Below are 144,179 nucleotides of genomic sequence, written 5' to 3' on the forward strand. Positions count from 1 at the left end.
ATTAATCACAAACATAAAGAAACTCATTGATAGTAATACCATAATAGTAGGTGACTACAATACCCCACTCACAACAATGGACAAATCATCTAAACAAAAAAGTCAACAAGGAAACAATGGCTTTGAATGACACACTGGACCAGATGGACTTCACAGATATATGCAGAACATTCCATCCTAAAGCAGCAGAATATACATTCTTCTCCAGTGCACATGGAATGTTCTCCAGAATAGACCATACACTGGGACACAAATCAGCCCTAAGTAAGAACAAAAAGATCGAGACCATACTGTGCATATTTTCAGACTACAATGCTATGAATGTGGAAATCACCCATGTGAGAAAATTTGGAAAGGTAACAAAGATTTGGAGATTAAAAACATCCTACTAAAGAACAAATGGGATAAGCAAAAAGTTAAAGAGGAAATTAAAAAGTACATGGAAGCCAATGAAAATGATAACACCACAGCCCAAAACCTCTGGGACGCAGAAAAGGCAGTCATAAGGGGTGAGTATATAGCAATTCAGGCCTTCCTAAAGAAGGAAGAAAGATCTCAGATACACAACCTAACCTTACGCCTTAAGGAGCTGGAAAATGAACAGCAAATAAAACCGAAAACCAACAGAAGACAGGAAATAATAAAGATTAGAACAGATATCAATGCCATCGAAACAAACAAACAAACAAACAAAACAGTAGAAGAGATCAAAGAAACCAGAAGCTGGCACTTTAAACTAATTAACAAAATTGAAACACAAGTAGCCAATAACTAAAATCAAGAACGAAAGAGGAGAGATCACAACTAACACAACAGAAATAAAAACAATAATAAGAGAATCTTATGAGCAATTATATGCCAATAAAATGGGCAATCTGGAAGAAATGAAAAAATCCTAGAAACATATACACTACCAAAACTGTAACAGGAAGAAATAGAAAATTTGAACAGACCCAAAACCAATAAGGAAATCGAATTAGTAATCAAAAATCTCCCAAAAAACAAGAGTCCAGGGCCAGATGACTTCCCAAGGGAATTCTACCAAACATTTAAGGAAGAGTTACCACCTATTCTCTTGAAACTGCTCCAAAAAAATTGAAATGGAAAAAAAACCTGCCAAACTCTTTCTTTTTTTTTGTCTTTTTTCTTTTATTTTTTTTTCAATATATGAAATTTATTGTCAAATAGGATCCCATAAAACACCCAGTGCTCATCGCAAAAGGTGCCCTCCTCAATACCCATCACCCACCCTCCCTTCCCTCCCACCCCCCATAAACCCTCAGTTTCTTCTCAGTTTTTAAGAGTCTCTTATGCTTTGGCTCTCTTCCACTCTAACCTCTTTTTTTTCCTTCCCCTCCCCCATGGGTTTCTGTTAAGTTTCTCAGGATCCACATAAGAGTGAAAACATATGGTATCTGTTTTTCTCTGTATGGCTTATTTCACTTAGCATCACACTCTCCAGTTCCATCCACGTTGCTACAAAGGGCCATATTTCATTCTTTCTCATTGCCACATAGTACTCCATTGTGTATATAAACCACAATTTCTTTATCCATTCATGAGTTGATGGACATTTATGTTCTTTCCATAATTTGGCTATTGTTGAGAGTTCTGTTATAAACATTGGGGTACAAGTGCCCCTATGCATCAGTACTCCTGTATCACTTGGGTAAATTCCTAGCAGTGCTATACCTGGGTCATAGGGTAGGTCTATTTTTAATTTTTTGAGGAACCTCCACACTGTTTTCCAGAGCGGCTGCACCAATTTGCATTCCCACCAACAGTGCAAGAGGGTTCCCGTTTCTCCACATCCTCTCCAGCATCTATAGTCTCCTGATGTGTTCATTTTGGCCACTCTGACTGGGGTGAGGTGATATCTGAGTGTGGTTTTGATTTGTATTTCCCTGATGAGGAGCGGCATTGAGCATCTTTTCATGTGCCTGTTGGCCATCCGGATGTCTTCTTTAGAGAAGTGTCTATTCATGTTTTCTGCCCATTTCTTCACTGGGTTATTTGTTTTTCGGGTGTGGAGTTTGGTGAGCTCTTTATAGATTTTGGATACTAGCCCTTTGTCTGATATGTCATTTGCAAATATCTTTTCCCATTCCGTTGGATGCCTTTTAGTTATGTTGGTTGTTTCCTTTGCTGTGCAGAAGCTTTTTATCTTCATAAGGCCCCAGTAATTCATTTTTGCTTTTAATTCCCTTGCCTTTGGGGATGTGTCAAGTAAGAGATTGCTACGGCTGAGGTCAGAGAGGTCTTTTCCTGCTTTCTCCTCTAGGGTTTTGATGGTTTCCTGTCTCACATTCAGGTCCTTTATCCATTTTGAGTTTATTTTTGTGAATGGTGTGAGAAAGTGGTCTAGTTTCAACCTTCTGCATGTTGCTGTCCAGTTCTCCCAGCACCATTTGTTAAAGAGACTGTCTTTTTTCCATTGGATGTTCTTTCCTGCTTTGTCAAAGATGAGTTGGCCATACGTTTGTGGGTCTAGTTCTGGGGTTTCTATTCTATTCCATTGGTCTGTGTGTCTGTTTTTGTGCCAATACCATGCTGTCTTGACAATTACAGCTTTGTAGTAGAGGCTAAAGTCTGGGATTGTGATGCCTCCTGCTTTGGTCTTCTTTTTCAACATTACTTTGGCTATTTGGGGCTTTTTGTGGTTCCATATGAATTTTAGGATTGCTTGTTCTAGTTTCAAGAAGAATGCTGGTGCAATTTTGCTTGGGATTGCATTGAATGTGTAGATAGCTTTGGGTAGTATTGACATTTTGACAATATTTATTCTTCCAATCCTTGAGCAGGGAATGTCTTTCCATTTCTTTATATACAATTTCCTTCATAAGCTTTCTATAGATTTCAGCATACAAATCTTTTAGATCTTTGGTCGGGTTTATTCCTAGGTATTTTATGCTTCTTGCTGCAATTGTGAATGGGATCAGTTTCTTTATTTGTCTTTCTGTTGCTTCATTGTTAGTGTATACGAATGCAACTGATTTCTGTACATTGATTTCGTATCCTGCAACTTTGCTGAATTCATGTATCAGTTCTAGCAGATTTTTGGGGGAGTCTATCGGATTTTCCATGTGTAGTATCATGTCATCTGCATAAAGTGAAAGCTTGACTTCATCTTGCCAATTTTGATGCCTTTGATTTCCTTTTGTTGTCTGATTGCTGGTGCTAGAACTTCCAACACTATGTGAAACAACAGCAGTGAGAGTGGGCATCCCTGTCGTGTTCCTGTTCTCAGGGAAAAAGCTCTCAGTTTTTCCCCGTTGAGGATGATGTTAGCTGTGGGCTTTTCGTAAATGGCTTTTATGATGTGTAAGTATGTTCCTTCTATCCCGACTTTCTCAAGAGGTTTTATTAAGAAAGGGTGCTGGATTTTGTCAAAGGCCTTTTCTGCATCGATTGACAGGATCATATGGTTCTTATCTTTTCTTTTATTAATGTGATGTATCACGTTGCTTGATTTGCAAATGTTGAACCAGCCCTGCATCCCAGGAATGAATCCCACTTGATCATGGTGAATAATTCTTTTTATATGCTGTTGAATTCGATTTGCTAGTATCTTATTGAGAATTTTTGCATCCATATTCATCAGGGATATTGGCCTGAAGTTCTCTTTTATTTACTGGGTCTCTGTCCGTTTTAGGAATCAAAGTAATACTATCTCATAGAATGAGTCTGGAAGTTTTCTTTCCCTTTCTATTTCTTGGAATAGCTTGAGAAGGATAGGTATTATCTCTGCTTTAAACATCTGGTAGAACTCCCCTGGGAAGCCATCTGGTCCTGGACTCTTATTTGTTGGGAGATTTTTGATAACCGATTCAATTTCTTCGCTGGTTATGGTCTGTTCAAGCTTTCTGTTTCCTCCTGATTGAGTTTTGGAAGAGTGTGGGTGTTTAGGAATTTGTCCATTTCTTCCACGTTGTCCCATTTGTTGGCATATAATTTTTCATAGTATTCCCTGATAATTGTTGTATCTCTGAGGGATTGGTTGTAATAATTCCATTTTCATTCATGATTTTATCTATTTGGGTCATCTCCCTTTTCTTTTTGAGAAGCCTGGCTAGAGGTTTGTCAATTTTGTTTATTTTTTCAAAAAACCAACTCTTGCTTTCGTTGATCTGCTCTACAGTTTTTTTAGAGTCTATACTGTTTATTTCTGCTCTGATCTTTATTATGTCTCTTCTTCTGCTGGGTTAGGCTGCCTTTGATGTTCTGCTTCTATTTCCTTATGTGTGCTGTTAGATTTTGTATTTGGGATTTTTCTTGTTTCTTGAGATAGGCCTGGATTGCAATGTATTTTCCTCTCAGGACTGCCTTCGCTGCATCCCAAAGCATTTGGATTGTTGTATTTTCATTTTTGTTTGTTTCCATATATTTTTTAATTTCTTCTCTAATTGCCTGCTTGACCCATTCATTCTTTAGTAGGGTGTTCTTTAACCTCCATGCTTTTGGAGGTTTTCCAGACTTTTTCCTGTGGTTGATTTCAAGCTTCATAGCATTGTGGTCTGAAAGTATGCATGGTATGATTTCAATTCTTGTATGGTTATGAAGGGCTGTTTTGTGACCCAGTATATCATCTCTCTTGGAGAATGTTGCATGTGCACTGGAGAAGAAAGTATATTCTGTTGTTTTGGGATGCAGAGTTCTAAATAGATCTGTCAAGTCCATCTGATCCAATGTATCATTCAGGGCCTTTGTTTCTTTATTGACCGTGTGTCTAGATGATCTATCCATTTCTGTAAGTGGAGTGTTAAAGTCCCCTGTAATGACCACATTCTTATCAATAAGGTTGCTTTTGTTTATGAGTAATTGTTTTACATATTTGGGGGCTCCCATGTTTGTTGCATAGACATATATAATTGTTTGCTCTTCCTGATGGATAGACCCGTGATTATTATATAATGCCCTTATTCCTCTCTTGTTACAGCCTTTAGTTTAACGTCTAGTTTGTCTGATAGAAGTATGGCTACTCCAGCTTTCTTTTGACTTCCAGTGGCATGATAAATAGTTCTCCATCCCCTCACTCTCAACCTGAAGGTGTCCTCGGGTCTCAAATGAGTCTCTTGTAGACAGCAAATAGATGGGTCTTGTTTTTTTATCCATTCTGATACCCTATGTCTTTTGGTTGGCGCAGTTATTCCATTTACATTCAGTGTTATTATAGAAAGATATAGGTTTAGAGTCATTGTGATCTGTATGTTTTATGCTTGTAGCAATGTCTCTGGTACTTTGTCTCACAGGATCCCCCTTAGGATCACTTGTAGGGCTGGTTTGTTGGTGAGGAATTCCTTCAGTTTTTGTTTGTTTGGGAAGACATTTATCTCTCCTTCTATTCTAAATGACAGACTTGCTGGATAAAGGATTCTCGGCTGCATATTTTTTCTGTTCATCACAATCACGATCTCCTTCCAATCCTTTCTGGCCTGCCAAGTTTCAGAAGAGAGATCAGTTATGAGTCTTATATGTCTCCCTTTATATGTTAGGGCATGTTATCCCTTGCTGCTTTCAGAATTTTCTCTTTATCCTTGTATTTTGCCAGTTTCACTATGATATGTCATGCAGAAGATCGATTCAAGTTATGTCTGAAGCGAGTTCTCTGTGCCTTTTGGATTTCAATACCTTTTTCCTTCCCCAGTTCAGGGAAGTTCTCAGCTATTATTTCTTCAAGTACACATTCAGCACCTTTCCCTCTCTCTTCCTCCTCTGGAATACCAATTATGTGTATATTATTTTTTTTTAGTGCATCATTTAGTTCTCTAATTTTCCCCTCATACTCCTGAATTTTTTTATCTCTCTTTTTCTCAGCTTCCTCTTCTTCCACAATTTTATCTTCTAGTTCACCTATTCTCTCCTCCGCCTCTTCAATCTGAGCCATGGTCGTTTCCATTTTATTTTGCATCTCGTGTATAGCGTTTTTCAGCTCCTCCTGCCTATTCCTTAGTCCCTTGATCTCTGTAGCAAGCGATTCTCTGCTGTCCTCTATACTGTTTTCAAGCCCAGCGATTAATGTTATGACTATTATTCTAAATTCACTTTCTGTTATATTACTTAAATCCTTTTTGATCAGTTCATTAGCTGTTGTTATAATACTTCATGGAAGGGTTGTTAGAGGGGCGATGGGCTAAATGGGTAAGCAGCATTAAGGAATATACTCCTGAAATCGTTTTTGCACTTTTTGATAACTAAGTAGGATGTAAATTTAAAAAATAACATTAAAAACAAAAAGAAGATACTGTGTCCTCGCTCTCCTGGCTGGTGTCATAATGTTACCACGGAGAACAAGGAGGTTAAATAATGCTTCCAGTTGCTAGCTTTCTTGCTCTTCCCTTACTCCATTCCTCTCTTCTTATGGAGTCCCCCAACACCCCCCCCCCCCGCATCTCTTTCATCCTTCTATGGTGAGTTAATTTAACCAGAATGTGTAGATGACCAAGCAGTGTGATTGTAAGCCTCCTCCTGGGAAGGATAAAGAACTGTAATTGGAATTATATCTGCTGCTGCTGGAGACTGAGAGGAGGCTCCTAAGGGCGAGGTCAGAGCTCCCTGCCCAGAGCCCCACCACACCCCCTCCCTTCTCCCTTTCTGTTCTCAGCCCCAGACTTCTCCACCTCCTCCCTTTGTGGCTGCCTGTCCCATTTTAGGCACTCCACCTTACCAAAGTTACACCTCTTTGGGTCTAGCCAGGCTAGAGACAGAGTCACCACATCCATTAAAGTTACCCAGTGAACAATTTAGGTTCTGATCCACATGAGCACGAGGTCTCCAATGGGACAACTATATGCCTTTAAGAAACCTTGCCCCAGAGGGGAGCATGGGTGGCTCCATGGGATAAGCATCTGACTCTTGATCTAGGCTCAGGTCATGATCTCATGGTTCATGAATTCAGCCTGCACTGGGCTCTGCACTGATGGTGCAGAGCCTGCTTGAAATTCTGTCTCTCCTTCCCTCTGCCCCTCACCTGCTTGTGTGCTCTCCTCTCTCTCTCTCTCTCTCTTTCTCTCTCTGTCTCTCTCTCAAAATAAATAAACTTTAAAAAAATGGAAGAAACTTCCCCCACAGAACCAGCACCAGTAGGTGACATTTTTTGCTGAAGCCTCTCCCCTGAGCTGAGGGTCTGGTGGTGTGCCTACATGTTTCTATGTTTCCGCCAAATGTAGGCATGTTCTCCCTGCCCTGGCGTTTTTGTTTTTTTGGTAGGCACTAGGGTGTGCTTTGTCAACTTGCAGCAGTAAAAGGATTACCTTGTAGTATCGTCTCATGGGTTCCTTCCCTTAGTCATTTTATTTTATTTATTTTTATATGAAATTTATTGTCAAATTGGCTTACATACAACACCCAGTGCTCATCCCAAAAGGGGCCCTCCTCAATACCCATCACCCACCCTCCCCTCCCTCCCACCCCCCATCAACCCTCAGTTTGTTCTCAGTGGTGGGTTCCTTTCTGTCTTGAAGGATTCCTTCTCAACCTCAACGTTTTTTCAAGTAGTATTTTGAGATTTGGCTTGGGTTTTTTAGCTCCTACCCCAGTCCTCTTTTTAAGGGTGTATGGAGCTCAGAGATGGGTTGAAAGTGGGCCTGGCCAGAACTGAATTAGCAGAGGTGAAAGGGAAACAGGAACCCCAGCCTTGGCCACTTACACCTTATTTTTAGCGAAGGAAAAGAGCTGCATTGGAAGCAGGGGGATGATACTTTTTAGGAAGTCTATTTTGCTAATCTACCATCCACCAGAGTTTGGGGTTTGATGCCTGAGAGCTTTGTTTACCTTTTTCCAAGAGTAGCACAGCTGTGTCTGAATTGATTCCCTTTGCTCTGGCCCTCCTCCTCATTTTCCAGCCAGGAGGAAAACAGGAGGTGGGGGTAGAGAAAGAGAATGCAAGAGCTAGTTGCTCAGTGCGCTGACAGGGGCAGGTGTGAGAGAAACAGCTGTTTAGCAATCAGCTCAGGAGTATGAGCCTCCCAGAGGACAGCATGAGCTTCAGATACTTCAGGAGTCACCAGCTAGAGACATGGGCGGTAAGTGATTCCTGGATTAGAACCCACTCACTCCTATCTCCTGGATCTCGGTTCTATCCCCCACTCCCATTTCTCTTTAGGTTTTAGCAGTGGACAGGCAGGTGGTTGAGGAATGAAGGATATAAACACTATATGGAATCAAATGAAACTCAAAGAAAAAATGACTGCTAATGGTTGAACAAAGAGGCGCTAGGAAAGGGAGGACTTTGGGGGAGACTCGAGGGACAAATGAGGGGGAAGCATGAATGGATAGATTTGTCTAATTTAGTATGCCCAGGCTTGGCATTCTCATTTCTCCTTAAGGAGAGGTTTGTCTTTGACTTAACCCTACACAGCCAAAGTTACAGCCAGAAAGAACAGGGTTCAGAAGGCCAACGTTCCCAAGTAACCCCCTAAGCAGTAGCAGGTACCTAGAGATGCTTCAAAAGGGAAAGAAGAGCAGGCAGAAGGTTAGGTTTCCAGCCTGAGCTAGTGGGCTCACTGAGCTGTGGAGCCCTGGAGGCCGCCTCTGGGTAGGAGCTGCTTTGGGCATGCCGGCCCTTTAAGGAGGGGCTGGGCTTGGTTAGAGGAGGAACCTAGGTCTTAACCAGGCTCTTTAAGACATGGCCATGGGAGTTGGCTCATCCGTGTAGGTAGAAGATTGGGCTAAATTGCTGAGGTTGCTGTAGTGAATTAACTTGCAATGGTGATTTGGAAGAATTGTCTTTTTGTGGGCTTTTTCTTTAATTCTAAGAATTTGAGGAAATATAAATAGAAAAAAATATGTAAAATTCACTCTTTGGAAAAAATAAATCCAAGCAAATGGTAAGGGAATGATCACTTATTTCCTTTGGCATTGTCTTTATTGTAAAGAGAAAACATTTATTAAGCACCTGTATGATGTCACTCAGTGTGATAATAATCGTACAAAGAGAATAATCTCAAAGTTTGAATTAGATACTGATGCAGACTGTGATGGTGTAGAGTAACAGACAGATCTGATTTGAAACCCAAAGAATTACTTACTGATTTACTTACTAGATGCATGAGCCTTGGGCATTGCTTTTCTCCTCTAGAGAATGTGGATTGATTATCTTATCTCAAAAGATATTTGAGTAGATTAAATACCATAGTGTGTGTGACAGAGGCTGCATATGTATCTTAGTTTTACTTCATTTTCCTATTCAGTTTGAGACTCTTTCTCTGCAGCACTACTGATATAATTAGTGTTTTGCTGTTTTGTAAAATTCCTTGCAGATGGGGTGAAAGGAGACCTCAGAAGAATGAATTAGGTTGCCCTATGGCTGAGGCTAGAATAATGGTTTTATTTGCTTGTGATTTAACATTGTCCCCACTGGACTTTAGCACCCCTGAGAGAAAGGGCCTCTGGCCTGCCTTTCACCCTCGTTCTTTGGGCAACTTAACCAGGATGATATAACCAACAGGACCTTTGGACAACAGGAACTAGTGACTCACAAATGACCTCATCCCATTCTTCAGAATTTGTGAGGGGATCCCTTGTATATGAGGGTTGTTAACCTTTGGTGACTGTTGGGGACACAGAGAATGGGCTGGGAACAGTGTCTTCGGGTTATCTTTGAGGACAGAGAGCAGAAAACAGGAAGGATAGAAATATAAATTCAAAAGTAAAAGTGACATGTATATCCTCAAGACCAAGCTGGTTAATGGCTCTACTTCCAGAGCTCTGGGGAGTAGTAGGTCCCTCTTGTTTAGGCTTTCAGGATACATTGGAAAGAAAATTGGGGAAAAAACATTCTTCTCTCCAGATTGTGTGTCTGATGGTGAGAAAAATCTACCATTTATCCTTTATCATTATTTCAGGGGTATCATTATTATTTGACACATTTATATATTCACCCTTGCCTCGAGTCAGTTGTAGTTTATTACTTCACTTAAATTGATGAGTAATGAGAAAGTTGCCTTTAGCTATATAATTCATTTAGCAACTGTGTATTGGCATACTATGTATCAGGAACTGAAACAATTGTTAAAAAGTCATTTTCTATTCCTTATTAAATGTCTTAAGTCTTAACTGTCTTCAGTGCCTTTTTCTTTGCCTGCCCCTCCCATCCATTTTAGTCCTTGACCCTCGCATCAAGCCTTCCTTATATCCTCAGCTATTCCTTAGACCTTGTACGTTACTGTCTGTTCTGCTCAGTTGATACTTACCATAAATGAACTTAGAATGTACTTACATTCATTACTTTTTCCTTAAAACAATAGTTATATTATTCCTTCAGTTATTAACCCCAAATCAAATGCCATTTATATGAAACTTTCCCTGATCCTTGCATATAGAAATAAATTCTTTTGAGTTTCCATAGCATTTTGACCTGCATTATCTGAAATCTACACTATTGTCTTCCCTGTATTATGGTCACTTGTGTACATGTCTAAGCCCCTGCCCCCTTTTCAGACAGAAAAAGGACATGTACTATTATTGTATCTTCAAAATACTGACCCAATTACCTTTCCCATGTAAACATTTGGTACATATTTTATAGGTGATCTTCTAAGATTTAGATCCAAAAAGTCATGTTTTTGTTAGTGAAGGAATTCTTGATTGGGATTTTTGACCTAGATGATCATATAGTAGAATTGCCATCTTAATACTAAGTAGAGTGTGAATGAGTAACTATAATATTGGGCTCACTAGTTTATGCAAAGAAAGTGTGAGAATTTGCTTGATTTATTTTCTGATGCTCATATAATAATCTTTTCAATTTGGATTTTTATACCTGAAGTTGGGTTTCGGATGCATGTATTATTCCCAACTCACCTTTGTCATCTAGCCTTAGCTTCCTCACCTCTAAAATAATATGGTAACTTGTGATTATAAATAGTGTAAGTAAAACATTGGACCCCCTATCTGACTTCTAATACATATTTCATAATTGGAGAGTGTCATCATTTTTGTTATTTTAAGTAATTTATTTTATTTAAGTGCTGCTTGTGTGTTTGGAGAAGAAGAAGGTAGAGTAGTGGGATAAGATTCTGGTTTTAAATGTCTGTAACATGCTAGATGCTTTATATAATGAACTAAAAGAGATTAAATTGTACTTTGACCAAGTATGTAAGGTGGGCAAACTAATATCTAAGATTATTAAACATTTTAAATTAAGAAGATATAACCTAACTCTATAGCCAAATCCAGGTATTTGATACCAATCCAGGTATGAAATCATTAGCATTTTGACTATTTTGTTGTAACCTTAAACATCATTTCTAAAATAGAATTTGTCACTACTTCTAGACTCTTTTCCCATCTCTCATTCCAAACTTCTCCTTTTCATCTCCCTGGTTGCACAACTTACCATCATAACTTTAACAAGGTTATTTAAACTCTGCACTTGACTCTTGTCATTCATGAATTGACGTTACTAATACAAACTACCTCATAAGGTTGCAGTAGGGAATAAATATGTTATTTTTATACAGCACTTAGAATAAGTGACAGTGTAGTAAACAGTGGGGGAAATATGGTTGTTGTGGTTCCCATACTCCATGCTCAAAATGCTGGCATCAACTTTTCCTTTTTCTTCAGTTTGCTTATCTACTTAGTTGCCAAGGACTGTTATTTTTTCCCCTTTGTATATAGCATCAGTTCCTTTCTTTTTATTCTGCCACCACATTAATTTAGTCCAGAGATACAAACAACTAGCCTACAGAGTAAAAACAGCTCACACACGTTTTGCTTGCCCTAAATAGGTAAAAATTTCATTTTAAAATGTATTCAAATTGGTAATGCATTCTACATTGCTCAAAAATCAAAAAAGCACAAAAGGATATACAGTATTGAGTCTCCCTCTTAGTCCTGTCCCCTTGGCACTCATTTTGCCTCCCTGGAGGCAACTCTAAATTTATCCATTTATTAGAAATCCTTCCACAAACATTTTATGCATATCAGAAAAGAGTAAATCTATATTTTTTCTTCCCCTTCCCTTTTATACACAGTTATGAAGACACTCTACATATTTCTTTGTTTACTTGAAAATATACTTTGGAGACCTTTCCATGTCTGGTGTAAAGAAATCCTTTTGTGTGACTGCATAGTTTTTCACTACAGTTGACGCTTGAACAACACAGATTTAAACTGTGGGTCCACTTATACATGGATCTTTTTTGATAAATACAGTACAGTACTATAAATGTATCTTATCTTATGATTTTCTTAATGCCATTTTTTCTAGCTTTATTGTACAATTACAGTACATAATATATATAACATACAAAATATGTGTTAATCATCTGTCAAAAGTTATATATGGATTTTTGTCTATGCAGAGGTCAGTGCCCCTAACTTCCTTATCATTCAAGGGTCAACTGTATATGGATGAGCCAAAATTTATTAAGTAGTCTTCTACTGAGTGGGATTTAATATATTCCTCAACTTTTGAAGTGTTGTTTGTAAGAGCAATAATAATAAAAAAAAACCTGTAAGTATGTATATTAGTCTGCTAGGGGTACAGTAACAAAATACTATAGATTAAGTGGCTTAAACAAAAGGAACTTATTTTCTCACAATTTTGGAGACAATCAGGTTGCCAGCATGACCATGTTTTTTTTCTGGCTTGCAGAAGGCTGTCTATGCTTTGTATGCTCATATAACTTCTTCTTTGTGCTCCTGGAGATAAAAAGTGAGTTTTCTGGTGTCTCTTCTTATAAGGACACTAATCCCACTGGATGAAGGCCTTACCCTTATGACATCATTTAACCTAATTAATTCCATAAAGGCCCTATCTTCAAATACAGTCACATTTCAGGTTAGGGCTTCCACATATGCATTTGGGAGTAGGGAACACAGTTCAGTCTAGAGTATGTCAGTTTTCCAAGACCCATACTTTAAAAAAATGAATGATTGCCAATATTTCAAAATCATATTTTAATTAAAACTGAGAATTCCAGCTTCTGTTGAATAATCAGAAGATACTGGACCAGTATTTCTTCTTGTCAACAATTACATGGAGTTGTTGTTCCTTCCCTCCCCATCTGGCCTAGTTGACTTTAACCTGCCTGGACCCTGTAGCTATTGAGTTTGTGACACCCATGTAAGCTCTTACCATGAAATAAATAGAGTATTCCAGTAGCTTCTAGTTCTACCTTGATTCTTTCTGACTTCTATGTTCTGTAGACCGCTGCCAGGACAACTTCCTTAAAACACACTTCTTAAATTATGCCATTGTCCTTCACTTTGCAATCATTTCCTGGGTGCCTACAAAGTTCTAGGCATGATGCTAGAAATTGGGGTTAGAGTGGTGAATAATTAGGATGGAACGCTGGCCTTCGTACAGTGTGTAGTCTACTTTTCCTTTCACTGGATTTCCTTTCTGTCTCTTCTTGACTGATTCTAGATCCTCAAGGCCCACCTCACCACAGGTCATTTCTTAGGAATTTTTTCTGACTATTCCACTTTTAGCTATCTCCTTTTCTAATTAGTGCTCATAGCCTCAAATCATAATCCAGCACTGCAGCATCTATTATCTTGTGATGTTTTGTTGTTATTGTTTTATTCTTAATTTTACCTCCCACACAGACTTGGAATCTGAAATCTCTCTTTTTAATTTTTCCAAAATAAGAACAGCATGCTCTATATAAAAGGAGCACCCATTGATCAGGTTTAGCTAATTTTTTCTCTCATGCTAGTATAGACTCCATGTTGTAAGATCTCCCAACTTTTTCAGAAAAGCAAGAAATGGAATTTAAAAAAATCTGCTTTTGATTTTAACTTTTAACATCATTGTGATAAGCCAACATCTACTGTGAGCTGCCAGTTTTCTCTATCTGACATAGACTACAAATTCCCTGAGGGTAGAAACCAGGTAACGACCAGGTGGAAATCTGCCGTTATCTGCTTTTCCCTCTCATACATACACACAGTGTCTACTACAGTGTTGGATATTTAGTAAGTTCTCTGTAAAGACTTGATTATTATCAGTAAGTTCCTCTTTAAATTGATTATAATCTCCAATAATAATATAACATTTCTGCTTTCTCTAAATTCCTAACATGTGCCTTTACAAACAATTATCAGGACAGCCTTCTTCTCTACTTCCCCTTCTCTACTTCTACATTTTCCCAAATGTAACCATGCAAATTCCTTGACCTAGCTCCATTTTTGTATTTTAAAAAGTGACTCTAACTATAGATGCTGGAGAGGATGTGGAGAAACGGGAACCCTCTTGCACTGTTGGTGGGAATGCAAATTGGTGCAGCCGCTCTGGAAAGCAGTGTGGAGGTTCCTCAGAAAATTAAAAATAGACCTACCCTATGACCCAGCAATAGCACTGCTAGGAATTTATCCAAGGGATACAGGAGTACTGATACATAGGGGCACTTGTACCCCAATGTTCACAGCAGCACTCTCAACAATAGCCAAATTATGGAAAGAGCCTAAATGTCCATCAACTGATGAATGGATAAAGAAATTGTGGTATATATACACAATGGAATACTATGTGGCAATGAGAAAAAATGAAATATGGCCTTTTGTAGCAACGTGGATGGAACTGGAGAGTGTAATGCTAAGTGAAATAAGCTATACAGAGAAAGACAGATACCATATGGTTTCACTCTTATGTGGATCCTGAGAAACTTAACAGGAACCCATGGGGGAGGGGAAGGAAAAAAAAAAAAGAGGTTAGAGTGGGAGAGAGCCAAAGCATAAGAGACTGTTAAAAACTGAGAACAAACTGAGGGTTGACGGGGGGTGGGATGGAGGGGAGGGTGGGTGATGGGTATTGAGGAGGGCACCTTTTGGGATGAGCACTGGGTGTTGTATGGAAACCAATTTGTCAATAAATTTCATATATATAAAAAAAATAAAAAATAAAAAATAAAAATAAAAATAAAAAAAAGTGACTATTTTTCTAGAGTATCTTTATTTTATTTATTTATTTTTTGCATATCTCTTCCATTTTACTTCCCTTGAATACAAATTCACAAACAAGGTGCAGTATTCTCAGAAAGATCTTCACAATGCTGAGCATATATTTAACTTTTATTTATTTGGGACTGATTATCCTAGTTATTTTTTTTCTGTGCTGCCAATAATCTTGTTGTTTCATGTTAAATTAGAATGGGAGTGTATGATATGAATCTATTTTTTGTTTTTTTAAACTAATTCTGATAAATATACACTATATAGTTATTTAGTTTTTTGTAGTTATATTCTAGAATCAATATGTAGCCTTAATAATAATAATAATATAATCAATATGTAGCCTTGAAAAATAATAATCAATATGTAGCCTTGATGATTATTGGTTCCTTTATTAAGCTTACCTCTTGGTGGTCCTACAAATCGAGATGGCCCAAGACTCTTCTAGAATGCCTTGAGTTGGTACTTCTGAGCACAGGCAGTGAGTGGAAATGCCATTGAACAGATAAAGTCTCTACCCTTAGGTACCTGTTTTTCTAACCATGGACAAGGACCACTGTATTATTGTTTTGGTTGCTGCAGTGGTACCATGTTTAATTTGCTAGAAGAGACTGTTACATGAAATAATGGTATCGTTAAGTGAATTGCATGAGATTTTACATGTTATAGAGAAATGAGCTTATACTACTGTGGCTCTTTGTCCTTTTCCTAAACTGATGCCTCAGTGCCATGCTGAAGCTTTGTATTCTTACAGGTTTTGTCTGATGATTAACATCATGATTAAGGGTAATCCTTTAATACTCCTTGCAAATTTATAATAGTAGATCTCACTGCTAATTTAACATCTGCTAACACCTCACTGCTAACACCTCAAATCACCTCCATTATCATGATATTCAAATCATCAAACTATTCCAAAGTACAGGATAGTAGAAAGTACTTTAACCAGTTAAAAAAAAAAAGCTTTGGTATCAGACATCATCACTGGGTTCAAATCCCAGTAATTTACCAGCTTTGTGACCTTGGGGTTAATCTCCCTGGGCCTCTATTTCATCATGTGTATAATGGAATCAACAATAGTACCTACTTCACAGAAATTGTGAAGATTAAATATGTCCTATTAGAAATGCCACAAGAATGAAATAATATGATATTTGGGATTTGCCTAAAAATACCCATTGAGGTGGGGAGAGTGTGTTGGGGGTACAGATGAAACAAAAATTTCCATGAGCTGAAAATTATTGAAGCTGGTAATAGGCACATGGGGGATCATCTTTACTTTCGTATGCATTTGAAATGATACATAATAAACAAAAAGTTTTTTTTTTTAATGCTGTGGGAGTGATACTCAAGTTTACCTAATAGTTTGTGGAGAACTTGTTTTTCTTGACTTCAATTTCATAGATTAAGAAGAAATTTGGAAAGATATTATACACATTCTTTCCATGTCCCTATCATAGAATCATATGTCATACAATGTTATAACTGGAAAAGAACTGAAAAGGGCTAAGTAGTTTACTCAAAATGGCATTGCTAGATAACAGTGGAGCCTGGGCTAGAACCCAGGTTTTCTATCTCCTAGTTTTTTCCCATTTTTTGACACTGTCTTATTTAATTATAGCACTTTTGTTGCATATAAAAGTAGTTATTATTTTTTAAAAAATTTACCTTGGGGCACCTGAGTGGCTCAGGCGGTTGAACATTCAGCTTTGTCTCAGGTGATGATCTCACAGATTGTGTGTTTGAGCCCCACATCGGACCCTGTGCTGACAGCTAAGAACCTGGAGCTGATTCAGATTCTGCGTTTCCCTTTCTCTCTGCCCCTCCCCTGTTTGTGCTCACTTTCTCTCTCTGTCTCAAAAATAAACAAACATTAAAAAAATTTAAAAATGAACTTATACCTTGTGGTGGGGGTACCAGACAAGGGGACTAGTTCTAATACTCGGAGGCTATATTCATATAATATACTTTCAAAGTCATAGTGAGCTACTTCCTGAGATGCCACATGTGAGGGTTCTTTGAGTTTGGGTTTTCCAATGGATCCTGTGGTGATAGGTGTGACCTTGTTTGGGGGACCTGAAGATCTTGCAATCTCCTTCTATTTTTTTAATTTTTTTTTTATTTTGAGAGAAAAAGAGAGCACAAGTGGGGGAGGGGCAGAGAGAAAGAATCCCAAGTGGGCTTGGAGCCCAGTCTGGGGCTTGATTTCATGAATGCTGAGATCATGACCTGAGCCTAAATTAAGAGTGGGATGCTTAACCGACTGAGCCACCCCACAATCTCGTTCTATCAGATACTTTTTCTCCAGCAACCATTCACTCTCCATTATGTGATCTGCTTCAAGCACAAGCAGGGGATTCCACTGACTCTCAGGTCAAAGAGAGTTATAGCTTCATTATAGCTCTAGACTGCTATGGTTCAAATCTCAGTTCTGCCATTTACTAGCTTGGTGATTTGGGGATAAACTACTTTATCTCTCTGTGTTTCAGTTTCCTCATTTTAAAAATGAAGAAATAATGTGCCCAGTCAGAATTATGAATATTAAATGAATTAATACAAGTTTTTTTTTCTTTTAACAGAACAGTACTTGGTACATAGTAAGTACTCAGTGAATGTTGACAATTATTGTTTTTTTATCACCATTCTGTTTTTAATGTCATGCTGCAAAGTAGCCTGAAGGTTTTCCCAGAGGCCTATCCCAAAAGTACTTTCTATTCCCCTGCAAGATACACAATTAAACTGTCTGAAAATATATGTGTATTCTAGGTGTTCTTTAATTATCATTTTCTAATATTAAAAGCACAAGTAATACTTTTAAAAAACTACTTATAATCTCAAAACTGTAAAATACTGATTTTCATTTTTCAATAGTTCCAGCATTTCTTATAGTTCAGAGGCTGAAGGTGAATGGCTTCTCCTCAAGATCTTCCAAAATGATTGGTTTGTTGTCCTTAAACTTGTTCTTCTTTTAGAAGTTTTTGTTTTGTTTTGTTTTGTTTTGTTTTGTTTCATTTTATAAAGGTGCTTACCAGATTTAGGATATTGGAAAGCAGTGAGGAACACTGCAATTTGAGTGAGAGGATAAGAATTCTAGCTCTGATTCCATTTCTTCTAAGCTATGTGACTTTGGGCCTCCAAATTCATTATCTGTTAAATGGGAATGATATATGAAATCTATTTCCTTACTGTAAAATCTATGTAGATACACATGAGGAATTATTATTTGTGTTGTCCAAATTCTCTATCTTGTTGTTAAGATACTAGGTACCTTCTTAAGTCTGTTTTAGGGCCCACAGTGCTTTGCTTGATTTTGAAGTTGTAGGCCCCAGTGACTATTCCTTGGTTTCCACCTTAAAGGTTTGACTGCTCTCTTTATCCCTAGATTTTTTTTTTTCCTCTCAGGACTGACCCAAGAATAAGATGTGGTCTATTAGTCAGCCACCAACTCCTGTACCTTAAAGGAACTGTTCACTTTCATAAAACAAACAGATCACTATGGAAAATGCTACTTTGGTAAAAAAAAAAAAACAAACATGGAAACATGACAAAAGTAATATAATCATATCCAATTTCTATGGTCATAGTCCCTGGAATATGGTTTGTGATGTTCTGCATATATGAGATATTGATATGCCGTGGATGAGGCTCAATCCTCCCTATCTCTTCTATTTCCTCTTCCAGTATTCCCTTCCTTAGGAGAAGGACCAAAAATTCCAGCTTCCAGACACAAATGCTTGAAGAGTCCAATCCAGGCAGAAAAATGGTTATTGTTTCAATTAGGTAATTTGCATTTCTGAAGCCCTCCTCCTGGTGTAAGTGACATCTCAATGGCCCAAGACACCCTAAACCCCTTTGGGTATTTCCTCTCCACTTTCTTCCCAGCTTCTGTGCAGCTGTCCAGTCCCAGACAAGGAGCAGCAACTCCAACTCTAGAGAAAAGCAAAAGGCTTAAGAAGTCCTCTTTTTTTTTTTTTTAAGGAAAACTGAACTTTCTTTAAGACCATTCTGTAGGCCCAAATTTCATTCAGTTTTAAATTTTGGCTGGCTAATTATTAAAACTTTTGTTTGTTTGTTTGTTTGTTTTAAAAAAGCTTTCTGTTAGCTTTCTCTCTGTGCACTCCCATCAACATTTAGGATGTTGTCCAGAGTTACCTAATGGCTATTCAAATTTTGCTGTTCTTTAAGTGAGAGGATACTAACAAGAAATGGCAGAGACATTCCTAATTGCCAGCCATCCCTTTTATGTCATTTGACTAACATATTGGCATTAGGGATGGGGCAAGAAGTATTATTAGACTCCTTGATTATTGCTGTTAAATAATATTGATATTATTTAGCATTATAATATAATTGCTGTTAAATAACCTTTCTTATTTCCATGACCATTAATTGGGCATTAATTAGTACATTCTATGGAGGAGATATTCTGCTAAAAGATACAAGAGACGGTAGGCAATAGATACTAGTTAATTATTGAAGGGCTCAGTTGATGGTGAGGGAGACAGACAATGCCTCTTTGTGCCAGGAACTGTTGTAAATACTTGAGCACATACTAACTTGATAAATATTTATTACAACTCTATAAACTGGTACTATTATTATTCTCATTTAACAGATAGGGAAACAGACACAGGGAGGTGGAAAAAACTTGTCCAAGGTCTTATTGTTGAGAAATTAAAAAACCAGGATGTGACTCTAGGCACTCACTCTATAGCCCACACCTCTTTACCATACTTAGGTAGCAATGCACAATATGGACTAGAAGGAAAAGTGACTAGGAGATGATGAAGGACTACATTTAAGAGATATTTCTGCTGTAAAATTTATTTCAACTGATAACCAGTTGGCTGGAGATAGGGAGAGAGAACTCAAAGGTGATTGATTCTTGGGTTTCTATACTGAGACTGGCTTGATGATGGTGCTGAAAATTGAGATTGTAAACATAAAATGAGGAGAGGTTTGTGAGCACATTGAGTATGAAAGACTTGTTTGATGCCTCAAGAGATAACCTTCTGAGCTAAAGCTAAGGAATCTGGCCTTCAACAATAATAATTGTGGTGATGATAATAATAGCTAATTATAAGAACTTTTATATGAAAAAAAGTTATAAACGAATTTCCATGTACTAATTCATGGGATCCTCATAGTAACCCTATTAAATCAGAACCACCACCACCACCACCACCCCACTCCTGGAAGGTAAAGAAACTTAGGCTCATAGGGACTAAATAGCTTGTCAAAGTCACTCTTTTTCCTCAGCCCTGCTGTCTTATAAGCCACAGGAATTGAAGAAGACCAATAGGAGATGACTCTTATAAGTTTGTCTAGCTAAAAATAATGAGATCTAGTCAAAGGATATGTGAATGGAAAGGAAGAACCAAATTCACTCCACTCTCTCCTACAAATGTTTCTGGCAGCAACCAAGCAAACTCTCCTGGCTTCACGGTGCCCAACTGTGACTATATGACAGTCATCTGACCTAACATTCTTTTTCTACCATTGTATTTCCTTTTCTCCCCCTCTTCCTTGAAATCAGAAAAGGCTGCCCTCTCTGGAAACTCACACTTCATAGCTAATTACACCTCAAACATCTCTTACACATAATATCTCTAATTTTCTTTCATTCTTTCCCACTCTTGTCCAATTCTTGTACTTGAGAAAACACACTTCCTCATTCTCCTTTTCTGTCACTCATCAAAAACCTTCATAAATATGTTGAACACCTACGATGTGCCAGGTACCATTCTAAGATCTTGAAATACATCACTAAGAAAAATATCAAAGATGAAAATCTCTGCCTGCAAAGAGCTTACAGTCTAAAGGAAATCGTATTTTTCTGTGTCTGACTTATGTGTTTATTCTTTTCACTTCTTCCTCCATTAACAGCGACTTCACCCCCCCCCCCAAGAGGCTTCATAGAAGCCTTAGGACTCTGCAGAAAATAGTTTGAAATATTTTAATTCTAGAAAGAAAAGTTGGACCTTCCAAAAAAAAGTCCTAGATAAAGATTATGGGATGCAATTCCTGGGCATCTATCAGGTCAGTGATCTCTGCTACACTTGCTGACTCTATGTCTGGTTGATCCAGATCCCAACCTGATAACAATGTGCCTAGCATAACTTCTGATACATAGTAATTATGCAATAAATATTTAGTAAATTATTGATGTATATGTGAACAGTTCTACTCATATACTTGGATGAAAAGAAAAAAGAAAAGAAGGGAAGAGAAGAGAAGGGAAAAGAAAATCTATGTGTTTTCAGATAAAATTGAGGCTATTTTAATGTGTCAAAATTATCCAAACTCTTTGATAATGGCACAAAAGTTTTCCTCATAATCTCAATAGAAGATTCTTTGTGTGTTACTTCCATCAAATTAGGAATGGTTTCCTCAATTCCTGACATTCAATAAATAAAGGATTATTTTTAGCTTATTTTTGCTTTTTTTGTGTGGCTATAATATAATTTTGTATATTTGTTCATTGTATATTTCTTGTATTTTAACTGCATTAGGTATTAAATGGCTATTGTGAATTGACGTGTAAAATGAACATTTTTATGGGTAAATATATTTGGTATCAAAAACAATTAACTGATTTACGGACTACCTTTTGAAACACAATCAGGTCATAAATGAGGACACTAATTGTAATTGATTTGGAGACACTTAGTATGATCTAAAATCTGATCAATTAAGTGATAAGCAAGCTATGGATTTATCTTCTTTGCCCTATGTTTTCCTCTTTAGTGAGATTAGACTGTAGATCGATCAAAGGAAATCTGGTTGAAGAAGTACTGGTAGATGCTTCTGGTGGGAATGATTGTGATTGTGTAGGGCAGCATAATGAGGCCATCAAGTCTTTCCTTTTTATAGAAAGACAAATGAACAAGGAAATAGAAGACTACTTATACTAAGCCTACCTAGCTTGTGTGTTTAAGAGAGATAGACAGAAAAAACTTATTTAGAAAGATTTCGTGCTAATGTGTTAACAAGCTCATTAGGATAAATATCCATACAAGTGTATGGAACTCCTTAGAAGGAGAACTAGACCAGGAAGGGGGAAATTATGTCACTATGCTGGTATCCTCCTTATGGATAGGGCTGGTTGGAGAGATTGGATTCTCATGTATATAGGATTTTGGGGGGCGGGGGGCAGCCAATTCCATTTTGATGAGTAGAATATACAAATTAGAATGTTGTCCACTGACTTCTCAATATCTAGTAAGTCTGAAAAGTAATGTTCATAGAATGCAAACAGGTATAACCAAGGGTAAATGGCATACGGTATGCATGTAGAGGATTAGATATTATTCTAAAATTGTGTTTCCCTTGTCTTTTTTTTTCCAGATATGGATCAACTCATAAACAACTTGGGGGTCTAACTTAACTCAGAAAGTGGCTCAATGCATGTCTTCAAACAGGTCAGTTATCAGGAAAATGAGATGCTAATAATATTGAACCATAATAGTGCTGAGTACCTGGCAATCATTATAGAGCTAATGCTCATTTTTTTCCTATATGTTTTTTGTAGCGTGTTGAGGACTGAAAAGGGGTGAAGGAAGGGATATTTCTAGGAAGTACCTGAAAGCTTGGGTTTCATGTCTGAATAAAGAATAGATCTGACCTAAGAGAAATATAGCCCCTGGGATCAAGACTATAGGGGAAAGTTAGACACTTGGTAGACAACGCCAACCATTTACCTAACACTGTTCCATATTTCAGGCACTATGAAGATTAAATAAATTGTCTTACTTAATCTTCATAATAACTGTTGGATAGTGTATTAGTTAGGGTTCTCCAAAGAAACAAAACTAACAGAATATGTATGTCTCAATCTCTCCCTAGATGATAGATAGATAGATAGAGAAATAGATAGAGATATAAATTAAAATATTTATCTATATACAACCTATATCTAGGTAGCTCACTAGCTATTTAGAGAGAGAGAGATTTTAATGAATTGGTTCACATGACTGTAGAATTCCAATGAGTTCAAAATTTAATAGGGGGTAGTTTGATAGATTGGAAAGCCAGGGAAGAGTTGCAGTTCCAATGACAGTCTGCTGGTAGGGTTCTTTCCTGCTTGAAGGGGCTTAATCTTTGTCTATTAAGGCCTTCAAGTGATTGAATGAGGCCAACCCATATTAATGAGGTGGGTTGCTTAACTCAAAGTCGAGTGATCTAAATGTTAATTTCACCCAAAAAATATCTTCACAGAAACATTCAGAATAATGTATGATCAAATATATGAGCACCGTGATCCAGCTAAATTGACACAAAGTTAACCATCATGGATAGGTTTTATCAATATTCCCATTTTACAGATAAGAAAATTGTGACCTTGGGCACTCCAAGGACAAGGATTGTTTTTCAAAGACAAGCATTCTGTTAGAATCAGAAGTCCCATTTTGCTCAGGGTTAAGTTGTAAAGTCACCCCATGAGTGAAACACAAATACAGTCAAAATTAACCTTGGAAAATCCCTTAAATTGTCTATAAAGTTGAGTATACAGTTTTGTATATCCAATAACTATCTGTTTCTTTATTTAAGTCACCAGATTAAGTATCTGGCTGACATTTAAGAGTCATATTTTGGGGCGCCTGGGTGGCTCAGTTGGTTAAGTGGCCACTTCAGCTCAGGTCATGATCTCGCGGTCCGTGAGTTCGAGCCCCACGTCGGGCTCTGTGCTGACAGCTCAGAGCCTGGAGTCTGTTTCAGATTCTGTGTCTCCCTCTCTCTGACCCTCCCCCATTCATGCTCTGTCTCTCTCTGTCTCAAAAATAAATAAACGTTAAAATTTTTTTTTAAAAAATAAAAAAAGTCATATTTTACAAAAAAAAGTTTTCTTTGATTTTTTTATGTATTATTATTATTTTTTAATATGAAATTTATTGTCAAATTGGTTTCCGTACAACACCCAGTGCTCATCCCAACAGGTGCCCTCCTCAATGCCCATCACCCACTTTTTCCTCCCGCCCACCCCCCATCAACCCTCAGTGTATTCTCAGTTTTTAAGAGTCTCTTATGGTTTGGATACCTGCCCTTTTTTTTTCCCCGTCCCCTCCCCCATGGTCTTCTGTTAAGTTTCGCAGGATCCACATAAGAGTGAAAACATATGACATATGTCTTTCTCTGTATGACTTATTTCACTTATTTCACTTATAACACTCTCCAGTTCCATCCACGTTGCTACAAGAGGCCATATTTCATTCTTTCTCATTGCCAAGTAGTATTCCATTGTGTATATAAACCACAACCTCTTTACCCATTCGTCAGTTGATGGACATTTAGGCTCTTTCCATAATTTGGCTATTGTTAAAATTGCTGCTATAAACATTGGGTACAAGTGCCCCTATGCATCAGCACTCCTGTATCCCTTGGGTAAATTCCTAGCAGTACTATTGCTGGGTCATAGGGTAGTTCTATTTTTAATTTTTTGAAGAACCTCCACACTGTTTTCCAGCATGGCCACACAAGTTTGCATTCCCACCAACAGTGCAAGAGGTTTCCCTTTTGTCCACATCCTCTCCTGCATCTAGAGTCTCCTGATTTGCTTATTTTAGCCACTCTGACCTGTGTGAGGTGGTATCTCAGTATGGTTTTGATTTGTATTTCCTTGATGAGGAGTGACGTTGAGCATCTTTTCATGTGTCTGTTGGCCATCTGGATGTCTTCTTTTTTTTTTTTAATTTTTTTTTCAACGTTTTTTATTTTGGGACAGAGAGAGACAGAGCATGAACGGGGGAGGGGCAGAGAGAGAGGGAGACACAGAATCGGAAACAGGCTCCAGGCTCTGAGCCATCAGCCCAGAGCCTGACGCGGGCTCGAACTCCCGGACCGCGAGATCGTGACCTGGCTGAAGTCGGATGCTTAACCGGCTGCGCCACCCAGGCGCCCCTGAATGTCTTCTTTAGAAAACTGTTAGTAATGTCTTCTGCCCATTTCTTCACTGGATTATTTGTTTTTCGGGTGTGGAGTTTGGTGAGTTCTTTATATATTTTGGATACTAGCCCTTGGTCCGACATGTCATTTGCAAATATCTTTTCCCATTCTTTCGGTTGCCTTTTAGTTATGTTGATTGTTTTCTTTGCAGTGCCAAAGCTTTTTATCTTCATGAGGTCCCAATAGTTTATTTTTGCTTTTAATTCCTTTGCCTTTGGAAATGTGTCAAGTAAGAACTTGCTGTGGCTGAGGGGAGAGAAGTTTTTTTCTGCTTTCTCCTCTAGGGTTTTGATGGTTTCCTGTCTCACATTCAGGTCCTTTATCCATTTTGAGTTTATTTTTGTGAATGGTGTAAGAAAGTGGTCTAGTTTCATCCTTCTGCATGTTGCTGTCCAGTTCTCCCAGCACCATTTGTTAAAGAGACTGTCTTTTTTTCCATTGGATATTTTTTCCTGATTTGTCAAAGATTAGTTGGCCATACTTTTGTGGGTCTAATTCTGATGTCAATACTACCCAAAGCAATCTACACATTCAATGCAATCCCAATCAAAATTGCACCAGGATTCTTCTTGAAGCTAGAACAAGCAATCCTAAAATTTGTATGGAACCACAAAAGATCCCGAATAGCCAAAGTAATATTGGAGAAGAGGAACAAAGCGGGAGGCATCACAATCCCAGACTTTAGCCTGTACTACAAAGCTGTGATGATCAAGACAGCATGGTATTGGCACAAAAACAGACACATAGAAGAATGGAATAGAATAGAGACTCCAGAATTGGACCCACAAAAAAAGTTTTTCACCATTAAATGGTTTTGCCTTTGGTGTACAATTGAATTTAAGTTACATGTACATATGTGTGATACTCCTTTGTACTGTGTTAACACCAAACCTAATTTGAAATTTTGTTTACCTTGTAGCTGTTGCCATTTAGGGACTATTAGCACATCAACACTTGCTAATTGTTGGCAAAACATCTGCTGGTTGCTGGTACTAAGTCATAATTAATACTAAAAGGAAGCTGAGTATAAGTGTTAGATAAAAATCTATTGGACATGTAATAAAAAGTATCCTCAGTGAAATGTTGTCAGGTATGCATAGCTATTTTATTATGAAATATCAGCACACCTCAGTACAATTCCAAAAATATTTTTCCATGCATTGTTAAAGTATACTAATTTTCCAGAATTTGAAGGAACTTTGAAATTTGTTCAATGTATATAATATTCTGGATAGTAGATGATCTGAAAACATTTTGTTTCTTGCCATTTCAAAGATATCTTGTTTTTAGTAAAGCTAGGGTGCTTGTGGTTACATGACCACAGAACACTGGCCATATCCCAGGGAAAAAAGTCTCAGAACTTCTGTTCTATAAATTGCAATGTTGGCAACATTTAGGTGGGCAGACACCTACTGTTTTGGCTCATTATATGATTTGTTTATGTCATGAGAGAGGATTATTGGGTGGCTGTCTAGCTCAGTACACACATGCTGCTCCCCCTTCTTTGAATTCCTACATACCATACCATATAATGAATATATTTGGTTGTCACTATCCTTTGTTTATAGTTTCTGATTATTTCCTAGAAGTAGGATTTCTTGGACAAAGTATATGAGCAACTTTAGGGTTCATATTGTATCATACATGTCTCCATCATCCAATTTAATATTTATTAACATTTCACATGTATTCTCACATAATTGCATGCTCTCTCTCTTTCACTCACTCTCTCTCCATCCCTCTAACTCCCCGCATCTTTCTCTCATTTCTTCCCTTTCAAAGTAATTTGCATCAAGAAACTTCACCCATAAATAACTTAGCATGCATCACCTAAAATGACATTATCCTACATAACTACATCAACAATATTATACCCAAGTAATTAACAATATTTTAATAATATTATTTAATTGGGTCATATATTTCTAAAAGATCCTCAGTGACACCTTTTTCACACCTTTCTGCCTTGAATGTTCTTCAGTTAGCCTGTCTAATTAGCCAAATTCCACACTTTTCTTAGGGCCCAAATTTCACTTCCATCTCTTCCATAAAGCTTTTACTGATAATTAATCTTACTAATCTCTAGTGCTCTGGAATTCTTGGCATGCTAAATTATCTGTACCAGTTACTCATGTGGCTCTGTTCTCACCTAATTATCAACTGATTATATATATCTTATTTTTACAGTGATATTTTTGTTTTCCAAAATTCAATTAGGTATGTACCACTTATACAATTTCTGCCATATCCTTATTATGGATATTATTTACATACCTTTAGAAGATTAGTGCAGCGACAAATAAATAAATACCTATACTGGTTCTGTCCTAAGCAATCTGGAGAATTCAGGTTTGATGTGGAGTATTGGTTTCCCAGGGTTGCTGCAAAAAATTGCCACCAGTTGGGTGGCTTAAAATAACATAAATGTATTTTCTCACAGTTCTAGAATCCAGAAGTCAACAATTGTGTCATCACTAGGATCCTTTCCTAGGCTTTAGGGGATAATCTGTTTCTTGTCTCTTCCATCTTTTGGTGGATTCAGGTGTTCCTTGGCTTGCAGACTCAGCACTCCAGTGTCTACCTACATCTTCACATTGCTTTCTCCTGTGTGTCTCTCTGTGTGTCTTTGCTCTGTGTACCTATTTAAAGACAATTGTCATTGAATTTAGAGCTCACTCAAATAATCCAGGATAATCTCTTTCAAGATTCTTAGTTTAACTATATCTGCAAAGACTCTTTCCAAATAAGGTAATATTCATGGGTTCTAGGGATTACGATGTAGACATATATTTGGGGGGAACATCATTCAGCCCACTACAGTGTATTATACATTTACATATATTTCTAATATATAGTAAGTAATGCAGTACACAAAACAATTATAGAACTTTGAGAAAGAAAAAATATTTCATCAAATTGTATTTTTAAATTTTATTTTTTAAATCTATTTACCTAAATTCAAGTTAGTTAACATACAGTGTAGTATTGGGTCAGGAGTAGAATATAGTGATTCACCACTAACATATAACACCCAGTGCTTATCCCAACAAGTGCCCTACGTAATGCACAGCACCCATTTAGCCCAATCTCCCACCCATCTCCCCTCCAGCACCCCTCAGTTTGTTCTCTGTGTTTGAGAGTCTCTTATGGGTTGCCCCCTCTCTCTTTTTATCTTATTTTTTCCTTCCATTCTTCTGTGTTCATCTTTTGTGTTTCTTAAATTCCACATGTGATAGCAAGCATATGATATTTGCCTCTCTCGAACTTATTTCATTTATCATAATATACTCTATTTCAATCCACGTTGTTGCAAATGGCAAGATTTCATTCCTTTTGATCACTGAGTAATATTCCATGGTGTGTATATATATATATATATATATATATATATATATATATCATCTCTTCTTTCTCCATTCATCAGATGAGGCACATTGGGGTACTTTCCATAATTTTGCTATTATTGATAGTGCTGCTCTAAACATTGGGGTGCATGTACTCCTCTGAATCAGCATTTTTGTATCCTTTGGATAAATACCTAGTAGTGCAATTGCTGGATTGAAGAACAGTACTTTTTTTTTTTTTTTGAGGAACCTCCATACTGTTTTCCAGAGTGACTGAACCATTTTGCATTCCCACCAACAGTGCAAAAGGGTTCCCCTTTCTCTGCATCCTCACCAACATCTGTTGTTTCCTGAGTTGTTCATTTTAGCCATTCTGATAAGTGTGAAGTGGCATCTAATTGGTGTTTTGATTTGTATTTCTCTGATTATGAATGATGTTGAGCATCTTTTCATGTGTCTGCTAGCCATCTGGATGCCTTCTTTGGAAAAGTGTCTGTTCATGTCTATTCTGCCCATTGCTTCCCTGGATTATTTGCTATTTCGGTGTGAGTTTGATAAGTTCTTCATAGATTTTGGATACTGACCCTTTATTTTATATGTTATTTACAAATATCTCCTCCCATTCTATCAGTTGCCTTTTAGTTTTAATGATTGTTTCCTTCGCTGTGCAGTAGCTTTTTATCTTGATGAGGTCCCAATCATTAATTTTTGCTTTTATTTACCTTGCCTGTGGAGACATGTCTAGTAAGAAGCTGCTGCTGCTGAGATCAGAGAGGTTGCTGGCTGTGTTCTCCTATAGGATTTTAGTGGTTTCCTATCTCACATTTAGGTCTTGCATCCATTTTTTGTGTATTGTGTAAGAAAGTGGTCCAGGTTCATTCTTCTGCATGTAGCTGTCCAGTTTTCCCATCACCATTTGCTGGAGATACTGTCTTTTACTCATGGGATACTCTTTCTTGTTTGTTGAAGATTAGTCGGCCATACATTTGTGGGTCTATTTCTGAGTTTTCTATTCTGTTCCATTGATCCATGTGTCTGTTTTTGTGCTAGTACCATACTGTCTTGATGATTACAGCTTTGTGATACAATTTCAAGTCCAGAATTGTGATGCCTCCAGCTTTGGTTTTATTTTTCAACATTCAGGGTCTTTACTGATTCCATATAAGTTTGAGACTTGTTTGTTCTAACTCTGTGAAGAACGTTGGTGTTATTTTGATAGGGATTGCATTGAATGTGTAGATTGCTTTCTGTAGTATTGAAATTTTAACAATATTTGTTCTTCAAATCCATGTGTATGGAATGTTTTTCCATTGCTTTGTGTCTTCTTCAATTTCTTTCATAAGCTTCCTATAGTTTTCAGCATACTGTTGTTTTACCTCTTTGGTTTGGTTTATTCCTAAGTATCTTATGGTTTTCGGTGCAATCGTAAATGGGATCAATTTTCTATAGTTTCATGCCAGGTAATAATTTTTCCATATTTTCAAGCTAGGTACTAATCAAATACCTAATGAATTAATATAGCCACACGTATACATACATACATACATACATACATACAAGCAACATAAATATGTACATATCTAACCTTATTTTGCTTGGATGCAGCTACTCTGCTTGATACTTTCTCTCAGTCCTTTAGGACTGCTTATTAGGACTGTTCATTAGTTTGTACAAAATGAATAATTCTATTGTCTCATAGTGCTACATTTCCAGGTACTATTGAGATGGCGATGATGTAAAATTTGAAATCCCTCTAGGTTTAGGTTAGGTCTAACTGTTAATAATACCCAACTCTAACCACTTCTCCTTCCTCTAATACATATACACTTGAAATCCTTATTGGAGAAGGATTAAGGTTTCAGAAAGTTAAACTGACTCTTTGACTTAAACAATGAATGTGCACATATATTTCTGTATTTACATACTTGTGTACCCAGGCATGAAAATAATAAGTTTAAACATAGATTAAAGCTAGAAGGGACCTGTGTACATGAGCAGCTTTCCTCTTTCTGTTTAGGAGCCTGGGCTTTATCTTAACTACCATAAAAATACTCTTTCCTCTCTTTTCCATCTGTTGTGCTGTCTGGAGTATTTTATTTCATTTTATTTCTAGTCTTGCTTTCCCACTTTTAAGCTCTAAATCAGGGCTATTTTATTTATTTTTTTATATTTAAATGTGTGAATTTGTGACAGTAAATTACACCTCAAGAAAACTGTTTCAAAATAGAAAAAGTATCATGCATCTACCCAGCATTTTTACTCCTAGGTATTCTGTTTTTTGTTTTTTTTTTCACACAAAGTGTCCATCGACTGATGGATGAATAAAGAACAAGTGGTAAATATATGTACACTGAAATATTACTCAGCCATAAAAAGAATGAAATCTTGCCATTTGAAATAATGTGGCTGGAGCTAGAGAGTATTATGCTAAGCGAAATGAGTCAGAGAAAGACACCATATGATATCACTCATACGTGGAATGTAAGAAACAAAACAATTGATCATAGGGGGAAAAAAGAGAGGCAAACCAAGAAACAGACTCTTAATTACAAACCGATGGTTACCAGAGGTGGTGGGGTGGTGGGTTAAATAGGTGATGGGGATTAAGGAGTGTACATGTTGTGAGTGCACTGGGTATTGTATGGAAGTGTTGAATCACTAAATTCTATACCTGAAACTAATATTACACTGTATGTTAAAAAACTGGAATTTAAATAAAAGCTTGGAATTTTTTAAATTAAAAATAAATAACGTAGTAAATCAGAGCTGTTTTAAACACTTGATTCCCCTGACCCTCGACCTCCCAGGGCATTTCTACCTATCTTCATCAAATTCTAAAGAGCATAAATATTTGGAAATTAACTACTTTTTTTCTGGATTTCTTTCTAGAATTGAGGGTGCCTTTATCCATCATCTTTGATGATATATCAATAAATAACTCTTTTTTGTCAACTCAAAATGACTTAAAATCTGATTAAGATTCTGGACCTTTGAGAAGGACTGTGGAAATTAAACTTCTCTTTAAATTAGCCCCATAAATGTCTGTGTTTTTTTTTTTTCATACTCAACCTTCTTCATAGACTCAGAAATTTGAGAAAGCTGCAGTCTGAAGTTTTAAAGCAGCAAATGGGTGCAGTAGCTATTCTCTTTCTTTGAAAAATGATAGTGACTGATGACAGAACACTTAAAAACTGAAGCCATCACACAGTGTTGAATATGAAAGAGGCTATTTAAAAAGAAAAATCTGATGGCACAGTTTTAAATTAATCCTCAGATGCACTATTAAAACTGTGATAATTATATTCATTTTGTGGAATGGGGAGCCATCTTGAGACATGTCAGTGAGAATTTTTAAAAATCACCAAAACTCTAGGGCTGAAAATTCACTTACTCCTTACACTATGTCTCTTTAGAAACTTTAAGTATGGTATGTCATGGACAAGAAGAAGGTATGGCAATAGTGTTTGTTTTTTGTTTGTTTAACCATAGGTGTAGTTATATTCAAAATATAGAAGAAATTGGACTATATATTGGAATTATTATTAAAAGTGTTTGGCCATATAGAAAAGAGCATTCTCAGTGCACACAGAAATTATTCAATATAGGGGTTTAGTCAATTGAGTGTCTGACTCTTGATTTCACCTCAGGTCATGATCTTAGGGTTCATGGGTTCCAGCCCCACGTTGGGCTCTATGCTGTCAGTACAGATTCTCTCTTTCCTTCTCTCACTCACATACGCTCTCTCTCCCTTTCAAAATATATAAATAAACTTAAAAAAAGAAATTATTCACTATAGTAATGTGTGGATATGAGATGTTTGTCCTATTATGCCTTCACATTACAAAACAAGAAAAAGTAAGTTCAACCTTTAGACCTACTTTTGAACATAGTTTTTCTTGAGGAAGTTTGCTTACAGAATAAATCAATCACAAACCAGAAAAATCCTTGCTACAGACTGGATTCACTTAGGCATACCAGGTGCACTTGAAAATGATATATACAGAAGGAAATACATAATGATATGCTGTGAGGAAGTTACTGTTAAAACAGGAAAACCCAAACACCTGGACTTCCAACATTACCTTCAAAGTCTTATAATGATGGCACAAGAGGAGTAATGATTGGAGTTTTATTGTGGAAATGATTTTTATTAAGAACTGAAAATCACAGGGCAGGCTTAGTCTACAGAAGCACAACTCATGATGGGTATTAAAAAAGACCTTGCAATATTTTATCTCATCAGGACAAGAATATTCTCTATGATATGAAAGCAACCTGAGTGTCCATTCATAGATGAAAGGGTTAGAAGATGTGGTATACGGCCCCCCCACACCTCCCACCATGGCGCCCCTCACGTCTCCATGGGGGGAAGTTACTTCCTGACTCTGAGCTCTCCCCCAGCTCAGGCAGCCGAGTGCAGTGATTATTCTAGATCCCAAAAGCGTCTCTACACCCCTTGGGGAGTGCGAAGAGTGCAGCGTCCTTGGAAGCCAGCTTTGAGCAAGGCACCTGACCTTCCAGGACCTCAGGAGGCACCTCAGAGAAACGCTGCCTCACTGCTCGCGTCTCAGACATCTGTCTACATGGAATCTACAGACCTTCTTTCGGAAGAGGAATCGTAGGAGAACTATTGACAGCCTTCAAGCAGTATCATGGCTGGATTTGTGTTTTAGGATAATCTCCTTGGCTCCTGTGTGGGGTAGATTCGGAAGATCCCATTGAAGCAGTACCACAAGACTGGCAGTGTTCAAGTAGCCCATACAGAGGCCACACCACCCCACAGTGGGTCCTGTCCCTGGGAGAGGGGAAGATAAGGTACACACCAGTCTTACTGTGGCCTCAGTGGTGGGCTGGGGGCAGACATCAGGTCTGACTGCAACACACCCACCAAAGCAAGTTACTCCAGACAGCACAGAGGAAGAGCCCTGCAGTTCTCTGCACTCCAGGGACTATCCAAAATGACAAAACGGAGGAATTCTCCTCAAAAGAAACTCCAGGAAGTAGCGAATTGATCAAAAACAAACTGATCAAAAACGATTTAAGCAATATAACAGAAAGTGAATTTAGAATAATAGTCATAATATTAATCGCTGGGCTGGAAAACAGTATACAGGACAGCAGAGAATCTCTTGCTACAGAGATCAAGGGACTAAGGAACAGTCACGAGGAGCTGAAAAACACTTTAAAGGAAATGCAAAACAAAATGCAAACCACCACGGCTCGGATGGAAGAGGCAGAGGAGAGAATAGGTGAACTAGAAGATAAAGTTATGGAAAAAGAGGAAGCTGAGAAAAAGAGAGATAAAAAAATCCAGGAGTATGAGGGGAAAATTAGAGAACTAAGTGATACACTAAAAAGAAATAATATACGCATAATTGGTATCCCAGAGGAGGAAGAGAGAGGGAAAGGTGCGAAGGGGTACTTGAAGAAATAATAGCTGAGAACTTCCCTGAACTGGGGAAGGAAAAAGGCATTGAAATCCAAGAGGCACAGAGAACTCCCTTCAGACGTAACTTGAATCGATCTTCTGCACGACATATCATAGTGAAACTGGCAAAATACAAGGATAAAGAGAAAATTCTGAAAGCAGCAAGGGGTAAACGTGCCCTCACATATAAAGGGAGACCTATAAGACTCGTGACTGATCTCTCTTTTGAAACTTGGCAGGCCAGAAAGAATTGGCACGAGATTTTCAGGGTGCTAGACAGCAAAAATATGCAGCCAAGAATCCTTTATCCAGCAAGTCTGTCATTTAGAATAGAAGGAGAGATAAAGGTCTTCCCAAACAAACAAAAACTGAAGGAATTTGTCACCACTAAACCAGCCCTACAAGAGATTCTAAGGGGGACCCTGTGAGACAAAGTACAAGAGACATCACTACAAGCATAAAACATACAGACATCACAATGACTCTAAACCCGTATCTTTCTATAATAACACTGAATGTAAATGGATTAAATGCGCCAACCAAAAGACATAGGGTATCAGAATGGATAAAAAAACAAGACCCATCTATTTGCTGTCTACAAGAGACTCATTTTAGACCTGAGGACACCTTTAGATTCAGAGTGAGGGGATGGAGAACTATTTATCATGCTACTGGAAGCCAAAAGAAAGCTGGAGTAGCCATACTTATATCAGACAAACTAGACTTTAAATTAAAGGCTGTAACAAGAGATGAAGAAGGACATTATATAATAGTTACAGGGACTATCCATCAGGAAGAGCTAACAATTATAAATGTCTATGCGCCGAATACCGGAGCCCCCAAATATATAAAACAATTACTCATAAACATAAGCAACCTTATTGATAAGAATGTGCTAATTGCAGGGGACTTTAACACCCCACTTACAGAAATGGATAGATCATCTAGACACACGGTCAAAAAAGAAACAAGGGCCCTGAATGAGACACTGGATCAGATGAACTTGACAGATCTATTTAGAACTCTGCATCCCAAAGCAACAGAATATACTTTCTTCTCGAGTGCACATGGAACATTCTCCAAGATAGATCATATACTGGGTCACAAAACAGCCCTTCATAAGTTTACAAGAATTGAAATTATACCATGCATACTTTCAGACCACAATGCGATGAAGCTTGAAATCAACCACAGGAAAAAGTCTGGAAAACCTCCAAAAGCATGGAGGTTAAAGAACACCCTACTAACGAATGAGTGGGTCAACCAGGCAATTAGAGAAGAAATCAAAAAATATATGGAAACAAACGAAAATGAAAATACAACAATCCAAAAGCTTTGGGACGCAGCGAAGGCAGTCCTGAGAGGAAAATATATTGCAATCCAGGCCTATCTCAAGAAACAAGAAAAATCCCAAATACAAAATCTAACAGCACACCTAAAGGAAATAGAAGCAGAACAGCAAAGGCAGCCTAAACCCAGCAGCAGAAGAGAAATAATAAAGATCAGAGCAGAAATAAAAAATAGAGAATCTAAAAAAACTGTAGAGCAGATCAACGAAACCAAGAGTTGGTTTTTTGAAAAAATAAACAAAATTGACAAACCTCTAGCCAGGCTTCCTAAAAAGAAAAGGGAGATAACCCAAATAGATAAAATCATGAATGAAAATGGAATTATTACAACCAATCCCTCAGAGATACAAACAATTATCAGGGAATACTATGAAAAATTATATGCCAACAAATTGGACAACCTGGAAGAAATGGACAAATTCCTGAACACCCACACTCTTCCAAAACTCAATCAGGAGGAAAGAGAAAGCTTGAACAGACCCATAACCAGCGAAGAAATTGAATCGGTTATCAAAAATCTCCCAACAAATAAGAGTCCAGGACCAGATGGCTTCCCAGGGGAGTTCTACCAGACATTTAAAGCAGAGATAATACCTATCCTTCTCAAGCTATTCCAAGAAATAGAAAGGGAAGGAAAACTTCCAGACTCATTCTATGAAGCCAGTATTACTTTGATTCCTAAACCAGACAGAGACCCAGTAAAAAAAGAGAACTACAGGCCAATATCCCTGATGAATATGGATGCAAAAATTCTCAATAAGATACTAGCAAATCGAATTCAACAGCATATAAAAAGAATTATTCACCATGATCAAGTGGGATTCATTCCTGGGATGCAGGGCTGGTTCAACATTCGCAAATCAATCAACGTGATACATCACATTAACAAAAAAAAAAGAGAAGAACCATATGATCCTGTCAATCGATGCAGAAAAGGCCTTTGACAAAATCCAGCACCCTTTCTTAATAAAAACCCTTGAGAAAGTCGGGATAGAAGGAACATACTTAAAGATCATAAAAGCCATTTATGAAAAGCCCACAGCTAACATCATCCTCAACGGGGAAAAACTGAGAGCTTTTTCCCTGAGATCAGGAACACGACAGGGATGCCCACTCTCACCGCTGTTGTTCAACATAGTGCTGGAAGTTCTAGCATCAGCAATCAGACAACAAAAGGAAATCAAAGGCATCAAAATTGGCAAAGATGAAGTCAAGCTTTCGCTTTTTGCAGATGACATGATATTATACATGGAAAATCCGATAGACTCCACCAAAAGTCTGCTAGAACTGATACATGAATTCAGCAAAGTTGCAGGATACAAAATCAATGTACAGAAATCAGTTGCATTTTTATACACTAACAATGAAGCAACAGAAAGACAAATAAAGAAACTGATCCCATTCACAATTGCACCAAGAAGCATAAAATACCTAGGAATAAATCTAACCAAAGATGTAAAGGATCTGTATGCTGAAAACTATAGAAAGCTTATGAAGGTAATTGAAGAAGATTTAAAGAAATGGAAAGACATTCCCTGCTCATGGATTGGAAAAATAAATATTGTCAAAATGTCAATACTACCCAAAGCTATCTACACATTCAATGCAATCCCAATCAAAATTGCACCAGCATTCTTCTCAAAACTAGAACAAGCAATCCTAAAATTCATATGGAACCACAAAAGGCCCCGAATAGCCAAAGGAATTTTGAAGAAGAAGACCAAAGCAGGAGGCATCACAATCCCAGACTTTAGCCTCTACTACAAAGCTGTCATCATCAAGACAGCATGGTATTGGCACAAAAACAGACACACAGACCAATGGAATAGAATAGAAACCCCAGAACTAGACCCACAAACGTATGGCCAACTCATCTTTGACAAAGCAGGAAAGAACATCCAATGGAAAAAAGACAGCCTCTTTAACAAATGGTGCTGGGAGACCTGGACAGCAACATGCAGAAGGTTGAAACTAGACCACTTTCTCACACCATTTACAAAAATAAACTCAAAATGGATAAAGGACCTAAATGTGAGATAGGAAACCATCAGAACCTTAGAGGAGAAAGCAGGAAAAGACCTCTCTGACCTCAGCCGTAGCAATCTCTTACTCGACACATCCCCAAAGGCAAGGGAATTAAAAGCAAAAGTGAATTACTGGGACCTTATGAAGATAAAAAGCTTCTGCACAGCAAAGGAAACAACCAACAAAACTAAAAGGCAACCAACGGAATGGGAAAAGATATTTGCAAATGACATATCGGACAAAGGGCTAGTATCCAAAATCTATAAAGAGCTCACCAAACTCCACACCCGAAAAACAAATAACCCAGTGAAGAAATGGGCAGAAAACATGAATAGACACTTCTCTAAAGAAGACATCCAGATGGCCAACAGGCACATGAAAAGATGTTCAGCATCGCTCCTTATCAGGGAAATACAAATCAAAACCACACTCAGGTATCACCTCACGCCAGTCAGAGTGGCCAAAATGAACAAATCAGGAGACTATAGATGCTGGAGAGGATGTGGAGAAACGGGAACACTCCTGCACTGTTGGTGGGAATGCAAATTGGTGCAGCCGCTCTGGAAAGCAGTGTGGAGGTTCCTCAGAAAATTAAAAATAGACCTACCCTATGACCCAGCAATAGCACTGCTAGGAATTTATCCAAGGGATACAGGAGTACTGATGCATAGGAGCACTTGTACCCCAATGTTCATAGCAGCACTCTCAACAATAGCCAAATTATGGAAAGAGCCTAAATGTCCATCAACTGATGAATGGATAAAGAAATTGTGGTATATATACACAATGGAATACTATGTGGCAATGAGAAAAAATGAAATATGGCCTTTTGTAGCAACGTGGATGGAACTGGAGAGTGTGATGCTAAGTGAAATAAGCCATACAGAGAAAGACAGATACCATATGGTTTCACTCTTATGTGGATCCTGAGAAACTTAACAGGAACCCATGGGGGAGGGGAGGGAAAAAAAAAAGAGGTTAGAGTGGGAGAGAGCCAAAGCATAAGAGACTGTTAAAAAACTGAGAACAAACTGAGGGTTGATGGGGGGTGGGAGGGAGGGGCGGGTGGGTGATGGGTATTGAGGAGGGCACCTTTTGGGATGAGCACTGGGTATTGTATGGAAACCAATTTGTCAATAAATTTCATATATAAAAAAATAGATTTAAAAGTATGTTAAATGATGGGGGAAATCACAGAAGTTAGGACTTACAGGAGTAGTTGGAAACAATACTTGGACCACAGACAAGACCTCAGTTGGGGTCTGGGCTTATAAATCAGGAAACCAAGAGTATCATAGCACAGTAGAGGGAAAACGTAGATGGGAGGCTGGGTAGATTCTGTAGATAAAGCATGGATATCTCTTGATGCCTATACTCACTCCCAGCATGCTTTGAGGGTTTTTTGAATAACGTCAAACTCAGAGAACACTTCCTGTACTTACCCCTCTATTTTCTGAGTTCAGACCTTCATTAACTCTCACCTAAATTTTTAAAAATCATAACGGTAATGTTTTATCAAACCCCTTTTTAAAGATACGTGCTTTTATTTTTATTTATTTTCTTATTAATTTTTAACATACAGCGTTTTATTAGTTTTAGTACAATATACAATATAGTGATTCAACAATTCCTTACCAACACCCTGTGCTCATCATGACAAGTGCACTCCTTAATTCCCATCACCTATTTAACCCATCCCCCACACCATCCCTTCTTGTAACCATAAGTTTGTTCTCTATAATTAAGAGTCTGTTTCTTGATTTGTCTCATTCTCTTTTTTTTCTCTTTGCTTGTTGTGTTTCTTTAGTTCCACATATCAGTGAAATCATCTGGTATTTGTCTTTCTCTGACTTATTTCACTTAGCATTAAACTTTCTAGCTCCTTCCATATTGATACAAATAGGAATATTTCATTCATTCTTTTTTATGGCTGATATATATATATATATATATATATATATATATATATATATATAAAACACCTCTTCTTTATCCATTCATCCGTCAATGGATACTTGGGCTTCTTCCACAATTTGGCTATTGTAAATAATATTGCTATATGCATCAGGATGCATGCATCCCTTTAAATTAATGTCTTTGTATTCCTTGGGTAAATACCCAGTATTGTGATTGTTAGATTATAGGGTAGTTCTATTTTTAATTTTTTTAGTAACCTCCACAATGTTTTCCACAGTGGCTGCATCAGTTTGCATTCTTTTCAACAGTGCACAAGTGTTCCTTTTTTGTCACATCTTCACCGACAACTGTTGTTTCTTGTGTTGTTGATTTTAGCCATTCTGACAGGTGTGAGGTGATATCTCATTACAGTTGTAATTTCCATTTCCCTGATGGTAAGTGATGTTGAGCATATTTGCATGTGTCTGTTGGCTGTCTGGATGTCTTCTTTGGAGAAATTTCTGTTCATGCCTTCTGCCCAGTTTTCATTTGGATTATTTGTTCTTTGGGTGTTGAGTTTTTATAAATTATTTCTATATTTTGGATATTAACTCTTTATCGGATATGTCATCTGCAAATACCTTCTTCCATTCCATAGTTTGCCTTTTAGTTTGGTTGAATATTTTCCTTGCTGTTCAGAAGCTTTTTATTTTGATTTAGTTCTAAAAGCTTATTTTTCTTTTGCTTCCCTTTTCTCAGGAGATATATCTAGAAAGAAGATTCTATGGCCTATGTCAAAGAAGTTACTGCCTGTGTTCTTCTATAGTATTTTTTGGTTTTAGGTCTCACATGTATGTCTTTAATCCAGTTTGTATTAATTCCTTGTATGGTATAAGAAAGTGGTCCACTTTCATTCTTTTGCATGCTGCTGTTCAGTTTTCCCAACACCCCTTTGTTAAAGAGACTGATTTTTCCCATTAGATATGCTTTTCTGCTTTGTCCACATTAATTGACCATATAGTTGTGGGTTCATTTCTGGGTTTCTGTATTGTTCTATTGATCTATGTGTCTATTTTTGTGTCATTACCATATTGTTTTGATGACTACAGCTTTGTAACATAACTTGAAGTCTGGAATTGTGATGTCTTCAGCCTTGCTTTTATTTTTCAAGGTTACTTTGGCTATTCGGGGTCGTTTGTGCTTCCATATAAATTTTAGGATTGTTTGCTTTAGCTGAGTGAAAAATGCTGGTGGTATTTTGGTAGGGATTCCATTAAATGTGTAGATAGATTTGGGTAGTAAAGACATTTTAACAATATTTGTTCTTCCAATCCATGAACATGGAATGTTTTTCCATTTCTTTGTGTCATCTTCAATTACTTTCATCAGTTTTTTTTTTTTTAATTTTCAGAGTACATGTCTTTTCCCTCTTTGGTTAGGTTTATTCCTAGGTATCTTTTTACTGTTAGTGCCATTGTATATGGCATTGTTTTCTTAATTTCTCTTTATGCTGCTTCAGTATTGGTGTATAAAATTGCAACAGATTTTTCTACATTTATTTTGTACCCTGTGAGCTTGCTGAATTTGCTTATCAGTTCTAGCAAAACTTTTGGTGGAGTCTTCACGGTTTTCTGTGTATAGTATCATGTCATCTGTAAAAGTTTTACATCTTCCTTAATGATTTGGATGCCTTTTATTTATTTTTGTCGTCTGATTGTTGTGGCTAGAACTTTCAATATTATGTTGAATAGAAGTGGTGGCAGTGGACATCCTTGTCTTGTTCCTGACCTGAGGGGACAATCTCTCAGTTTTTCCCCATTGATGATGATGCTTGCTGTGGGTTCTTCATATATGGCCTTTGTTATGTTGAGGTATGTTCCCTCTAAACCTACTTTGTTGAGGGTTTTTATCATGAATGTATATTGTACTTTGTAAGTGCTTTTATCCATCTATTGAAATGATCATATGGTTTTTATCCTTTTATATATCACATTTATTGATTTGTAAATACTGAACCACACTTGCAACACAGAAATAAATTCCACTTGATTGTGGTTAATGATTTTTTTAATGCATTCTTGAATTCAGTTTGCTAGTATTTTGTTCAGGATTTTTGCATCTATTTTCATCAGGGATATTGGCATATAGTTCTCTTTTTTAGTGGTATATTTATCTAGTTTTGGTATCAGGGTAATGCTGACTTCATAGAATGAATTTGGAAGCTTTCCATCCTCTTCTATTTTTTGGAATATTTTGAGAAGAATATGTATTAACTCTTTAAATGTTTGGTAGAATTAACCTGTGAAGCCATTTTTTCCTGGACTTTTGTTTCTTGGGAGTTTTTTGAACACTAGTTGAATTTCTTTGCTGGCTATTGGTCTGTTCAAATTTCTGTTTCTTCCTGTTTCTGTCTTGATAATTTATATGTTTCTAGGAATTTATACATTTCTCCAGGTTGTCCAATTTGTTGGCATACAATTTTTCATAATATTCTCTTATAATGGCTTATATTTCTGTGGTGTTATTTGTTATTTCTCCATCAGTTTTGATTTTATTTATTTGAGTTTTCTATTTTTTCTTGATAAGTCTGGCTAGGGATTCAACTTTATTGATTTTTTTTTCCAATAGCCTTCTCCTGTTTCATTGAGCTGTTCTGTTTTCCATGTCATTTATTTCTGCTTTAGTCTTTATTATTTCCTCCTTTATCCTGGTTTAGGTTTTTTTTTTTCATTTTTTCTAGTTTCTTTATGTGAAAGGTTAGGTTGTTGATTTGATATTTTTCTTATTTCTTTAGGTAAGCCTGTATTGCTATAAACTTCTCTCTTAGAACTGATTTGCTGTATCCCAAAGGCTTTGGACTGTTCTGTTTTTCATTTTCATGTACGTTTTCATTTTTTTCTTTGATTTCATGGTCGACATATTTATTGTTTAGTGGCATGTTATTTGATCTCCATGTATTGGTGTTCTTTCAGATTTTTCTTGTAGTTTTATTCTATTTTAATGGCATTGTGGTCAGAAAGTTGCATGGTATGACTTCATTGATCCTTGGACTTGTTGAAGCTTGTTTTGTGACTTAGAGTTCTATTATGGATAATATTCCATGTGCACTTGAAAAGAGTGTGTATTCTGATGTCTTAGGATGGAATGTTCTGAATATATCTATTAAGTCCTGTTCCAGTGTGTCATTCAAAGCCATTTTTTTCTTGTTGATTTTCTGTTTAGATCATCTGTCCATTGATGTAAGTGTGCTGTTAAAATCCCCTACCATCATTGTATTATTATCAATTAGTTCCTTTATGTTTATTGTTGTTTTATAAACATGGTTGCTTCTATGGGTGCATAAATATTTACAATTATTTTATGTTCTTTTTGGATTATCCTCTTTATTATTAATATGTCCTTTTTTGTCTCTTGTTACAGTCTGTGTTTTAAAATCTAGTTTTTCTGGGGTGCCTGGGTGGCTAGGTTGGTTAAGTGTCTGACTTCGGGTCAGTTCATGATCGCGTGGCTCATGAGTTTGAGCCCTGCATTGGGCTCTGTGCTGACAGCTCAGCTTTGGATTTTGTGTCTCCTTCTCTCCCTACACCTCCCCTGCCCACATTCTGTCTCTCTGTCTTGAAAATAAACATTTAAAAAATAAAGTCTATTTTTTCTAATATAAGTATTGCTACTTCAGCCTTTTCTTGACATGTATTTTCATGATAGATATTTCTCAGTCCCCTCACTTTCAATCTGCAGGGGTCTTTGGGTCTAAAATTAGTCTCTTTTAGGCAGCATATAGACATATTTTTTTAATCCATTCCATCACCCTATGCTTTTTTTCATTGGAGTGTTTAGTCCATTTACATTCAGAGTAATCATTGATAGATATGTATTTATTGTCATTGTATTATTTGTTATGTGATTATTTCTGAAAATTTTCTTTGATCCTTTCTTTCATGCTTTGCTGAATTTCTTTAATAATATATTTGACTTTATTTCTCTCTATTTTTGTATATGTATTTGTGATTTTTGATGTGTGGGTACCATTATTTGTATATAACTACTTCTGCATATAGCAGTCTATATTAAGTCGATGGTCATTTATGTTTGAACCCATTCTTTACTCCTCTCATCCCCATGTTCAAGGTAAAAGTTGTCATATTTTAGATGTTTTCTTTCATGAGTTCCTTGACTTATTGTTTACAGAAATAATCGTTTATACTGCTTTTGTGTTACCTACCTTCAGATTGTCACTTATAATGCCCTGCCATGTAGTGTCCTGTTCCCTAGGGCCAGGCACTTCTGGGAGTATTTCGATTGTGTGCTGCGTGTGCACTGTTGTTTTGCCCTGCCACTTTATCCTTCAGGCCAGTAGTTCCAGAGGCTCTCTTTGCTTGTTGTGGGCAATATTTGGCCTCTGGAATGAATGTGACACATTTTAACTAGGTATGCTCTGGTCTGCTTGTGAAATGAGAGCTGTCACCTCCATGAATGGAACTGAGACTGCAAATCTCCTGAGTTGGGGCACTGGGTATAATCCAGGGTTTGGGCCTGTTTCTAGGGTAGGGGGCATACAGTGCTGGGACTGAGGCAGAAAATACCGGGAGGTAGTGTTTTCTGGAACACAGAGAGGGGGGCTTGGTGTAAACAAGTTAGTGAGCATTGGTGCTGGGCTTGTTCCTACTGGTAGTCCTGTGCTCATGCCGAGAAGCATGGGTGGGAAATGGCTCCACCCAATTTCTTTGTTGCAAGAATGTCTCTCCATAGATGCTGCCTCTGTGGGATGCACTCTGAAATGAGCAAATAACCTCCCCATTCTATAACTCAGGTGCTCTTCAAATCACTGTTTCCATGCTGTATGTTCTTGGGTTGTTTGCTTGCTTTCTCTCTAAGAGCAGTACATTGCCATCTGGGCTGCATCCCAGCCAAGCCAACTGACTTTAAAACTCCAGGCTTTAAGCTCCCCCTATGTTAGTCTGTCTCTTGCTCTCCTGTGTGACTGTGGCTCCCTCCCCACTGCAGCATCCACAATCTGTTTCTGTCTTAAAACATGTCTCCACCCTTCCTCCCTTCTTCAATGTGGCCTCTTCTGTACCTTTAGTTGTGGAGTTTGTTCTGCCAGTCTTCAGGTCAATTTCTGGAGTGTTTAGGATGATTTGATAATATTCTAGTTGTATTCATGGGATGAGGAGAGCCTAGGGTCCTCCTACTCCACTGTCATCTTCCAACAACCTATATCAAACCTATAAACATTAACAATAATTCTTTAATATCATCCAAAATCCAGCCAATATTCAAATTTTTACAATCATTTCATAAATGTCACCATTATTATTCCTGTTGCTTTCTTTATGGTCCCTTTGAATGCAGTCTTATTCTTCCTTCAATCTATCCTTCATTGAGGAGCTAGTTAATTACCACCAAAATAGCTGTGCACTTGTAACTCCCCTCTTTGAAAGAATTATACTTTATCACCCAGCCTTTCTTTGAATTCAACCTTCCATCATATTCCAAATGTAAAAAAAAGGATAGTTTTATTCTGTGTAAAGGATGAATTATTGAACATCTATCATAATTCAAAACCCCTATAAACCAAATCCAATTGTGAGAGAGAATGAGGTCTTATTTTGTTAACTGGATAAAGTAGCACCACTATCTCCAAGGCCATCTTCAAGAACCAGGGTGTTGCTTAGCAATGGCAGACACAGTTCAAAATATCATTGACATTTACATTAACAGAATTTTTAGGAAGTTTTAAATTAGATTGAGGTTTTATGGGTTTTTACAAATATGTATTACCTATAAGTGACCATTTAATTCATATTTTTTAATGTAGAAGTTTCACATTTTGGCTTTGCATATAATGCAATTGACAATACTGCTTCATTATTTCCTAAGAATATTGTCTCTTGTTATATCTCTATAGACTCAAAACATCTCTCTTACTCATTTTCTGCCTAGATAATTCTTATTAATTCTCTAAGATCCATATATCATAGCTCTTCCTCCTTGAAGCCTTTCCTCATCTTGCCTAGAATGAATTTTTCCCTTTACTTTTTCTTAAATGCCTTGAATGTATATCTGCTGCATCACTTATGGTATGACTTATAAGCTATTCACATTACTCTATCATTATAGTTAGTATGTTAGTATACACTTTGTGGCTAGACCCTTACTCACATTTGTTGTCACTGAGCTTAGCACAGTACTTATGGTTGATATTCAGAAAATGTTGACTTTAAGTAATCTTTCAGGGTTATTATGAAGATTAAATGAAATAATTTGTACCAGTTGCCTGATACAGTGCCTGGTACTAGTGTTTAGTAAAGTTTCCTTTCCTTTTTCCTCATACTCCTGCCTCATTTCTCTCAACTCCCTATATATTGTGTCCATGAGAAGAAAATATAGATTTCTTGATTTCATTCTTCACATGACATTTCAGGGTAATGAATATTTTGCACCTTTCATTTATTTATTTATTCTAGGTCACTGGCTCTGTTCATATCAGAGATCCTCTTAAGACAGAAGATAGAGGGAATATGACATCTCCACCATTCCCAGATGCCAGTCCCATGGAGAACCCAGCACTATTTAGTGACATCAAGATTGAGCCCCCAGAAGAACTTCTGGCTAATGATTTCAACCTGCCCCAGGTGGAACCAGTTGACCTCTCTTTTCACAAGCCCAAGGCTCATCTCCAGCCTGCCAGCATGCTGCAACCTCCAATATTCACTCCCAAGCCAAAGCCTGCTCTCCAGACACTTGTAGTGTCCACTTCAACGTCTGACACAGGCACTTCAGCAAATATCCCTACTGTTCTGACTCCAAGGTCTCTCCTGGCCTCCTCTCAAGGAACTGGTGGCCAGCAGATCTTTCATGTGATTCACACCATCCCCTCAGTTAGACTGCCAAATAAGTTGGGTGGCCTAAAGACCATCCCAGTAGTGGTACAGTCACTTCCCATGGTGTATACTACTTTGCCTGCTGATGGGGGCCCTGCAGCCATTACAGTCCCACTCATTGGAGGTGATGGCAAAAATGCTGGATCAGGTAAGCATCAGTGTCCCCCTTTCCTGGGCCTCACCTTCCTCCACTTATTCTTTTAGAATTTTTCTTTTATTTAATTTCATCCCTTCCAATTATTCTTGCACACAGCTTCAAGAATAATTATTTGTAAACACTGTTTTTATCATGTCTCTTTAGTGCTTAATATAGTACAAATACTCTCTTGTTTCGTCCATGATTCTAAAATTTGGGTATGCATATATATTTTTAAGTTTTTATTTATTATTTTTGAGAGAGAGTTAGTGGGAGGGGGGCAGAGAGAGGGGGACAGAAGATCTGAAGGGGGCTCCACACTCACAACAATGACCGTGATGTGGGGCTTGGACTCTCAAACTGTGAGATCATGACCTAAGCCCAAGTTGGATGCTCAACCAACTAAGCCACCCAGGCACCCCTGGGGTATGCATATTTTTGAGTAAAATACTGTGTATCTTTCTGTATTCTGTATGTTATTTGATAAAAAGTAATTTAATCACATTTCATATTTTAAAAATTTTATTAAAGAGAAAATGTACAAATTTAATGACCTTTTATAATAAGACACAAATGTCAAAAATAGTTTTAACCTTATTAAGGAACACACTCGGATTTTCTAGCAAAATGCATTTATTTGTCTATGCCATTAGGAATGCTTTTGTGGAAAAGTTAAGAACATTTCTAGTGCTACATTTCTAGCCAGGCTTAGCACCTGCCTCTCCCAATACCATAACTATTCTCTTCCCTAACAGGAAAATAGTCTTCTTTGAAACATTAACATCTTCCCGGTGCTCTCCTTCATTGGCATCTATCATCCTCCATTTTACTTTCTCATTTGCCTGTGTCACAAGCGTATGGGCATTCTTCTCAACTAAATTGCAAATTCCTCGAGAAGGAAATGATATTATTTCCCTTTGTGCATCTCTAGAGAACCCAACCCGGTGGTAGATAGTAGTGGTCTTGCAACAAATACTTTGATGAACAAACTTGAAAACCTGTATAGGAGAGAGTTCACATGCTGCAATCTTCCCTTTTTATTTAATTTAAAAAATAAGTTCAGAATTCAGAAAGGAGTAAATTAAGTCCTTCTTTCACCACTATTTCCTAGCCAGTTCTCATCTCTGTAGATGTATCTATTTTATTATTTTTTTTTAATTTTTTTTTCAACGTTTATTTATTTTTGGGACAGAGAGAGACAGAGCATGAATGGGGGAGGGGCAGAGAGAGAGGGAGACACAGAACCGGAAACAGGCTCCAGGCTCTGAGCCATCAGCCCGGAGCCCGACGCGGGGCTCGAACTCACGGACCACGAGATCGTGACCTGGCTGAAGTCGGACGCTTAACCGACTGCGCCACCCAGGCGCCCCTAGATGTATCTATTTTAGTTTGTAATTGGAAGTGATCAAAGAAAATTTTAGCCCCTGAGTGGTTCAAAATATTTAGTTTCACCACAGCTCTAGAATTATAATCAGTTTTCAATATTGTGCCTTAGGAAGGACATTGGGAAGTTGGAGTATAATCAGAAGAGAGAGTTAGGATGGTGAGAGGTTTCAAACACATGTCAAAGGAGGAGTTGATAAATGTTTAGCATGAATTAAAAAACCAAAAGCGAGATATGTGGGTGGAAATGACTAAAAATCAGATCTTAGATCATTATAAGAAAAAACTTTCTAAGGGTTTTCTATCTTTGAAATTCAATGCCTTGTAATCATTCCATCACCAAATGTAGGAGACTGGAAAACAACATACTAAGCATCAAGTTGCTGAGACTCTGTAGTTGTGTTTTTCTGATTTAAAATGTCATCACTACTTACTAGTGGCTAATTGTTGTAATGGTAAGTGTTTATAACAGTCTTGTTTTTGAGATTCCTCTGAGGGGACTAATTAAAATTTTGGTATCAGTTCTCCTATGGGGAAAGAGATACAAACAAAAGGGGAAATGAGAAAATAAAATCCCTAGTGAGAATTTGCTGAAATCAAGGCAGTGATAGCACCAAGCAATGATATGATGGGTCTTTCAATTACACCCATAATATCCATGAGTCCATCAGAGCCACTCTAAATAAGAAAAATAGGTTTTAAAAGTTTCAATGTAATTTTAAGCTAAAACCATTAGCCTAGTAGTCTCCAAAATGGTATTCTTACACCTTGGTTTGGAGGTGGGGGAGTGAGGAATGTAAACAAAACAATTGGAACACAAGAATAAGTATCAACATTTCTATTTGTATTTTCTCACTCTTTACATTTTAGTTTGATTTTTCATAATGTATACAGAATTTTAGTCTGCTACAACATTTATTACATATGTGCACACACACATGCAAAGACACACATACATACTGAGATGTATGATTAAAACTTTTTAGTGAATGATACACAATTAGTGTATAGAGACAACTGCACTAGCCAAAATTCCACCCCACCAACTTTATTGCCACCCTTAAGTTTCTTCTATATAGAAATTTTGAAACTTTGACTAGATCTAGGAGACTGGTGACCATTTGATTGAGTTTTGTTAGGTATGAGAAATATCAGTGGTTGATAATAAAAGATACTCGAGGGCTTCTCTTGACAAAGGTGGAAGGGAAGGATGCCAACATGTATCAGGCTAAGTACTAGTTATGCATTTCATCTTATTGACTTGTTTCCATTTAGGGGCACAAAACCCAAAGGAGTTCTTATCTCTGAGGTGAACCTAGGCATTTACCTTAGGACAGCCAGATAACTATTCAGAAAGTTCAATTCAACAAACATACATTAATCCTGACTTTTCAGGAGACATTTTGTCCTGGGGGCTGGAGATAGAAAGTTAAATCATACCCAGACCCTATTCCATTAACTTACTATCCTAGAGAAGCTCATTCCAGTGGTACTAGAATGCTCCTTATTACCTTTCCCTCAAAGGAATTTTAGCTATGCTAGAATTTTTTTAAGTTCTTCTGTTCCTTCCATATACATACACTTCTTTAATCTTTATTTTTCTTTACTTCTCTATCTTGTTGCTACTTCTCATTGTGGGCTAAAGTGGGAATCCTGAAAATGATATCAGAGGCACATATATTTGTAGCTCACACTGGTCTTTTTCTTTGCTTTTAGTGAAAGTTGACCCCACCTCCATGTCTTCACTGGAGAGCCCAAGTGACAGTGAGGAGAGTGAGATTAAGAGTGGATCCTTGGCTTTACAGGGTGTTCAGGGACTACAGCAAGAGTGAGTACTTTTGTCTTTACTTCAGGCCTGTCTATATATGTGTGTGTTTGTGGTAAAAGTGGAACAAATTCTCATACACAATGGCAAACATTTAATGATAACAAAATGTAGGTAAATTGCCTTCCCAGCAAAGGTGTTAGTTTGTGTGCACACATGTGCATGGACATGCATGTTATGGAAGTGTTGTGTCCTAATTGTCTAGTTCATCAATTTTGTCCTTGAAAAATTTTCAAATTTCCTCTAAAGTACAGTTGAATAATGTTTCTCTCTTTAAGATTAAAGCACTCTTGTCTTCCAATGTTAGAACCAATAAGGCATTGTTTTGTGTTTTAACAACCATGTTGTATGAAAAAATACATTTATGTAAACACAAACATGAGACTTGTTAGAGTGAAATGCTCACAACTAGAAGAGAAAACACCCAAGGAAACATTACCACCTCTCAGGACCTGCATTTACTGCAAAGAATGGCCTAGTTGAGGGAATTGCTTGAACTATTTCAATTATTTCTTCTCTTGAAGACTTACTGTTAAATTTGCATAAATTAAATGCATGTATGAGGTGATCCCACTCTATGTAAGTCCATTTATTTAGCTTCCACGTTAAAATCATTCTTTGGTCCTATCTCTCTTTCTTTGCTCAGATCATCAGCAATGACCCAAATGCAGGGAGAAGAGTCTCTTGATTTGAAGAGAAGACGGATTCACCAATGTGACTTTGCAGGATGCAACAAAGTGTACACCAAAAGCTCCCACCTGAAAGCCCACCGCAGAATCCATACAGGTCTGCCCACCTCCACTCCATCCCCAACATACATACATAAACACACACACACACACACACACACACAAGTCTGAGAGATCGGAGGAAACAAAGTCTTGAAACAGACTGATCCATTTATACACATGGGCCCAAGCTTCATTAGTGGATTTTACTCTTATGTCTTGTTCTTACTCACATGTGGCTTTTATAAAGCCAAACTAGGAAAACACTAAGTCTGGTGTCTTCTGAATAGGCATTACCCCACTGAGAACCTGTGGCTCTCAGTGGTAAATAATAACATTTATGTTAAAATTAAGCAGCTGAGACACCACTCCTTCCCTTATTACCACAGCGCCACAGGTTTTGTTGAGTATTGAAAAACAGAAAGACAGTTTAAACCGAGTGAAATTAAAGCAGGCTTTTGGAGCTAAGCACAACATCAACCTATAACATGCTCTTGTTCACTAGAAAAAAGGGCGCACATTGAAAAAATAGTAAGTAAAGCAGACCTGGTAGGGATGTGTCAAACCGGAGGGCACCTGCCCCCTCTGAAACAGAATTGTCACTCAACTCCAACTAATTATTACCAAATTTACCAAATTTTAAAGAAAAGCAGAAAATTAATACTTTTATGTGAAATATGCTAGAATTTGGATGTTGGCCTATAATGTAAAAAGTATTATAGCACCATGGAATCAAAGTAGCTTGCCAAGGGTCAGATGTAGATCGTCAATCATTAGTTTATACCCTCTGCTTTGTTAGACTCCTTCTCCCCAGTCATCTCTAGCTCAGAATTGAGGCTTGGACACCATGGATAAGAAAGGGGCCTTTCTTTCTTGTAAACATGCATTGTGTTAACACTTGCTTTGTTAGGATTTGTATGTAGGAAACCAGAATCCTAGTTGCTGTGCCCTGAAGCTCTGAACAGGTGAAAAATTTCCACGTTGCAATGTCCCAACATTCCTGTGGCACTCTTCTTTTTTTTTTTTTTCTCTTATTTATTTATTTATTTTTTTTATATGAAGTTTATTGACAAATTGGTTTCCATACAACACCCAGTGCTCATCCCAAAAGGTGCCCTCCTCAATACCCATCACCCACCCGCCCCTCCCTCCCACCCCCCATCAACCCTCAGTTTGTTCTCAGTTTTTAACAGTCTCTTATGCTTTGGCTCTCTCCCACTCTAACCTCTTTTTTTTCTTTTTCCTTCCCCTCCCCCATGGATTCCTGTTAAGTTTCTCAGGATCCACATAAGAGTGAAACCATATGGTATCTGTCTTTCTCTGTATGGCTTATTTCACTTAGCATCACACTCTCCAGTTCCATCCACGTTGCTACAAAAGGCCATATTTCATTTTTTCTCATTGCCACGTAGTATTCCATTGTGTATATAAACCACAATTTCTTTATCCATTCATCAGTTGATGGACATTTAGGCTCTTTCCATAATTTGGCTATTGTTGAGAGTGCTGCTATGAACATTGGGGTACAAGTGCCCCTATGCATCAGTACTCCTGTATCCCTTGGGTAGATTCCTAGCAGTGCTATTGCTGGGTCATAGGGTAGGTCTATTTTTAATTTTCTGAGGAACCTCCACACTGCTTTCCAGAGCGGCTGCACCAATTTGCATTCCCACCAACAGTGCAAGAGGGTTCCCGTTTCTCCACATCCTCTCCAGCATCTATAGTCTCCTGATTTGTTCATTTTAGCCACTCTGACTGGCGTGAGGTGATACCTGAGTGTGGTTTTGATTTGTATTTCCCTGATAAGGAGCGATGCTGAACATCTTTTCATGTGCCTGTTGGCCATCTGGATGTCTTCTTTAGAGAAGTGTCTATTCATGTTTTCTGCCCATTTCTTCACTGGGTTATTTGTTTTTCGTGTGTGGAGTTTGGTGAGCTCTTTATAGATTTTAGATACTAGCCCTTTGTCCGATATGTCATTTGCAAATATCTTTTCCCATTCCGTTGGTTGCCTTTTAGTTTTGTTGGTTGTTTCCTTTGCTGTGCAGAAGCTTTTTATCTTCATAAGGTCCCAGTAATTCACTTTTGCTTTTAATTCCCTTGCCTTTGGGGATGTGTCGAGTAAGAGATTGCTACGGCTGAGGTCAGAGAGGTCTTTTCCTGCTTTCTCCTCTAAGGTTCTGATGGTTTCCTGTCTCACATTTAGGTCCTTTATCCATTTTGAGTTTATTTTTGTAAATGGTGTGAGAAAGTGGTCTAGTTTCAACCTTCTGCATGTTGCTGTCCAGTTCTCCCAGCACCATTTGTTAAAGAGGCTGTCTTTTTTCCATTGGATGTTCTTTCCTGCTTTGTCAAAGATGAGTTGGCCATACGTTTGTGGGTCTAGTTCTGGGGTTTCTATTCTATTCCATTGGTCTGTGTGTCTGTTTTTGTGCCAATACCATGCTGTCTTGATGATGACAGCTTTGTAGTAGAGGCTAAAGTCTGGGATTGTGATGCCTCCTGCTTTGGTCTTCTTCTTCAAAATTCCTTTGGCTATTCGGGGCCTTTTGTGGTTCCATATGAATTTTAGGATTGCTTGTTCTAGTTTCGAGAAGAATGCTGGTGCAATTTTGATTGGGATTGCATTGAATGTGTAGATAGCTTTGGGTAGTATTGACATTTTGACAATATTTATTTTTCCAATCCATGAGCAGGGAATGTCTTTCCATTTCTTTAAATCTTCTTCAATTACCTTCATAAGCTTTCTATAGTTTTCAGCATACAGATCCTTTACATCTTTGGTTAGATTTATTCCTAGGTATTTTATGCTTCTTGGTGCAATTGTGAATGGGATCAGTTTCTTTATTTGTCTTTCTGTTGCTTCATTGTTAGTGTATAAGAATGCAACTGATTTCTGTACATTGATTTTGTATCCTGCAACTTTGCTGAATTCATGTATCAGTTCTAGCAGACTTTTGGTGGAGTCTATCGGATTTTCCATGTATAATATCATGTCATCTGCAAAAAGCGAAAGCTTGACTTCATCTTTGCCAATTTTGATGCCTTTGATTTCCTTTTGTTGTCTGATTGCTGATGCTAGAACTTCCAGCACTATGTTAAACAACAATGGTGAGAGTGGGCATCCCTGTCGTGTTCCTGATCTCAGGGAAAAAGCTCTCAGTTTTTCCCCGTTGAGGATGATGTTAGCTGTGAGCTTTTCATAAATGGCTTTTATGATCTTTAAGTATGTTCCTTCTATCCCGACTTTCTCAAGGGTTTTTATTAAGAAAGGGTGCTGGATTTTGTCAAAGGCCTTTTCTGCATCGATTGACAGGATCATATGGTTCTTCTCTTTTTTTGTTGTTAATGTGATGTATCACGTTGATTGATTTGCGAATGTTGAACCAGCCCTGCATCCCAGGAATGAATCCCACTTGATCATGGTGAATAATTCTTTTTATATGCTGTTGAATTCGATTTGCTAGTATCTTATTGAGAATTTTTGCATCCATATTCATCAGGGATATTGGCCTGTCGTTTTCTTTTTTTACTGGGTCTCTGTCTGGTTTAGGAATCAAAGTAATACTGGCTTCATAGAATGAGTCTGGAAGTTTTCCTTCCCTTTCTATTTCTTGGAATAGCTTGAGAAGGATAGGTATTATCTCTGCTTTAAACGTCTGGTAGAACTCCCCTGGGAAGCCATCTGGTCCTGGACTCTTATTTGTTGGGAGATTTTTGATAACTGATTCAATTTCTTCGCTGGTTATGGGTCTGTTCAAGCTTTCTATTTCCTCCTGATTGAGTTTTGGAAGAGTGTGGGTGTTCAGGAATTTGTCCATTTCTTCCAGGTTGTCCAATTTGTTGGCATATAATTTTTCATAGTATTCCCTGATAATTGTTTGTATCTCTGAGGGATTGGTTGTAATAATTCCATTTTCATTCATGATTTTATCTATTTGGGCCATCTCCCTTTTCTTTTTGAGAAGCCTGGCTAGAGGTTTGTCAATTTTGTTTATTTTTTCAAAAAACCAACTCTTGGTTTCGTTGATCTGCTCTACAGTTTTTTTAGATTCTATATTGTTTATTTCTGCTCTGATCTTTATTATTTCTCTTCTTCTGCTGGGTTTAGGCTGCCTTTGCTGTTCTGCTTCTATTTCCTTTAGGTGTGCTGTTAGATTTTGTATTTGGGATTTTTCTTGTTTCTTGAGATAGGCCTGGATTGCAATGTATTTTCCTGTCAGGACTGCCTTCGCGGCGTCCCAAAGCGTTTGGATTGTTGTATTTTCATTTTCGTTTGTTTCCATATATTTTTTGATTTCTTCTCTAATTGCCTGGTTGACCCACTCATTCGTTAGTAGGGTGTTCTTTAACCTCCATGCTTTTGGAGGTTTTCCAGACTTTTTCCTGTGGTTGATTTCAAGCTTCATAGCATTGTGGTCTGAAAGTATGCATGGTATAATTTCAATTCTTGTAAACTTATGAAGGGCTGTTTTGTGACCCAGTATATGATCTATCTCAGAGAATGTTCCATGTGCACTCGAGAAGAAAGTATATTCTGTTGCTTTGGGATGCAGAGTTCTCAATAGATCTGTCAAGTCCATCTGATCCAGTGTCTCATTCAGGGCCCTTGTTTCTTTATTGACCGTGTGTCTAGATGATCTATCCATTTCTGTAAGTGGGGTGTTAAAGTCCCCAGCAATTAGCACATTCTTATCAATAAGGTTGCTTCTGTTTATGAGTAATTGTTTTATATATTTGGGGGCTCCGGTATTCAGCGCATAGACATTTATAATTGTTAGCTCTTCCTGATGGATAGACCCTGTAACTATTATATAATGTCCTTCTTCATCTCTTGTTACAGCCTTTAATTTAAAGTCTAGTTTGTCTGATATAAGTATGGCTACTCCAGCTTTCTTCTGGCTTCCAGTAGCATGATAAATAGTTCTCCATCCCCTCACTCTGAATCTAAAGGTGTCCTCAGGTCTAAAATGAGTCTCTTGTAGACAGCAAATAGATGGGTCTTGTTTTTTTATCCATTCTGATACCCTATGTCTTTTGGTTGGCGCATTTAATCCATTTACATTCAGTGTTATTATAGAAAGATACGGGTTTAGAGTCATTGTGATGTCTGTATGTTTTATGCTTGTAGTGATGTCTCTGGTACTTTGTCTCACAGGGTCCCCCTTAGGATCTCTTGTAGGGCTGGTTTAGTGGTGACAAATTCCTTCAGTTTTTGTTTGTTTGGGAAGACCTTTATCTCTCCTTCTATTCTAAATGACAGACTTGCTGGATAAAGGATTCTTGGCTGCATATTTTTGCTGTCTAGCACCCTGAAAATCTCGTGCCAATTCTTTCTGGCCTGCCAAGTTTCAAAAGAGAGATCAGTCACGAGTCTTATAGGTTTCCCTTTATATGTGAGGGCACGTTTACCCCTTGCTGCTTTCAGAATTTTCTCTTTATCCTTGTATTTTGCCAGTTTCACTATGATATGTCGTGCAGAAGATCGATTCAAGTTACGTCTGAAGGGAGTTCTCTGTGCCTCTTGGATTTCAATGCCTTTTTCCTTCCCCAGTTCAGGGAATTTCTCAGCTATAATTTCTTCAAGTACCCCTTCAGCACCTTTCCCTCTCTCTTCCTCCTCTGGGATACCAATTATGCGTATATTATTTCTTTTTAGTGTATCACTTAGTTCTCTAATTTTCCCCTCATACTCCTGGATTTTTTTCTCTCTCTTTTTCTCAGCTTCCTCTTTTTCCATAACTTTATCTTCTAGTTCACCTATTCTCTCCTCTGCCTCTTCCATCCGAGCCGTGGTGGTTTGCATTTTGTTTTCCATTTCCTTTAAAGCGTTTTTCAGCTCCTCGTGACTGTTCCTTAGTCCCCTGATGTCTGTAGCAAGAGATTCTCTGCTGTCCTGTATGCTGTTTTCCAGCCCAGCGATTAATTTTATGACTATTATTCTAAATTCACTTTCTGTTGTATTATTTAAATCCTTTTTGATCAGCTCATTAGCTGTTGTTATTTCCTGGAGATTCTTCTGAGGGGAATTCTTCCGCTTGGTCATTTTGGATAGTCCCTGGTGTGGTGAGGGCCTGCAGGGCACTTCCCCTGTGCTGTGGTGTATAACTGGAGTTGGTGGGCGGGGCCGCAGTCCGACCTGATATCTGCCCCCAGCCCACCGCTGGGGCCACAGACTGGTGTGTGCCTTCTCTTCCCCTCTCCTAGGGGCGGGATTCACTGTGGGGTGGCGTGGCCCGTCTGGGCTACTTGCACACTGCCAGGCTTGTGATGCTGGGGATCTGGCGTATTAGTTGGGGTGGGAAGGCAAGGTGCACGGCGGCAGGGGGGGCAGGCTTAGCTCGCTTCTCCTTAGGTGATCCACTTCAGGAGGGGCCCTGTGGCAGCTGGAGGGAGTCAGATCGCTGCCGGAGGTTTGGCTCCGCAGAAGCACAGAGTTGGGTGTTCGCGCGGAGGGAGCAAGTTCCCTGGCAGGAACCGGTTCCCTTTGGGATTTTGGCTGGGGGATGGGCGGGGGAGATGGCGCTGGTGAGCGCCTTTGTTCCCCGCCAAACTGAGCTCTGTCGTCCGGGGGCTCCGCAGCTCACCCTCCCTTTGTCCTCCAGCCTTCCCGCTTTCCGAGCAGAGCTGTTAACTTATGACCTCCCAGACGCTAAGTCGCGCTTGCTGTCGGAACACAGTCCGTCAGGCCCCTCCGCTTTTGCAAGCCGGACTCGGGGGCTCTGCTTGGCCGGCGAGCCGCCCCTCCGCCCCGGTTCTCTCCCGCCAGTCCGTGGAGCGCGCACCGCCTCGCAGCCCTTCCTACCCTCTTCCGTGGGCCTCTCGTCTGCACTTGGGTCCGGTGACTTTGTTCTGCTAATCCTCTGGCGGTTTTCTGGGTTATTTAGGCAGGTGTAGGTGGAATCTAAGTGATCAGCAGGACGCGCGGTGAGCCCAGCGTCCTCCTACGCCGCCATCTTCCCAGAATCTCCTCCTGTGGCACTCTTCTTATTCGTTGATGTTTTGTTTGCCTCTCCTTCATGTAGAGTACAGGCTTATTCCACACACATGTGTGTGAGTGTGTATATATGTGTGTATATATATGTATTTTTGTGTATAAACATAAATATATATTAAGTATTTAAGCTTAAAATTTCAACATGTAAAAGTAAAATAGTTTACTGGACTTTCAAGTACCCTTCACCCAATTTAACAATTATATCAGTATATGCCCAATTTTGCTTTTTTCCACATCCCTACTGACTCCCCCATTCTGTAGCGTATTTTGGACAATATTACAGACATCATATCATCATAGTCATAAATACTTCAACATGTTTTTTACAAAGATAAAGATTTTTAAAAACAGGCACAGGGGCGCCTGGGTGGCGCAGTCGGTTAAGCGTCCGACTTCAGCCAGGTCACGATCTCGCGGTGCGTGAGTTCGAGCCCCGCGTCGGGCTCTGGGCTGATGGCTCAGAGCCTGGAGCCTGTTTCCGATTCTGTGTCTCCCTCTCTCTCTGCCCCTCCCCCGTTCATGCTCTGTCTCTCTCTGTCCCAAAAATAAATAAAAACGTGGAAAAAAAAATTAAAAAAAAAAACAAAACATACATTATAAAAAAAAAAAAACAGGCACAATATTACTATCACATACAAATTCCTTAATATTGATTTTTCTTAATATTGATATCACATTTCATAATATCAAATTTCCCCAACTGTCTAATAAATGTTTTTTTTTAATATTTGTTCAAATTAAGATTTAAACAAAGCTCATATATTAAATAATTTAATCAACATGAGAAGGAGAGAGCTATGACAAAAGTTTGAGGAAATAGTGTTCTTTGCTAGGCAGAATAAAAAAGCTGCTGTGATATGGGAGTAAGCTTGCCTTCTTTTTTTTTCAATATATGAAATTTATTGTCAAATTGGTTTCCATACAACACCCAGTGCTCATCCCAAAAGGTGACCTCCTCAATACCCATCACCCAACCTCCCTCCCTCCCACCCCCCATCAACACTCACTTTGTTCTTAGTTTTTAAGAGTCTCTTCTGCTTGGGCTCTCTCCCACTCTAACCTCTTTTTTTTTTCCTTCCCCTCCCCCATGGGTTTCTGTTAAGTTTCTCAGGATCCACATAAGAGAGAAACCATATGGTATCTGTCTTTCTCTGTATGGCTTATTTCACTTAGCATCACACTCTCCAGTTCCATCCACATTGCTACACAGGGCCATATTTCGTTCTTTCTCATTGCCCTGTAGTACTCCATTGTGTACATAAACCACAATTTCTTTATCCATTCATCAGTTGATGGAAATTTAGACTCTTTCCATAATTTGGCTATTGTTGAGAGTGCTGCTATGAACATTGGGGTGCAAGTGCTCCTATGCATCAGTACTCCTGTATCCCTTGGGTAAAGTCCTAGCAGTGCTATTGCTGGGTCATAGGGTAGGTCTAGTTTTAATTTTCTGAGGAACCTCCACACTGTTTTCCAGAGTGGCTGCACCAATTTGCATTCCCACCAACAGTGCAAGAAGGTTCCCGTTTCTCCACAACCTCTCCAGCATCTATAGTCTCCTGATTTGTTCATTTGGCACTCTGGCGTGAGGTGATATCTGAGTGTGGTTTTGATTTGTATTTCCCTGATAAGGAGTGACGTTGAGCACCTTTTCATGTGCCTGTTGGCCATCCGGATGTATTCCTTAGAGAAGTGTCTATTCATGTTTTCTGCCCATTTCTTCACTGGGTTCTTTGTTTTTCAGGTGTGGAGTTTGGTGAGCTCTTTGTAGATTTTGGATACTGGCCCTTTGTCTGATATGTCATTTGCAAATATCTTTTCCCATTCCGTTGGTTGCCTTTTAGTTTTGTTGGTTGCTTCCTTTGCTGTGCAGAAGCTTTTTATCTTCATAAGGTCCCAGTAATTCATTTTTGCTTTTAATTCCCTTGCCTTCGGGGATGTGTCAAGTAAGACACTACTGCAGCTGAGGTCAGAGAGGTCTTTTCCTGCTTTCTCCTCTAGGGTTTTGATGGTTTCCTGTCTCACATTCAGGTCCTTTATCCATTTTGAGTTTATTTTTGTGAATGGTGTGAGAAAGTGGTCTAGTTTCAACCTTCTGCATGTTGCTGTCCAGTTCTCCCAGCACCATTTGTTAAAGAGACTGTCTTTTTTCCATTGGATGTTCTTTCCTGCTTTGTCAAAGATGAGTTGGCCATACGTTTGTGGGTCTAGTTCTGGGGTTTCTATTCTATTCCATTGGTCTATGTGTCTGTTTTTGTTCCAATACCATGCTATCTTGAGGAGTACAGCTTTGCAGTAGAGGCTAAAGTCTGGGATTGTGATGCCTCCTGCTTTGGTCTTCTTCTTCAAAATTACTTTGGCTATTCGAGGCCTTTTGTGGTTCCATATGAATTTTAGGATTGCTTGTTCTAGTTTCGAGAAGAATGCTGGTGCAATTTTGATAGGGATTGCATTGAATGTGTAGATAGCTTTGGGTAGTATTGACATTTTGACAATATTTATTCTTCCAATCCATGAGCAGGGAATGTCTTTCCATTTCTTTATATCTTCTTCAATTTCCTTCATAAGCTTTCTATAGTTTTCAGCATACAGATCTTTGACATCTTTGGTTAGATTTATTCCTAGGTCTTTTATGCTTCTTGGTGCAATTGTGAATGGGATCAGTTTCTTTATTTGTCTTTCTGTTGCTTCATTGTTAGTGTATGAGAATGCAACTGATTTCTGTACATTGATTTTGTATATTGCAACTTTGCTGAATTCATGTATCAGTTCTGGCAGATTTTGGTGGAGTCTATCGGGTTTTCCATGTATAATATCATGTCATCTGCAAAAAGCGAAAGCTTGACTTCATCTTTGCCAATTTTGATGCCTTTGATATCCTTTTGTTGTCTGATTGCTGATGCTAGAACTTCCAACACTATGTTAAACAACAGCGGTGAGAATGGGCATCCCTGTCGTGTTCCTGATCTCAGGGGGAAAGCTCTCAGTTTTTCCCCATTGAGGATGATGTTAGCTGTGGGCTTTTCATAAATGGCTTTTATGATGTTTAAGTATGTTCCTTCTGTCCCGACTTTCTCAAGGGTTTTTATTAAGAAAGGGTGCTGAATGTTGTCAAAGGCCTTTTGTGCATCGATTGACAGGATCATATGGTTCTTATCTTTTCTTTTATTAATGTGATGTATCACGTTGATGGAATTGCGAATGTTGAGCCAGCCCTGCATCCCAGGAATGAATCCCACTTGATCATGGTGAATAATTCTTTTTATATGCTGTTGAAAATCGATTTGCTAGTATCTTATTGAGAATTTTTGCATCCATATTCATCAGGGATATTGGCCTGTAGTTCTCTTTTTTTACTGGGTCTCTGTCTGGTTTAGGAATCAAAGTAGTACTGGCTTCATAGATGAGTCTGGAAGTTTTCTTTCCCTTTCTATTTCTTGGAATAGCTCTAGAAGGATAGGTATTATCTCTGCTTTAAACGTCTGGCAGAACTCCCCTGGGAAGCCATCTGGTCCTGGACTCTTATTTGTTGGGAGACTTTTGATAACCGATTCAATTTCTTTGCTGGTTATGGGTCTGTTCAAGCTTTCTATTTCCTCCTGATTGAGTTTTGGAAGATTGTGGGAGTTTAGGAATTTGTCCATTTCTTCCAGGTTGTCCCATTTGTTGGCATATAATTTTTCATAGTATTCCCTGATAATTGTTTGTATCTCTGAGGGATTGGTTGTGATAATTCCATTTTCATTCATGATTTTATCTTTTTGGGTCATCTCCGTTTTCTTTTTGAGAAGCCTGGCTAGAGGTTTGTCAATTTTGTTTATTTTTTCAAAAAACCAACTCTTGGTTTCATTGATCTGCTCTACAGTTTTTTTAGATTTTCTCTTGTTTATTTCTGCTCTGATTTTTATTATTTCTCTTCTTCTGCTGGGTTTAGGCTGCCTTTGGTGTTCTGCTTCTATTTCCTTTAGGTGTGCTGTTAGATTTTGTATTTGGGATTTTTCTTGTTTCTTGAGATAGGCCTGGATCGCGATGTATTTTCCTCTCAGGACTGCCTTCGCGGCGTCCCAAAGTGTTTGGATTGTTGTATTTTCATTTTCGTTTGTTTCCATATATTTTTTGATTTCTTCTCTAATTGCCTGGTTGACCCACTCATTCGTTAGTAGGGTGTTCTTTAACCTCCATGCTTTTGGAGGTTTTCCAGACTTTTTCCTGTGGTTGATTTCAAGCTTCATAGCATTGTGGTCTGAAAGTATGCATGGTATAATTTCAATTCTTGTAAACTTATGAAGGGCTGTTTTGTGACCCAGTATATGATCTATCTCAGAGAATGTTCCATGTGCACTCGAGAAGAAAGTATATTCTGTTGCTTTGGGATGCAGAGTTCTCAATAGATCTGTCAAGTCCATCTGATCCAGTGTCTCATTCAGGGCCCTTGTTTCTTTATTGACCGTGTGTCTAGATGATCTATCCATTTCTGTAAGTGGAGTGTTCAAGTCCCCTGCAATTGCCACATTCTTATCAATAAGGTTGCTTATGTTTATGAGTAATTGTTTTATATAGTTGGGGGCTCCCGTACTCTGCGCATAGACATTTATAACTGTTAGCTCTTCCTGATGGGTAAACCCTGTAATTATTATATAATGCCCTTCTTCATCTCTTGTTACAGCCTTTAATTTAAAGTCTAGTTTGTCTGATATAAGTATGGCTTACTCCAGCTTTCTTTTGGCTTCCAGTAGCATGATAAATAGTTCTCCATCCCCTCACTCTGAATCTAAAGGTGTCCTCAGGTCTAAAATGAGTCTCTTGTAGACAGCAAATAGATGGGTCTTGTTTTTTTATCCATTCTGATACCCTATGTCTTTTGGTTGGTGCATTTATTCCATTTACATTCAGTGTTATTATAGAAAGATATGGGTTTAGAGTCATTGTGATGTCTGTATGTTTTATGCTTGCAGCAATGTCTCTGGTACTTTGTCTCACAGGGTCCCCCTTAGGATCTCTTGTAGGGCTGGTTTGGTGGTGATGAATTCCTTTAGTTTTTGTTTGTTTGGGAAGACCTTTATCTCTCCTTCTATTCTAAATGACAGACTTGCTGGATAAAGGATTCTCGGCTGCACATTTTTTCTGTTCATCGCATTGAAGATCTCCTGCCATGCCTTTCTGGCCTGCCAAGTTTCAAAAGAGAGATCAGTCACGAGTCTTATAGGTCTCCCTTTATATGTTAGGGCACGTTTATCCCTTGCTGCTTTCAGAAATTTCTCTTTATCCTTGTATTTTGCCAGTTTCCCTATGATATGTCGTGCAGAAGCTTGATTCAAGTTATGTCTGTAGGGAGTTCTCTGTGCCTCTTTGATTTCAATGCCTTTTCCTTCCCCAGTTCAGGGAAGTTCTCAGCTATTATTTCTTCAAGTACCCCTTCAGCACCTTTCCGTCTCTCTTCCTCCTCTGGGATACCAATTATACGTATATTATTTCTTTTCAGTGTATCACTTAGTTCTCTAATTTTCCCCTCATACTCCTGGATTTTTTTATCTCTCTTTTTCTCAGCTTCCTCTTCTTCCACAATTTTATCTTCTAGTTCACCTATTCTCTCCTCTGCCCTTCAATCTGAGCCGTGAACGTTTCCATTTTATTTTGCATCTCGTTTAAAGCGTTTTTCAACTCCTCGTGACTATTCTTTAGTCCCTTGATCTGTGTAGCAAGAGATTCTCTGCTGTCCTCTATACTGTTTTCAAGCACAGCAGTTAATTTTATGACTATTATTCTAAATTCACTTTCCGTTATATTATTTAATTCCTTTTTATCACTTCATTAGCTGTTGTCATTTCCTGGAGATTCTTTTGAGGGGAATTCTTCCGTTTGGTCATTTTGGATAGTCCCTGTAGTGGTGTGGACCTGCAGGGCACTTCCCCTGTGCTGTGGTGTATAACTGGAGTTGGTGGGCAGGGCCGCAGTCAGACCTGATGTCTGCCCCCAGCCCACCGCTGGGGCCACAGTCTGACTGGTGTGTGCCTTCTCTTCCCTTCTCCTAGGGGCGGGATTCACTGTGGGGTGGCATGGCCCATCTGGGCTACTTGCACACTGCCAGGGTTGTGGTGCTGGGGATCTGCTGTATTAGCTGGGTGGGTAGGCAAGGTGCATGGGGCAAGAGGGGCAGGCTTAGTTCGCTTCTCCTTAGGTGGTCCACTTCAGGAGGAGCCCTGTGGCAGCGGGTGGGCGTCAGACCCACTGCCAGAGTGGTGGTTCCACAGAAGCACAGCGTTGGGTTTTGCGTGGAGCAAGCAAGTTCCCTGGCAGGAACTGGTTCCCTTTGGGATTTTGGCTGGGGATGGGCGAGGGAGATGGCGCTGGCTAGTGCCTTTGTTCCCCGCCAAACTGAGCTCTGTCATCCCAGGGCTTAGCAACTCTCCCTCCCTTTGTCCTCCAGCCTTCCAGCTTTCTGAGCAGAGCTGATAACTTATGACCTCCCAGATGCTAAGTCCGCTTGCTGTCAGAACACACTCCGTCCAGCCCGTCCTCTTTTGCAAGCCAGACTCGGGGCTTTGCTTGGCCGGCGGGCCGCCCCTCTGCCCCAGATCCCTCCCGCCAGTCTGTGGAGTGCACACCGCCTCGCCCCCTTTCCTACCCTCTTCTGTTTGCCTCTCGTCTGCGCTTGGCTCTGGAGACTCCATTCTGCTAATTCTCTGGCGGTTTTCTAGGTTATTTAGGCAGGTGTAGGTGGAATCTAAGTGATAAGCAGGATGCACGGTGAGCCCAGAGTCCTCCTATGCTGCCATCTTCCCTGTTCCCTCTGCTTTTCTTCTTTTAATAACTGACAGAATATCAGCATAACTAGGGTGTATTGAATACAGTGGTTGGTGGGAGAAACCTTCATGTGCAAGAGTGAAAGGGGGAAGACCACTTAAGGGGCTACTGTAATGATCCAGGCAAAATAAAAATTATAAAAATCTGACTTGTAGGTTGGGAGTGGATGTGGAGAAAAATGAGTGTATTGAGATGGAAGGGACACTTACAACTGTCAGATTTCTTTTTGGGGGGCTGTATGGACAGAGGTGTCATTTACAGAGATAGGGAGTTTGTCAGTGATGAACACAGTAGTGGGAAAATTCCCATGGAATCAAACCTTGGTATTCAACCAAGGTATACTTTTCTCTATTCCTGGTATTCCACAGGTTCTTTAAAACTGAGGTAGCTGCAGAAATGCCTGCTCCATTGATGACCAAAGATTAGAGTTCATTGCAAGGGGCCCAGAGAATAACATCCCTGTCTCTGGTAGATATTCTCTCAGCAGAAAACCATGAGGTCCATGTTTATTTGGATACCACCTGTAGTATACAGCACAGCTGTGCATCTCCACTGAGCTTACAATTATACAAAGCAAGAGTTGCAGATACAACAATTCCTACTAAACAACTTTCAAGTTCTACTGTTTAAGAATGGGACCACCCAATCACCCTGGCTCAAAATTGATCACTGATTTTTAACATTCTTTTATGATCTCAGTTATTTGTTTCTGAAGTTCTATTATTTCTTTCTTCAAATAGTTCTTTTATTGAGGATGTAGACAATGCATGCCAAGAGCATATATTGTGGAGCTACATTGTCTGGATTTGACATCCCAGTCTACTATCATTAGCTGAAAGTTACTCCACCATTTTCAGCCTTGGTTTTCTTATCTACTATCTGCATATTAATAGTGAAAAACACTTATAATAATATCTGACATACAGTAAACACTCAGCAAATATTAGCTATTATTAAGGTTCTCTCAGTTCCAATCTCACTGCCACACCCCTTAGCCTTTTTGTCTTGATTAATTCTTTTGCCCCTAACTTTGATTAACTCTAGTTGACGATTAAAATTGTATATATTTGAGGTAAATGAAAATGGTAATGGAGTAGGAGGACCCTAGGTCACTTTGTCTTATGAACACAACCAGATAACTATCAAATCAACCTAAATATTCCAGAAATATACCTGAAGACATACAGAACAAATTACACAACTAAAAAGACAGGGGTCACACCAAAGAAGGTAGGAAGTGTGGTCACGTGATTTAGGAAAGAAACATTGCTGTTGCTGCAGAGGGAAAGGATCCATCCTTTCAACAGAGAAAGTTGAGAGAGGACCACACAGGGGAACACACAAGGAAAATATTTACCCAAAGTCATTGGCTTGGAAAATGAAAGGTGCTAAATTTTCTGACTTCATGCAATCAGCAGGGCTTAGAGCTTAGACTTTTAAAGGTCAGCAAGCTAGAGTGGGACATAGCAGAAGGGCACTGCTCTGCTCCTAGAGAGAAAGAGGGCAGGACACCAAAGGGTAGACGGCATGGAAACAGTGAACTGAAGAGTGCCTGGGGCATTGAGCAGAGATATTATTTGCTTTCCTCAGAACAAGTCCCTGAGAGGTAGTACTCATGGAGACACATTTCCAGGAACAAAGGAGGTGGCATGTGTCACTTCCTCTACCCACCCCTCAGCATAAACAAAGCCACCTGCAGGAAGCAGCACAGTGCAGACATTGGCTGCTTAACTTTCATACACAAAGCCCCATTGTCCCATACACAGGTGGGTCTGCCCTTTACAGTCAAACTTGCCTCAGTCCCTGCAAGCAGGCCCCTCCCCCATAAGACTAGCACAAACACCTGCCCACACCACATCTCCTGACCTGAGAGTACTGTAGAGCCTCAGTACCAGTAAAGATGGTGACAGATATCATTTCACAAGCAGACCAAGCACAACTAGTTGAAACGTGCCATATTGAAGCCAGGAACCAAACATTACCAACAGTAGGCAAGGAGAGCCTCAGCAGATTGCAGACCTGAAAGATAGAGCAGACAAAATACAAGAACAGTACACATGCAAAACACACCAGAGATACTTGGTGAAGTGCCAAGCCCTCACATTATGTGACCTCTTCATAAGGCCATTACTTTCCTGAGCAGGAAACATAACTGGCTTTTCTAACATACAGAAGAAGGCAAAGACATAGACAAAACTCAAACACAGAGGAATTTATCCCAAATAAAGAAATAGATAAGGTTAAACCCAGAGATCTAAGTGAAACAGATATAAGTAAAATGCCTGATTTAAAGCAACAATGATAAGCATACACACTGGGCTTGAGAAAAGTATACAAACCATCAGTGAGACACTTATGACAGAGACAAAGAGTTAAAAAAAGAATCAATTAGAGATGAAAAGTGCAATAAATGAGATTAAAAACATGCTTGATGCAATGAACAGCAGGATGGAAGAAGCAGAGGAATGAATTAGTGACCTAGATGACAAAGTAATGGAAAGTAATGAAGCTGAACAAAAGAGAAGAAGAATTATACAACATGTGAATAGACTTAAGGAACTCAGTGACTCTGTCAAATGTAATAATATTTGTACTATAGGAGTCCCAGAAGAAGCAAAGAGAGACATGGAAGTAGAAAATTTATTTGAAGAAATAATAGCTGAAAACATCCCTAATCTGGGGACAGAAACACATATCCAGATCCAGGAGGCACAGAGAATTCCCACCAGAATCAATAAGAACTGGCTAACCCCAAGACATATTTTAATTAAATTTGCAAAATATAGTGACAAAGAAAAAATATTAAAAGCAGCAAGACAAAAGAGGTCCTTAAACTACAAGGAAAACTACAAGGGATTTCTCAACAGAAACCTGGCAAGCCAGATGGGAATGGAATGGTATATACAAAGTACTAAATGGGAAAAAACCTGAAGCCAAGAATACTCTATCCAGGAATACTATCATTCATAATAGGAGTGGTAAAAGTTTCTGATATAAAAACTGAATAGCTCCATGCAAAGAATGAAATTTGAACACTTTCTTGCACCATACAAAAAATTAAGTCAAAATGGATTAAAGACATAAATGTAAGACAGGAAATCATTAAAATCCTAGAGAAGAACACAGGTAATAATATCTTTGACATTGGCAATACCAACTTTTTACTAGATAATGCCTCATGAGGCAAGGGAAACAAAAACAAAAAGAAATTACTGCCACTTCATCAAAATGAAAAGCATCTCACAGTAAAGGAAACAAACAAGCAAAATAACCTAAAAGGCCACCTATGGAATGGGATAAAATTTTTGCAAATAACATGTCTGGTAAAGGGTTACTGTCCAAAATATATAAAGAACTTAAAATAGTCAACATAAAACACACAAGTAATCCAGATAAAATATAGCCAGAAGGCATGAATAGATATTTTTCCAAAGAACACAGAAGATGGCCAGTGGAAATATGAAAATATGCTCAACATCACTGATCATCAGAAATACAAATCAAAACTACAATGAGATATCACCTCACACATTTCATAATGGTTAAAATTAACAACACAGCAAATAATAGGTGTTGGTGAGGATGTGGAAAAAGGGAAATCTTCTTGCACTGTTGGTGGGAATGCAAACTGGTGCAGCCACTCTGGAAAACAGTGTGGATCTTCCTCAGAGTGTTAAAGATAGAACTACCCTATGATCCAGCAATTTATGTAAAGAATACACAAATACTTATTTGAAGGGATACGTGCATCCTAATGTTTATAGCATTATCAACAATAGCCAAATTATGGAAAGAGCCCAAATGTCCTTTGACTGATGAATGGATAAAGAAGATGTGGTATGTATAATATAAAGCCAATATTATTCAGCCATCAAAAAGAATGAAATCTTGCCTTTTGCAGTAATGTGGATGAAGCTAAAGAGTATCATGGAAAGTGAAATATGACATATTTCACTCATATATTTCCACATATATATTTACTCATATGTGGGATTTAAAAATCAAAACAAATAATCATGGGAGAAAAGAAGAGAAAAAGCAAACCAAGAAAACAACTTTTAACCATAGAGGGCAAACTGATGTTTACCAAAGGGCAGGTGGGTGGGAATTTGGGTTAAACTGGTGATGGAGATTAAGGAGTGCACTTGTTGTGAAGAGCACTTCGCATTGTTTGTAAGTGTTGAATAACTGAATTATGCACCTGAAACTAATATTATACTGTATGTTAACTAACTGGAATTTAAATTTAAAAAAGAAGCCTATGGGAATAGCTGCATGCTTAGCACATGGAAAACCCACTGTGTGTAAACTTTCTGTCGAGTAATATCTGCTTTCATTAAGATATAAGTTATGTGTAGAAAGATAAGATAGTATCAGTATGCTTAACTAGTTGGAATTATCATGTGTATAATGCATCCTTCAACTAATGTCTTCTTTGAGTAAGATACAGGTGTTTGTAAATGTATGTGTAGAAGCATATGGGAATAGCTGCATGCTTAACACTCTGAAACCATGCTATGTATGATCTGTCTTTCAAGTATCATCTTATTTCATTAAAAGTTTCTACACATACCTGTAAAGGCATATGGGAATAGTCATATGCTTAACTCATTGAAACTACTTTGTATATAAATCATCATTCAAGTAACTTCTTTCATTGATATAGATGTGTTTATAAATGTATGTGTAGAAGCATGTGGGAATAGATCTATTCTTTCTTGAATGAAACTAGGTAGCATATAATGTATATTTCAAGTAACACCTTCTTTCATTAAGATATACATGTTTGTAAACATATGTTAGGAGCATATAGGAAGATCCCTGTCCTTATCTCACTGAAACTACACTGTGTAAAATCCCTCATTCAAATAACATCTTATTTCATTAACATATGTGTGTTTATAAATGGATTCAATAGAAGTACAAGGGAAGAGCCTGGTGCTTCACACATTGAAATTACAATGTATATATACAAATGGAATACTACGTGGCAATGAGAAAGAATGAAATATGGCCTTTTGTAGCAACATGGATGGAACTGGAGAGTGTTATGCTAAGTGAAAATAAGCCATACATAGAAAGATACCATATGTTTTCACACTTATGTAGGTCCTAAGAAACTTAACAGAAGTCCATGGGGGAGGGGAAGAAAAAAAAAAGAAGTTAGAGAGGGAGAGAGCCAAAGCATAAGAGACTCTTAAAAACTAAAAACAAACAGAGGGTTGATGGGGGTGGGAGGGAGGGGAGGGTGGTTGATGGGTATTGAGGAGGTCACCTTTTGGGATGAGCACTGGGTGTTGCATGGAAACCAATTTGACAATAAATTTCATATTAAAAAAAGAAAAAAGAAATTACAATGTATAAACTGTCATCTAAGTAACATCTTCTTTCAGTAATATAAACCCACTAATAACTGACCCCATAACCCTAGGTATAAACCTTAACACTAACCTTAACTCCTAATAACTAAACCTAAACCTAAATCCTAACCTCTATCCCTAACCTTAAACTTAACCCTAAATATAACCCTCTGGTTTTAGAGGGTTATAGTTTTGTAAACTATAGTATACCAGGAACATACACTTACCCTGACCCTAAACCTAACCCTAACCCTATATCTGAGAAGAAAAAAAAATGGAATGTATATGTGTATACACACACATACACACACACACAATGGAATATTACTCAGCGATTTTAAAAAAAAAGAATGAAATCTTGCCATTAGCAATGACATGGATGGAGATAGAGAAGTGTATGCTAACTGAAATCAGACAGTCACAGAAAGAAAAATAACATGTGATTTAGAATTTAAGAAACAAAACAAATGAGAAAAGGGGGGAAAAAGAATGAGAAGCAAACCCAGAAACAGACCATTAACCATAGATCAAAAACTAATGGTTACCAGAAGCGAGGTGGGTAGGGATATGTTTTAAATAGGTGATAAGGATTAAAGAGTACACTTGTTATGATGAACACCAGGTGTTCTATGTAAGCGTTGAATCACTATTTTATACACCTGAAAATATATTACAAATATGGTAACTAACTGGAATTTAAATAAAAACACTAAAAAGAATTTCCCAGGCAAACAAAAATTAAAGCAGTTCAGGACAACTAAAACAGGCATGAAGGAAATATTAAGGGAACTTGTTGAGTGCAAAGGAGAGGCCAAAATTGACAGAGATAAGAAAGAATTAGAGAAAATCTCTAGAAACAATGACAAAATTGGTTTCCATACAACACCCAGTCAATAAACTTCATAAAAAAAAAAAACAAAACAAAACAAAAACTGAGAACAAACTGAGGGTTGATGGGGGGTGGGAGGGAGGGGGGGGGTGGGTGATGGGTATTGAGGAGGGCACCTTTTGGGATGAGCACTGGTTGTTGTATGGAAACCAATTTGACAATAAACTTCATATATTGAAAAAAAAAAAAAAAAAAAAAAGAAACAATGACAAAATAAGTAAAATGGCACTAAATACACTCCTATCAATAATTACTTTGAATTTAAATGGACTAAACACTCCAAGAAAAGACAAAGAGTGTCAGAATGGATTTAAAAAACCACAAGACCCATCTATTTGTTGCCAACAAGAGACTCATTTTAGACCTAAAGACACCTTCAGACTGAAAATGAGGGCATGAAGAAAATTTATTGTGCAAATGGGTGTCAAAAGAAGACCAAAGTATCAATACTTATATTAGACTAACTACATGTACAACAAAGACTGCAACAAGGAAAAAAAAAGGGGAATATATAGATAAAAAGAAGACAATACAACAAGAAGATATAATCATTGTAAATATTTATGCACCCAACATGAGAGCACCTGGATATATAAAATAATTAATAACAAATATAAAAAAACTAATTTAAAATAATACAATAACAGTAGGGAACTTTCTTTCTTTATTTTATTTTTTAATATGAAATTTATTGTCAAATTGGTTTCCATACAACACCCAGTGCTCATCCCAACAGGTGCCCTCCTCAATGCCCATCACCCACCCTCTCCTCCCTCCCACCCCCCATGAACCCTCAGTTTGTTCTAGTTTTTAAGAGTCTCTTATGGTTTGCTTCCTTCCCTCTCTGTAACTTTTTTCCCTTCCCCTCCCCCATGGTCTTCTGTTAAGATTCTCAGGATTCACATAAGAGTGAAAACATACATTACCTGTCTTTCTCTGTATGACTCATTTCACTTAGCATAACACTCTCCAGTTCTCTCCACGTTGCTACAAAAGGCCAGATTTCATTCTTTCTCATCGCAAAGTAGTATTCTATTGTATATATAAACCACAACTTCTTTATCCGTTCATCAATTGATGGACATTTAGACTCATCAGGGAAATACAAATCAAAATCACACTGAGACATCACCTCACGCCAGTCAGAGAGGCTAAAATGAACAAATCAGGAAACTATAGATGCTGGAGAGGATGTGGAGAAACGGGAACCCTCTTGCACTGTTGGTGGGAATGTAAACTGGTGCAACTGCTCTGGAAAACAGTGTGGAGGTTCCTCACAAAATTAAAAATAGATCTACCCTATGACCCAGCAATAGCACTGCTAGGAATTTACGCAAGGGATACAGGAGTGCTGATGCATAGGGGCACTTTTACCCTAATGTTTATGGCAGCACTTTCAACAATAGCCAAATTATGGGAATACTAGGGAACTTTAACTCCCCACTTACATAAATGGACAGAAGAACTAAACAGAAAATCAACAAACAATGGCTTTTAATGATAAACTGTACCAGATGGACTACCAGATACATTCAGAACATTCCATCCTAGAACAACAGAATACACATTCTTTTCAAGTGCATTTGGAACATTCTCCAGAATAGATCAATATTAGAACACCAAACAGACCTCAACAAATAAAAAAAATGTAAACCATACCATACAACTTTTCTGATGACAATGGTATGAAACTAGAAATCAACCATAAAAAAAACTATAGAGAGAACACAAATACATGGAGGTGAAACAACATTCTACTTAGCAATAAGTGGGTCAAACAGACAATGAAAGAATAAACTTAAAAGTACACAGAAACAAATGAAAGTGAAAACACAATGGTCCCAAAGCTTTAAGGTGCAGCAAAAGCAGTGTTAAAAGGAAAGTATATAGCAATACAGGCCTATCTCAGAAGCAAGAAAAATTTCAAACAATCCAACCTTACACCTAAAGGAGCTACTAAAAAAACAACAAAAACAAAACAAAAACAAAACAAACAAAAACAAAAACAAAGCCTAAGCTACCATAAGGAAGGAAATAATAAAGATTAGAGAAGAAATAAATTATATAGAAGCTAAAAATAAAGAAAAACAATAGAAAAGATCAATGAAATAAAGACTTGGTTCTTTTACAAGTTAATGAAAAAGATAAGCCTCTAGCCAGACTCATCAAAAAGAGAAAGGACCCAATTAAATAAAATCACAAATGAGAGAGGAAAAATATCTCAACAATCAACACCACAGAAATACAAACCATTATAAAATAATTTTATGAAAAATGATATGCTAAAAAAAACTGGACAACCTGGAAGAAATGGATGATTTCCTAAAAACATAAACTACCAAAATTGAAACAGTAAGAAATAGACAACTTGAACAGACAAATAACCAGAAAAATAGTTGAATCAGTAATCAAAGACTGCCAACAAACAAAACTCCAGGACCAGGTGGCTACACAGGAAAATTATACCAAACATTTAAGAAGAGCTAATACCTATTTTCCATAAACTATTCCAAAATTAATAGAAAAGGATAGAAAACTTCCAAATTCATTTTATGAGGAAAGCATTACCCTGTTACCCAAACCAGAAAAAGACACCAATTATAAAAAGGGAACTAAAGGAGAATACCCTTAATAAACACAGATGCAAAAATTCTTAGTAAAATACTAGCAAGCCAAATCCAACAATACATTAAAAATTATTCACCACAATCACGTGGGATTTATTCCTGGGTTACAATGCTGGCTTGATATTTGCAAATCAACCAATGTGATACACCACATTAATGAAACAAATTATAAGAACCATACCACCATTTCGATAGATGCGGAAAAAAACATTTGACAAACTACAACATCCATTCATGATAAAAACCCTCAGCAAGGTAGGATAAGAGAGAGCATATCTCAACATAATGAAGGACATCTATGAAAGACCCACAACTATTATCCTCAATACAGAAAAATCAGAGCTTTTCCTCTACAATCAGGAAAAAGACACTGCTGTCAACTAACACCACTGTTATTTAACATAATACTGGAAGTCTTAGCCACAGGAATCAGGCAACAAAAAGAAATAAAATGCATTGAAATCAGCACGGAGGAAGTAAAACTTACACTCTTTGCAGATGATATGGTAGTCTATATAGAAAACCTGAAAATCTCCACCAAAAATTGCTAGAAATGATAAATGAATTGTGTAAAGTTTTAGGATACAAAATCAATATACACAAATCTGTTGCATTTTTATCCAACAATAATGAATCAACAGAAAGAGAAATTAACAAAACGGTACATTTACAACTGCACCAAAATCAATAAGAAACATAGGAATAAATGTAACCAAAGAGATTAAAGACCCATATTCTGAAAAGTATAAATACTCATGAAAGAAATAGAAAATGACACAAATAAATGAAAAGAAATTCCATGCTCATGGATTGAAAGAACAAATATTGTTAAAAATTACACTACACAAAGAAATCTACACATTTCATAAAATTTATGTCAAAATTAAAACAGCATTTTTCAGAGTTAGAACAAAGATTCCTAAAATTTGTATGGAACCACACAAGACCCCAAATAGCCAAAGCACCCTTGAAAAAGAAAAGTTGGATGCATCACAATTCTGAACTTCAAGTTATATTAAAAAGCTTTAGTAATCAAAAAAGTATGGTAATGGCACAAAAATGGACACTTAGATGTAACAGAACAAAAGACCCAGAAATGAATGCACAACTATATGGCCAACTGATCCTCAAAGAAGTAGGAAAGAATATTAAATGGGATCAAGAATGTGTCTTCAACAAATGGTGTTGGGAAAACTGGACAGCAACATGCAAAATAATAAAAGTGGACCACTTTCTTACACCATACAAACAATAAATTCAAACTGGATTAAAGGCCTAAATGTGAGAACTGAAACCATAAAAATCCTAGAGAAGAACACAGGCAGTGACTTCTTTGATATTGGCCAATGAAATTTATTTCTAGATATCTCTCCTAACACAAGGAAACAAAAGCAAAAAATACACTGTTAGGACTATATCAAAATAAAAAGCTTCTGCACAACTAAGTAAAAAATCAATAAAAAAAGAAGGTAACCTATAGAATGGGAGAAGATATTTGCAAATGACATATCTGATAAAGGGTTAGTATCCAACATTCATAAAGAACTTATACAATTAATCACCTAAGCAAGGAATAAAATCCAATTAAAAAATGGGCAGAATACATGAATAAATATTTTTTCCAAAGAATACATACAGATGGCCACCAGACACATGAAAAGATACTCAACATCACTTATAATCAGGGAAATACAAATCAAAACCATGATGAGACATATCACCTTACACCAATCAGAATGGCTAAAATCAACAATACAAGAAACAACACGTGTTGGCTAGGATGTGGAGAAAAAGGAACACTTGTGTACTGTTGGTGGGACTGCACACTGGTGCAGCCACTCTGGAACACAATATGGAGGTTCTTCAAAAATTAAAAATAGAATTACCCTATGGCCCAGCAATTGCACTACTAGGTATCTACACAATGAATACAAAAATACTAACTGAAATTAATGCATGCACCCTGATCTTATAGCAGCATTATCTACAAGAGCCACATTATGGAAACAGCCCAAGTGTCCACTGACTACTGAATGGATAAATAATATGTAGTGTGTGTGTGTGTGTGTGTGTGTGTATGTGTGTGTGTGTGTGTGTATTCACACACATATACAATGTAATATTACTGAGTCTTAGAATGATATCTTGCCATTTGTAATGATGTGGATGGAGCTAGAAAGCATTATGCTAAGAAAAGTAAGTCAGTCAAAGAAAGGCAAATACCATAGGATTTCACTCATATGTGGAATTTAAGAAACAAAACAATCCAGCACAGGGAAAAAATGAAAAAACATACTCTTAACTGTAGAGAACAAAGTGATTGTTATGAGAAGGGAGGTGGGTGAGAGGATGTTAAATAGGTGATGGGAATTAAGGAGTGCACTTGTGATGAGCAATAGTTGTAGGGAAGTGCTGAATCACTGTATTACACTAACATTACAACTGTGTGTCAAGTAACTTGAATTTAAATAAAAACTTGAAAAACATAAATAAAATTGTATATATTTAATATATGCAATTTTGTGATATGATATATGTATACATTGTGAAATATACACCACAATCAAGTTAATTAACATATTCCTTACCTCATAGTTACTTTCTTGGTGATGGAAACACCTAAATTCTACACTCTTAGCAAACTTCAAGTATACAGTACAACATTGTTAACTACAGTCAAATGGTTTTCCATTAGATCTCCAGGACTTATGTATCCTGCAAAACTAACACTTTGTACCACTTATCAACATCTCACCATACACCCCACCAGCCACTAGCAATCACCATACTTTTTTAAATATATATTTTATTTTATTTTAAATTGCAGTATAGTTAATATTCCATGTTATATTGGTTTCAAGTGTACAAAATAGTGATTCAACAACAATATACATCACACAAGCCTAATCACAACAGGTGCACTCCTTAATTCCCATTACACCTTTTACTCACACAAACCCACCTCCCCTCTGGTAACCATCATTTTGTTCTCTGTAGTTAAGAGTTTGTTTCTTGGCTTGCCTCTCTCTTTCTCCTTTTGCCCTTTACTTTCTTAAATTCCACATATGAATGAAATCATATAGTATGTGTCTTTCTCTGGCTTATTTCACAACAGATGTATATGTTGTTATATATTTATTGCTGGTTATTGGGGTGCTCAAGTGTTATATTTCTTCCTGTTTTAGTTTTGGTAGTTTATATGTCTCTAGAAGTTTATTCACCCCTTCCAACTTGTCCAATTTGTTGGCATGTAGTTTTTCATAATATTGTCTTATAATGGTTTGTATTTCTGTGGTGTTGGTTATTATTTCTCTTCTCTCATTTGTGATTTTATTTATATGTGTCCTTTGCATTTTCTTCTTGATAACTCTGTCTAGGAGTTTGTCAATTTTATTAATTTTTTCAAAGAACCACATCCTCATTTTATTTATCTCCTTTTTTTCTATATCGTTTATTTCTGCTCTAATTTTTATTATTTCATTCCTTCTACTGGCTTTGGGCTTTGTTCTTTTTCTAGCTTTTTTTAGGTATAAGGTTAGATTGTTTACTTGAGATTTTTCTTCTTGGAGTAACCCTGTATTGCTATATATTTCCCTCTTAGGACCACTTTTGCTGCATCTCAGTATTTGGAGCATTGTGTTGTCATTTTCATGTGTTTCCCTGTCTGTTTTTTTTATTCTTCTTTTATTTTCCGGCTGACCCATTCATTGTTTAGTAGTATGTTGTGTAACCTTTTGTATTTTTTCTCTTTCCAGATTTTGTTGTAATGTACTTCTAGTTTCATAAGAGTTGTAGTCAAAAAAATGGTCCGTGGTATTATTTCAATCTTCTGTATTTGTTGAGGCTTATTGTGTGACCTAATGTATAATCTGTTCTGCATAATGTTCCCTGTGCACTTAAAAAGATTGTGTATTCTACTGTTTTAAGAAGGAATGTTCTGAATATATCTGTTAAGTCCATCTGGTCCAGTGTGTCATTCAAAACCATTGATTCTTTGTCGATTTTCTGTTTATTTGATCTGTCCATTGATGTAAGTGGGGTGTTAAAAATTATTATATTATTGTCAATAAGTTCCTTTATGTTTATCATTAATTGTTTTATATATTTGGGTGATACCATATCAAGTACATAAATATTTCCAATTGTATATCTTCTTGCTTGATTTCCTCTTTATGATTATATAGTGCCATTATTTGTCTCATGTTAGTATTTGTTTTAAATTGTAGTTTGTCTGATGTAAGTATTACTACTCTTTCTTTTGACACCCATTTGTATGAAAAATGCCTCTCCTTCCCCTCACTTTCAATCTTTAGGTGTCTTAAGGTCTACAATGAATCTCTTTATATATATATATATATATATATATATATATATATATGAAATTTATTGACAAATTGGTTTCCATACAACACCCAGTGCTCATCCCAAAACGTGCCCTCCTCAATACCCATCACCCACCCTCCCCTCCCTCCCACCCCCCATCAACCCTCAGTTTGTTCTCAGTTTTTAACAGTCTCTTATGCTTTGGCTCTCTCCCACTCTAACCTCTTTTTTTTTTTTCTCCTTCCCCTCCCCCATGGGTTCCTGTTAAGTTTCTCAGGATCCACATAAGAGTGAAACCATATGGTATCTGTCTTTCTCTGTATGGCTTATTTCACTTAGCATTACACTCTCCAGTTCCATCCACGTTGCTACAAAAGGCCATATTTCATTTTTTCTCATTGCCACGTAGTATTCCATTGTGTATATATACCACAATTTCTTTATCCATTCATCAGTTGATGGACATTTAGGCTCTTTCCATAATTTGGCTATTGTTGAGAGTGCTGCTATGAACATTGGGGTACAAGTGCCCCTATGCATCAGTACTCCTGTATCCCTTGGATAAATTCCTAGCAGTGCTATTGCTGGGTCATAGGGTAGGTCTATTTTTAATTTTCTGAGGAACCTCCACACTGCTTTCCAGAGTGGCTACAATGAATCTCTTGTAGGAAGCATAGAGATGGGTCTTTTTAACATTTATTCTGACATCCTATGTCTTTTGATGGAGCATTTATTCCATTTACATTCAAATCAATTACTGATAGATATGGATTTAGTATCATTTTGTTACATCTTTTGATATTGTTTCTGAAAATTTTCTTTTTCTAATCCTTTCTGGTCTTTGTCACTTTTGGTCTCTCCTTTTCACTCAAAAAGTTCCCTTTAATATTTCCTGCATGGATGGTTTTGTGGTCATGAACTCCTTTAGTTTTTATTTTTCAGGGAAACTATTTATCTCTCCTCCTATTCTGAATGATAACCTTGCTAAATCAGGCATTCGGCTCCAGATTTTTTCCCATTCAGCACTTTGAATATACCATGCCATTCACTTCTACCTTGCTCCTGTTTTTGTTGAGAAATCTCCAGATAGCCTTATGTGTCTTTCTTTTATGTTAAGGAATTATTTTGTCTTCCTACTTTTAAGATTTTTCTTTATCACATTTTGCAAATTTAATTACAAAATGTCTTGTTAATGACCTGCTTTTGTTGATTTTGATGGGAGTTATCTGCCTCCTGTATCTGGTTGTCTGTTTCCTTCCCCAGAGTAGGGAAGTTTTCAGCTATTAATTTCTTCAAATAAATTTTGTGCCCCCCCTTTTTTTCTGTGCTTCATCTTGGACTTTTATAATAGGGATGTTATTATGTGCGATGGAGTCTCTGAATTCCCTAAATCTGTTCCCATGATTCATAATTCTTCCTTCTCTCTTTTGGTTAGCTTAATTGCTTTCCATTACTTTGTCTTCTAGGTCTCTAATTCACTCCTCTGCTTCTTCCAGCCTGCTCTCCCTTGCATCATGGGTATTTCTAATCCTGTTTATTGCACTTTTCATCTCTGATTGATTCTTTTTTAAGTCTTTTATCTTTATAGTAATGGTCTCACTGATGTCTTGTATACTTTTCGCAAGCTCAGTGTGTATCCTTATGATTAGTGCTGTTAATTCTCCATCGGGCATGTTACTTATATCTGTTTCCCTTATATCTTTCCCCATGGCCTCTTCTTGTTCCTTCATTTGGGATAAATTCCTCCATCTTTGCATTTTGTTTAAGTCTCTGCCTTATTCTTTGTATTAGAAAAGCCACTTATGTCTCCTGTTTCTGAAAATAATGGCCTCAGGAAGAGGTCATGTAGTGCTCAGGGACTGGTACTTCAAGGAGTGTCTCTGGCGTTTGCTGCATGCACTCTGCTATTGTGTCTTGGCTGCTTTATCCTTCAGGCCAGTGGTCTTCACAGACTTTTCTTGCCTACTGTGGGAAGTGTTTGGTCCTTGGCCTGAATGTGGTGAGTTTTAACTTGTTATGCTCTGGTGTGCTTATGAAATGAGACCTGTCACCATCTCCTCAGAAATGGGGCCATGCAGACCTCTCTGGTCAGAAATGTGTTGTGGGCAGCTGTTTGTGCTGGTCTTAGGGAGAAGTCTGTTGCACTCGGTTCAGGTAAGCATGACTGAGAAGGGCTGTCCCACTAGAGTGCAGGGGTGTGGGGCCTGGTGTATGCAAATTAGGCAGCCAGTGTCAGCACTGAACTGTTTCCAGCAGGTGGCTCTGTTTATGCTGAGGGGAATAGGAGGGTAATGGCACCAGCCAGCTCCCTTTTTCCCAGAGAGATGTCTCTGGGAAAGGTGCCACTCAGGGACATACTCAGAAGAGTGAATTGTCTTCACTTCATGTGCCTGAGGCACTCTTCAGATTGCTGTTTCCATACTGTCTCCCACTGGGTTATTATTTGCCTGCTTACTCTCTTGGAGCTGTGAAGTGCCTTCTGGGCTCTATCCCATCCAAGTTTGCTATCCTTTAAAACTACAAGTTTTAAGCTCTATTGATTGCAAGAACTCAGGAATTTCAGCCCCCCCTCCCCCGCTTTACCAAGACAGTGGCTTTGGGAAGCACTCATTCTTGTGCATTCCCTTGTGAGCTCCTCTGGTTGTGTTCATGGGACAAGGTGAGCTTAGGGTCCTCCTACTCCATCGTCATCTTTTCCCCAACTTATTAGTGGTTTTTGATATATAGTTGCCATTAGGTTTGTGTATAGCCTCTTCTGCATATAGTGGTCTATATTAAGTTGATTGTCATTTAAATTTGAACCCATTTTTCATTCCTCCCCTCCCCATGTTTTGGGTAAATGTTTTTATATTTTACATCCTTTTATTTTGTGAGTTTGTTGACCCATTTTTTACAAAAATATTCATTTTTATTGTTTTTGTGTTTCCTACCTTCAGACTGTCACTTTTGATCTTTTTTTTTCCACTCAAAGAATCCCCTTTAATATTTATTGCAGGGCTGGTTTAGTGCTCAGGAACTTCTTTAGTATTTGCCTGAAAAACTCTTTATCTCTCCTTCTATTCTGAATGATAGCTTTGCTGGACAGAGTGTTCTTGGCTGCGTATTTTTTTCCATTCAGCAGTTTGAATATATCATGCCACTCCCTTCTGACTTGCAAAGTTTCTGTTAAAAAAATCTTCTGCCTTATAGGTTCCCCTTGTCACTTATTGTCTTCTTTTGTCTTGCTGCCTTAAAAATGTTTCTTTATAACTTATTTTTGCCAACTTAATTACTACATGTCTTGGTTTGGGTCTGCCTTTGTTGATTTTGATGGCAGTTCTCTGTGCTTCCCTGATCTGGATACCTGTTTCCTTCCCCAGGTTAGTGAAATTTTCAGCTACTATTTCCTCAAATAAATTTTCTGTCCATTCTCTCTCTCTCTGATTTTTCTGGGACTCCTATTATATGAAGGTTATTATGTCTGATGTAGTTACTGATTTCCCTAACTCTTATTTTGCATAATTCTTTTTTCTTTCTTCTGTTCATCTTGATTAGAGTAATGGTACTGTATATTCTAGTTCACTAATATGTTCCTTTCCTTTTTCCAGCTTGCTGTTAATTCCATCAAGTGTGTTTGTCATTTTGTGTATTGGCCCTTTTATCTCTGTTATGGTATTCCTCATTTCAATGTTAAGGGTCTCACTCATGTCTTCCACTCTTTTCTCAAACCCATTGGGTTTCCTTATGATCATTACTTTAGATGATCTTTCAGGCATGTTACTTATATTGGTTTCGCTTAGGTCTCTGGCTGTGTCCTCATCCTTTTCTTTCATTTGGAATAAATTTATCTTTCTTTTCATTTTGTCTAAGTCTCTTTGTCTGTTTCCGTGTGTTAAGAAAGTTATGCCACCTGTTCTTGAGGGTAATGGCTTTATGAAGAAGTCCTGTAGTGCCCTGTTCTGTGGTGGCTCCGGTTCCCCAAGTGCTCACACTTCCCAAAGTGTCTCCATTGTGTGCTGTTTGTGTTCTGCTGTTTTGTCCTGACGACTTTATCCCTCAGGCCAGTCATTTGTAGAGGCTATCTTGTCTACTGTGGTGTTATGGGAAGTGTTTGGTCCATGACCTAAATGTGGTGCTTTTTAACTAGTTGTGCTTTGGTCTGTTTGTGAAATGAGACCTTTTGCTACTGCTGCTGAAACTGAGTCTCTACAAAACTCCCAAGTTGGGAGACACAATTTGAGCAGAGTTTTGAGGCAGTCTTCCGGGGGAGGGCAGCCACTGTTCTGGGACTGAGGCAAGCTAGACTTGGAGTAGTGGTTCCACCAGAACATGGGGTGGGGAGACTTGGTACAAGCAGGTGAGGTAGAGAGTACAGACAATGTGCTGGTTTCCACAGGTTGCCCTGTGCTTATGCTAAAGGACAAGGGAGGGAAATGGCACCAGCCAGTTCCTTTGTTCCTAGAAGGGTCTCTCCATAAACACTGCCTGTCTTGGATATGCTCTGAGATGAGTAAATAACCTCCCCACTCTGTGCCCCTGACACTCCTCTGTTAGAAGTTTCCATGCTGTATGTCCATTGTTGTGTGTGTGTGTGTGTGTGTGTGTGTGTGTGTGTTTCTTTATTTGCCTGCCTTCTCTCCAGAAGCCGCTATGTCCTCCAGGCTCTAACCCATCCAAGCCCACTGACCTTTAAAACTCTAGGCTTTAAGCCCTGCTCATTGTGAGAACTCATGAAATTCAGTCCCTCTTTCTTTCTAAGCAATTGATATGGGGATTTTTTTCCCCTGTGTGCTCCACTTTCTGTTAGTCTGACTCTTGCCCTTCTCCGTAACTGTGGCTCCCTCTCCACCACAGCGGCCACAATATGTTTCTCTCCCAAACTCTCTTTTCACTTCCTACCTTCTTCAATGTGGTGTCTTCTCTATCATTAGTTGTGGAGTTTGTTCTGCCAGTCTTCAGGCCGATTTCTCAGGTATTTAGGATGATTTGGTAGTTATCAAGTTACATTCATGGGACAAGGTGGGCCTAGGGTCCTCCTACTCTATCACCATCTTCCAACCACCAATCTCCCTGTGCCTATATAAAAATTTTTATTATAAGATACATCATGATTTTAAAAACATTCAAACAATACAGAAATATGGGGAAAAAAGGAAAAGTCACTTTTCTACTATTCTCATCCTTATTTTCTATATATCCACTCACTGTTAATCATTTCTCATAATTTACACTTAAGTGTATTGGTACTGCCTTTATTCTGAGTATATACATATGTGGTGTGTGATCCATACACCATAATGGGGGTCATACGGTGTTAATGTTTTTTATATTACTTTTTAAAATATTTAAGTTTATTTATTTATTTGGAAAGAGACAGAGAGAGCAGGGGAGGGGAAAAGAGAAAGGTAGAGAGAGAATTCCAAGCAGTCTCTGTGCTGTCAGCACAGAATCTGTGCTGAACTCATGAACCTGGGGTCAAACTCACAAACTGTGAGATGATGATCTGAGCCAAAACCAAGAATCAGATACTTCACCTACTGAGCCACCTTGTTGCCCCTTTCATTTAGCTTTCTATATGGAGCATACATATCCCATATACAATCCAGATGCAACATAAGGATACTAAGCATGGAGCTATTTCAAAAAGTTTGATGAGCTTCTTCCAACGCCATTCCATGCCCTTGAGTTTCTGACCTTACACAGAAGGCCTGTAGCCTTAGCTGAGGGCCTATTCTAGTGAATCACATTGTGTCTGTGTATATGGCTTTATTTTTGAATATATGTTAGGATATATTAGAAGAGAGGATATAGTTACTATAATGTGGTATGGTAGAAAGCGTCAGAGACCTGGGTTTGCATCCACTTTTTATTGTTCACTGTGATAAAAAAAAAAAAAAAAGATGTCTCAAACATCCCGTGAGGTATTTTTATCCCCCTTTAAAGCTGAAGTAACAGAGATTGAACCAGGGAGAAGTGACTTATTTAAAGTCACACATCTAATACATAGTAGAGCCAGAATTCAAGCAAAGGCCTGTTTCAGGCAGAACCTGTGTGGTTTCTACTCTACCATTTTTGGCTCTTCTTTAGTACATCTGTAAGGATAGAGAAAATTTCTTCAAAGTGATTGCCACAAATTTTGACCAAAGCCTTGATAAAAGATTAAGTACTCTGTTCTCTTTCCAGTATCCAAATATCTCTTCTCTGACTCCCTTTGTTTTGTCATATCCCCCTTTTAGGAGAGAAGCCTTATAAATGTACCTGGGATGGCTGTTCCTGGAAATTTGCTCGTTCAGATGAGCTCACCCGCCATTTTCGCAAGCACACAGGCATCAAGCCCTTCCAGTGCACAGACTGCAACCGTAGCTTCTCTCGCTCTGACCACCTATCCCTGCACCGCAGGCGCCATGACACAATGTGAGCAGCATAGACTACACCAGAAGAGCTGTGCTGGTCTTGTGTGTGTGTGTGTGTGTGTACGCATGCACACCGAGATCATAACCATCTTTTCCTCTTTGACTTCAGCTTGCCTCAGGGATGGGGTAGGCGCAGCTCACTGAGCCAGGTTGATGAGACTGTAGGAAAAAATAGATGGTCTCCCATGGGGGCTCCTCATATTCTACTTTCACTTCTCCACTGTCCAGTCTCCAATTTTTTCAGCTTTGCATGGATTGAATTCCAGTGTGGCACCCATGGCTTCCCCCCATTTCTCCACCATACCCTTGCTCTGACATAAGACATTTCCCTACAAAAACAAAACAGGAAATCAAACTCAAGGCTGTGAACAATCATGCACTGCTTTTTATTCCAATTTGTCTCTTATTTTCTAGAATTCTTATCCTTTCTTTCTTTTTTTTTTTGAATCAGCATTTAAGAGTGGTTGGTAATGTCTTAAAATGACATTTTGTAAATTTCCTAAATATAAAAAGGCATAATAATTTAGTTGATTGTTAAGATTTACAGGGATTTGGGTCCTGAGTATAGGGCACATCCTCAGTGAATAAGATGAGTCCCTTGCCAAACTGAAAGATTTTGTAAATCCAATCCTATATGTTATTACAGTTTGGTTTTCAGAAAGTGCTGATGCTTCTTCACAAGTCTATCAGAAGGAATGAAATGATCTTCTCCTACTTGTCCTCTTTTTCTTCGTCTTTCTTCAGGATAAAGATTTGGCTGCACAGTTATCTTCTCCGTTAGGTTAAATTTGAAAAAGCTTTCAAAGCACACACTGACATGCCAGTAGGGAGAAAAGTGTTCCAGGAAAATATGTTGGGCAGCAACAGGAACAAACAAAACCAGTATCATTCTGAAAACAAATAGAGGGGGACTTTCATTTGGATTTCAGAAGCTCTTAATCACAAACCTCATTCAAATGGCAGCCTGTTGAGGCAGTGTCTTGAGGGGCTGTTTATTCTTTTGTTTATGTAAAGCAACTGTTTTGAGCATATTGCATGGTGAGAAATCACACACTGGGGTTATTTTATACAGAAGTGAGGGGTTAGAAGAAAAAAAATGTGCTCATTCTGTGGCATTATTAGCATGAATTCTTATATTTCAAATGGAATTTAAAAGGATTTTAGAGAAAACTGACACAAAAAACCATCTGATGTTCTGCAACTGCTATAAACCGCTAGCCATTTCTTTACCATTAAGGCAGGTTACATATTATACGCATCTGATTACCCAATTGGACTTTTAAGTAATAGTCTCTGGGACATCAAACCCTCTGTTCTAGGCTGTGGACTTCAGATCTACCTCCAAATGGCATATTTTCTCTACCTGGGGGCAGGGAGGGCTTTGCATCACTTAGTTTTAAATTCAGCCTCTCTTCTAAAGGTTGTCTTCATATTGAACCCCTTTTCCGTGGCAGATATTCAATCAGTCCCTGTGTGAATACTTTAGGTTACTACTTCCAAAGACCATCCATTCCAACTAAATCAAGAAATTCTAGTACCAAGAATGGATCTTATTAACCACTTAGTACTATCTATCATTTATATTTTAAAGATGAAACAAATATGGGCCAGATCCTTTCCCCATATTTTTTATTGAAGTGTTATAGATCTGTGCACCCATTCTCCCAGGGATCACATTCTAAAACCAAAATAAAGAAAAATTTTACATAATTGGTTGCAGTATTTCTCCAATTTTATATGCTATGCTTCAGAAAACTAGACCACTCACAGTATTATTTACAGTTGATTAAATATTAAGTAAAATGTGTTTGTGGTCATTGGTATATAACATTAGACACACAATTTTTCTATTCAAACACTGTCTATAATATTTCATATTTGATTTACCTCATTTTCACTTACAGTGTCTTTCCAGACTATAAACTGTCATAAATTCAAAGACTGTATGTTTCTCAAAATGACATATGAATTTTTAATATTATTGTTATTTTGATATAGGCTTTCCCCTGACTTTGGGTGTTCAAGTTACACACTGTAAACTAATTGATGAAGCATTAGGAGATATCTAGGGCCAGTCTGTTAAAGGGAAATTCTACGTAGCTATAAGACAGATGGTTAAAGGTGAATTACCATCACACATAAGTTTAAGCATTTAATTGGGTAGTTGATGTGGCATTTCATAGTAAAGAGCTTAGCCATTTTCTCCAGAACTTTGATCCTGAGTCTCCTTTTCTAGAGTACATACATAAATGACTTGTGCCCCTTGGACCTCAGGATCTTTTGCACTGAGCATATAATCTTATAAATAAAGGCTATCAATCATACTGTTGTACTAAGATGATCAAATTAAGTTTCTAAATACTGGTATCTCTGACATCCTTAAGTCTAACCCTTTACTCATTTTTTTCCCCTTCAAAGTAATGTGGGACTTTGTTAATGCTTTATTGTTACAAAACATTTCAAACCCTATTCTCATTGCCCTGTCCCCTCCAAATAATGGTTAAAAAAATCCTTCCAGTTATTTACATATATTGTAATAAATATGTCTAAATGCATTTAGAGTGTTTCATAGAGATCCAAATACAGTACACTACAGTAGTACACCAAAACTACATATAATTTTGCTAAATAAACAGTGAGATGGAAAGGAACTATTTTAGCTGACATTTGGAATTAATTGAATTTACTGTGCTCATGCCAGCAAAGCACCATTAAGTGGACATTTCCCATGACATGAAAAATGGCCTTGTTTGATAAGGTTGGATAATATTCTGGGATTCGTTGCCATGGAATTCTTCCATCTGTAGATGATTGGTAGTTGAACATAGGTATCAATAATTATGATTGGAGAATTCAGGGAAAACTATGAGGAATTGAACTGGTTGGGTAGGTTAGGTGGATTGAATTATGGTAACACAAAATGTTTCTGAGAGTAAGATCTTTTTTTTAAGAGTAAGATATTTTTAAATAAACTTTTTTAAATTTAACCTTTTAATATTTATTTTTGAAAGAGAACACGAGTGGGGGTGGGCAGATAGAGAGGGAGACACAGAATCTGAAGCTGGCTGCAGGCTCTGAGCTGTCCGCACAGAGTCCAACATGGGGCTCGAACTCACAAACTATGAGATCATAACCTGAGCCAAAGTCAGATGCTTAACCGAGGCATGCAGGGACCCCCTTTTTACTTTAGAACTGTTTTAGATTTACAGAAAATTGTGAAGATAGTACAGAGAGCTTACCTATAAACAGTATCCAGTTTTCCCTTTTATTAATATCTTTTATTAATTCATTAGTAAGGTATATTTGTTACAGCTAATGAAGTAATATGATACATTATTATTATTATTTTTTTAAATATTTTTTTTCAACGTTTATTTATTTTTGGGACAGAGAGAGACAGAGCATGAACGGGGGAGGGGCAGAGAGAGAGGGAGACACAGAATCGGAAACAGGCTCCAGGCTCTGAGCCATCAGCCCAGAGCCTGACGCGGGGCTCGAACTCACGGATCGCGAGATCGTGACCTGGCTGAAGTCGGACGCTTAACCGACTGCGCCACCCAGGCGCCCCTGTTATTATTAACTAAAGTTCAAACTTTATTCAGATTTTCTCAGTTTTTACCTAATATTCTTTTTTTAAGCATCCTATTCAGGATACCACATTACATTTAATAGTTATGCCTCCTTATGCTTCTCTTGGTTGTGACAATTTCTCAGACTTTCCTTGTTTCCTATGACATTGACAGTTTTGAGGAGTATGTCCCAAATTGTCTGATGTTTTCTTCATGATGAAACTGAGGTTATGGTTTGAAGAAGGAAGATCATAGAGGTGAACTACCATTTGTATCACATTATATTAACATGGCTTATACTCTGGATGTTAACCTTGATCATCTGGCTGAGATTGTGTTTGTTAGATTTCTCCTCTGTACCCTTCCTTTCCCTGTCTCCACGCTGTACTTTCTGGAAGGAAGTCACTATGTGAAGCCCACACTTAAGCAGTGGTAAATTATGCACCACATCCTAGAGGGTCTCTAGATAAATTATTTTAATTCTTTGCATGAGAGATTTGTCTTTTCTCTCTCATTTATTTATTTATTAAATCATTTACTTGTATCAGTAGGGGTTCATGGATATTTATTTTGTACCTTGAGTTATAATCCAATACAACTTTATTTTGTTTCTCAAATTGCTCCAGCTTTGCCCACTGGGCACTCTTGGGTTGACTTCCAAGTACTTTTGACATGCCCTCATCACATTTTTATTAGCACATTCTTATTTTCTGGTACTACAAAATTCTCCAGTCTAATCATATATATTTTTCCCTCTCTTACAATCATTTTTTTAAAGTGTACTGGTTCCTTTTACTGGAGAATTATCTTAGAAACCAAGACCTGGATATTTGATATGCTTGTTGCTACTGGGCATTGTTGATTCTAGGTGATCTCAGCTGACAGAGCAGGAAATATGTGTGTGTACGCTAACCCACGTATATACATATCTAGAAATATGTCTATATGTAATCATCCATATCTTTATTAATGTGAGTTTATACTGATGTCTGCAATTCATTACCACATGGTTCATTGTAAACCTTTACCTTTGTTTATATATAACCTCCCATTCCAACACTGAGAATCCTACTCCCACACTCTGTCATCTATTTACTTAATTGTTCAATCACAGTCTACACGTATAGTGGCATCTCAATTGTTAACCTGTACACCTGTAAGAAACAACTAGAGCACAGTGCTTAGGTATATAATAGTAATATATTTAGAACCCCAACAGCTCTTTGAAACAAAGTGATCTGCAAAATTCAGGAATTAAGGATTTCTGTGATCTGAGTTCCAGGAATATGGGGTCTATCTCTTCCAAAAAAAACTTTTCTCAAGGACCAAAACATTGGGAATTGACCTAACCTTGAATAAGTCAAGATAAATTATTGACTCTTCAGTATGTTAATACTTATATAGAGAGGTGGACACAGAATAAAGTAGGTGAGCCCAATTGAACTATTGAGCATTATTTTTCTCACTGGTAAATATGTCTCTCTGAAAATAGGGGTGCTACCCTAAATTATCTCTCTTCATATTTTCCTGTCCCTCACTTGGTAAAAGTTAGGCAAGTCACAACAACTCTCTGTGACTCAGTCAACCCATCTACAAAGTGGAGATCCAAAAATCTACCTCACAGAAATGTTGTGAGGATTCTCATTAAGAGATGTTGGCAAAAATAAGAGATATTTAAATTAACAACAAAGTATTATGATCATCACTATGATAATAACTATAGTACCCAAAATTTACCCTAGAAAAGGGAAAGACTTAGACTGCCTGTGTCATAAAGAACTAAATTTGAATCAATAAGAAAGATAATTGAAGAGTGGTCCCTGGAAGTAATATTATTTCTTCTCTTTCTTCCCCTTACATTCACTTTATTACTACCTGTAGGATTCTCATCTGTTTCCGGACTTGAAGCACATAAAGACCCAAATGAATAAGTAGGCAAAACCCATTGCTTCAAAAGCTGAATTCTTCCCTTATTCTCACTTTAAACCACATTATATGTAACCCTGTTAGAATCACAAAGGCAATTTCCCAGAGCCTTTCAGACTTTGGCCAGTTCAACTTCACCAGTTACATTTTTCTTTTTCCCTACTTACTGTCCTCTAAATAGTATAGATAAGGAAGGATGTGAGGTGAGGTGGTTGGGGAGAGAGTGGGATGGAATAGGATACAATTTATGCCAGTGACAGGATATTTCTTTGATTCCCAAACACTAGATTTACTGTCAATTTCCTTTTTTTCTGGTGGTGGTCAAGGGCAGAGGGAAAGAGGATATTTTGTTAACTGTTAAGAAACTCTCCTTCCCTTCCAGTAGATATTTCCCAGGATCAGTACAAGTAGCTGTGTTGGCCATTACATTATAACTATGTTGTATAGAGTGCCATTTTAATTGTATTGTTGAATAATAATAAGAAGAAAATTCCTAATAAGTGTCCATTCTTGTTTTTTGACATGAGGTCACAGCAGGAAAGGAATTTCAGAAACTGAGTCCTTTTTTGTGAGTTGAGAAAAGGAGCCTGCAGTGAAGGGATTGCTTAAATTTTATGTCATCATTTAAAGAGATTATAAAACAGTATATTAAGCTTTAGCCTCTATTACTCTTATGTTTGTGCCTCCTTCTTTTAGTGTTTTAGAGCAATACTTGATTTTTCCTCTATTTTATGTTAGTTCTTGCTCCAGAGATATGGTTTCAAGGCTACGATCATGAGGAATCTCTCACATACAACTCCGTTATGCACCTGGGGATAATCAAAAATTACTTAAGTTAGCATAGCCACTCAGAGTATTCTCTTCCTAGCCCAATGGGGTTCTCATTCTGTTGCAGCCAGGCAGGGTGTATGCTTGGGTACTAAGCAATCTTGTTTGATTGTTGTATTTTTTTTATTAATAAAAATATATTAAACTCCAGAAACCATGGTTAATATCTTGACTTTTCCTCCATTTTATGTTTCCTCAACATGGCATGTAGTAGATTATTATCTTTCCATTAGCTGGGTAAAGTTGTGGGGAAGACACATTACAGTAACATGGTGCAGGAAAGGAAGCTGGGCTATATAAATACAATAATTTCTCTGTTTCAGCACATAACTTCTCTGTTTCCCCATGTTCGGGAGCATATTCACCTATGTCTCTGAATGAGGTTCCATGAAGACTGTGTGTTCCTTTTATATATTTCCTAAAGTGAAACTCACAAGACTTTATGAGATACTCAGTAGGCTAAGTTTTCCTGCTCATCCCTGTTGTCCTCAAAATTTTATTTTATTCTATGAATACTGGAGAAGAAGGTATTGGGACATCGTTAGCTACCTTAGTACAAATACCAGTCCTGGGTGGGGATGTAGGAAACTGCTGTGACTAAAGACTGTTCTTTTACACAACCTAAAACAGCAGAACACACATCCTTTTCAAGTGTACACAAAGGATTCTCCAGAGTAGATCACATATTTTTCCATGAAACAAGCTTCAACAGAATTAGAATAGAAGTCATACCATGCATCTTTTCTGACCACAATGCTATAAAACTAGAAGTCAACCACAAGAAAAAAATCTGGAAAGAGCACACTTAAATGGAGGTTTAACAACATTCTGCTAAACAGTGAAGGGGTAACCAAGAAATAAAAGAAGAAACTAAAAACACATGGAAACAAATGAAAATGAAAACACAACTGTCCAAGAACACTGGGATGCAGCAAAAGTGATTCTAAGACACAAGTACATAGCAATACAGGCCTACATCAAAAGGCAAGAAAAATCACAAATAAACAACCTAACTGTACACCTAAAGAAGTTAGAAAAAGAACACAAACAAAACATAAAGCCAGCAGAAGGAAGGAAATAATAAAAGGGCAGAAATAAATGACAAAGAAACTAAAAGAATAGATCAATTAGACCAGGAGTTGGTTCTTTGAAAAACTCAAAACAATTAATAAGCCTCTAACCAAACTTATCAAGAAAAAAGGAGAGAGGACTCATGAATAAAATCACAAAAGAGAGGAAAAATAAACACTACCACAGAAATACAAACAATCATAGGAGAATTTTATGAAAAATCATATGACAACAAATTGGATAACCTAGAAGAAATGTATAAATTCCTAGGAACATATAAACTACCAAAACAAACAGGATGAAAGAGAAAATTTGAATATACTGATAAACAGCAAAGAAATTGAATTGGTAATCAAAAAATTCACAAGAAACAAAAATCTAGAACCAAGTGGACTCACTGGGAAATTCTACCAAACATTTAAAGAACAGATAGATAATACCTATTTTTTCTCAAATTATTCCAATAAATAGAAAAGTAAAGAAAATTTCCAAATTGATCCTATGAGGCCAGCATTACCCTGATACCAAATCCAGATAAAGACACCACCAAAAATGAACTAGAGGCCAATATCTCTGATGAACATAGATGCAAAAATCCTCAACAAAATAATGCAAACCAAATCCAACATTCTTTTTAAATTTATTCACCTTTTCCAAGTGGTATTTATTCTTGAGTTTCAAGTGTGGTTCAATATTCACAAATGAATCAATTGACATAATACATCACATCAATAAGAAAAGGGATATGAACCATATGATCTGTTAAATAGATGCAGAAAAAATCCTTTCACAAAGTACAACATAGAATTATGAAGAAAACGCTCAAAAAGGTGGTTTAGAGGAAGCATACCTCAACATACTAAAGACCATCTAAAAACCACCCAAATGTAACATCATCTTTAGTGGAGAAAAACCGGGGCTTTTCCCCTAAGGCCAGGACCAAGACAAGGATGTCAATTCTCACCAATTTTATTCAAAATAGTACTGGAAGTCCTAGGCACAACAATCAGGCAACAACAAGAAATAAAAAGCATCCAGATCGGTAAGGAAGAAGTAAATCTCAGTATTCGTGAATGATTTTTTTCTTCCAAATTTTAATTTAAATTACAGGTAGTTAACATATAGTCTAATGTTGGTTTCCAGAGTAAATCTAGTGATTCTTCACTTACATATAACACCCTGTGCTCATCATAACAAGTGTCCTCCTTAGTACTCATTGCCTATTTAGCTCACCCTCCTGCCCACCTATCCTCCAACAACCCTCAGTTCTCTATTGTTAAGCATCTCTTATGGTTTACTTCCCTCTTTCTGTCTTTTTTCCCCTTCCCATTTGTTCATGTTTTGTTTCCTAAATTCCACATATGAGTGAAATCATAAGGTATTTGTCTTTCTCTGCCTGACTTATTTCCCTTAGCATAATACACTCTAATTCCATCCACATCATTGTAAATAGTGAGATTTCATTCTTTTTTGATGGCTAATATTCCATTGTATATATGTATCACTTCTTTTTATTTTATTTCATTTTATTATTTTATTTCATTTCATTATTTATTTACTTTTATTTTACTTATTACTTTACTTTATTTAATTTTAGAAAGAGAGAGCCCAGGCTCAATCCCACGAACCTGGGATCATGACTTGAGCCAATTTCAAGAGTTGGACATTCAACTGACTGAGTCACTCAGGCACCCCAATATAACACATCTTTTTATCCACTCATCAGTCGAAGGACATTTGGGCTTTTTCCATAATTTGGCGATTGTTGATATTGCTGCTATAAACATTAGGGTGAATGTGACACTATGAATCAGTATTTTTATATCCTTTGGAGAAATAACTAGTAGTACAACTGCTGGGTAATAGGATAGTTCTATCTTTAACATTCTGAGGAATCTCCACACTGTTTTCCAGAGTGGCTGCATCACTTTGCATTTCCACCAACAGTGTAAGAGGGGTCCCCTTTCTCCACATGTTCAACAACATCTATTGTTTCCTAAGTTGTTAATTTCAGTGATTCTGGCAGGTGTGAGGTGTCCTTCTGACAGGATTTTTGTGGATTTGATTTGTATTATCCTGACCATGAGTGATGATAAGCATTTTTTCATCATCAGTGTCTGTTAGCCATTTGTATTTCTTCTTTGGAGAAGTGTCTATTCATGTCTTTTGCTCATTTCCTAATTAGATTATTTGTTTTTTGGTGTTGAGCTTGATAAGTTCTTTATAGATTTTGTATACTGTTTATCTGATATGCCATTGGCAAATATCTTCTCCCATTCCATAGGTTGCCTTTTAGTTTTGTTGATTGTTTCCTTTGCTGTGTACAAGCTTTTTATCTTGATGAAGTCCCAATGGCTCATTTTTGCTTTCATTTTCATTGCCTCCAGAGACATGTCTAGTAAGAAGTTACTATGACCTAAATCAAAGAAGTTGCTGCCTATGTTCTTTTCTAGGATTTTGATGGTTTCCTGTCTCACATTTAGCTCTTTCATCCATTTTGAATTTATTTTTATGTATAGTGTAGCCACTATGGAAAACAGCATGGAAGTTCCTCAAAAAGTTAAAAATAGAACTACCCTATGATCCAGCAATTGCACTACTAGGTATTTACCCAAAGGATACTTATTGAAAGGGATGCATGCACCCCAATGTTTGTAGCAGCATTGTCTACAATAACCACATTATGGAAATAGCCCAAGTGTACACTGACAGATGAATGGATGAAAAAGATACAGTACATATGTACAATGGAATATTACTCAACCATAAAAAGAACAAAATCTTGCCATTTTCATGGACGTAGATGGAGCTAGGGAGTATTATGCTAAATAAAATAAGTTAGAGAAAGACAAATGCCATATGATTTTCCTAACACGTGGAGTTTAAGAAGCAAAACAAATGTACATAGCTGAAAGAAAAAGAGAATAAAATCAAGAAATAGACTCATACCTATAGAGAACAAACTGATGGTTACAGAAGGGGTGGTAGGTGGGGGGGGATGTGTTAAATAGGTGATGGATAATTAGGAGAGCAGTTGTTGTGATGAACACCAGGTGTTGTATGTAAGTGGTAAATCACTAAATTCCACACCTTAAATTAATATTACAAAGTATGTTAACTAACCAGAATTTAAATACTAACTTGGAGAAAATTTTTAAAAGCTTATGGGGAAAAATATTGCACATATGAAAGAAAGCATATATTATGTTTCTTTTTCTAACAGACTTATTTTACTTAGCAAAATACTCTCTAGCTACATCGATGTCATTGCAAATGGTAAGATTTCATTATTTTTCATGGCTAATATTCCATTGTGTATATACTACTTCTTCTTTATCCATTTATCAATTGATGGACTTTGGGTATCTTTCCATAATTTTACTATGGATGAAAATGCTGCTAAACATATCAGGTTGTATGTGTCCCTTCACATCAGTATTTTTATATCCCTTGGGTAAATACATAGTTGTGCAATTGCTGAGTCATAGGTAGTTCTATTTTTAACTCTTTGAGGAAACTCCATACTATTTTACAGAGTGACTGCACCACTTTACATCCCCACCAACAGTATAAGAGGGTTCACTTTTCTCCACATCCTCACCAACATCTGTTGTTTCCTATGTTGTTAATTTTAGCAATTCTGACAGGTGTGAGGTGGTATCTCTTTATGGATTTTATTTGTATTTCCCTAAGGATGAGTGATGCTGAACATCTTTTCCTGTGTCTGTTAGCCATCTATATGACTTCTTTGGATACATGACTTTTAATTTCTTTTGTTGTCTGATTGCTGAGGGTAGATCTCCCAGTAATATGCTAAATAACAATGGTGAGAGTGGGCATCCCTGTCTTGTTCCTGACTGTGGAGGAAACGATCTCAGTTGTTCCCCATTGAGGATGATATTAGCTGTGGGTCTTTTGTGTATGGCCTTCATTATGTTGAGATATGTTCCCTATATCCCTACTTTGTTGAGGGTTTATATCAAGAAAGGATGCTGACTTTGACAAATGCTTTTTCTGCATCTTTTGAGAGGATCATATGGTTCTTATCCTTTCTTTTATTAATGTGGTATATCACATTGATTGATTTACAAATAGCAAACCTCCCTTGCAGCTCAAGAATCAATCCGACTAGATCGTCGTGAATAAATCTTTTATTTTCTGTGTAGAAAGCAACTTTATTTTGTTTTTTAACTTTTATTTAAATTTTAGTTAGTTAACATAAAATGCAATATTGGTATCTGGAGTAGAATTCATTGATTCATCACTTACATACAACACCCAGAGCTCATCATAACAATTGCCCTCTTTCATACCCATCACCCATCTAGCTCACCTCCCACCCACCTCTCTCCATCATCCTTAGTTTGTTCTCTATTGCTCACAGACTCTTGTGATTTGTTTCCCTCCCTTCTCATTCCCCTTATCATATGTTCATCTTTTTTTTCTTAAATTCCACATATGAGTGAAATCATACAGTATTTGTTTTTCTCTGATTGACTTATTTCTCTTGACGTAATACATTCTACCTCCACCCACATTGTTGCAAATGGCAGGTTTAATTCTTTTGATGGCTGAGTAATATTCCATTTTATATTTACATATATAGATAGATTATAGATAGATAGATAATTAGATAGATAGATACATCTTCCTTATCCATTCATTAGGTGATAAACATTTGGGTTCTCCCCATAGTTTGCTACTATTGGTAATGCTTGTATAAACATTGAGGTATATGTACACTTTCAAATCTGTATTTGTGTAATATTTTTGTAAATACCTAGTACTGCAATTGCTGGATCATAGGGTAGTTCCACTTTTAGTTTTGGAGAAACCTCCATAATGTTCTCCAGAGTGGCTGTATCTGTTTGCATTCCCACAAACACTTCAAGAGGGTTGCCCTTTTCTGAAACATTGTCAATACCTGTTGTGTCTTGTGTTGTTAATTTTACCCATTCTGACAGGTGTATAGTGGTATCTCATCGTGGTTTTGATTTGTATTTCGTGGATGATCAGTGATGTGGGACATCATTTCGTGTGTCTCTTAGGCACATGAATGTCTTATTTGGAAGCGTGTCTATGTTTTCTGCCCATTTTTTAACTGGGTTATTTGTTTTGTGTGTGTGTGTGTCTTGAGTTTGATAAGTTCTTTATAGATTTTGGATACTAACCGATTATTAAATATGTTGTTTGAAAATATCTTCTCCCATTCTGTAAGTTGCCTTTCAGTTTTGTTTACTGTCTCTTTCACTGTGTAGAAGCTTTTTATCTTGATAAAGTCCCAATACTTCATGTTTCCTTTTGTTTCCATTCCATGATAGTGTGTCTAGTAAGAAGTTGGTATGGCTGGTGTCCAAGAGGTTGCTGCCTGTGGTCTACTCCAGAATTTTGATGGTTTTCTGTCTCACATTAGGTATTTCACCCCCTTTTCAATTTGTTATTGTGTATGGTGTAAGAAAGTGGTCCAGTTTCCTTCTTCTGCATGTTGTTGTCCAGTGTTTTCAACACATTTTTTGAAGAGGCTTTTTCCATTGGATATTCTTTCCTGCTTTGCTGAAGATTTGGTGACCATATACTTGTCAATCCATTTCTGGGTTTTATATTCTGTTACATTGATCTATGTGTCTGTTTTTGTTTCAGTACCATACTGTCTTATTACTACACCTTTGTAGTAGAGCTTGAAATCCATAATTGTGATGCCTCCAGTTTTGTTTTTCATATATGTATATAATTTTTTTTGAAAAATTGGTTTCCATACAACACCCAGTGCTCATTCCAACAGGTGTCCTCCCCAATGTCCATCACCACTTTCTCCTCTCCCCCACCCCCCATCAACCCTCAGTTTGTTCTCAGTATTTAAGAGTCTCTTATGGTTTGCCTCATTCCCTCTCTGTAAATTTTCCCCCTTCCCCTCCCCCACCCTGGTCTTCTGTTAAATTTTGCAGGATCCACATAAGAGTGAAAACATATGGTATCTGTCTTTCTCTGTATGACTTTTTTCACTTAGCAAAACACAATCCAGATCCATCCATGTTGCTACAAATGGTCATATTTCATTCTTTCTCATTGCCAAGTAGTATTCCATTGTATTTATAAACCACAATTTCTTTATCCATTCGTCACTTGATGGACATTTAGTCTCTTTCCATAATTGGCTATTGTTGAAAGTGCTGCTATAAACATTGGGGTACAAGTGCCCCTATGCGTCAGCACTCCTGTATCCCTTGGGTAAATTCCTAGTAGTGCTATTGCTGCGTCATAGGGTAGTTCTATTTTTAATTTTTTGAGGAACCTCCACACTGTTTTCCAGAGTGGCTGCACCAATTTGCATTCCCACCACCAGTGCAAGAGGGTTCCCGATTCTCCACATCCTCGCCAGCACCTATAGTCTCCTGACATGTTCATTTTAGCCACTCTGAACGGCGTGAGGTGATATCCCAGTGTGGTTTTGATTTGTATTTCCCTGATGAGGAGTGACGTTGTGCATCTTTTCATGTGCCTGTTGGCCATCTGGGTGTCTTCTTTAGAAAAGTCTCTATTCATGTTTTCTGCCCATTTCTTCACTGGATTATTTGGTTTTTGGGTGTGGAGTTTGGTGAGTTCTTTATATATTTTGGATACTAGCCCTTTGTCCGATATGTCATTTGCAAATATCTTTTCCCATTCCGTTGGTTGCTTTTAGTTTTGCTGATTGTTTCCTTTGAAGTGCAGAAGCTTTTTATCTTGATGAGGTCCCAATAGTTCATTTTTGCTTTTAATTCTCTTGCCTTTGGGGATGTGTCGAGTAGGAAATTGTGGCTGAGGTCAGAGAGGTGTTTTCCTGCATTCTTTTCTAGGGTTTTGATGGTTTCCTGTCTCACACTCAGATCCTTCATCCATTTTGAGTTTATTTTTATGAGGGGTGCAAAAAACTGGTCTAGTTTCATTCTTCTGCATGCTGCTGTCCAGTTCTCCCAGCACCACTTGTTAAAGAGACTGTCTTTTTTTCCATTGGATATTCTTTCCTGCTTTGTCAAAGATTAGTTGGCCATATTTTTGTGGGTCCAAATCTGGAGTCTTTATTCTATTCCATTGGTCTGTGTGTCTGTTTTTGTGCCAATACCATAGTGTCTTGATGATTACAGCTTTGTAGTAGAGGCTAAAGTCTGGGATTATGATGCCTCCAGCTTTGATATTCTTCTTCAGTATTACTTTGGCTATTCGGGGTCTTTTGTGGTTCCATACAAATTTTAGGATTGCTTGTTCTAACTTTGAGAAGAAGGCTGGTGCAATTTTGATTGGGATTGCATTGAATGTGTAGATAGCTTTGGGTAGTGTTGACATTTTAACAATATTTATTCTTCCAATCCATGAACACGGAATATATTTCCATTTCTTTGTATCTTCTTCAATTTCCTTCATAAGCTTTCTAAAGTTTTCAGCATACAGATCTTTTACATCTTTGGTTACGTTTATTCCTAGGTATTTTATGCTTCTTGGTGCAATTGTGAATGGGATCAGCTTCTTTATTTGTCTTTCTGTTGCTTAATTATTACTGTATAAAAATGCAACTGATTTCTGTACATTAATTTTGTATTTTGAGACTTTGCTGAATTCATGTATCAGTTCTAGCAGACTTTGGGTGGAGTCTGTCGCATTTTCCATGTATAGTATCAAGTCATCTGCAAAAAGTGAAAGCTTGACTTCATCTTTGCCAATTTTGATGCCTTTGATTTCGTTTTGTTGTCTGATGGCTGATGCTACAACTTCCAACACTATGTTAAACAGCAGTGGTGAGAGTGTATATCCCTGTCGTCTTCCTGATCTCAGGGGAAAAGCTCTCAGATTTTCCCCATTGAGGATGATATTAGCTGTGGGCTTTTCATAAATGGCTTTTATGATGTTTAAGTATGTTCCTTCTCTCCCGACTTTCTCGAGGGATTTTATTAAGAAAAGATGCTGAGGGGCGCCTGGGTGGCGCAGTCGGTTAAGCGTCCGACTTCAGCCAGGTCACGATCTCGCGGTCCGTGAGTTCGAGCCCCGCGTCAGGCTCTGGGCTGATGGCTCAGAGCCTGGAGCCTGTTTCCGATTCTGTGTCTCCCCCTCTCTCTCTGCCCCTCCCCCGTTCATGCTCTGTCTCTCTCTGTCCCAAAAATAAATAAAAACGTTGTAAAAAAATTAAAAAAAAAAAAAAGATGCTGAATTTGACAAATGTTTTTTTCTGCATCGATTAACAGGATCATATGGTTCTCATCTTTTTTTTTTTATTAATGTGATGTATCACAGTGATTTATTTGTGAATGTTGAACCAGCCATGCAGCACAGAAATGAATCCCACCTGATCATGGTGAATAATTCTTTTTATATGCTGTTGAATTTGATTTGCTAGTATCATGTTGAGAATTTTTGCATCCATATTCATCTGGGATATTGGACTGTAGTTCTCTCTCTCTCTCTCTCTCTCTTTTTTGCTGGGTCACTGTACGCTTTGGGAATCAAAGAAATGCTGGCTTCAAGGAATGAGTCTGGAAGTTTTCTTTCCCTTTCTATTTTTTGGAATAGCTTGAGAAGGATAGGTATTATCTCTGCTTTAAATGTCTGGTAGAATTCCCCAGGGAAGCCTTCTGGTTCTAGACTGTTATTTGTCTGGAGATTTTTGATAACTGATTCAATTTCTTAACTAGTTATAGGTCTGTTCAAATTTTCTGTTTCTTCCCGTTTGAGTTTTGGAAGTGTGTGGATGTTTAGGAATTTGTCAATTTCTTCCAGGTTGTCCATTTTCTTGGCATATAATTTTTCATAGTATTCCCTGACAATTGGTTGTGTTTCTAAGGGATTGGTAGTAATAATTCCATTTTCATGAATGATTTATCTATTTGGGTCCTCTCCCTTTTCTTTTTGAGAAGTTGGCTAGAGGTTTTTCAATTCTGTTTATTTTTTCAAAACAATAACTCTTGGTTTCATTGATCTTCTCTACTATTTTATTTTTAGATTCTATATTGTTTATTTATGCTCTGATCTTTATTATTTCTCTTCTGCTGGGTTTGGGGTGTCTTTGCTGTTCTGCATCTATTTCCTTTATGTGTGTTGTTAGATTTTGTATTTGGGATTTTTCTTGTTTCTTGAGATAGCCTGGATTGCAATGTATTTTCCTTTTCAGAATTGCTTTGGATATTCACGTTTTCTGTTTTGCCATACAAATTTTAGCATTGTTTTTTACATCTATGAAAAAATTTCTGGTACTATATTGATAGGTATTGCATTAAATGTGTAGATTCATTTGTGTAGTATAGACATTTTAAGAACGCTTGTTCTTCTAATACATGAACATGGAATACTTTTCCTTTTCTTTGTATGTTTTTCTATATATTTCATAAGTGTTCTATAGTTTTCAGAGTACAGATCTTTTACTTCTTTATTTAGGTTTAATCCTATGTATTTGTTGGGTTTTGGTGCAATTGCAAATAGTATTAATTCCCTGATTTCTCTATTTACTGCTTCATTATCAGTGTATAGAAATTAAACACATTTGTACACATTGATTTTATATCCTGTGACTTTTCTGAATTAATGTAGAAGTTCAAGCAGTTTGTGCTGGATTCTTTTAGTATTTCTACATAGGTATCATGTCGAATTAATGTATTAGTTCAAGCAGTTTTTGTTGGATTCTTTTAGTATTTCTACATAGAGTATCATGTCTTTTGCAAATCGTGAAAGTTTGATTTCTTTACTGATTTGGATGCCTGTTATTTCTTTTTTGTTGTCTGATTACTGAAGTTAAAATTTCCAGTACTATGTAAATAATGTTGAGAGTGGACATCTTTGTCTTATTCCTGATCATAGGGGAAGACTCTCAGTTTTGCCCATTAAGGATGATGTTAGCTGTGGGACTTTTGATGTGGCCTTTATGATGTTGAGGTATGTTCTTCTATCTCCAATTTGTTGAAGGCGTTTATCAACAATGGATACTGTACTTTGTCAAATTATTTCTCTGCAACTATTGATAGGGTCATATGGTTCTTATCCTTTCTTCTATTAATATGGTATATCACATTTGATTTATTTGTGAGTACTGAACCAATCTGGAGCCCAGAAATAAATCCTACTTGATCATAATGAGTAATTCTCTTGATGTACTGTTGAATTCAATTTGCTAGTACATTATTGAGAATTTTTGTATCCATGTTCATCAAGGATATTGGCTTGTAATTCTCCTTTATAGTGGAGCTTTTGTCAAGTTTTGAAGTCAATATAATGCTGGCTTTGTAGAATGAGTTTTGGAGCTTTCCTTCCATTTCTATCTTATCGAACAGTTTGAGAAGAATAAGTATTAACTTTTCTTTAAATGTCAGGTAGAATTCCCCTTGGAAGACATCTGGCCCAGGACTTTGTTGGGTGATTTTGACTACTGAGTCAATTTCTTTTCTGGTTACTGGTCTGTTCAAATTTTCTATTTCTTCCTGTTTCAGTTGTGGTAGTTTATAAGTCTCTAGGACTTTGTCTACTTCTTTCAGATTGTCCAATTTGTTGGCATATAATTTTTCATAGTATTCTGTTATAATTGTTTGTATTTTTGTCTTGTTTGTTGTGATCTCTGCTCTTTCATCTGTGATTTTATCTATTTGGTACTTTCTCTTTCCTTTCTGATAAGTCTGGTTAAAGGTTTAACCATTTAATTTAACAAATTGTTTCAAAGAACCAGATACTAATTTTATTGTTCTGTTCTACTGTTTGTTTGCTTCTTTGTTTTATATTATTTATTTCTGCTCTAATCTTTTTATTTCCCTTCTGCTCTTATTAAGCTTCATTTGCTGTTAGTTTTCTAGCTCCCTTACATGTAAGGTTAGGTTGTGTATTTGAGACCTTTTTTGATTCTTTTTTTTTTAATTTTTTTTTCAACGTTTATTTATTTTTGGGACAGAGAGAGACAGAGCATGAACGGGGGAGGGGCAGAGAGAGAGGGAGACACAGAATTGGAAACAGGCTCCAGGCTCTGAGCCATCAGCCCAGAGCCCGACGCGGGGCTCGAACTCACGGACTGCGAGATCGTGACCTGGCTGAAGTCGGACGCTTAACCGACTGCGCCACCCAGGCGCCCCCTTTTTTGATTCTTGAATAGGCCTGTATGCAATATACTTCCCTCTTAGTACTGCCTTTGCTAAATCCCAAACGTTTTGGAGTTTCATGTTTTCATTTTCATTTGCTTCTATGTATTTTTTAAATTTATTTTCTAATTTCCTGGATAACCCATTTATTTTTTCGTAGAATGTTCTTTAACCTCCATGTATTTGAGGGAATTCCAATTTTTCTTGTGCTAGACCTCAATTTTCATAGCATTGTGGTTTCAAAATGTGGATGGTATTATCTCAGTCTTTTTGTACTTGTTGAAAGCTGATTTGTGACCCATATATAAACTATTTTGGAGAATGTTCCATGTGCACTCAAGAAGAATGTGTATTCTGCTGTTTATGATGAAATGTTCTGAATGTATCTGTTAATTCCTCTGGTCTAGTGTGTCTTTCAAAGCCATTGTTTCCTAAAGCTTTTTTGTGTAAGTGATCTGTCCAGTGCTATATATAAGTCGGGTGTTAAATTCCCCTAGCATTATAATATTATAGTATTGTAATCAATGAGTTTATTTTTTAAAATTTTCTACTGTTTACTTATTTTGAGAGAGAATGAGAGAGACAGAGAGAGATGGAGAGAGAGACAGAAAGAGAGGGAGACACAGAATCTGAATCAGGCCCCAGGCTCTGAGCTATCAGCACAGAGCCTGATGTGGGACTCATGAGCTGTGAGATCATGACATGAGCTGTTGGATTTAACTTAACTGACTCAGCCACCCAGGTGTCCCTCAATGAGTTTCTTTATGTTTATGATTAACTGATTTATATCTGTGAGTGTTCCAAATTTGGGGGGGGCATAAATATTTACAGTTGTTACATTTTTCTTTTTAGATAGAACCCTTAATTGTGATATAATGCTCTTCTTCAACTCTTGTTACTATCTTTGGTCTAAAATCTAGTTTGTCTGATATAAGTATGGCTACACTCGCTTTTGTTTGTGGTCCATTAGCATAATACAGTGTTCTCCATCCCCTCACTTTCAATCTGCAGGTGTATTTAGGTCTAAAATGAGTCTTTTGTAAGTATCATATAGATGGTTCTTGGTTGTTTTTTTTTTTTTTTATCCATTCTTGTGCCCTATGTCTTCTGTTTGGATCATGTAGTCCAATTACATTCAGAGTGATTATTAAAAGATATTAATTTTGCCATTGTTTTACCTGTGCAGTTATTTCTTCTGGTGATGTTCTCTGATCCTTTCTAGTCTTTGATGCTTTTGCTCCCCCACCCCCACCAAAGAGTCCCCTTTAAAATTTCTTTCAGGGCTGATTTAGTGGTCACCAACTCCTTTAGTTTTTATTTGTCTGGGAAACCCTTTATCTCTCCTTCTATTCTGAATACAGCCTTGTTGGATAAAGTATTATTGGCTGCATATGTTTCCCATTCAACACATTGAGCGTATCATGCCACTCCCTTCTGGCTTGCCAAGTTTCTCTGGATAAGACTCCTGCTAACCTGCTTTGTCTTTCCTTTTAAGTTCAGGATTTCTTTTCCCTTGCTGCTTTTAGGATATTTTCCTTATCTGTTTATTTTGCAAATTTTACTAAGATATATTTTGGTGTTGGCCTGCTTTGTTGACTTTGATGAGAGTTCCCTGTGAGTACTGGATTTGGACAACTATTTCTTTCCCCAGATTAGGGAAGTTTTCAGCTAAAATTTCCTCAAATAAACCTCTGTCCCCCTTCCACTCTCTTCTTCTCCTGGAAATCCTATGATACAAATGTTATTTTATGGAGTTGATAGGCATCTTAAGTGTATATTCATGAACAAATATTTTTCTTACCCTCCTCTTTTTACCTTCACTCTTCCATAATTTTATCTTTTATATCACTTACTACTTTGTCTGCTTCTTCTATCCTTGTGGTCATTACATCCAGTTGGTTTTGCACATTGGTTATAGCAATTTTTGTTTTGGCTTGACTAGTTTTTAGGTATTTTATCTCTGTGATGAGGGACTCTCTGTGGTATTCTATATTTTCTTCAAGCCTAGTTGAAATCCTTATGATTGCTATTATAAATGTTAGATCCATACTATTACTTACATCCTTTTTTATTATATACCTGGCTTGTTCTTGATCTTCTTGTTCTTTCTTTTGGCATGAATTACTCTGCCTTTACACTTTGTCTATATCTTCTGTGTTTCACGAAAGTCTATTATGTTTCCTGATCTTGAGAGTAATGGCTATATTAAGAAGATGTCATATACTGTCCAGGGCCTGGAACTTCAGGAAATATCTCTGGTGTAGCTGTGTGCTGTAGTGTTTTGGCTGCTGTTTCTCTCTGGTCAGTCCTGTACAGAGCTTCTCCTTGCCTACAGTGTGAAGTGTTTGGACTTTGTCCAGAACACTGTGAGTTTTAACTAGGTGTGTGTTTTGGTCTGCTTGTGAAAAGAGGCTATATCCTATTTCTGCTACAGCTGAAGCCTTGCAGCACTGTAAGGTATGTAGACTTGGTGCATGAGGGGAGGGGTTTGGCTGGACTTCTAATTTTTTTACATTTATTTATTATTTTTGAGAGACACAGTGTGAGAAGAGGAGGGGAAGAGAAAGAGGAAAACACAGAATCAGAATCTGGCTCCAGTCTCCTAGCTGTCAGCACAGAGGCCGACGTGGGGCTCGAACCCATGAACCGTGAGATCATGACCTGAGCCGAGGTTGGACGTTTAACCAACTGAGCCACCCAGGAACCCCTGGTTGGTCTTCTAGAAGAGGGGCTCACTGCTACTCTCACTCTAAAGTGCACTTGCACTAGTAAAAAGAGCACCTGTAGAGCACAAGGTTGTGCAAGCCTCTACTGTGGGCACTGTGCTGCTCAGTGAAATCTATCTTTGCTGATCAGTGGGATGGATAATTGCATCAACTTGCTGTTTTGTGCCAAAAGTGGATTTTTTACCCTCAACTCTTCAGGAAGCTCCCACAGAAGAGTGAACAATCTCCCCTCATGCATCCCAGGAATTTCTCAAATCCCTGCCTTTATCCTGTCTGTGATTGAGCCATCTGTCCATCAAGTGTTGCACTGCTCCTGTGTTTTATTTCAAGCGCACTGGCTGGGTTTCAAAACTCCAAATTTTGGGGGCTTGGCATGAAATGGACCGGCTCTGATCCTCTGGGGGAGGGTCTCACTGCACTGTGACTGATGCTGATTTGTCTCAGAAGAGCAGTTGCACGAACACAAAAAGACTTGGAGTTTATGGTTATGGGCAGGAAAAAGCTGATTTCTGAACTTGCTGCCCTCATCAGATGCCTCTGCTCCTATGCTAATGAATGGGGCAGTTCAATGGTGCCCACTGACTCTTTTGTCCCCTGAAAAGCAGTACCATCTCTCCCAAAGGCACTCCAAAGAGGGGAATTGCCTCTCCCAGTGTGACCCAGGGTAACCTCAGACCATGTTATCCCCCTTAGGCCTTTGCCCTCCTTGTCCACAGGAGCACCACTATGCCTACCAGGCTCAAATCTGGTGATGACACAGAGTTATAAAATTTCAGACTCTGAGCTCCACTGCTTGTAAAACCTTGCAATAATCATCCCCTCTCATTTTCCAGTCAATCATACTGGGGAAACACTTTTCTTGTGCAATGCCCTGCTTGCTACTCTCTCTCTCTCTCTCTCTCTTTCTGTCCACTCTCTGTAATAAGGCTTCCTCCCCTGAACAACATCATGATTCTTTTCTCCCCAAATTACATCTCGCCACCTCCTTCCATGATGTGGCTTCATTTCTCCTTCTAGTTTTCAGTGTGTTTTCTCAATACTCAGATCAATTTTTTAGGTGTTCAGAATGATTTTATATTTATCTACCTGTGTTCAAGGGATGAGGGAAGTATAGGGTCCCCCCTCTTACTTTGCCATTTTAACTTTTACTTTGATATCTTATTATTATGTGAATGTGAGTGGGTATGTTTTCTTGATTGCTCTTTCTGCTACTTCATTAAAACTATATTGAATGCAACAGATTTCTGTACATTGATTTTCTATCCCACAACTTTGCTGAATTCATTTATCATTTCAAGTAGTTTTTTTAATAATGTTTATGTATTTTTGAGAGAGAGGGAGAGGAGGGGGAAGGGCAGAGAGACAGAGAGAGGGAGACACAAAATCCAAAGTGGGCTCCAGGCTCTAAGCTGTCAGAACAGAGCCCAATGCGGGGCTCGAATTAATGAATGGTGAGATCATGACCTGAGCCTATGTCAGACACTTAACCAACTGAGCCATCCAGGCAGCCCTCAAGTAGCTTTTTGATTCAGTCTTTAAGGTTTTCTATGCATAGTACATGTCATATGCAAGACTTTTCTATGCATAGTACATGTTATATGCAAATAGTGAAGGATTTACTTCTTTACTAACTTGGATGCCTTTTATATCTTTTTGTTGTCTGATTGGCTTGGCTAGGACTTCCACTACTGTGTTGAATAAGGGTAGATATCCTTGTCTTCTTCCTGAACTTAGGGGAAAAGCTCTCAGACTTTCACCATTAAGGATGATGTCACTGTGGATTTTTCATACACAGTCTTCATTTGGTTGTGGCATGTACCTTCTAAACCTACATTGTTGAAAACTCTTAACAGAAATGGACGTTGCACTCTCCAGATTTCTATTTCTTCCTGCTTCACTAGTGGTAGATTTTTGTTTCTAGGAATTTATCCAATTCTTCTTGGTTGTCTAATTTGTTGGCATATAGTTTCCATAATATTCTCTTACAATTATTTGGATATCTGTATTCTTGGTTGTTTTATCTCCTTTGGTTGTGATTTTGTTTAGGGAGTACATTGTTTTTTGATTAGTTTGGCTAGAAGTTTACCAACTTTATTGATATTTTCAAATAACTCACTCTTTGTTTCATTAATCTCTTCTATTTTTAAATTTTCTATATCATTTATTTCTATTCTAATATTTATTATTTCCTGCCTCATGTTGGTTTGGTCGCTTGTTGTTATTTTTATTTTACTACTTTTAGATGTAAGCTTTCTTCTTTCTTGATGTAGGCCTGTATTGCTATTGCTATAAACATCCCTCTTAGAAATGCTTTTGCTGTATCCCAAAGATTTTGACCCATTTTGTTTTCAGCTCTTTTTGTTTCCATGTACTTTTTTTTATTTCTTCTTTGATTTCTTGGTTGCCTAATTCATTGTTACATATTACGTTCTTTACCCTCCATGTATTTGCAATTTTCCAGATTTTTTTCTTCTGCTTGATTTCTAGTTTCATAGCATTTCCCTCAGAAAATATTCATGGTATAATTTGATCTCCTTGAATATCTTGAGACGTGTTTTCTGCCTTAATATGTGGTGCATTGTGAAGAACATTCTATACGCACTTGGAAAAATATGTATTTTGTGGTCTTAAAATGGAATATTCTGAATATATCTGTAAAATCCATCTAGTCCAATATGTCGTCCAAAGCCACTCTTTCCTTGTTGGTTTTCTGTTTTGATCTGTCCATCTATTGTTAAAGATCTATACTATTTTTCATTGCCATCTATTAGTTCCTTTAGTTTTTTTATTAACTGCTTTACATATTTTGGTGTTATCTGTTGGGTACATAAAGATTTCTAAACGTTATATCTTCTTGTTGGATTGCCCCCTTTATTATTATGTAGTGTACTTTGTCTTATTCTATGGTCTTATTTTATAATATATTTGGGAAAACTGGTCAGCTACATACAAAGGAATGAAACTAGACCTCCTTCTTACATTATACTAAGAAATAAACTCAATGTGGTTTAAAGATCAAAATGTGAGACCTAAACCATAAAAACTCTAGAAGACAACACAGGCAGTAATGTCTCTGGCATCTACCATAGCAACATTTTACACCTCCTGAGCAAGGGAAATAAAAACAAAAATAAACTATTTTACATCAAAACAAAAAACTTCCACACAGCAAAGGAAACAATCAACAAAAATAAAAGGCAAACTACAGAAGTGTAATAAACAGTATGATAGGAAGAATATTATTTCAGATAGCGATAACTGCTGGAAAGAAAGAAATAAAACATGTTGAATTGATTTAAATGTTATGAGGTGATACTTTAGTGATTGTAGATGGTCCATATGAGGAGATGAGATTTAAGGAGAACCTTGAAAGCGAGCTATGAGGAATTCTGAAGGAAAAGCATTCGAGAGGAGTAAGTGTAAATGAAAAAGCTTTGAGATAGAAATGAGTTTTGGGTATTTTAAAGACACCAAAAAAATGGTGGTAACAGACACTGTATATATCCAGTTGAAGGTTATTATATTTATTTGGTATCCCAGTCCAAAGTTAATGCACCAAACATTCAGTTCTCTCGACATCTACTCAATTGAACCTCTCCCTACACTTATAAGTCCAGAAGTCCATTCCATCCCTGTGCTGCACAGGAAATTTTGGCTAGCTGTTTTCCAAACCTCATTTTTGATAAATCAAATACTGAGTCATAATGATGTTCAGGATTTAAAAGTTATAGGGTTTACATTACAGTTTTTCAGAAATCACTCATTGCATTATATTGTTGATCATCTAAGAAAACACTATCCAGACCATACTGCTTGCTCTCAGTAATTCACGCTGCTTCTTCACTGGAGCACCACCAGACACTGAGCTCTGAAACATCAGACTTCACACTTCACTATTTATAAAATACCAGTGGTGTTGAAATCTTTTTCTCCATCTATTTTGGGGAACAGATTTCTTGTCCAATCTCCTGCGAGTGTTTTCAGTCTTTCTCTTCAGCTATTTCAAGGGGCGTGCTTTTCCTGAGCAATCCCAACCCACTGCACTTTCTCCCCATTTCTTTCTCTCTAGTTTTCTATTGGCAAAAAAGACTCCCAGCCTTTTGCAGCACTATGGCTTTTCTCTCTCCCATTTCACCTCTCCTCACTGTGTACCTGCCAAGATATCTCACTCAAAATATGCATATTTTGCATTAATCCTCAGATCAATTTCTTAGGTGTTCAAAATTGTTCGATGATGATAAAGCTGTGTTTCAAGGATGAGACAAATGCAGGGTCTCCATACTACTCTACCATTTGCAAAAGATACAAAAATGCTGATTTGAAGGGGCACATGCACTACAATGTTTACAGCAGTGCTATCGACAACAGCCAAATTATGGAAAGAGACCAAACGTCCAGAGACTGATGAATGAATAATTTGGTGTGTGTGTGTGTATATATATATATATATATATATATAATGGAATATTATTCAGTGATCAAAAAGAATGAGATCTTGGGGGTGGGCTAACATGACGAAGAACTAGGGGGGCCCATAATTCCCTCGTCTCTCAAAGAAGTGCTAAAGCCAAAGGACTTTGAACCCCAAGAGTCTGGGAGGAAAAGACTTAGTCTACCAGGGAGAAACCAGAACAACCTGACGGGCCATAGGTGGGTGATTGCTAACTGGGGGAGGTAAAAAGGGCTGTGTAGGCATGGAGGGGAGGGACCCCATTCTGCAGAGAGACAAAAGGAAGAGGAAGAGCAACTGGGGAAGCATAGGACCGTATCTGGAAAAGAAAAAAAAATCTCAGGGACGGAGAGAGATCCCATCTCTAACTGCAGGGCTTTCTTCAGAATTGGGCCAGCTACCCCTTAGGGAAGATACATAAACCAATGGAATAGAATAGAGACTCCAGAATTAGACCCACAAAAGTATGGCCAACTAATCTTTGACAAAGCAAGAAAGAATATCCAATGGAAAAAAGACAGTCACTTTAACAAATGGTGCTGGGAGAACTGGACAGCAACATGCAGAAGAATGAAACTAGACCACTTTCTTACACTATTAATAATAAACTCAAAATGGATGAAGAACCTGAATGTGAGACAGGAAACCATAAAACCCCTAGAAGAGAAAGCAGGAAAAAGCCTCATTGACCTCAGCCACAGCAATTTCCTACTCGACACATCTCCAAAGGCAAGGGAATTAAAAGCAACAATGAACTATTGGGACCTTATCAGGATAAAAAGCTTCTGCACTGCAAAAGAAATAATCAACAAAACTAAAATGCAACCGATGGAATGGGAAAAGATATTTGCAAATTACATTTTGAACAAAGGGCTAGTATCCAAAATATATAAAGAACTCACCAAACTCCACACCCGAAAAACAAATAATCCAGTGAAGAAATGGGCAGAAAACATGAATAGACACTTCTCTAAAGAAGACATCCAGATGGCCAACAGACACATGAAAAGATGCTCAATGTCACTCCTCATCAAGGAAATACAAATCAAAACCACAGTGAGATACCACCTCACACAGGTCAGAGTGACTAAAATGAACAAATCAGGAGACTCTAGATGCAGGAGAAGATGTGGACAAAAGGGAACCCTCTTGCACTGTTGGTGGGAATGCAAACTGGTGTGGCCATGCTGGAAAACAGTGTGGAGATTCTTCAAAAAATTACAAATAGAACTACCCTATGACCCAACAATAACACTGCTAGAAATTTACACAAGGGTTACAGGAGTGCTGATGCATAGGGGAACTTGTGCCCCAATGTTTATAGCAGCACTTTCAACAATAGTCAAATTATGGAAAGAGCCTAAATGTCCATCAACTGATGAATGGATAAAGAAGTTGTGGTTTATATACACAATGGAATACTACTTGGCAATGAGAAAGAATGAAATCTGGTCATTTGTAGCAACGGGGGTGGTACTGGAGAGTGTTATGCTAAGTGAAATAAGTCAGGCAGAGAAAAACAGATACCATATGTTTCACTCATATGTGGATCCTGAGAAACTCAACAGAAGACCATGGGGGATGGGAAGGGGGGAAAAGTTACAGAGAGGGAAGGAGGCAAACCATAAGAGGCTGTTAATTACTGAGAACAAACTGAGGGTTGATGGAGGGTGGGGGAGAGGGGAAAGTGGGTGACGGGCATCTGTTGGGATGAGCACTGGGTGTTGTATGGAAACAAATTTGACAATGAATTACATTAAAAAGTGATACAGCATAGAACAAAGCTGAAAGTATCAGACTATCAGATGTCAAGATATACAAGTCTGTAGTAATCAAAAAAGGATGGTTCTGGCACAAAAACAGATACATAGATCAATGACACAAAATAGGGACCCCAGAAATAATTCCACAATTACATGGTCAATTAATTTATGACAAAAGAGGCAAGAATATTAAATGGGGAAAAGACAGTGACTTTAATAAGTGGGTTGACAAAACTGGACAGCTACATGCAAAAGGATAAAATAACAACTTTCTAACATCATACTGAAACAAACAAACAAACAAACAAAAACCCTCAAAATGGATTAAAGAACTGAGTACCAGACCTGAAACCATAAAAACATCTTATAAGAGAGCATAGGCAGTAATTTCTCTTACAGTTATACACCGCAACATTTTTTTTAGATATGTCTTCTGAGGCAAGGGAAACAAACGCAAAAATAAATTACTGGGACTACATTAAAATCAAAATATTTTCAACAGAAAAGTAAACCATCAACAAGACAAAAAGAAAACTTACTGGATGATATTATATATTTGCAAATGATATATGCAATAAAAGGTTAATATCCAAAAAATATATATATGTATATACATATATATGTATATATATATATATAACTTCTACAACTCAACACCGCAAAACTAAGAGATACAATTTAAAAATGACAGAGAAAATGAATAGACATTTTTCTAAAGAAAACATACAGATGGCCAACAGACACATGAAAAGATGCTCAACATCACTAATCATCAGGGAAACGTAAATCAAAACCACAATGAGATACCACTTACTCCAGTTAGAATAGCTAAAATAAAAAAACAATAACAAGTGTTAATGAAGATATGGAGAAAAAGGAACCTGCATGATATGTTGGTGGGAATATAAATTGTTGCAGCCTCTATGGGAAACAGTATAGAGGTTTCTTAAAAAATTAAAAATAGAAATGCCATGCAATCTAATAATTCTACTATTGTGTATTTAACCAAATACAATAAAAACGCTAATTCAAAAAGATATATGTACCCCTAGGTTTACTGCAGCATTATTTACAATATTCAAGATATGGGAGCTACTCAAGTGCCCATCAATAGACAAATGAGTAAAGAAGATGTGGTATAGATATACAATGGAATATTACACAGACATATAAAGATGAGATTGTGTCATTTGAGACAGCATGGGTATACCCGGAAGGTATTATGTAAGTGAAACATGTCACGCTGAGAAAGAACAAATACCATATGATTCCACTCATAATTAAAATCTAAAAATAATGAATAAAAAAACAAAAAGTAGAAACAGACTTACAAATAAAGATAATAAACTGATGGTTGCCAGAGAAGAGGGGGTGCAGGGCTGGGCAAAATGGGTTAAGAGATGAAAGAGATAAAAGATTCCAGTCATGGGAATAAGAGACAAAGCATAAGGTGATGCAAGCATCATAGAAATGTAAGGAGACAGATGGTAGCTACACTTGTGGTGAACTAGCATATCATATAAAGCTGTAAAATCACTAAGTTGTAAACATGGAACATTGTCAACTACACTTATATTTAGAAAGGTGGTGTTACATGGGATGCCTGGGTGGCTCAGTCGGTTAAGCGTCCGACTTCAGCTCAGTTCATGATCTCACAATTTGTGAGTTTAAGCCCTGTGTTGGGCTCTCTGCTAACAGCTCAGGGCCTGGGGCCTGCTTTGGATTCTGAGTCTCCCTCTTTCTCTGACCTTCCTCTGCTCACAATCTGTCTCTCTCTTTCTCAAAAATAAATAAAACATTTTTAATTTTTTTAAAAAAGGTGGTATTACATTGCAAAAAAAAAATCTTACTTATAAGACCTTTGCCTTCAAAATCAGTAGAAGTAGCTGACTTTCTTAATACATAGAAAAAAAAAGAGTGTTAGACAAAATGAAGAGACAAAGCAATATGCCCCAAATGAAAGAATAGGACAAAAATCCAACAAAAGAGCTAAATGAAATGGAGATTAGTAATACACCTAATAAATAATTCAAAGTAACAGTCAAAAAGATACTCATTAGATTTGTAAAAGAGTGGAAGATATCACTGAGACCTTCAACAAAGAGATAGAAAATATTTAAGAAAGAACGGATCAGAATTGAACTCAATAACTAAAATAAAATATACTCCACAAGGAATCATAGCAGATTAGAGGAAGCAGAAGAATGGATCATCAATCTAGAAGACAGAGTAATGAAAAGCAATCAAGCTGAACAGCAAAAGAAAATAAGTAAATAAATGAGAATGGGTTATGGGAACTCAGCAACATCATCAAGCATAATAACATTCATATTAAAGGAATCTCAGAGGGGGAAGAGAAAAAGAAAGTGGCAGAAAATTCAGCATAAAATTTGCAGGCAATAACAGAGTGACATAATATATTAAAAGTACTGAAAAGAAAAAACCTGGAATCAAGAATATTCTATACGCTGTTTTATCTCTCCCAATTCGCAATCACACACCTATAGCTGGCCAAGAAGGACAGATATCATATGTTTTCACTCATATGTGGAATTTGAGAAACTTAACAGAAGACCATGGGGGAAGGAAAGGTGAAAAATTAGTTTCAAACAGAGAGGGAGGCAAATCATAAGAGACTCTTAAATACAGAGAACAAACTGAGGGTTGATTGGTGGGGGGAAGCTGGGAAAAGGGGGAAATGAATGATGGGCATTGAGGAGGGACCTTGTTGGGACGAGAACTGGGTGTTGTATGTAAGCAATGAATCATGGGAATCTACTCCCAAAGCCAAGAACACACTGTGTACACGGTATGTTAGCTAACTTGACAGTAAAATATATTTTTAAAAAAAGAATATCTGTCATAGACTCTAAGTCTAAAATTCTCTTTTGGCCAGCAAAAGAGCAGATGCAGGATTAAAGCAAGAGATGGCTAATGTCCGGGAAAAAGACAAGAACCCCGAATAAGTGTCCTTGCCCTGTATTTATTCAGATCAGAAGGCTTACTAACGTGATGGGTGTGCACAAAGAGAACAAGAAACTATGAACATTAACTTGGGGACGTGTGGGGGAGAAGGGATTTTGAAGATATACAGTGTTTGGGGTTTGGGTCAATATAAAACAAAATCCGGGTGCCAGGAAGATGGGTAGATGATTGTTAGCAGCAGACAGGAGGTGCTGTTCCTGTTTATCTTTGCTAGCCTAGGGGACGAGACAGATAAGGGAAATAACCTCAGGGTTAATAAGGCACCTTTTCTTTTGTTAACCATCTCCAATCTGGCCCTGGGCTGCTTCATCTGCAGCACAGTGGTCCATAGTCCAATTCACCAATTTCCCTAACCTGGCCCTATTCTGTGAAAGCAGCTTTTCTGCTATAGTACTAAATTGGGGTGCTTCCACCCTAAGCATCTAATCTTGTTTATTTCATATACATATGTATTGGACACCTTTGTCCAATTTCTATTTCAGGCCTTTGCCTCTCCCTCTCTATTTCGGGGGCTCTGTACCCCTTCTCTATGTTGGGCATCTTTGTGCCTCCCTATTCTTGGGTGTCTTTGCTACCCCCTATTCTTGGAGTGCCAATCTGGTTTACCCAAACTCAGGTGTGAGCATTTTATGACTTTGTATTTCTTTATGCCTTGTTAACCCATTGGTGTAAGCCCAGGGGATTCCTAAGCTTATCCCCTACAAATATCCTACACTGCAAAATTGTCATTCAGAATGAAAGGAAAGAAAAAGAATTGGCAAGACAAAAGTTTAAAAAGTTCAACACCACCAAACCAGCCTTACAGGCAACATTAAAGAGAATTCTTTGAGTGGAAAACAAAGGCCATAACTAGAAGTAAGAAAATTATAAAAGGAAGAAAATCACCAGTAAATGCAACATATAATAAAAGCATTAGATTAATCACTTGCAAAACCAGTATGATTTTAATGCACACAACTTTAAAATTTAAAATTAATTATATCTATAAAAATCATTCAAGGTATTCACAAAATGAAAGGATATAAAATATGAAATGATGTGCATAAAATGTGGGGTGGCAGAGGGAGTAAGAATTTGGTGGTTTTAGAATGCATTCAAATTTAAGCAACAATTAACTTAATATGGACAGCAATACACAGGTGTTATATATTAACCAATGGTAACCACAAATCAAAACCTTGTAATAGGTACACACAAAAAAAGGGAAAGAAATCCAAGCATAAGAATAAAGAAAGCCATATAATCACAAGAGAATAGTGCAAGAGATGAAGAAACAGAAAACAAATATAAAAACAAATGTAAAACCAATAAAAATAGCAATTAGTGCACACCATTCAAAATTACTTTATGTGTAAGTGGACTGAATACTCCAATCAAAAGACATAGCATGACTGAATGAATAGAAAAGCAAAACACATCTATATACTGCCTTTAGAAAACTTACTTCAATATGGTATAAATATGCAATGGAATATTACTCATCCATAAATAAGAATGAAATCTTGTCAATTGCAATGACATGGATGGAGCAAGAAGCATGCTAAGCCAAATAAGTCAGTCAGAAAAATACAAATACCATAGTATTTCACTCATATGTAGAATTTAAGAAACAAAACAAAGGAACTTGGTGAAAAACAGAGGCAAACCAAGATACAGACTATAGAGAACAAACTGATGGTTACCAGTGGGGAGATGGGTGGGGAGATGGGGTAAATAGGTGGTCTGTATTAAGGAGAGCACTTTGTAATGGGGTGTTGTATGTAAGTGATGAATCACCAAATTATACACCTGAAATTAATATTACACTGTATGCTAACTAACTGGAATTTAAATAAAAACTTGGGGGAAAAAAGAAGACTTATTTCAGAGTCATTTATCAACAGATAAATGCCTATTGAAAGTAAAGAGATGGAAAAAATATTTACAATACAAAGGGAAGTGAAAAGAACCCTGGGGTAGCAATACTTGTATTTGAAAAAATAAACTTCAGAACAAAGATTGTAGCAAGAGACAAAGAAAGGCACTACATTATGATAAAGAGAATTAATGCAACTGTAGAATATAACAACTATAAATATGTACCCAGCATGGAAGCATCTAAATACATAAAGCAACTATTAACAGACAAAAAGAGTGAAATTAATGGTAATACAATAATAGATAAAATTAATGCCCAACTTACATCTCATGGATAGATCATCCAGAGAGAAAAGCAAAAAGTGAAGAAAAAGTCTTTAAGTGACACATGTGACCAGATGGACATTACAGATATATACAGAGCATTCCATCCTTAAACAGCAAAATGCACATCCTTATCAAGTGTCCATGGAACACTCTCCAGAATAGATCATATGTTAGGCCACAAAACAAGTTTCAATAAATTGAAGAAGTTTGAAATTATATCATGTATGTTTTCCAACCACAATGATATAAAACTAGGAATCAATTACAAGAAAAATCTGAAAAGAACACAAACACATGGAGACTAAATAACATGCTACTAAACAATGAATGGATCCATCAAGAAATCAAAGGGAAAAGCAAAAAATGGAATCAAATAGGAACAAAAACACAATATTTCAATATTTTGATTCAGCAAAAACAGTTCTACGATGGATATTTATTGCAGTACAGGTCTTCCTTGAGAAACAAGTAAAATCACATTTCCATCAGTAGTCCAATTTGTTGGTATATAGTTTTTCATAATATTCTCTTATAATTGTTTGTATGTTCTGTGATGTTGGTTGTTGTTTCTATCTTCTCATTTGTGATTTTATTTCTTTGGGTTCTTTCTCTTTTATTTTTAATAGGCTTGGTTAGGAGTTTATCAATTTTATTAATTTTTTCAAAGAGTGAGCTCCTGATTTCATTGATCTTTTCTGTTGTTGTTATTGTTGTTTTTAGTTTCTATATCATTTATTTCTGCTCTAATAGTTATTATTTCCCTTCTGCTATGTTTAGGCTTTGTTGTTCTTTTTATAGCTTCTCTAGGTGTAAGGTTAAGTTGTTTATATGAGATTTTTCTTGCTGCTAGAGACAAGTCTGTATTGGTATAAACTTCTCTCATGACCCCATTTATTGCATAAGAATGAAATCTTGTCAATTGCAATGGATTATTTGGATTATTATTATTATTTAGCATTATTTGGATTATTGTGCTTTCATTTTCATTTGTTTCCATGTAATTTGTTTTCATCTTTGACTTCCTGGTTGTTTAGTACCATGTTGTTTAGCCTCCATGTATTTTTGGTCTTTTGAAATTTTTCTTTAGTTGAATTTCTAGTTTTATAGTGTTGTGGTCAGAAAAGGTAAATGGTATGACTTCCAGGTTTTTGTATTTTTTTGTGTGTGTATTTGACTATGATATGCCTTGGTGATGGTCGGTTTTTGTTTAATCTAATGGGAGTTCTCTTTACTTCCTGAATTTTGATGTTTGTGTCTTTTCCCAGATTACAGAAGTTTTCAGCTATAATTTGCTCATATAAACCTTCTACCTCCTTTTCACCTCATTCATCTTCTGGTATCTCTATGATACAAACGTTATTCCTCTTTAATAAGTCCCTGAGTTCTCTAAATCTTGTATCTTTGGCCTTTGTATCTCTCTTCTTTCATCTTTATTATTTTCCATAATTTTATCTTCTATATCACTGATTTGCTGTTCTGCTTCATCCATCCTCACAGTCATGACATCCATTTGGGATGGCATCTCAATTATAGCATTTTTAATTATAGTCTTACTAGATTTTAGTTCTTTTATCTCTGCAAATAGGGATTCTCTGGTGTCTGCTATGCTATGCTTTTTTCAGCTCCAACTAGTATACTTATAATCATGGTCTTAAATTCTACTTTAGACATCTTACTTATATCAGTGTTGATTAAATCCCTGACCATGAGTTCTACTGCCTTTCTTTGTTTTGGGGTGAGTTTCTCCATCTTTCATTTTGTCCAGAAAAAAAAAGCAAAGAAAGAAAAAAATAGAGAAGAGAAGAAAAGATAAAGAAAGGAAACACACACAAAGAAATAAAAAAAAAGCAAGACAAAACAAAAAGCAAAACTAATTCCTGGGATTGTTTTGGTCTGTTTGTTAAAAGAATCTAGATTCTAGGGGTGCCTGGGTGGCTCAGTTGGTTTAAGCATCCGACTTTAGCTCAGGCCATGATCTTGCAGTTTGTGGGTTCAAGCCCCATGTCGGGCTCTGTGCTGACAGCTTAGAGCCTGGAGCCTGCTTTGGATTCTGTCTTTCCCTCTCTCTGCCCCTCTCCTGCTCATGCTCTGTCTCTCTCTGTCTCTTGATAATAAATAAATGTTAAAAATGTTTTAAAAAATAAAAAAAGAATCTAGATTCTAAAATAAAATAAAATAATCAAATCAAATCAAATGTATATACAAAAATGTATATAGAAACATTAAAAAATAAGTGTTAAAGGTAATTACAAGAATTAAAAAATAACATAAATGAAAAAATGTAATAATAAAAAAAGAATAAAAGTAAAATGGAATTTAGATCCTATTTCCCCTAGAGCTAGAACTTTGCAGTACTATGATAGTAGACTTGGCACAAAGGAGTTGTTTGTGTTTGTTTTTCTGGAGGGAGGAGCCTGCTGTGCTGATTCCCAGGCTAACTTTTGTCAGTGGAAATGAACCTCTTGGGTGCCTGGGGCAGGACTTGGTGTAAATGGCTCAGGGCTTCACCAGGTGGTGCTGTTTTGGTCCCTGAAGGCTTTCAACTCTGAAGGGTGGAGTGAAGATGCCCATGACCTGCTCCATAGCAGTGGAGTTGAATGTTCATGCCTCCTCGAGTCTTCAGGTAAACCTCACAGAAAAGCAATTAATCACCCCTCTTGTTTCCCTGGTTTCCATCAAAACCCTGAGTTCACCCAGCCTGTGTCCAAGCTTTTTTATTTCAGGTATGTGACTGAGTTTCAAAACTCCAAATTTTAGATATTTCCATGGGGGGCCTCATGCTTCTCTCTGGGACAGGGTCTCACCTACCTTTTGTCTGCCCATGTGAAAAAGCAGTGGTATGACTGCGTTGTTGTTCAGAATTTATTTGAAAACAGAGAAGAAAGCAGGCACCCCTGCTTGCAGCCTTAGCTGGAATGAGTCCCCTCTCCTGTGCCTGGAAACAGCACAGTACATTGGCACAACTCCTCTTTCTTGTGACCCAAGGGATCCTCAGACCATGCTGTCACTCCTGGAATTGTACCCCCACTTCACCACTTAAGCAGCTTTAAGCCAGGCACTTCCCCACAGTAGGGGACTGTTAAAAGTTTATACTACTTTGTCTTCTTGAACCAGCTCCCTCCCCCCAGGCCAGACCCAGAGCAGTATCTCTTCTGGTAAATTCTCCACACCTCCTACCTTCCAAATGGTGGTCCCTTTTCTATATGTAGTCTTGCAGATTTTGTTAATTCAAACCCTGATTGATTTCTTTGCTTTTCAGAATGATTTGATAACTATCTAGCTGTGTTCAAGGGACAAGATATGCTTAGAGTCATCCTACTCCTACTCCTCCACCATCTTAACTCCATCCCCATCTCATCACTTACAATCTGTGTGTGTTTTAGGTCTAAAATGAGTTTCTTGTATGCAGCATGTAGGGGGGTCTTGTTTTTTATCCATTCTGACATATTATATCTTTTGACTGGAATGTTTACTCTATTTGCATTCAAAGTAATTATTGGCAAATATGTATTTAGTGTCATTTCATTACTAGTTTTATCATTCTTTTGGTGATTTCTCTGATCCTTTCTTGTCTTTGTGACTTTTGGTCTCTCTTGTGCACTCAACGAATCCCCTTTGATATTTCTTCTAGAGTTGGTTTAGCAGTCAGGAGTTCCTTTAATTTTTGTTTGCCTGACAAACACTTTATCTCTGGTATTCTGACATAACTTTACTGGATGCAGCATGCTGGCTGCAGATTTTTCCCATTCAGCACCTGAATATATCATCCCACTCATTTTTGGTTTGCCAAATTTCTGTTTAGAAATCTCCAGCTAGCCTTATGGGTCTTCCCTTTTAAGTTAAGGACTCCTTTAATCTTGCTGATTTTTTTAAATTATACATTTATTTACTTTTGATAGATAGAGACAGAGCACAAGTGGGGGAGGGGCAGAGAGAGAAGGAGACACAGAATCCGAAGCAGGCTCTTGGCTCCGAGCTGTCAGCACAGAGCCTGACATGGGGCTCAAACTTACAAACTGCAAGATAATGATCTGAGCTGTAGTCGGACGCTTAACCGACTGAGCCACCCAGGTGCCCCTCGTCTTGCTGATTTTAAGATTTTTTTTCGTTATGACTATAATTTACAAATTTATTTACAATATGTCTTTGTGTTGGCCTGTTTTTGTTGATTTGATGGGAGTACTCTGTGCATCCTAGATCTGGATGTCTCTTTCCTTTCCCATATTAAGAAAGTTTTTAGCCATTATTTCCTCAAATAAATTTTCTGTCCACTTTTCTCTCCTTTCTTCTCTTGGAATTCCTGTAATACAAATTTTATTATGTTTGATGGAGACACTGAGTCCCCAAGTCTATTCTTGTGTTGCATAATTATTTTCTCTCCCTTTTTTTCAGCTACATTTCACACCAATATTTTGTACTTTAGTTCACTAATTCATTCTGCTTCTTTTATCCTGCTTTTCATTCCATCAAGTCTGTGTCCAATCTTATTTATTGCATTCTTCATCTCTGATTGAATCTTTTTTAAACTTTTTATCTCTGATGTAAGGGTCTCACCAATGTCTTATATTCTTTTCTCAAGCTCAATGAGTATCCTTATGATTGTTCTTTTAAATTATTCATCAATTGTGTAATTTATATCTTTTTCACTTAAATCGCTGGCCATAGTCCTATCTTGTTCTTACATTAGAGATAAATTCCTCCATCTCTGCATTTTATATGTCCTTGTATTCTATTCTGTGTTATAAAACCCAGTTGTGTCTCCTACTCCTGAAAGGAATAGGCCTTGTGAAGAAGAGGTCATGTAGTGCCTAGTGTCTGGCACTTCAAGGAGTGTCTTTGGGCTCTGATGCATGCACTCTGCTCTTGTGTCTGACTGCTCTGTCTTTCAGACCAGTTGTCTGCACAGGCTCCCCTTTCCTCCTGTGGGCATTTTGTGGTCTCTGGTTTGAATGTGGTGATTTTTTTTTTAATTTTTTTTTAAATTTTTTTTTCAATGTTTATTTATTTTTGGGACAGAGAGAGACAGAGCATGAATGGGCGAGGGGCAGAGAGAGGGAGACACAGAATCGGAAACAGGCTCCAGGCTCTGAGCCATCAGCCCAGAGCCCGACGCGGGGCTCGAACTCACGCACCGCGAGATCGTGACCTGGCTGAAGTCGGACGCTTAACCGACTGCGCCACCCAGGCGCCCCGAATGTGGTGATTTTTAATTGTGTGGTCTGGTTTGCTTCTGAAATGAGATCTGACACCACTTCCAGCAGAACTGAGGCCCTGCAGAACTCTCTGATCAGGAATTATGGTGTAGACAGGGATTTGTACTGGTCTTCTGAGGGAGGGGCCTGCCACGCTGTGACTGAGAAAAGCAGTCCCACCAGAACACAGGGGTCTGGGTCTTGGTGTAAACAACTTAGGCAGCCAGTGTGGGCACTGAGCTGCTTATCTCAGATGGCTCTGTCTTTATGCTTAGAGATGGGGGAAGAAAATAGCACCAGACATCTCCATTGTTTCCAAAGTTGTCTTCGTAAATGCTGGCTCTCAGCTACTCCCTCCAAGAAACTTGAATAATCTCCCAAATGTGTGCTCCAGGGTTTCTTCTGATTGCTGTTTCCATGCTGTCTGCCCCCAGGTTTTTTGTCTGTCTTCTCTCCAGAAGCAACACAGTGCCCTCTGGGCTCTATTACAGCCAACTCCACTGACATTTAAAATCCAAGGCTTTAAGCCCCACTGGTTGCAAGAACCCACAAAATTCAGGCCCTCTTGTTTTCAAAACCGTTGGCTTTGGGGAAATGTTATCATAATTCACTCCCCTATGTGCTCCTCTCTCTTTCCCTTCTCCAGGACCATGCCCCCTCTCACCTACAAAGCACCTGTGAACCATTTTTCTCCTTAACCCCATCTCCACACTTCCTTCCTTCTTTGATGTGGCGTTTTCTTCCCTTTAGTTGTATAGTTTGTTCTGCAAGTCTTAAAATCTATTTCTGGAGTATTTAGGATATTTTGATAGTTATCTAGATGTGTTGATAGGATTAGAGGAGCTTAGAGTACTCCCACTATGCTGCCATATTCCTCTCCATTTAGTCTACCACTTTTATTCAACATAGTACTAGAAGTCTTATCCGCAGCAACAGAGAAAAAAGGGAATAAACTAAAAGGCATACAAATTAGTAAGGAAAATATAAATCTGTCACTAGTTATAGATGGCATTGTAGTATATATAGAAAGCCTTAATTATAAATGAATTCAGAAAAGTCACAGTATACATAATCAATATACAGAAACATGTTGCATTTCTATACACCAATTATGAGTTAATATAAAAAGAAAGAAAACAATCTCATATACAGTTGCACCTAAATCAATAAAATATGTTAGAACAAACTTAACCTATGAGGTGAAAGAACTGTATTCTAAAAATTATAACACATTGATGAAAGAAACTGAAGACAACAGAAACAAATGCAAAAATATTCCATGATCATGAATTAAGATAACCTATGTTGTTAAAGTGTCCACACTAACCAAAGCAATCTATACATTGAATTCCATTTATATCAAAATACCAACACTTTTTTTATATAATTAGAAAAAGTAATCATAAAGTTTGGAAGTACAAAAGAGCCTGGATAGCCAAAAATCTTTTAGAAAAACAAACATGGAAGTGATAAAATTCCAGGTTTCAAGACATACTACACAGCTAGAGTAATTAAAACTGTGTGGTACTGGCACAAAAATAGACACATTCTGTGTCTCATTCTCTTTCTGCCCCTCCCTCACTTGTGCTGTCTCTCTCTGTCTCTCAAAAATAAACAAATGTAAAAAAAATTTAAAAAGAAATACTGATGGCCAACAAACATATGAAAAGATGCCTCAAATCACAAATATTCAGGGAAATGCAAATCCAAACCACAATGAAATATTACAGCAGTCAGAATGGCTAAAGTCTAAAAGACAATCAATAGCAAGTGTTGAGGAGAATGTGGAGTGAAAGGGAACCTTCATGAACTGTTGGTGGGCATGTAACTTGATCCAACCACTGTGGAAAACAGTATAGAGGTTTCTCAAAAAAAAAAGTATTATATGATCCAGTAAATACACTATTGGTTATTTATTCAAAGAAAACAGAAACACTAATTTGAAAGCTTATATGCACTCCTATGTTTATTGAAGCATTATTTATAATAGCCAAAATATGGAGAAAAAAACAAAGAGTAAATGGATGGATAAAGATATGGTATATATGTATATATATATATATATATATATATATACACACACACACACACACAGTGGAATATTACTCAGTCATAAAAATGATATCTTGACATGTGCAACAACACTGATGGATCTAGAGGGTATAATTCTACATGAAATAATTCAGACTAAGAAAGACAAATACCATATTACTTAATTCATATGAAATTTATGAAACAGAAAAAAAGAACAAAGTAAAAGATAAGGAACAAAAAACTAACTCTTAAATACAGAGAGAAATCTGGTGATTGCCAGAGGGGAAGTGGATGGGGTGGGGGGAGATGAGAGAAATGAATAATAATCATTAAGTAGTACCAATTTTTCATTATAAATTAAATAAGTTACAGAAATGAAATGTATAGCATAAAGAATACAGACAAAAAGATTGTAATAACCTTGTTTGGTGACAGATGGTGAATACACTTATCATCACAATGAATTATGTGTAAAATTGCTGAAGTATTATGTTGTACTCCTGAAACTAATATTACTGTATGTTAATTATACTTAAAATAAAAATAAAATGAATAAAATAAAACAAAGTTCCAACAAAGCAAAATCAAAAAGGCCTATGTGATCAATGTCATTTTTGCTGCATTTATGTAAATAATCTGGCCAAATCTAATGAGACATGACTTATTTTGTAAACATTAATTTAAAAATGACCAGTGTGGAAAGAATTTTGTACGTTTCAATAGAAAACTATGCCACCCTTGTGGGTTCTCTATTCTACTTTCCCCAATTCTATCTGGCTGCAAATATTCTAGCTAGTATTTCCAATTCCCACCACCACGTTTGACTTAGCATCATTGAATACTAAAAATGGCCTTTTCCAAATCTTGGAAGCTTAAACTGGAAAACTTGATAAAATCTTCAAAGTTATCACCACAACAAATCATATGGCCAACTTTGTACCTTCTGCTCTATGGGCCACTCAAGGAAAGTTTCTCTGGAGCACGTGATGCCATCCTTAAAGACATTCAAGCTGCAATAGAAGAAATTCATCAGATTGTCACTGCTATCCCTACTCCGTCTTCTAAAGATGCTTCTAGTACAACATCTAAAAATCTTCTCAACTGGCTATTCTCTGAAGTCAGAACTTGAGTTCCAACTATTACTTTTTGTTTTTATTTTATAAAATAAAAGTTTTTTTTATAAAAACTCCTTTAATTACATTTCTGACTGCTCTTGCCATTCAGCAAATGTCCTCTATTATCAAAAGATGGTTCAGCTGATCCTTAATGAACAAAAGCTGGCTAAATGAGAAAATTGACTTATATTGTTTAATTAAAATACAAATGTATCTTCTTTTCTTGAAGACAGGAGCATTGACAAAGATTCTATAATTGATCAAACCTATTTAGGCTCCCTTGAAGTATTTTTCAACTGGCTCTTATTTAAGGACCTCCGTGTCCATCTCTGCATTGTCCAATTTTAGCAATAGCCCTGATTAATTAGTTTAACTATAACCCCCACACATGATATCTGATCACCCTCAATATCTTGTTGATTTCATCATTCTTCACCACCCCCCCAGGTGATATCTGATCACCTTGGCCTGCACTCAGCAAGAATCCTATTAATTCAGTTTAGCCAAGAGCCTTCCTTACCCTTGATGTTTCCTCTTAGTAATTTTTAATCCACACAACCCATCCTGCTTCTTGGCTATAAATTCCCAGTTGTTTATGCTGTATTCAAAGTTGAGTCCAATCTCTGTCCCCAGCTGCAAGACCATATTGCAGTGGTGCCTACTTCTATTGCCACAGTCTCCCTTGAATAAAGTCTACTTTGCCTTCTATATATGTCATTATTTTTAGCAGTCCCCATTTCCAACTGTCCCCTTGGAGAATAGTATCACCACTGGTGGATAATCACTGCAAACATGGTGGATCTGCCTGGATTTTAATGCCAGTTTTAGCACTCACTAACTATGTAATTTAAGTGAAATGTTAATATTAACCCAAGACTTGTTTCTTGTTTTGTAAAAATTAAGTAGTAATGATGTTTGCATCAGTGGGTCATGACAATAATTGAATGGGATTATGCAAATAAAACACATGGCGTTAGTTTGGCAAATTAAAAATGTTTAAAAAAAAGTCGGATCAACAATTTATATACCTGCATGGAAAATCATGGATTCAAGGATAAAAACAGGCTGGAAAGAATTTATGTAAGGTAAAAGGTGAGAGAAAGAGAAGTACTATTTAGTATTGCAGTGAGAATTTAATACTGACCACGTGGTTGATGGACAGAATGAATAATGTCAAATATGAAAGTTAATTTAAAAAAATAAGAGTAGAGGAAAGAAAACTATAAAATACCTTGACCCCAACATTCTCCCCTCCATTAGTTTTCCCTGTGAAGTTTGAGTCTAGACCTGTATTCTCAGATTAAATATAAGTAATTTTTTTTGTATGTGGGTTAGGGATTTGAGTTATTAAATAACTCAAAATGTGTACATGATCAAGATTTCAAACATTTCTGGAAATGACTAGTAAACTGATTGTATATGATGCAGCAGAAATATATTTTTGGAACAGAACTGACAAACAGTTGAGTATGAGAATCTGGAAGAAACCTTCTCCTAGAAGACAAAAAAAAATCCAAGAGATGAAGACGGACACAGCATACTTGAAGGTGGCAACAGACTTGACCCTATAACTGTCTTTAAAGAAGACCTTTGCTTCTCAATATAGCAGATATCCCTCAAATCTCCCTCGTGTAGATCTGGGGAAAAAAGAAGACTGTGTATAAGAACTGAAAAAGCTATTTCATTAAATCACTATCAGTTTATCATGAAGTGATCTAATTTGGGTACCATAAAGGTTCAGGACATGGTGATAGTACAGAAATGAGGATTTATTGAGACTCTGAGAGTCTCTTGCCCAAGATTATGTCAGTGATGACAGTGGGCAGCTTCAGTCACATTCAGACATAACAAATTCATGTAATACACGTGGAAAGAATCACATCTTGAAGTTTGGTGAGGCTTTCCTGAAAAGGATATACTACTCAATGGTCTTCAGTAAATTATCATCAAAAGAGTTCACTGAACAGCCCATCCCAAATGAAACTCAGATAAAGAATTCCTTTGTGTAAATGTTGAATCTATCATCCTTTTGTGGTATCCAAACCTGTTGCAACCTGAATTATGATCTAGTATGATAGACTTCTGGTCTTTATTGTTTCTTTTCCCACAAGATACTGCAGGTATAGGTATTTGCACTGCATTCCCAAGCCTTTCCTGAACAAGATCCCAACATAGCCAAACAGATTTAGGATATCTATATATACAATTAAAGCACAAAACATTTGGTGAATACAGTAGTTAATATTTTCCTTAAAAACATTGTTTCAAAATTGTTTGATATAATAATGGTAATAATAATAATAATATAGGGACACCTGGGTGGCTCAGTCAGTTAAGCATCCAACTCTTGGTTTCAGCTTAAGTCATGATCTCACGGTTTTATGAGTTCAAGCCCTGCATAGGGCTCCACGATGACAATGTGGAGCCTTCTTGGGATTCTCTCTCTCTCCCTCTCTCTCTGCCCCCCCTTCACTCGTGCTGTCTCTGTCTCTCTCAAAATAAATAAATAAACTTAAAAAATAATGGTAATAATAATAATATACTATTACTATGGAAAATACCTATGTATGTAATTGTATATACAATATCTCATTCAATATCTACAACAACTCAGTGCAATAGATTTCATTACTCAAGTGCAATAGATTCAATTAAATGTGTGAAAATAGATTCTCAGATAAGTTAAGTATGTCACTCAAAATAATATAGCTGGTAAACAACAAAGTCAGAAATATGATTATTTTTGCCAGAGGCTGTGAAGAAGGCAGAGTAGGAGAACACTAAGCTTTCCTGGTCCTAGGGATAAAACTAGAAAATACATCAGTACAGATAACCCAAAAAAAATGACACAAAGACTGGTAGAACAAACTCTACAATGAAAGATAGAGAAGAAGTTGCATCAAAGAATGTAGGATGGACAGAAATGACCTTTGGAAGGGAAACATACCATGACCCTTTCTGGTAAGGAGGGAGCCAGTGCTACAGAGAAGGGCATGAAACAGACTGTCACAGTAGGAAACCTAAATGAAGAAGATGAAACCCAGTAATATTCGGCTTTGAAACAGAGGAGCTGAATTTCTTGAGTTCCTACAACCAGTGGGTCTTTAAAAAGTCTGGAATTTCAAAAATTGTGTTCTCAGTTCTGGGAGAGCCTTGAGGGTGTTAGGAAGCTGAGTCCGTGCCCTTAAAGTGACAGCATGGAAAACAACTCCCGGAGATATAGCAGAGAAGCACTTTGAAAAAAAAAAAAAAGTCTGGGGCATACAAAAGGGAGAGTTATTTATTCATCACAGAGTAAGTCCTGGAGAAGTTGGGAATATAGGGAGACTATTCCAGAAAGAAAGAAGTTTAAAGTCTCCATTTCCCACCACAACACTCCAGCATAAACACACAGTCAGCTTCAGGAAGTAGTGAAGCACCCACATTCACTAGCTAACTTGCTTAAACAAGCTTCATTCTCACATACTTCAGCAACTCTGCCTTCACAGTCACACTTGCCTCAGTCCCCACAATATGGGCTTCCCTCTGCAGAAGACTGGCACAAACCCTACCAACACCATATCTTCAACCTTCATGTTTTGTGGGTCCTCGGTTTTGGTGCTGGCAGTAGCAGGTCTCATTTACTAAGCAGACCAACGTGCAACCTGATAAAACATACCCCACCCTGACTGGGACCAAACACTGCCCACAACAGGCAAAGCGGGATCCAGCAGACAACTGAACTAAAGGAAAAAGTGGCCAGGACATAAGCAACGCACATAAAAGACACTCTGAATCTCCAAGTCCTGGGGAACAGGGGAAGCTGCAATGCAGGTAACTCCAGAATCTCTTCTTCATAAGGCCATTATCCTCAAAACCAGGAGATGTAGCTGGCTTTCCCAAAACATAGAAACAGAGAATTAGACAAAATGAGAATACAGAGGAATATATCCCAAATAAAAGAACGGAGCAAAACCATAGAAAGCGACCTAAGGGAAATGGATATAAGTAATATGCCTGATAGAGAATATAAAGTTATAATTGTAAAGATACTAATTGGACTTGATAAGAGTTGAGAACATCAGTGAGACCCTGAGCAAAGATATTAATAAAAGGACCAATCAGAGATGAGGAACATAATAAATAAAATGAAAATACACTTAATGGAACAAATGGCAGTCTAAAGGAAGCACGGAATGATCTAGTTACCTGGAAGACAGTGTAAGAGAAAATAACCAAACTGAAAAATGAGGGAAAAAGTATGCAGCAGAAGAATAGAATTAGGGAACTCAGTGATTCCATCAAGCATAATAAAATTTGCATTATAGGGATCCCAGAAAAAGGAGAGAGAGAAAAAGGGGATGAAAATATATTTGAAGAAATAATAAAAGAAAACTTCCCTCATCTGAAGAATAAAACAGATATACAGACCCAGGAGGTACAGAGATACCCTTAAAAATTCAACCCAAGGATGTTCACACCAAGACACATAGGAATTAAAATCTTAAAAAGTAGCAATAAAGAGAAGATGGCAGAGAAGTAGGGGGACTGGGATTTTCCTCATCCCTCAAACACAGCTGTATTTAGGACAGATCACTTGGAACATAGAGGAAATTAATCTGCAGAGTTGCAGAAGGATCTCCACAGTTGGAGGGAGACAGCTGGGTAGGATCAAGGTGCATGTATGTGAATTGGGGAGATAAAGCAACATAGCCATGGAAGGGAGGGAACCCATTCTGTGGAGAGACAAAAAGGAGAGAACGAGAGACGGGTGGTGGGTGTGCACCATAGAGTTAGTACGAGAGGGAAACCTCTCTGGACCACAGACTGGAGAACAAGAAATACCAACAGTGCCAGTTTCTCTTTTGCAAACAGCCTTAAGAGCTGAAACTTGGAGGTTTGGGAAAGTGCATGATTTTCTCTGAAGTGAAGCTGGGAGCCATGGCTTGCACTTCTGGGAAGGAGGGAGATGACCCTGGTGAGCATAGTGTGGTGTAGCAATCTGAGGAGTGCACTGAGAAACAACAGTACCCTTCCTGGAGTAATTTGGAAAGATAGTTTATTGCCTCCTCAATGAAAAATGACCCTGCAGGTGAAAGCCAAAAGCCTTTTGGGTGGAGTGACTCTACTTTGGAACAGGGGACAGGAGCTGCATAGAGCTGGGTCCTTTGAATCCCAGCTAAGTTCCTAGAAGACACAGGAGAACTGTGGAGCAGGGCAGAATGATAGTTCCCACTATTCTGTGAGGGCTGCCTGAACAGCTTGGGTTGAGATATTGGGTCTGGAGAGGAAAATTGGGGTGTCGCCATTTCCCCCCAAAAACCAACATGCTGGGACGTTAAAGAGTAGAACAGCACAGTGGCCCCCAGTGAAGACAAGATACAATCAAATAAATCAAATCCCACCCCTCTGTGCCTGTCAACTGCTTATTTACTGGAGCAAGACTGATGGACCCAACACAGCCGGCATTTCACACAGACCAGCATAGCCACAGATCGTAGGCACCAACAAGCAACTGTTCCTTATTTTATTATTTGATTTGATTTTTCACTTCTCCCTCTTCTTTTCTCTTTTGGAATTAAACCTATGGTTTCTGATTTGTTCTTGGACAATATAGATAGATAGATAGACAGATTTTTTTTCCTATTATTTTTTCACCTTTCCTATTTCTTCCTCTTCTTCATTTTCCTTTCTCTTTCTCTGGATTTAGCCTCATAGTTTTTTTTTTTGATGCTCTGGTTTTCTTTTCTCTCATTTTATTTTCCTCTTTTTATGGGATCAGGCTTCCCCCTCACCATTTCCTCCCCCCCGCAGGGTTATTTCAACAAAGAAATAAAAGCACACGTGGTTGAAGGTCCAAACACCACTACTACAAGCAAGAGTAAGGAGGAACTCACAGGATACTGACCAGTGGGATATAGCAGCCAAAACACAACAACAGAGTGCACACAACATACACCAAAAACACTTCCTGGAGTGCCAAGCCTTGGACAGTATGTGACACCTTTGTAATATACTACCACTCTTAAGTGCAGGACACATAACAAACTTTCAAAACAAGCAAAACAAGCAAAACAAGCAAGAAATGTAGCCAAATGACAAGATGGAGGAATTCTCCCCAAAAGAAAAATCAGAAAGAAATCACAGTCCAAGAATTGATCAAAAACAGTTGCAAACAATATATCTGAAAAACAATATAGAATAAGAGTCCTGAGACTAATAACTTGGCTTGAGAAAAGCATAAAAGACACCAGAAAAACTCTTGCTGCAGAGATCAAAGACCTAAGAATTAGTCAGGATGAATTTAAAAAATGCTATAACTGAGATGCAAAATAAACTAGATGCAGTGATGGCAAGGATAAAATAAGCAGAGAATAAGTGAAATAGAAGATAAAATTATGGAAAATAATGAAGTTGAAAAAAAAGGAAAAGAAATTACTAGATCAAAGGGAGAATTAGAGAAATAAGTGATTCCATGAAACAAAACAATGTCTCTATCATAGGAGTGCAAAAAAAGAAAAGTGAGAGAAAGGGGCAGAAGGTTTATTTGGACGAATTATACCTGAGAACATCTCCAATCTGTAGAAAGAAACAGGAATCAAAGTTCAAGAGTCACAGAGAACCTCCTTTAAAATCAACAAAAACAGTGGGGCGCCTGGGTGGCGCAGTTGGTTGGGCGTCCGACTTCAGCCAGGTCACGATCTCGCAGTCCATGAGTTCGAGCCCCGCGTCAGGCTCTGGGCTGATGGCTCAGAGCCTGGAGCCTGTTTCCAATTCTGTGTCTCCCTCTCTCTCTGCCCCTCCCCCGTTCATGCTCTGTCTCTCTCTGTCCCAAAAATAAATAAACGTTAAAATCAACAAAAACAGGTCAACACCATGAGATATCATAAACTGGAAAAATACAAAGGTAAAGAGAGATTTCTGAAAACACCTAGAGACAAAAGGTCCTTAACCTACAAGGGTAGACTCACAAGGTTAGTATCAGATCTGTCCCCAGAAACTTGGCAGGCCAGAAGTGAGTGGAAAGAAATATTCAATGTGCTGACTAAGAAAATATGCAGTCAAGAATCCTTTATCCAGCAAGGCTGTCATTCAGAATAGAAGGAGAGATAAAGACTTTCCCAACAAACAAAAACTGAAGGAGTTCATGACCAGTAAACCAGATATGCAAGAGATCCTGAGGGGGACTCTAAGTGGAAAGCAGAAGAAACTACAAAGGACTAGAGAACATCACAAAAACCATGAAATCTACAGATAACACAATGGCATTAAATTCATATCTTTCAACAATCACTCTGAATGTAAATAGACTAAATGCCCGCATCAAAAGACATAGGGTATCAAAATGTATTAAAAAACCACAAGATACATCTATATTCTGCCTACAAGAGATTCATTTTGGACCTGAGAACACCTGCAAACTGAAAGTGAGGGTATGGAAAACATCTATCATTCTAATGGTTGTCAAAATAAAGCTTGAATTATTAACCAAGATAAAGTTTATCTGAGTGACCCATCTGTGAGGTAGGACAAGCCTCTAGTTACCAAATATGTACTCTTATAACCCTGTAAAGTGCATTCCTTTCCTAGGAAGCTCCAGGTGCCTACCCGTTTTTCCTTAGTTCCAGATGACGTATGTACCTCATCTTGCCTGACAGTCTTTGGAATTTCCACCTCTATGTGGATTCCCTGTATATACACCTATTAAATTTGATTGTCTCCTGTTAAAAAAAGAAGAAAGAAAGCTTGAGTAGCCATACTTTTATTAGACCAACTAGATTTTAAAATGAAGACTGTAATGAGATAAAGGGAATTATATCATAATTAAGGAGCCTATCCATCAAGAAAAGCTAAAAATTCTATATATTTATGCCCCTAATGTGATAACACCAAAATATGTAAATCAACTAGTTACAAATATAAGCAAAGTAATAGATAAAAATACTATAGGAGACTATAGTCTAATACTAATAATAGGAGACTTTAATACTTTGCTTACAACGATGGACAGATCATATAGGCAGAAAATCAATAAGGAAATAATAGCTCTGAATGACACATTGGACCAGATGGTCCTAATAGATATATTCAGTACATTTCATCTTAATGCAGCAGAATACACATCCTTCTCCAGTGTACATGGAACAGTCTACAAAATAGATCATATATTGGGTCCCAAAACAGCCCTCAACAGGTACAAAAAGATTGAGATTATACCATGTGTATTTTTAGATCTCAACACTATGAAACTTGCAATCGAACACAAGAAAAAAAAATATTGGAGAGCCCTCAAATACATGAAGGTTAAACAACATCCTATTAAAGAATGAATGGGTTATAAAGAATATTAAAGAAGAAATTAAAAATACATGGAAGTAAATGAAAATGAAGACACAACAGTCCAAACCTTTTGGGATGCAGCAAAGGCAGCCCTAAGAGGAAAATACACTGTAATTCAAGCCTATCTCAAAAAGTAAGAAATGTCCCAAATACACAACCTAACATTACACCTAAAGGAACTAGAAAGGTAGCAGCAAATAAAACCCAAAACCAGCAGAAGAAGGGAAATAGTAAAGATTAGAACAGAAAAAATTATATAGAATAAAAACAAAGTAGAACAGATTAATTAAATGAAGAGATGGTTTTATGAAAGATAAACAAAATGTATAAATTCCTAGCCAGACTCCTCAAAAAGAAAAGAGAGATGACTCAAATAGATAAAATCACAAATAAAATGAGATCACAACACTACAGAAATACAAATAATTATAGGAGAATACTATGAAAAATTAAATGCCAAAAAACTGGACAAATTTGAAGAAATAGACAAACTGCTAGACACACACAGCACCAAAATTCAAACAGGAAGAAATAGAAAATTTGAACAGGCCCATAAAGAGCAAGTAAATTGAATCAGTTACCAAAAATCTCCCAACAAAAAAGAACCCTGGACAGATGACATCACAGGGGAATACTACTAGACATTTAAAGAAGAGTTAATATCTATTCTTCTCAAACTGTTCCAAGAAATAGAAATGTAAGGAAATATTCCAAATTCATCCTATAAAGCCAGCATAACCATTGTTCCAAAAGTAGACTAAGACCTCACTAAAATGCAGAATTACAGGCAAATATCCCTGATGAACCTGGATGCAAAAAATCTCAACAAGATATGAGAAAATCAAATTCAACACTACTTTAAAAGAATTATTCACCATGATCAAGTGGGATTTATTCCTAGGCTTCAGGGTTGGTTCAATATTTGCAAATCAATCAATGTGATCCACTATATTAATAAAAGAAAGGATAAGAACCATAGAACCTTTCAATAGATGTAAAAAAAAGCATTTGACAAAATACAACATCCTTTCTTGATTAAAAAAAACCTCAATAAAATAGGGATAGAGACAACATACCTCAACATCATAAAAGCCATATATATGATGGGAAAACAGCTAATATCATTCTCAATGGAGAAAAACTGAAAGCTTTCCCCTAAGGTCAGGAAGACGACAGGAATGTCCACTCTCAACACTGTTGTGAAACAGTGCTGGAAGTCCTAGCCTCAGAAATCAGAGAAGAAAGAGAAAAAAAAGCATGCAAGTTGAAAAAGAAGTCAAACTTTCACTTTTTACAGATGATATGATACTCTTCATGGAAAACCTGAAAGACTCCATCAAAAACCTGCTAAAACTGACACGTAGATTCAGCAAAGTAGCAGGCTATAAAATCAATGTACATAAATAAGTTGCATATATATACACCAATAATGAAACAGTAGAAGGAGAAATCAAGAAATTAATCCCATTTATAATTGCATCAAAAAACATAAGATAACTATGAATAAACCTAACCAAAGAGGTAAAAGATCTGTAAGCTGAAAACTATAGAAAGCTTATGAAAGACATTGTAGAAGACACAAAGAAATGGAACAATAAGCCATGCTCATGGATAGGAAGAACAAGACATATTACAAAGCTGTAATCATCTAGGGAGTATGGTACTGGGACAATAAAAGACACATAGAAAAATGTAGCAGAGGGGCGCCTGGGTGGCGCAGTCGGTTAAGCGTCCGACTTCAGCCAGGTCACGATCTCGCGGTCCGTGAGTTCGAGCCCCGCGTCAGGCTCTGGGCTGATGGCTCGGAGCCTGGAGCCTGTTTCCGATTCTGTGTCTCCCTCTCTCTCTGCTCCTCCCCCGTTCATGCTCTGTCTCTCTCTGTCCCAAAAATAAATAAACGTTGAAAAAAAAATTTAAAAAAAATAAAAAAAAAATAAAAAAGAAAAAAGAAAAATGTAGCAGAATACATAACCCAGAAACGGACCCACAAATGTATGGTCAACTAATTTTCAACAAAGCAGGAAAGAGTATCCAATGGAAAAAAAAAACACAGTCTGTTCAGCAACTTGTGCTGGGAAAACTGTACAGCAACATGCAGAGGAAGGAAGCTTGACCCCTTTGTTAAACCATACACAAAAATAAATTCAAAATGGATGAAACAGCTAAATTTGAGACATGAAACCAAACCATCAAAATCCTTCAGGAGAAAACAGGCAGCAACCTCTTTGACCTAGGCAGCAGCAATATTTTAATACACATGTCTCTGGAGCCAAGGAAACATTTTCAAAAATGAATGATTGGGACCTCATTAAGATAAAAAGCTTCTGCGCAGTGAAGGAAACAATCAGCAATCTAAAAGGCAGCCTACAGAATGGGGAGAAGATATTTACAAATGACACATCTGATAAAGGGTTAGTATTCAAAATGTGTAAAGAATTTATCAAACTCAACACACACACAAAAATAAATAATCCACTGAAGAAATGGGCAGGACAGGGGCACCTGGGTGGCTCAGTCAGTAGGTGTCCGACTTCAGCTCAGGTCAGGATCTTATGGTTAGTGTGTTCGTGCCCTGCGTCATGGTCTGTGCTGACAGCTCAGAGCCTGAAGCCTGCTTTGGATTATGTGGGTCTCTCTTCCTGCTCCTCCCCCGCTCATGCTCTGTCTCTCTCTGTCTCTCAAAGATAAATAAACATTAAAAATTTTAATAATTAAAAATAAAATAAATGGCAGAACACATGATTAGACACTTTTCCAAAGAAGACATCCAGATGGCTAACAGACACATGAAAAGATGCACCACATCACTCATCATTGGTGAAATCCAAATCAATGCCACAATGAGATACCACCTCACACCCATCAGAATGGCTAAAATTAGCAATTCAGGCAACAACAGATGTTGGTTGAGGATGCAGAGAAAGGGGAACATTTTTACACTGTTGGTGGGAATGCAAACTGGTGCAGCCACTCTGGAAAACAGTATAGAGGTTCCTCAACAAATTAAAAATAGAACTACCCTATGACCCAGCAATTTAACTACTAGATTTTTATCCAAAGGATATAAAAATGCTTATTCAAAAGGGGCACATGTACCACAATATTTATAGCAGTGTGATCAACAATAGCCAAATTATATAAAGAACCCAAAATCCATAGACTGATGAATGGATAAAGAAGAATGGAATACTCCTCGGCAATCAAAAGGAATGAAATTTTCCCATTTTCAGCAATGTGGATGGAAATACATTATATTATGCTAAGCAAAATAAGTTAGAGAAAGACCAATATCATATGATTTCAGTATATGTAGAATTTAAGAAACACATCAGATGAACATAGGATAATTGAAGCAAAAATAAAAACAGAGATGGAGGCAAACCAAAAGAGACTCAAATACAGAGCACAAACTGAGGATTACTGTATGGGAGGTGGGTAATGGGAATTAAGGAGGGCACTTACTGCAATGAGCACTGGGTGTTATATATAAGAGATGATTCACTGTATTCTACTCCTGAAACCATTCCACACTGTATTTAACTTACTTGAATGTAAATAAATGAATTTTAAAAATTAAAGCTGAAAGAAAATACAAAAAAGTTACACACAGGGAAAACCACATAATGCTTTCAACTGATTTTTCAACAGAAACTTGAGGGCCAGAATGTAGTGGCATGAAATATTTAAAGTGCTGAAAGGAAAAAAAAAGTTGTGACCAAGAATACTTACCCAGAAATGGTATTCAAAATTCAAAGATAAAGAGTTTCATAGAGAAAAAAATTAAAATATTTCATTACCACTGATCTGCCTTACAATAAATGTTAAAGGGAATTCTTTGAGGGGAAAAAAAGGCCATAACTAGAAGAAATTTATGAAAGGGAATTTTTTTTCCACAAGCAAATACAAACATAATAAAAGTAGATTAATCATTTATAAAACTATTACATAGGTTAAACCACAAAAGCAGTAAATAAAAATCACTCAGAGGACATACAAAATAAAAAGGTTAATGTATGACATGATATAAACAAAACATGGGTGGGGTGGAGTAAAAATCAACTGCTTCAAAATGGATTTAACTTAAGCAACCAGAAACTTAATATAGACCGCTATAAACATAACGATATTATATGTGGGTCTAATGGTTAAGAAAAATTTTAAAAAAACATGATATGCAAAAATAAAGATAAATGAATAAAAGCATATTACTAAAGAAAACCATCAAATCGCAAAGGAAGAGAAGAAGAAAAAAAGAAACAGAGAACTACAATACAATGGTAAAACAAGTAACAAAATGCAGTATGTACATATCTATCAATTACTTTGAACGAGCGATGCCAGGGTGGCTCAGTCGGTTAAACGTCTGACTTTAGCTCAGGTCATGATCTCCTGGTTCATGGGATCCAGCCCCACACCAGGATCTGTGCTGACAGCTCAGAGCCTGGAGCGTGCTTTGCAATTTGTGTCTTCCTGTCTCTCCTCCTCATCCGCTCACACTCAGTCTCTCTCTCTCTCAAAAAAAAAAAAAAAAAAAAAAAAAAAAAAAAAAAAAAAAAAAAACATGTTGCTGTCCAGTTCTCCCAGCACCATTTGTTAAAGAGGCTGTCTTTTTTCCATTGGATGTTCTTTCCTGCTTTGTCAAAGATGAGTTGGCCATACGTTTGTGGGTCTAGTTCTGGGGTTTCTATTCTATTCCATTGGTCTATGTGTCTGTTTTTGTGCCAATACCATGCTGTCTTGATGATTACAGCTTTGTAGTAGAGGCTAAAGTCTGGGATTGTGATGCCTCCTGCTTTAGTCTTCTTCTTCAAAATTCCTTTGGCTATTCGGGGCCTTTTGTGGTTCCATATGAATTTTAGGATTGCTTGTTCTAGTTTCGAGAAGAATGCTGGTGCAATTTTTATTGGGATTGCATTGAATGTGTAGATAGCTTTGGGTAGTATTGACATTTTGACAATATTTATTTTTCCAATCCATGAGCAGGGAATGTCTTTCCATTTCTTTAAATCTTCTTCAATTACCTTCATAAGCTTTCTATAGTTTTCAGCATACAGATCCTTTACATCTTTGGTTAACAAAGGAAACAACCAACAAAACTAAAAGGCAACCAACAGAATGGGAAAAGATATTTGCAAATGACATATCGGACAAAGGGCTAGTATCCAAAATCTATAAAGAGCTCACCAAACTCCACACCCGAAAAACAAATAACCCAGTGAAGAAATGGGCAGAAAACATGAATAGACACTTCTCTAAAGAAGACATCCAGATGGCCAACAGGCACATGAAAAGATGTTCAGCGTCGCTCCTTATCAGGGAAATACAAATCAAAACCACACTCAGGTATCACCTCACGCCAGTCAGAGTGGCCAAAATGAACAAATCAGGAGACTATAGATGCTGGCGAGGATGTGGAGAAACGGGAACCCTCTTGCACTGTTGGTGGGAATGCAAATTGGTGCAGCCGCTCTGGAAAGCAGTGTGGAGGTTCCTCAGAAAATTAAAAATAGACCTACCCTATGACCCAGCAATAGCACTGCTAGGAATTTATCCAAGGGATACAGGAGTACTGATGCATAGGGGCACTTGTACCCCAATGTTCATAGCAGCACTCTCAACAATAGTCAAATTATGGAAAGAGCCTAAATGTTCATCAACTGATGAATGGATAAAGAAATTGTGGTTTATATACACAATGGAATACTACGTGGCAATGAGAAAAATGAAATATGGCCTTTTGTAGCAACGTGGATGGAACTGGAGAGTGTGATGCTAAGTGAAATAAGCCATACGGAGAAAGACAGATACCATATGGTGTCACTCTTATGTGGATCCTGAGAAACTTAACAGGAACCCATGGGGGAGGGGAAGGGGAAAAAAAAAGAGGTTAGAGTGGGAGAGAGCCAAAGCATAAGAGACTGTTAAAAACTGAGAACAAACTGAGGGTTGATGGGGGGTGGGAGGGAGGAGAGGGTGGGTGATGGGTATTGAGGAGGGCACCTTTTGGGATGAGCACTGGGTGTTGTATGGAAACCAATTTGACAATAAATTTCATATAATAAAATAAAAAAAATAAAAAAATAAAAAAACATTTAATAAAAACTAATAATTTCTTGGAATGAGTGAAATCATATGGTATTCGTCTTTCCTGACTAATTTATTTTGCTTAGCATAATACCCTCTACCTCCATTCATGTCTTTTCAAATGGCAAAATTTCACTTTTTTTATGGTTGAGAAATGTGGAATTTAAGAAACAAAACAAACACTGAGGCACTTGGGTGGCTCAGTAGGTTAGGCATCCAACTTCGGTCAGGTCATGATCTCACAGTTCATGAGTTTGAGCCCCACATTGGGCTCTGTGCTGACAGCTCAGGGCCTGGAGCCTGTTTCAGATTCTGTGTCTCCATCTCTCTCTGCCCCCCAACCCACTCATACTATCTCTCTCAAAAAAAAAAAAAACATTAAAAAAGAAACAAAACAAACGAGCAAGTAGAAAAAAAAGGAGAGAAAGAAATCAAGAAACAGACTCTTAGAGAACAACTTGATGGTTACTGGAGGGAAGGTTGTTAGAGGGATGGCTTAAATCAGTGGTGGGGATTAAGGAGTGCACTTGTGATAAGCATCATATATTGCATGGAAGTTTTGAATAATTATATTTTGCACCTGAAACTAATATTACACTGTATGTTTACTAACATGAATTAAATAAAAACTTAAAAAAAATAATTTATTTGAATGTAAATGGACTAAATGTGACAACCAAAGACATAGGGTGACTGAGTGAATAAAAACGTAGACGTGTATATATGCTGCCAACAAAAGACTCATATCAGCTTTAAATGCACATGCAGACTGAAAGTAAAGTAATAAAAAAATCTACTAGGCTAATGGCAAAAAGAAAGCTGTTGTGTCAATACTTGATTGAATGAAATAGATACTAAAATAAAGACTGTACAAGAGACAAAGGCATCACATAATGATAAAGGGATAAATTCAACAAGAGGATATGAAAATTGCAACTATCTACTCACCTAACATACAAATACCTAAATAAATAAGGTAAATATTAACACACATGAAGGGCGAAATTGACAACAATCCAATAATAACAGGGGTCTTTAACATACCATTTACATCCAGGGGTACATCAAACAGACAGAAAATCAACAAAGAAATAGTGTCTTCGAACAACACCTTAGGAACAGATGGTTGTAACATTTATAAAGAACATTACATGCTTAAACAGAAGTATACACATTAGTTTCCAGTCCATAAGGAGCATTTTCCAAACTAGATCAAACGTTGGGCCACAAAATAAGTCTCAAAATTAAGAAGACTGAATTTATATCATGCATTTTTTAAAATTTATTTTATTATTTTTTAAATTTATATCCAAGTTAGCATATAGTGCAGCAATGATTTCAGGAGTACATTCCTTAATGCCCCATACCCATTTAGCCCATCCCCCCTTCCACACCCCCTCCAGTAACCCTTTCTTTATTCTCCATATTTAATAGTCTCATGTTTTTGTCCCTCTCCCTGTTTTTATATTATTTTTGTTTCCCTTCCCTTATGTTCATATATTTTGTATCTTAAAGTCCTAATATCAGTGAAGCCATATGATATTTGTCTTTCTCTGACTGAGTAATTTTGCTTAGCATAATACCGTCTAGGTCCATCCACATAGTGGCAAATGCCAAGATTTGATTCTCTTTGATTGCCAAGTAATACTCCATTGTATATATATATACAATATATATATTGTGTGTATATATATATATATATATATATATATATACCACATCTTCTTTATCCATTGATGGACATTTGGGCTCTTTCCATACTTTGACTATTGTTGATAGTGCCTCTATAAACATTGGAGTGTATGTGCCCCTTCAAAACAGCATACACGTATCCCTTGGACAAAGACCTAGTAGTGCAATTGTTGGGTCATAGGGTAGTTCTATTTTTAACGTTTTGAGGAACCTCCATATTGTTTTCCAGAGTGGCTGCAACAGTTTGCATTCCCCCCAGCAGTGCAAAAGAAATCCTCTCTCTCCGGATCCTCACTAACATCTTTTGTTGACTGAGTTGCTAATGTTAGCTATTCTCCAGGTGTGAGGTGGTATCACATTGTGGTTTTGATTTGTATTTCCCTGATGATGAGTGATGTTGGGCATTTTTCATGTGTCTGTTCACCATCTGGATGTCTTCTTTAGAAGACATTATTTTGCCTATTTATTCACTGGATTATTTGTTTTTTGGATGAGTTTGGTAAGGACCTTATAGATTTTGGATACTAACCATTTATCTGCTATGTCATTTGCAAATATCTTCTCCCATTCTGTCAGTTGCCTTTTAGTTTTGCTGACGGTTTCCTTCACTGTGCAGAAGCTTTTTATTTTTATGAGGACCCAAGAGTTCGTTTTTGCTTTTTTTACCCTTGCCCCCAGAAACGTGTTGAGTAAGAAGTTGCTGTGGCCAAGGTCAAAGAGGTATTTGCCTGCTTTCTCCTTGAGTATTTTGATGGTTTCCTGTCTTACAATTAGGTATTTCATTCATTTTGAGTTTATTTTTGTGTATGGTATAAGAAAGTGGTCCAGATTCATTTTTCTGCATGTAGCTGTCCAGTTTTCTGAGCACCACTTGCTAAAGATACTCTCTTTATGCCATTGGATATTATTCCTGCTTTGTCAAAGATTAGTTGGCCATAAGTTTGTGGGTCCATTTCTGGGTGCTCTATTCTGTAGCATTGATCTGAGTGTCTGTATTTGTGTCAATACTATAGTGTCTTGATGATTACAGCTCTGTTTTATGGCTTGAAGTCTGGGATTGTCATATCTTCTACTTTGGTTTTCTTTTTCAAGATTGCTTTGCTTATTCAGGGTCTCTTTTGTTTCCATACAAATTTTAGGACTGTTTGTTCTAGCTCTGTGAAGAATGTTCGTGTTATTTTGATAGGTATTGCATTGAATATGTAGATTGTTTTGGGTACTATTGACATTTTAGCAACATTTGTTCTTCCTATCCAGGAGCATGGAGTATTTTTCCATTTTTTTGTGTGTCTTCCTCAATTTCTTTCATAAGCCTTCTATAGTTTTCAGTGTATAGATTTTCACCTCTTTGGTAAGATTTATTCCTAGGTATATTATGGTTTTTGGTGCAATAGTAACTAGGATCGATTCCTTGATTTCTCTTTCTGTTGTTTTGTTGTTGGTGTATAGGAATGCAACCAATTTCTGTGCATTGATTTTATATCCAGCCACTTTGCTGAATACATGAACCATTTCTACAAGTTTTGGTGAAATCTTTTGGGTTTTCCACATAGAGTATCATGTCATCTGTGAAGAGTGAAAGTTTGACCTCTTCTTGGCCGATTTGGATGCTTTTCATTTCTTTGTCTTGTCGGAATTCTGAGCCAAGACTTCCAATAATTTGTTGACTAACAGTGGCGAGAGTGGACATCCTTGTCTTGTTCTTGACCTTAGGGGGGAAAGCTGTCAGTTTTTCCCCATTGAGGATATTAGCATTGCGTCTTTCATATATGGCTTTTATGATCTCAAGGTGTGACCCTTGTATCCCTACTTTCTTGAGGGTTTTTATCAAGAAAGGATGTTGTATTTTGTCAAATGCTTTCTCTGCATCAATTGAGAGCATCATGTGGTTCTTGTCCTTTCTGTTATTGATGTGATGAATCACATTGATTGTTTTGTGGATATTGAACCAGCCCTGCATCCCAGGATCCCATTTGGTCGTGATGAATATTTTTTTAATGTACTGTTGGCTCCAGTTGGCTAATATCTTGTTGAGGATTTTTGCATCCATGTTCATCAGGGAGATTGGTTTATATTTCTCCTTTTTAGTGAGGTTTTTGTCTGCTTTTGGAATAAAGGTAATGGTGGCCTCGTAGAAAGTGTTTGAAAGTTCTCCTTCCATTTCTATCTTTTGGAACAGCTTCAAGAGAATAGGTGTTAACTCTTCCTTAAATGGTTGGTAGAATTCCCCTGGAAAGCCATCCGGCCATGTACTCTTGTTTTGGGGGGAGATTTTTGATTACTAATTCTATTTCTTTACTGGTTATATGTCTGTTCAAAGTTTCTATTTCTTTCTGTTTCAGTTTTGGTAACTTATATGTTTCTAGGAATTTGTCCATTTCTTCCAGATTGCCCATTTTATTGGCATATAATTGCTCATAATATTCTCTTATTATTGTTTTTATTTCTGCTGTGTTGGTTGTGATCTCTCCTCTTTCATTCTTGATTTTATTTATTTGGGTCCTTCTCTTTTTCTTTTTGACCAAACTAGCTAGTGGTTTATCAATTTCGTTAATTATTTCAAAGAATCAGCTTCTGATTTCATTGATCTGTTCCACTGTGTTGTTGTTGTTGTTCTTGTTATTTATATAACATTGATTTCTGGTCTAATCTTTATTTTTTCCTGTCTTCTGCTTGTTTTGTGTTTTATTTGCTGTTCATTTTTCCAGCTCTTTAAGGTGTAAGCTTAGGTTGTGTAACTGAGACCTTTCTTCCTTCTTTAGGAAGTTCTGGATTGCTATTTCCTCTTATGACTGCCTTTGCTGCGTCCCAGAGATTTGGGGCTGTGATGTCATCATTTTCTTAGGCTTCCATGTACTTTTTAATTTCCTCTTTAACTCCTTGGTTAGCCCATTCATTCTTTAGTATGATGGTCTTTATCTCCTAGTATTTGTTATCTTTCCACACTTTTTCTTGTGTTTGATTTTGAGTATTTGTAGAATTGTGGTGTGAAAATATGCATGGTAGGATATCAATCTTTTTGTACTTGTTAAGCGCTCATTTGTGTCCCAGTATGTGATGTATTTTGGAGAACGTTACATGTGCACTGGAGAAGAATGTATATTCCACTGCTTTAGGATGAAACGTTCTGAATATATCTGTTAAGTCCATCTGGTCCAGTGTGTCCTTCAAAGCCATTGTTTCCTTGTTGATTTTCTGATTACATGATCTGTCCATTGTTGTAAGTGGTGTGTTGTAGTCCCCTAGTATTGTCGTATTATTATCATGAGTTTCTTTATGTTTGTGATGAATTGATTTATATATTTAGGTGCTCTCACATTTGGAGCATAAATGTTTACAATTGTTAGGTCTTCTTGGTGGATAGATCCCTTAATTATGATGTAATTCCCTTCTTCATCTTTTGTTACAGTCTTCATTTTAAAGTCTATATTATCTGATATAATGATGGCTACTCTGGCTTTCTTTTGTTGACCATTAGCATGATAGATCATTCTCCATCCCCTTACTTTCAATCCAAAGGTGTCTTTAGGCCTAAAGCATATAGGGTCTGTTGTAAACAGCATATAGATGGATCTTGTTTTCTTATCCATTTGGTCACCTTATTTCTTTTGGTTGGAACATGTATTCCATTGACCTTTAGAGTGAGTACTGAAAGGTATGAAATTTTTGACATTGTGTTCTCTGTAGAGTTGGAGTTTCTGGTGGTGTTCTCTGGTCCTTACTAATCTTTGTTGCTTCTTGCTTTTGGTCTTTCTTTTTCTTCATCCTTTTTCCCCTCAGAAAGTCCCCCTTAAAATTTCTTGCAGGGCTGGTTTAGTGGTCATAAACTCCTTTGTTTGTCTGGGAAACTTTTAATCTCTCTTCTGTTGCGAATGACAGCCATTCTGGATAAAGAATTCTTAGCTGCATATTTTTTTCTGAGTCAGC

At 37.3% G+C, this 144,179-nt stretch overlaps 1 protein-coding gene across 1 annotated transcript; it reads left to right on the forward strand.

Moving 5' to 3' along the window:
• The first annotated feature begins 8,014 nt into the window (after window positions 1–8,014).
• On the forward strand, window positions 8,015–83,235 carry KLF8 (KLF transcription factor 8). Its single transcript, XM_047093608.1, is given in 6 exon segments — window positions 8,015–8,021; window positions 22,246–22,319; window positions 45,350–45,914; window positions 49,002–49,113; window positions 49,757–49,896; window positions 83,054–83,235. Coding segments are annotated over 6 exon segments (1,080 nt in total).
• The last annotated feature ends 60,944 nt before the right edge of the window (window positions 83,236–144,179 follow it).

Source organism: Lynx rufus, unplaced genomic scaffold (assembly GCF_022079265.1).
Source record: "Lynx rufus isolate CCGP_SWC_20201006 ecotype Redwood Valley unplaced genomic scaffold, mLynRuf1.p SCAF_35, whole genome shotgun sequence".
NCBI classification, from domain to species: Eukaryota; Metazoa; Chordata; class Mammalia; order Carnivora; family Felidae; genus Lynx; species Lynx rufus.